Source organism: Alexandromys fortis, unplaced genomic scaffold (genome assembly GCF_014885135.2).
Source record: "Alexandromys fortis isolate MF-2015 unplaced genomic scaffold, M_Fortis_MF-2015_v1.1 scaffold_219, whole genome shotgun sequence".
Taxonomy (NCBI): domain Eukaryota; kingdom Metazoa; phylum Chordata; class Mammalia; order Rodentia; family Cricetidae; genus Alexandromys; species Alexandromys fortis.
In genome coordinates, this window is record NW_026068092.1 from 1,129,060 (window position 1) to 1,263,287 (window position 134,228).

Genomic DNA, 134,228 nt, shown 5'->3' on the forward strand with positions numbered 1-134,228 from the left:
CTATTCTATCTGTGTCCAGCCTGGCCATGGCTGGGTGTCTCTTTAGCCTGTGAATATGTGCTCACTTATCCATGTGCTTGCTTGTGAGCCATGTGCCTGTTTCATGTTCTATGTCATGTGACCCTGTGCCCCACTTCCTGGGGCGCCTGTGTGCCCTGGTCCACGGCCTTGGAGCCATGGTCAGGTCACAGTCCGGTGCCTTCCACCCCCGATGGTAGGGGCGCCCTGCCCTGGCCTACCACAGCTGCCTCCGGGCCTCGGCCTGGCTTCACCGCATTCCAGGGGCTACAAGCCCCCCTGCTTCTCCCGCCATTGGCCTTAAATGGCCCTCGGGCCCTCCCTCTGCCCGGGACAGGGTGGCACCTGCCACTCTCAGGACCACCCTGCCAAGGAGAATAAACCGGATCCTGTCGCACTCTCCTGTCCATCCCTTTGTAGCTGGGGGGATATTGGTGACTGAGCCTCCTCAGGGGCCAGCATTCCCTCCACCTGAAGACACTGCAGCAGGCAGAGCAATAGGAAAGCTCAGCAACCCCTAGTGACAGCGCCTTTAAGAGGCCCAGCATGGAACCAAAACAAATTTGTGCTACTTCCTTACTTTAATAAGGCAAGTGAGGTAGGTCCTGCTGTCCGTTGAAGGGTATATCTACAAGGTTCTCAGTGGACTGGCAGACAGACGTGGACAGGCCAAAGGGCTGACATGAAATAATACTCCAAGGCTTCCTCTGCCCCTCACTGAGTGAGTTGGTTCCAGGACGTCCAAGCCTGTTAACCTGTGGCATGGCCAACCCAGCCTCTGAATCTGAACTGATTTTTCAGGGAGAGGATACTAAGAAGTGCTTGGGATTGAGGCATGGAGACACTGACCCTGTGTCCCTCAAGATTATAAGCAGGGGTGATAGGGAGGGCTTCGCCCAGGGTAAGAGGTAGCTAGCTGTTTAAGCAGAAACGGGTGAGGGGAGGACACAACATCTTGGTGCCTCAATCCCTGCCCCTGAACATAAAGCAGGTATTCCCTATCTGGAGGCCTCATACCTCACAGCCCAGGCACAGATGAAAGCCAGTTCGAGGCTGGAGGCTGTATAGCTGAGCCTAAGGTCACTGTGGCCCTGCCCACTTCTGCCAGAACCATGGACCAAGAGGAGAAACCCAATGAACAGAACACTGCCAACGGGTACTCCCAGGTATGCTAGGACAGAGGCAGCCGGAAGTGGGGTGGAAGCTAGAGGTTACAAGCATTTGTCCAGCCCTGGAAAAAAACCCATTTTGACAGAAGGAGCTTCCCTGTAGGCCTGGGCCTTTGGAGAAGACTGGCAGATTCTGCAGAAGCAGCCATGAGGCCTGAGGAGAACGTGTGGGAGGGAAAATAGTGCAGAGCAGATGAGGACCACATGTAGGTAGGTATGGTGTGCAAGCCTTGACAGACTGATCTCAGTGGTCAGGAATCTGGGTCCTCTTCAACAAAGAAAGCCCCCACCCCACCCCCACCCCAGCTTCACCAGGGGCTGCCCCTGCTTCCTCTAACACCAGAGCTAGGCCCCGAGACCCAGGTGGCTCACTTTAGAACTCCTTGGCTATGGTAGTACAGAGGCACTGCCTCCCTGGGGGTCCACTCCCTTGGATCACGCTCTTCCCTTGCCCACTTTCTGCACAACCTTGGGCAAATCACCTAACCACAAGTCCCTAATCTAAGAAATGGGGTTAAGAGAGTGCACACCATTGGGCAGTGTGTCTGAAGTATGACCTCTGTAGGGAGGGAACCTGGACCTGACAACCTCACCAGTGGCTTACAGTCTCCCTGGGTCCATGGTGCATCTGAGACAAGTAAAGCCCGGCTGCTGCCCAAGAGGAGTACCTTTGCCCACTACTGTCATGGTGGCACCATCACAGAGCTTAGAGCCCCTGCCCATGCCATTCAAAGGAAAGGTCATGGCTATACTGGGCCTCAAGCAGGTTACATGATGACCCTTGACTTCCAGGATCCCTGTGCCTCAGCCCAGTCAGAAATGGTGACCAGACTACATCTAATTTCTCCAAGGGTTGAATACAGGTGCCCTGGTGGCCTCACACCATAGGCTCCATTGTATAGGAAACCTTGTTATAGTGGTTGAGTCTGGTGGGGAGGGAGTGCCTGAAGGAACCCATTCAAAACCTGACAAGTTGGGAAGTTAACTGGGAGAAAAAGGTAGGGGTCTTCAAAAGTAAAGTGCATTCAACCAGGACGGCTGCAGAGACTGAAGGCAGATGATGCAGATTAGGCCTGTAGGCTGGAACAGTCTATCTGTTAGCAGTGGAGGCAGAGAAATATGTGGTCTCTGATCAAGATGTTCTGCAGAACAAACCCTACCTCTCCTTGAAACCCCAGAGACAGCTGGGCAGTGGTAGTGCATGCTTTTAATCCTGGCAGGTGGGAGGCAGAGACAGGCAGATCTTTGTGAGTTTGAGGCCACCTGGTCTACAGAGTGAGTTCCAGGACCGGCTCCAAAGCTACAGAGAAACTCTGTCTCAGGGGTAGGGGGAGAAACAGACATAGGCTATGTTGGAAAGACTCCCAGGAGGTTATGAAGTTTGCATAGCAGAGGCACACAATCCTCAGAATTAGCCAGGAAGAACAATAGTCTCTGAGTGATGACAGGTCTTTGCCAATTCTGAACTCTGTGAAGCTCCTCTTACAGCTGGAATTTTCTACGTCCCTGTGCAGGTGACGAATGAGTTTAGTATCCAAAAAAGCCACACTGGGGGGTTTCAATATTTTCTTGCTTTTAATTTCATGTTTCACAGATTTCTGGACTTATAAATTTATAGGTATAAGGCCCAGAGTTAGGGTCTGAGGAACTCCTAGCTTCCTCAAGATCTCAGACCACGAGGTCCTGACACACCTAGGACTAAGGGATGGAGATGCGGGCCGAGAGGAGGGTTAGCCTAAAAGAATAATGGAGAGCGTGGCCCTGAAAACTTTCCTTCTCACACACTCTCCTGGCGAATACCCGAGAGCGTTCTCCTCACCTGGCAAACCCTGAGCTCCCAGTGTGGCCTTTAAGACAGCTGTCATACCTGTCTCTCAGTGGAGGGCAGTCACAGCTATCCATCACACTTTATCCTCCACTTAAATGCTTAAGTTGGAAGCTCCGACTTAAATACCCTATACTCCAAAGGCATTGCCTTAGTGAGCCCAGAAGACAAGCTACCTCACTCCTTTGGTCCCCAGCTCTGATGAAATGCCTACCTCATTAGCCTCACTACCAGAGAAGCGCAGCGTTGAGCGCTCCCAGGCCCCGGGGCGGTTTTCAGGCACTGACTAGAAGAGAGTAGCCCAGGCTCTCTGACTAGTCTGCGCAGCGGTCCACACCTACACAGGCTGGCCGTGCGCCAGGCCCTCTTGAACACGGCAGCGCCTCACGTCACCCGCTATCCCGGGGCTCTAAGATGAAAACTATACAATGCCTGCGACCATGATCCAAAAGCTGATCCGGACGAACAGAGCAGAACACGAGAGCGCCTCTACATGCGGCCATAGAGGGCTACAGAAGAGACTGCTCGAGCGAAGCTTTGCGGAGTTCATTTCTGGAAAAAGAGCTAGCTTTCCAAGATCTCGGAGTCGGACATCGTTTATCCAGAGCCTCAGCAAACCAGCCAGAGTACGTCGCGCGGCGCTTACTGATGGCGTCACTAGGCCACACCCGTAGTCAGGGGCGGTGCGCGCACTCTGCAGGCAGCCGTAGGAATTGCGTGTGTGTATTTGACTCCGGTCTCCTGCTGCTTCGGTCTCGGCTGCCTGTCTAATCCCGAGAGCCGTCGCCGGCACTCCTTTTCCTGCGCTCGCTTGCCAGCACCACTCCTCTCGCTTGCTCAACCACCGCAGTTCACTCTGCGGTGTGTAATGGCGCCCCCTGGCAACTCCTAACCCCTTAATTTGAAGAGACCCTTCCTTCCGAGTCCCAGAGTTCCACCCCTTGTGATTCATTCTGTCTGGTCCGCGCTTCCTGTCTCTCCATCTTTGCCCTGTGATTCTAACTGCCCATGAGGTCCAGTGTAACCCATGAGCAGGTCAGGAGCCTAATCCTTTTTTCACAGCTACCCTCTCACCTCTGTCTTCCTGTGAGCTCGTATCCAAACTCAGAGATGACAATGTGGTTTTTCCCTCTGCAGAGCCTAGGCCGGGAAGTCTTTAGACATTACTAAATGAAAGAAGGAAAGGCATCATATCGTTGCCTTCCTTCCCTGGATCTTAGTAGTTCGGTGCCGGTTGGGGCACAGGTTGGGGACCAAAGAGGGTCCACTAATTTCTTGTGCTGGCCTGCACATCCTTGGTACCCGGCTAGCTCCAGTTCAGTCACCTGTTGCAGTTGTGGGTTTGTCAAAGGCATAATGTTTGCATTTCCATGGAGGAAGAGACCAGGAGCAGGTGCATCTCTGAGTCCCCAGCTCTGGGCTCTCTCGGTAGCTGCAAGAGAGATCTGTGTTTGTACAGACGGTCGCAATGAGCACGTGCTGCACTGCTGGACCGGGCACATGCTTATCCTGGCTTGGCCCCGCCTCCTGTGGGCCAGCCTCATTGATCAGATGAGAACACCCAGATGGAAATCAAAGACGTGAGATCAGGAGTCCCTAGACAGCAAAGCCTCACCCTGCTCCACCGAAGGGACTGGAGAAAAAGGGATGGTGTCACTCAGCCTTGTCAGAGAGTCAGTCAACAAATATGTTTCAGGGGCAGGAGGGAGCTGCAAACGACAGCTTTTTGCTTGTCTCAGCATCTGGATCATCTGGAAAGCTTGCAGCCTGCCTCCTGGCCCTACACTATGGGAAGTATGTTCACCCTCCTGAGAAACCCAAATTGGGAAAACTGGAACCTCATTATGGTGTGGGTCCATAAAGGGGCAAGGGGTGTCCTTCCATTTGCCTGAGAAAGGACGGAGGCTCTATGCTGTGTCCCCTGGGAAAGGACGGAGGCTCTGTGCGGTATCCCCTGGTGGTCCACAGAGGAGAGTAATAGTGGACCAAAGACCAGTCAGGCTTCACACTCGGCAGCTGCCCAAATTCACTCAACCGGCGCTTTGGACTCTTCCAAGGGCCTCTCTACCTCTGCCTCTGAACACACTACTGTTGGGGAAACTGAGACCTCAGGTCTCTCCAACTCAGGAATGTTCCCTGCTTGTGACAATTGAGCGGCCAAAGCAGATTAACCTGGGTGTTAATCCCCTCTAATGGTTTCAGAATCCTCGGTGCGAGGCGCTAAGCCGGCCTTTCTCCGCGGCCTGCTGAAGCCCTTCCCGAAGCTTCGCCTGCAGCGGCGCCGATGCTATCTCGGCCCCGCCTGGCAGCGAACCCACGCTAATCCCCGGTGCTCGCTTTCTTCCCCTGCCTTCCTGAGATGGGGCCGATTGGCGTTTGATTACCGCGCTATCGAGGACCCTTTGTGCAATCGGCCTCAAATCCCCTAATTCCGTGATAAAGGAGGCATTAGCAGGCGTTTGCTGTAGAAAAGGCACTGGCATGAAAGAATGCAATCAGGGGAATCCTGATGGCCTGGCCCAAGCCTGCTAGCAAGTGAGGACAGCAAGGAGAGGGGGAGGCCTCTGTCCTCCAGGACAGGGGAGGGGCGGCCCAGCAGAGGGCATCGTGGGTCCTGGCTTCTTCTGACTCTCCAATCCATCTTCCCCAGCTCTAAACACTTGGGCTGCAAGACAGTCCACCCTCCCTCCAGCCTCACAGTCGCACTTTCAAGACCTTTGGCTTTGGCTCTATCTGCCCTGCCTGCTCAACCTCAGACTCCTGGTTCTGTCGGTCCTCGGATCCTCTCATCTGCCCTTCTCGTTGGGCAGGGACACCGCTGGGAACAGTATGCTGTCTTCAGACTGGGGAAGGGTGACAGACAGGAGCTGTTAGAATGGCCCCCACTAGAGGAGTACTGGGGAAAGGGGTGGCATACTGATATTTGAAGACAGAGGCCTCAGTCTAGGCCACCAGAGCCCCAAGATTTGGCTTCACGGAGCCAGGCTAGGCATGAGGCCAGCACGCTGGAGGAGCTGGCCATGGCTGGGCAGCTGAGGGTGGAGAAGAAGCAGTTGATGGAGAGGAGTGGAGTGCTGGGACACTGAGGTAGGGGATTCGAAGTAAGGGAGCCCCAGGATGTGATCTGTGTGGGAGAATCATGGAGCCTACCTTGCATAGCAGGGTTAGGACAACAAAGTGACTGGAAGTGAGTTAGGAAGCTATGCCTGGGCTGCCATATTGATCCACACCTCTATTTCAATACTTGAGAGGTGGAGGCAGGAGAATCCAGAAGGTATCAAATTACATAGTGAGTTCAAGATGAACTTGGACTATAGAAAACTCTGTATCAATAACAAAATAAAGCTAAACAAACAAGCAAACAAAAAAGTCATTCTTCAAAGCAAAGAGTAGATGGCAGAGGATCGTCAAATAGCACTAACAGGTCAGCACCCGGGAGGACTGGGCAGGATGGAAAGTGGGTAGGGAATGAGTGTTGAGCATGGTCTCAGGGCTGAGGCTCCAGGGATAGACAAGATTTCTCAAGTCATGCAGATGGGCTGGAGGGCTCTTCACCAGGACTTGGCATGTTATTTACTGAGGTGTGTAAAAAAAAAAAAAAAAAAAAAAAAAAAGGAGGTCATGCCAAGGAGGACACGTGACTGATGTGTACTGTGGCTCTGTCCAGAGCAGTCTTATCCGTCCTCTGACTGCTGGGGGCAGCTGCTGACCTTGGCTATAATCTGGGTAGTAGAGCCACCCAAACCCTGAACAGAACTCTGCTATGACCCTTTAGACCCCAAAGGCTGGCCCTGACTTCAAGGTGGGTCAAAGATGAGGTCCTAGGACCTCTATCTGGAAACTGGTTCTGAGCCTGCCATCTGCTTAGTCTTCTCCCTCCTCTGTCCTCAGCTAGCCCTGCCCTGCCTCCAGGGTGACCAACTCAGTGTTCTTAGATCAAGGAAACCTTCTGATAGAACAGGACACTGAATACTAAAAGTGGCCGAATCGAGGGGAAGCAAGGTGACTAGTACACCTATGCTTGCTTGTCCCTCAAAGAGGTGTGCCAAAGTACTACCTGAGACTGATGGGATTGCAAACACGGCCTTTGTCGCCGCAATTAAAATTAATTAGGGCTGGGCGATGGATGATAGTGCAAGCCTTTAATCCCAGCACTCAGGAGAGTTGAAGACCAGTCTGCTCTAGAGTGAGTTCCAGGACAGTTTATAGAGAAATCTTGTCTCGGGGAGAAAAAAAAAAGGTTATTAGATGAGGTCCTGCTGGACATGCTAAGTGCTCTACCACTGAGCCGTACCCATTGGTGTTCTTTTTCCACTTTCAATTCTCTCTCTCCCCACCCTACACACCCCTTGTCCTTTACTTTTTGTTTGCTTCTTTGAAACAGAGTGGCCTACTGTAATCAGGCTTGCCTCAAGCTCCCAGTGATCATCCTGCCTCAGTCTCCTGAGCCCTGGAATTGCGAGTTTGAGTCACCAGGCCAGGCATCTAGTTTTCTTCGACACGTTTGGTTTGTTTTTGAGACAGGGTCTGATGTGGTCCAAGCTAATCTCAAACTGGCTATGAAAAAGAATAACCTTGAACTCCTGATCCTTCCAGCTTCTATTTCCCACGTTAAGAGAGTGCAAGTGTTTGCCACCATGTCTAGCACACAACTGATTGGTGTGTGTGTGTGTTTAGTTTTTTCTTCCCTTTTTTGAGGCATGTTCTCATATAGCTGACACTGGCCTTGAATTCCAGCTCCTACTGGTTCTACCTTCCAAGTACTGAGATAACAGGTGTGTACCGCAATACCCAGCTTGCCCATCTTGCATGACATATTTTGTGTCAGGGTAATCATGCAATAACATATTACAACTCTTCCTTTACATTGCTTTTCATGTTTGCCCATCTGTTTAGCATCTCTTTCACCAGAGAAGAACCGAGTTTGACCAATATTATTTATTTTCAGTACAAGGTGTTTCTTGGAGTGTAGGGCTGAAAATGGCAGGTCATCTTAGTTTTGTTTATCTAGAAGAACTTTTATTCCACTTTTGCTGTTAATGGGCGCCCCTGGGTGTGTGTCATTTCCCAACACTGAGTACATTAAAGCTGTTAGTCCACTGGGGATGGCTTCCACCGTTCCTATTTTTTGTTTTGAGACAGGATCTCATGTATCTCAAGCTGACCACGGGATTCTGTGGTAGGATGACCTTGAGTCCTCCCTGGTCCTCTTCCCCACATCTCCCCTGTGCTGGGGTCACAGGCCTGTACCGTCATCTTCAGTGCCTCATCCTGCTCGGCGCCTACGTCGTGCTCAGCACCTGCCCTCCATCATCTTTGGTGAAAAGTTAGCTAATACTTCTATCTTTTTGCAGTATGCAGCAATCCATTCTTCTTTGACTTCCTTTTACTTGCTGGAGTGTTTTTTTTAATCTTGTTTTTACCTTGATTGAGGTATGGTGATACTGGCAAATCTGCAAGCCTATCCGAGACATATCAAATGTGAAAGGGTTTAGCCCATTCTATCTAACATATTGTTTCTACCTTGTAGTGGGTGAAATAATACCCCACAAGAATGTCTCTATCCAAATGGCCAGAACTTGTGAATATGTTGTCCTGCTTGACTCCGAGGACTCAGAGAGAGGGGATGTTCCTGAGGTGTTCCACTGGGTCGTCCATAGTCACAGTGACTCTAACAAGAGGAGTAGTGAGAAGTCAAAGTGAGGCAGACATGAGAAAGATTTATCCCAGTCCTGGACTTGCTAAGACGGGAGGAGTACACATGGGTAGGTAGGCCATGGTAGGCCGTGGGTAATTTCTAGAATCTTGAAAAGTTCAAGACAGCCAGGCGTGTTGGCACACATCTGTAATCCCAGCTCTAGGACTGAGGCAGGAAGACGGGTTTGAGTTCGAGGTCAACCCAAAGGTAGCAAGGTCAAAAACAAAAAAATAAAAGAGCAAAAAACTGTGTTATTTTAAAGAAACTTCAGAACAAAATACAGCTAGAGGACACCTTGATTTCAATTAAAAAAGACCTGCAAAGTCATAACTGCATGTCTATGGTGATCTGATACACACAACAGCCACGGACACCTGCATGTGTCTCAACACTCCCTCTCTGTTTCTTTGTGATTCCAGTGATTTAAAAAAATAAATTACATCATTTTTCCCTTTCCTTTTTCTCCCTCCAACCCTTCCCATGTATCCCCCTTGCCCTCTCTCAAATTTGTGGTTACATACACACACATTCCGAAATACACAAATACAACCTGCTAAGTCTGTATAATGTTACTTCTATGTGTATGATCTCAGGACTAAGAGTAAGTCTCAGGACATTTGGTAACCAATTTGGGGCATCTTACCTGAGGAAAACTGTTTCTTGTCCAGGTTTTTCTTCATGACACCATGTCTTCTTATTAATTATGAATGCTTGGCTTAGCTTAGCCACATCTCTGGCTGTCTCTTTTAACTTAACCTATTTCTCTTCTCTACCTTTTGCCTCGGGGCTTTTTACTTTTCTCCCTTTCTGCATAACTTACTTTCTCTGCTTTTCGTGTCTGGCTGGCTGATGACTGCCTGGATTCTGCCCCGGGTGTGTCCCGCACTCTCTCTTCCTCCTTCTTCTCTAGTTCCTCTTTTGTTTCTCCCTCCCCCAACCCAAGCCTAGATTTATTCTCTCTGCCTGCTAGCCCACCTATCCTTTCTCTGCCTAGCAATTGGACATTCAGATCTTTATTAGACCACACAAGGTGAAACAAATGCAATACATCTTTATATAATTAAAAGTACAGTCTTGCCTCATTATATAAATGCAGCATAAACAAATGTAACACATCTTTGCCCAGTCATTCCGTATAGTGGTTTTTTTAAAAGCTGGACTTGAGGCCCCATGACGCTTCCCCCTTCTGTATTACCTTGTCTATCTATTGATACCATCCTTGTTACAGGTCTTGTTCAGGCAGCCATGTTGATGAGATTTTGTAGGTATAGCTTCTCAGACATTTCTAAGAGACAAAATCTCACAGTAAACTCGCCGTTCCTATGGCCCTTTCGATCTTTCCATTCCCTCTTCTGCTATGATCCTGAGCCTTAGGCGTGAGAGTCGTGTTGTAGGGTGTATCACTTGTTCTTCACATTTTTGAATGGTTGTGGTTTTCTGTAATGTTTCTGTATTTTTCAAGGAAACGTTTATTTTATGGGGGATAAGACTTCTACTTATCTATGAGTATAAGGATAAATACTTAGGATGTAGTTAGGAGTTATGTTGGTTTAGAAAATGATGGTGGTAGATTCTCCTCCAAGATCCAGGACTTCACTGGCTCTTTGTAGTTGGCTAGGTTTCCAGTATCTACCAGACATGGTATCCCTCTTTTTGAGTGGGTCCAATTGAAGGGCTGTTGGTTACTTCCAAGGCATGCGTGCCACTGTTGCACCCTTAGGGATATCATGCCATGCTGGCTTCTGCAGTTGCCCCAGGTTATATACTCACATCTGAAGATTTGGAGCTACCAACATCAGGCGCAATGTTTGGATTACCTCACTCAATACAATTTTTTTTAGCTCCTTCCTGCAAATTTCATAATTTCAGTTTTCTTTATAGCTAAATAGCATTCCATGGTGTATATGTACCACATTCTCACTATCCATCTGTCCATTGAAAGATGTTTAGGTTGTTTCCATTTCCTAGCTATTGTGAATAGAGCAGCAATGAACATGACTGAGCAAGTGTCCCTGGAGTAGGATGCATACACCCAAAGTGGTACGGCTGGGTCACATGCAGATTTATTTGTAGTGGCAGAGAAGAGTATGTCACCCAAACCCTTCAACCCAAAGCAGGAAATCACACTCACTCTACCTCTACAGCAGTCCCTGTTTTTATGGGACACCATTAAAGGAAGCTCTAGACACACCTGTGCCTTGAGCACAATCTCACTCATGTGTCCTGCCACTGTTTACGGGACATCTGATCTGTACTGTTGCTTTGCTTTTCAATAATCTGCGTGCATCTTTATTTCAGTTATTTTATTTTATTTTTTAAAATATTTATTTATTATGTATACAATATTCTGTCTGTGTGTATGCCTGCAGGCCAGAAGAGGGCACCATACCCCATTACAGATGGTTGTGAGCCACCATATGGTTGCTGGGAATTGAACTCAGAACCTTTGGAAGAGCAGGCAATGCTCTTAACCTCTGAGCCATCTCTCCAACCCCTATTTCAGTTATTTTAATTAGACGCCCAGAACCTGGAAATGCCTGGCCCAGACATTGACCACAAATAACAAGAAGAGGGCTGGGAATACAGTTCAGTGATGGAGTACCTGCCTAGCGTACTTAAAACTCTAGGTTCACTCTCCAGTGCTGAAGACAACAGAGAACATAATACTAGCATGAGAGTAAGCATCTGGGCTGGAGAAATGGATCAGCAGTTAAGAGTACTTATCGCTCTTTTAAAGGACCCAGGTTCTATTCCCAGCACCCACATGGCACCTCACAAGTGTCTGTATCTCCAATTCCAGGAGGTCCAATGTTCTCTTCTGACCTCAAACATGCACACATGTGCTACAGGGGCTCTAGCTTCTTATTGGCTAGATTTTACAACTTAATTTAACCCATTTCTATTAATCTGTGTATCACCATGTGGCAGTGGCTTACCGGCAAAGTTTTGGCTATCTCTAGCTGCAGCTCCATAGCTTCTCCTTCCCTTCACCTTATTCCTCCCAGCATTCAGTTTAGTGTTCCCTGCCTAGCTAAGTTCTACCCTATCAGGCCAAGCCAGTTTCTTTATTAACCAATGGTATTCACAGCATACAGAGGGGAATCCCACATCAACTTGTCCATTACTATGATAAAACATCATGATCAAAGTAACTTACAAAAGAAGGGGTTTGTTGTTGGGTCCCCCACTCAATCTGTTTTGCACTCTTGTGGTTGGTTGTTCCAAAAACAAGAGCAAAAACAAGAACAAAACAATCTGTTGTTTTCATCAATGTTTCTAAAGATGTTTACCCCTACGGTGTTGAGCTTATTGCTTTTGCTGGCTCAGCCTCCCCTGCTGAGGGCTCTATATATACTGTGTGAGAAAGTGGAATAAAGGCTTGTCTGCAGAACCTGAAGTTGTGCTGTGTGTTAATCCTGACGTCCCTCGCTCAGAAGAACTACAGTTGCCATGCTGGCATGGCAGTTTGTGTGCTTACATTTCTAGAGGGATAAGAGTTCATCCCTGGCACAGTGGGGAAGCTTGGCAGAGAGCAGGCATGATGACTGGAGCAACAAGCTGAGCACTCACATTTCAAACCACAAGCATGAAGCAGAAAGAGTGAACTGAGAACAGCGTGGCTTTTTTATTTTATGTGCATTGGTGTGAAGATGTCAGGTCTCAAGGAACTGGAGTAATAGACAGTTATAGGCTACCATGTAGGTGCTGGGAATTGAACCCAGGTCCTCTGGAAGAGCATCCAGTGCTCTCAACTGCTGAGCTATCTCTACAGCATGTTTTTTAAACCCTAAAGCCCAACCCCAGTGGCATACTTCCTCCAGTAAACCTTACCTCCTAAACCCACCCAAACAGCATCACCACCTGGGGGTGATCAAGTATTAAAACATCTGAGCCTATGGGGCCATTGTCATTCAAACCACCACAGTGATGTCTTCGAGTCACTTCTGTTCCTGTAAGTAACCTCACCAAGGTAGACTTCAGCAGTATTCTTACTTTGGCTACCATTGGTTCTCCGCTTGGGGTGGGTAGGCATTTGTTCACTCTATCTCAGGAATAGTATCATATGACACTATGACATGATAAAAGTGCCATTGCCCCAATCAGCTGCAAGCAAGTTCAGAAGACACAACTGAGCCACACACTGAGTGACTGCCACCTGCACAAGGCTCACTGACACCTCAAGGTGGTCCTGAATGGCAGCACTGAGGGTGGGAGAAGTCCCCAAGGACATGGCTTCCACGGAGTGCTCTGTCATCTTCTACATGAGGAGAAATATAAGGGAAGAGGGGCAAGGCCACGGGCGGTGAAGGAGGGAGATACATCAGACATCACAGAGGGCTTCCTGCCCCTGGCCTCGCTGTCCCATTCTGAGCAGAACTCCAGTTTGAGTGGGATTAGTAGGCCACCTTGTGCCCCTGGGCATTGTAATGGGTGTAGGTACAGGTGTTCTATATGGTTCTACATGAAGTTCTGCTAGACAAGGTTTCTACATCCAAAGGAACACGTGGGAGATTTGGAGCTGTGGCAGCCATTCTATAACCATGAGGCAGGCTGAAAGGTCACACACAGAGTTAGTGATGCTATCCCTGAGCCTCTCAGATGAACACACTCTGAGATTCTTATGACAGAAATGAGCCAGCAAGGGCCACCGCTTCAAGTCCATAGCATTCTCACTGGTACTAGAACCTAAAGGAGGGCTCGGAAAGGTGAGGAAGGGTGAGTGGGTAAGCAGGCTACAAAGACAGCTAATGTTCCTGGGGCCCCACCCCTGTCTCCAGGGGAGTCCTGACACCTAGCAACTGCCTAAACCCTAGGAACAATACCTTTTTTGGAGACAGTGTCTCACCATGTACCTCAAAAATCTGTCTGCCTCTGCCTCTCAAATGCTGGAGTTAAAAAGTACCATTGTACTATGCCTTTGGCTTTTTGAGGGAGTTTTTTTTTTTTTTTTAGACAGATCTCAGGGGCTGGAGAGATGGTTCAGTGTTTACGAGCACTGGCTGCTCTTCCAAAAGTCCTGCATTCAATTCCCAGCAACCATATGATGACTTACAGCCATCTGTAATGAGATCTGGTGCCCTCTTCTGGCCTGCAAGCATACATACAGAACACTGTATATGTAATAAATAATTTTTTTTTTAAAAGGCCGGTGGGCTGGAGAGATGGCTCAGTGGTTAAGAGCACTGGCTGCTCTTCCAAAGGTCCTGAGTTCAATTCCCAGCAACCACATGGTGGCTCACAGCCATCTGTAATGAGATCTGGTGCCGTCTTCTGGCCTGCACACATGGAAGAAATTCTGTATACATAATACATAAATAAATCTTGAAAGAAAAAAAAGACCAATGTGCATAAAATAAAAATAATTTTAAAAAAAGGCAGGTCTCACCAGACTGGTCTTCCGCTCTTGCCTCAGCCCCTGGAGCCCTGAGATCCTGCAGATGACAGAACTGCCTCACAAGTCTCAACATTTGTCCCCTTAAGAACTACTCTTGACAGTTGTTGGTCAATATCATGACACTGGACAACTCAAGGAAGGAGCCTTTGGAATGTCACACAGCCAGTAAGAGAGTAGTACCAGTGAATTGCCCTGTTCTGTAAGATCAAAAGCAGAGTCTTAAGCAAAGAGCCGGAGGTCGAAAGCTTCGTAATTGACAATGGCGTAAACTGGGCCAGGCACTGGTCTCTGGTGGGAAGAATGGTGGGCAGAGGTTACATTGTAAGGCAGAGCAGAACTGGCCTGGGCCAGGAGTAGAGGAGGAGCATGTGAAACAGCTCTCAGGCACTGTGGCGTGAGGGGGATATTGATGTTTGAGGGGATCGCGGCAAGGGTGTCAGGGGTCTTCTAACACGGGAGGTAACAAGAAGACGGGCTTTAGACGGGGTTAGAAATCCATCTAGATCCTAGAAAGAACACACAGAATTAGTGACTCTCCCAGCATTCGGGAGACAAGGAGTAGATGAATCTCTATGAGTTCGAGGCCAGCCTCGACTTCCCACCCTGGAGACGGTATTTTTCTACAGGAAAATCAGACCGGGGCTCCAAAGTGAGCAATAGCTGTGGTGTGGGATGACCTGACTGCCAAGGGCGCTGGACTCACTCGAAGTAGGGGAGGAAATTTGGATCCCAGGAATCTGCTCCACTTTCATGGGTGGCAACAGAACCAGGAAAGTCACGGGTAGAGCAGAGGCGGGGACCCTGTGCGCTCAGAGGTCTCCAGAGTCCTGGTGTCCTTCCCAGCAAGCGACTGAGCCATAGGAGACAATGTGGGCTCCTGACCACTTCCTTTCCCTCCAGCTCTGGACATAGGAAAGCACAGGGCTCCCTCCTGGCGTCGTGGCTCCCTGCACCCAGACGGAGTGGCTCTCCCTCCTCCGTGCCCGGGGATTAGCTCTCTGAGAACTGGCGACGGGATTAGCACACGCGAAAGCGGCGCCCGGCCCGGGGATTACCGCACCTCCCACCCCCGACGTATATATTCGGTCGCTCGCGCCAGCGGCCCGCGGGCATGGCGACTACAGGCAGCGCGACGAGCCTCAGGGATCCTGGACGACCCTATCCTTTCTCCATCGAGCACATCCTCTCCAGCCTGCCTGAACGCAGGCCCGTGGCACGGCCACAGCAACCCGTCGGTGACCGGAACCCCGCTGAGCCCGACGAGCCCGAGGCGCCTGCCGCCGCAGCGCCCTGCACCTGCTGCTGTTGCTGCAACCCGCGAGCATCACCCCGCGGAGTCCCGGAGGCGGCGTCCACACCCGGTGAGTGCGAGCGGCGGAACGAGGCGAGCGCAGGGATCTCGCAGGGCGGCCGGTGGGGCGAGCTCGGCTCCCACCCTAACCCTATGTCTGACCGCGCCCTCGCCCCGCCCCGCCCCGCAGGAGTGCGGCTAGCGTGGCCCCTGAGACTGGCACCGGCGGCCCCCTTGCCCCTGACGGCGCCGAGCGCAGGCTCGCCGGCTCTGACCGGCACGAGCGGTCAGGGCCCGCAGCGGCGCACACGGCGTCACCGAACCATTTTCAGCGAGGAGCAGCTGCAGGCGCTGGAGGCGCTCTTTGTACAGAATCAGTATCCCGACGTGGGCACACGCGAGCGCTTGGCGGTCCGCATCCGCCTGCGGGAGGAGCGCGTGGAGGTAGGTGTTTGCCCCGCAGCCGGGAGGCCAACTCTGGCACCACACTTCTCCTTCAAAGACCGACCAGGCTGGGGGTCATCTCAAAGCTCTCCACGTTGGAGGGCCCCAGGATCAGTGGATGGGAGCACAGGACCAGTTCCTGTATCATGTTTTTGGGAGTGCCGCCGAAATTGGAAGGCGTTAAGAGTCTTTTTCTCTGACTTCGCCTGTCTTCCCCGTTTTCCCTATTGAAGAGAGACGCGTTCATTCATACCCCGATGTGGGAAAGTTAAGAAATGTGCAAAACTAGCCAGGCACGGTGGCACACGTCTGGATCTCAACATTCGGGGAGGTGGAGACAGGAGGATCACGCGTTCGTCAGAGTCATCCTTGACACATAGCGAGTTAGACAACAGCCTAGATTACTTAGGACTTTGAGAGAGGGAGATAGGGAGATCTTGGTTGCTACTGGGCCAAGGCTGGGAGACTAAGAAATCTCCCTGTAGGAGGTCTTGGTTCTTTTCTTTGTGTGGCTAAGGGAAGTGACGCAGGTCCATTCACCTGCACCTCTGTGGTGTCGCCTACCACCCGGCGCGCCTATCAGCCCTTCCGAAGTTCTTTGGGTGTTGGTCCATGGAGCCTGAGCTGTCCTGGTCCCCTTCCTCCTCAGGTCTGGTTCAAGAACCGCCGGGCCAAGTGGCGACACCAAAAGCGTGCTTCATCATCAAGGCTCCTGCCTGGAACCAAGAAACCTCCCAAGGAGAGCTGTTGATGGTGTCTGGAGTTTCTCCTGGCTTTGGCAGTGACTTGGAGCATGACAAAGTAGGAGGGAGACAGAGCTACTTGCACAGAAACTAAGAGAGGACAGCATCCTCTTCCATGGTTCTCTTTCAGTGTCTGCCTGGCCAGTGCTGGGAGAGAGGGGATCTAAGACCTCTTCACCTATGACAGGAGGGCACGTGGGGCAGGAACCAGAGAGCTCCTGCAGGTAAAGTGCAGACAGAGCAGGTCAACTTCCTCGGGCATAATTACCACCTAGAGAGGCACTAACTCCATCCAGGACCCCAAATCCTCTCCAGGGAGCCTCCCTCGCTGTCTCCAGGACTGGCCCAGTATCTAGTCTTCCACTTTCTGGGCTTATTCTGTCCTCTAAGGTCCTACACTGGACCTGTGTCAAGCCCTGTGGAATAAGAAGGCTGCAGTTGGTATGTTCCAGATCCCCGCACCCACTCCTTCATCTCAGCCTTGTGCTGTTACCAAGAAATAAACAAGATCTACAAATACCACCAAACAGTCCAGGACCCCAAGTCCTCGTTTCAGGCTTCATTTCCACACCTATTGAGGAGCTGGCTCCCCTCCACATTTCCAGAGAACTAGGGGATCAGCATGTCTTGGAGAGCACAGCTCAACAAATCCTCAGTTCTAGTACCATGTTTCCCCTACAAGAATTAAAGCCAGTGGATGGTAGCAAGTCCTCCTAGGATTTGCTATGCCCTCTGGGCACTACCAACCTGCTTCCCAGATGGGCGATCTTTAGCCGCTTGCCTCCAGGAGATTTCCTACAGTGGCATCTGCCTATTGGGTGGGCAAGAGGAGATTAAATTCAGGGAACATCCCATCCCCACTACCTTGGGGAAAGTTTGTCCTTCTATAATCCTGGTCACACAGAAGTGTGCAGGATACTACAGCATGAAAATGCAGCTTCCATCGCCTGCTGACCTGTGCAGTGGGCTGGAGGCAGCTAACTCCCCCTATACCTGTCCTGATCTCCTTGCTCTGTCCCCTTACAGGTTCTGAAGTGTGTGGTGGTGTCTGCAAGAGATGTGGTCCATCCATGGAAGCTAAACTGTAGAACCAATGGCAGAAAATCTTGGCACTGTGTAAAGATGGTTGGTTTAGCCGGGCAGTAGTGGCACAGACCTTTAATCCCAGCACTGGGGAGGCAGAGGCAGGGAATCTCTGTGAGTTCGAGGCCATCCTGGTCTACAGAACAAGTTCTAGGCTCTAAAGCTACAGAGAAACCATATCTCAAAAAACAAAACAAAACAAAAAAGATGGCTGGTCTGGAGAACACCGAGAAGGCACGTATTCCCAGCCAGAGCTGTCCCTAACACTGCTAGAGACCTCCAGGATGGGGACTCCTTCCCCAGTCCCTAGGATGCACACTTGAGGCTGCCCGAACTTTGGCCTTGCCTTAGAAGATGGCGCTGTCTAGCTTCAGACACAGTAGTCTAGGAGGTCAGCTCACCTGCAGGCTTGGGCATTCACATTGTGCTGGGTTCCAGGCCCCTGTCCTTCTTAGTTATCCAGAACCAGAGTTTGCCTGAGTTTCTGCCCTCCTCTCGCTGTTACCATCCCCTGCAGAGGCTCCTCCCACCCCTCAGCTGATGCCTGGCCTTAACAAGTGTCCAGAGACTCCATCTCAAAGCCTCTCCCATCTCCATTCTCTTCTTTAAAAAACAATCGTGTGTGTGTGTGTTGCCTGAATGCATGCATGTGCACGATATATTTGCCCCTGCTGGTGGAGATCAGAAGAGGGCATTGGAACCCCTAGAAGTGCAGTTGTGAGCCACGGGGTAGATACCAGGAACTGAACCCCAATCCTCTGGAAGTGATTTTTAAAGGATGAGCTATCTCCACACCCCTCTTCATTCTCTTCTTACAGTATCTCTGTCCCTCACGTAGTCACACCAAGCCCATCCAATGTCGCCTCTAAATATCTCAATAAAGCCTAGGAACTAGCGTCTCTGCAGCTTTAGCTGTGCAAACCTGATGAAAACTGCCGTCACCTTGCACCATGACCATTACAGCTTTCTCTAGTTATGTTCACCTGAACCCACTATGGCCTCCCTTTCAAAATGAAAATAATGTTTCTTGCCAAGACCCCAAAGATACTGTGCAGCTCGGCTCTGCCCCTCTGCCCCTCGCTGCACTGTGTGAAAAACGCCCTACTTTGGGATTTGCCTTGCTCCATCCTAGCCTGGGCCTCTGCACACGCCTCTCCAGTGCCACTTGACTGAAGCCTGTCCATTCGTCTTGGACTATGACCACAATCTATGACCACATACTGCCTGGGGAAAATGTCGTTTGATATGCTCTGTGTAGAAATCAGGATTCTCTGAGTACAGACTTCTTGCAAGTCACAGATGTGATTTTACACATTTTCAGGATGACTTAATGTGTGTTTATTATTGTGGTCAACTCTATGGGGGCAGGGACATAGCCATGAAGTCCCCAATGACTCCCAATGAAGGAAGAGAGATCATTGGAAAAGCAAAATTATACCAAATCATTCTGGGCTAGAACTTGTGTGGCATAATTCACGATGTCCCTTAGGATGGAAGTCCCGTGAATCCTGTCAGTGAGTACACGCCTCTTTTGGGAAGGCCACTCGGCAGGCAGGGAACTAATAAATCTAACCAGAGATTTAAGTGCCCTCTCGTTCTTTCCTTTCATTTACCTTTTGTTAGATAATCTGGGAAGAATTGTCTTAGTGTTCTTTTTCTGAATTTTGCAGTTATATATGATTTTTGAAGTATTTAAAAACTCTTTTGAAACATATGCAGTGGGTTTCTTTTGTTTGTTGTTTTTGTTTTTTGAGAAAAATTGAAACTTCTAACGGAAGGAATGTGGCATCAAATATTCACCCCACAGCGCTCCCTAGTGACCATAGTCTAGACAGGCACGAGCAACGCAGACGGGAATCAAAGACTACAAGTCTCTTAAGATCCGGCGCTCCCAGTGACATCATTTGGAGCGCCGGCTTTGTTATAAAAATACTGCTTCTCCATTGGCTGGCTGTTGGTGTTGCCTACGCCGCCCGAGCGGTTCTGGGATAGCGATGGGGACGCCCGGGACCTCGGCGGGCTCTCTGTTTCTGCCCTCCGCGTCCGCGCCTCCGAGAAAGCGCGCGGCCGGGGAGGCCGGGGTTGCGAGAAGCAAGCAGCGGGTTCTGGATGAAGAAGAGTACATTGAGGTACCAGCTCAGTGCGAGCGCTGGCTACTTTCGGGCCCCTCCCCCGATTCGCGTTCCTCTCCAATCCTTTTTCTGGTCCTGGAACTCTCAGCCTCCAAGGGAAGCGGAACAACTGCCTTTGGGTTTGGAAAATCTTGAGACCCAAGGAAACAGTGCAGGAGCGGGTGTTCAGTTTTCAACGAAAAGTTGGAGTTGTCTGTTGAGGGTCAAGGAAATTAAGTTTCCTGTTAAAGTTTGGGTAGAATTTTGACACGTTTTTAGGGTAATGGCGAAAAGGACTTTCTGGAAGGCAGCGACATTAAGCGTAAAGGCTGGGGGGTCCTGGAAATAGACCGCGGTACTGGCCGTGTTATTGAGTGAGGGTCTCGGTTGCTCGTCGAGTTAGGGGTCCCACTGCAAACATGCTGTAGGGCAAGCTGACATAGGTCTAGTTTTGGACTGGTTAAATTTAGGACGCTTCTGGGATATGCCAGCATGTGTCCTTGCCACGCAGCTGGGTATACAGATTTGCAGCTCCACAGCAAGGTCTGGCTGGAGGCGATACCTTGTGAATTTCATCCGGTGGTGGCGGTAGTGGTAATTGGCTTTCAAGAGAAAGGTTTGGATTGAAATAAAAATTCATGGGTGGAATGAGGATGGCAACATCCACATTAGTCCGGCTGGTGTTGTAGATGGGGCCAGCGAAGGAGAACGAGAAAGACCAGTTAGTGAAGGATTTTTATGGGCATCAAGAGGTTGTTCAGTAATGTTAGGTAATCAGAGCCATATGAAGTGGACCACCTTGCTAGAAAATGATTCTAAACCATCTTGCAAACCGCAGTTATCCAGATAGGCAGAAGTGAAAAGCCCTTAGGACCTAACATGGATACTGGTGTCAAGGCTCCCAGATGCCAGCTCTGGCCTTTGTTCTGATTGCTTATGATAGGGACTCCAGACAGTCATCCAGAGAGATTTCTTCCCTGATGTGGAGAAGCTGCAGGCACAGAAGGAATACTTGGAGGCTGAGGAAAATGGAGATTTGGAGCGTATGCGCCAGATTGCCATCAAGTTTGGCTCTGCTCTGGGCAAGATATCTCGGGAACCTCCACCACCCTGTAAGAGGATGCCACTCTACAAGGGCACAGAGGGAAGTCTGTTGTCACTTTAGACTTGCTCTAATTTCTAACTTGCTTCCCTCAGATGTTACTCCAGCCACCTTTGAAACTCCCGAGGTACACGCAGGCTCTGGTGTGGTGGGCAGCAAGCCCCGGTTGCAGGGCCGGGACCTAGATGATGGTGAGTGAGCACACTCTCTTGGTCTCATGGTTGAGAGTGCTTGGGAGCCATATTGAGTTTTCTCAGGACCACACTTCATCCTTGAGAGGGGTCTCCTAACCTAAGTATCAGCTTTTGGGATCAAAACCTGGTGTGGGAAGCAGAAGTTCTGTCCAGCTCCCCAGTGTGTAGGAACAGCATTCTGTTCCTGTCTCTGGAATGAGAGCCCGTCACTGTCACCAGCCTGTTGAGTGTACCAGCCTTTGCCTTGAAGGGTCTGTGGGCTGGGAAAGCTCTTTTGTTACTGACTCCTTAAGATGCCTTAGGCCCCTTCTTCCTTCTGCGTCAGTTGCTGCTTGTGTCTCTTCCTTCAGGTCCATATTTGGGTGTTACCTGTTTAGGCTAAGAGGCAGAAACTTGTGTGGACATTGAGGTTCCTGACCTATTGTGTAAAGTTGGAACACCCTGGGGCTCTATACCTCACAGCTTGCCTTGGCTTCTCTGATTTGTTGTGCTGAGACCGGCGCCTCACTGTTTGCCACACTGCTGGCTCTGTGTTTCCCTGCAGGATGTAACATTCCAGAAAGTGTTTCTTGTTTCTCACCCTAACTGCTAATTCGAATGCCCTCCCAGAGAGCAGGGTCGTGGTCTTGCTCCCATCGGAGGGCTCCGCATTTGGATTAGCACATGGTGCTGCACATCCACAGGCATGTAGAACAGGTGACACGTTTCCTGAGCATCGGATGTACGTGTGGGGTGTATCTTAAAGTCAGGAGGAACCCTTTATAGATCTCTTGGCCATGTGTGTGTTCCGCATCCTAAGGGACTTGTCTGGGTTGGTTGATCAGTAATAGGATTTATCACTAGAGGTGGCTAAGATGCTTCTGTATCAGGCTCTAGTCTGCAGCGTGCTGTACCAGGGCAGATGTACAACGTGCTCACTCAAGCATAGCTTCTCCACAGCCCAGCTTTTTCTGCCATGAACACAGTAGTCGCTATCCTTGGAGCTTGATCCTTGATGGAAATACAGTAGTCATGGGGCAATCTGAAGACGCCCTTCTTTTTACACATTCATTTTACCAGTAAACGTTGGAGTTCTGTAATTACAGGTAAGGAAACAGGCTTCGAAAGAATGTAACTTCTGTAGGTATCAGGAATAGTCAACAGTTGAATGCTCTTGAACTTGTGTTTGGCACTGGCTGACACACAGATAGTGGTTCAGACTGTCAGAATGGATGAGAAACCTCAGCCTCACATGCCCCCTTGAGATTTTCAGTGCTACCTCTACAGGATAATCACTTGCCTTGGTGGCAGGGATCAAGGTGGTATGGTTGGCTTTTGTGGCCCAGAGTCTGTGTGGCCCTCCCTGGAGCGCTGGACCATATGGCTTCTGTCTTAGGAATGAACTTGATACCCTGATGCATAGTGACCACACTCACCTGTAACACCAGCCAGGAAGGGAAAGGTAGTTAGGACAAGGCAGTCCCGGGAAGGAAAGAAGAACTTTGGGGCTTTGGAGGTCAGTCCTCTGGGGTTAGTACAGTTTGGGCAGAGGAAGGGGCTGCTAAGCTGTCCTCATGAGCTCTTGCTTCAGTGTTCGTCCCTGCCCCTTCACCAGCCACTCAGATCACAGACTTCTTTTGGCATCCAGCAGATGAATGGAACTGGCCGGCAGCTATGGGTGCCACTTGGGGCTGCCTGAACACTTGGGGTTTGCTGTGTCACCTAGCAGGAGTCAGGGTCCCAGCTCTTCCAGAGTGGCGTGGTCCCCAGACTGGCTATACAGTGGTGATCATGTGAGTGATTCTGTGTTCCCTACCTGTGACCCCTGCCTGAGCAGGAGAGGCTGCAGATGAGGAGGAGAAGGAACCGCTGCCCAGCCTGGATGTCTTCCTGAGCCGCTACACAAGTGAGGACAATGCCTCCTTCCAGGAGATCATGGAGGTGGCCAAGGAAAAAAGCCATGCCCGTCATGCGTGGCTCTACCAAGCTGAGGAGGAGTTTGAGAAGGTAGTCCCGGAGTTTGAAAACATGGGTGTTGAAATAAGGAGCGGCGGGGCTGCGTCCCCAACACCCCAGCCGCTTGGCTAGCTCATGCCCGAAATAACAACACACAAACTGTGTTCATTTAAGAACTGCTTGGCCCATGAACTCTAGCCCTTACAGGCCAATTCTCGCACCTGGACTAGCCCATTTCTAATGATGTGTGTAAGCACCCCAAGGTGCGCTTACCGGGAAGATTCTAGCCTAAGTCCATCGTGGGTTGCAGCTGCCTGGGAGAGCAGAGCATGGTGGCTGTCCGGTCCCTCTGGAAGCAGCGCAGAGTCTGACCTCACTTCCTCTTCCGCCCAGCATCCTATTCTGTTTTCTCCTCCCATCTATGTTCTAAGCTATGAGGGCCAGCCAAGCAGTTTCTTTTATTGCTCAGCCAATGAAATCAACAGATTGATATGACACTCCCACATCACATGGGCACCTTCTTTGGGGATGGAGTCCCAAGGCCACAAGGTCTGAATGCCTCACTGATCCTACTTTTCCCCCATATCACTCTAGCGACAGAAAGATAATCTTGAACTCCCATCGGCAGAGCACCAAGCCATTGAGAGCAGTCAGGCTGGAGTAGAGACCTGGAAGTATAAGGCGAAGAATTCTCTTATGTACTATCCTGAGGGTGAGTGAGTAGGACCGAGGGCCAGGACTTTTAAAGTGTGTGTGTGTGTGTGTGTGTGTGTGTGTGTGTGTTCACTGCAGCATGGACCAGAGAGAGGTTCTAGGCCATCTTGGGGTTGGGAATATGTGACATCTGTGGAGCATTGCCTTCCACACCGCTTTGTTGGGTTCTGTAGGTGTGGTGTTGGTTGGGGGTGACTTAGCTAAGTATGCTTCTACCCCTCAGGCTGCATGACCTCTAGGGCTGGGGTGGGTCATGGAGCATCCCACCCCTGTGATACCTGCTACTGTGCTCTTCCTTTCATAGGTGTCCCTGATGAAGAGCAGTTGTTCAAGAAACCACGTCAGGTAGTTCATAAGAACACACGCTTCCTCCGGGACCCCTTCAGTCAGGCCCTGAGCAGGTCCCAGCTACAGCAGGCGGCTGCCCTGAATGCCCAGGTGAGTCAGCAGAGCTACCAGGCAGCTGGACAAATGTGATGGGCTAACTATGGATAGGTGTGGCGTCTTTCATTTTAGTTGTCCCCTTTAAGTTAGGATTGTCCTGAGGCCAGACAAGAGCTTAATTGGCAGCAGGGGAAAATGTATAGCTCAATAAATCAATTAAAAAAAGGTTAAAAAAAAAAGCTTAATTGGCAAAACTACCACAGCCCCTTTGTGATACAACCCATGTCTCCTTTGGCCCCCTTCCAATGGGTCCAGCTCTGTACCAGCTGCTATGATATTGGTCTGAGGGAAGAGAAGCTTCTGGAAGCTAATCCAGACCCATACCTATCTACCAGGCAGGGAGGGGAATAGAGCAGTGTGTTCTGGGAAATGCCAGGGGAGTCTGATCAAGTGAGTAAGTATTCTCAGAGGGTAGCTCTGGTCATCATGGAGTTGTGGAAATTGGGGAGATTTAGATGCCTCTAAGGAAAAAGACAGCACCAACTCTTTGTAGTATTGCATCCCAAGAGATTCATCCTTGGGTGGAGGAAAAGGGGCACCTCTTGCTTGATGGTCGCTACTACAGTCCTTCAGTGCCCTTGGGAAGATATGAAAATGGGGGTCTTCCTGCTCTTTCCCGAAGAGCCCCAGCTCTACCTCAGAAGTGTTTCCTACATGCACCACAGCACAGTCAGCTGTGGAGACCCCCTGACACTGGGTTCTCTCTCTTCCAGCACAAACAGGGCAAGGTTGGCCCTGACGGCAAAGAGCTTATTCCTCAGGAGTCCCCCCGAGTGGGTGGCTTTGGATTTGTTGCCACTCCTTCTCCTGCTCCTGGTAAGACATGGGCTGTGAGCCCAGACTGGACCGGGCGGTGCACAGGCTAGACTCTTCTGGAATGTGCCTAAGTTTCCCCAGTGTGCCATGTCTTGTTCTGGTCTTCTCTGTGATGTGAATAGGCAGACGTGTGTGCATGCCTGGTGCTTACAGATCTAAATTTGGAGAGTTTTGTAGGTGGAGAGGTTCTGGACACCAGGCCTACCGTCTCTCTGCAGGAAGGCAGCTGAGATTGGGTGTGTCCTTGATACACAGGCTGCTCCTCTGCCTCACTGAACGCTGGCCCTCACACCCAGTGCTGTTGGAGGCCGCTCCGGCAGAAATTAGCTGGGGGTTCCCTGGAAGGGGGCGCTGAGGCTACAGAAAAGTTAGATTGAGAGAAATGAAGACAGAAACATAGGCTAAACATAGGCTGAGTTTATTTCTCAGCCAGCGTATATACTAATCACAGTCAGAAAGCAGAACAAAGGGCGATCTGGTCAGCTAACCACCTCCCTTCCCTGTCCTTGAGAGGAAGCTCAAACAGGTGCATTATCTTATACAGTGAAGAGGCTTCTAATCTCTAACAAGGAGTGCTTCTGGCTAGCATACACCAACCCAAATCTTAATAGAAAGATGTGCTCTTTCAACTGGGCAAAAAAATACTCTTTTCTATGGGTTAACACAGACATTATTCATAGCCCTCAAGGTTACTGGAAAAGGCAGAGCAGGCAAGCAAGCTTGAACTCAAATGACTTAAGTCAGAAATGACTGATGGAAACTGAGTCACACGTGGGCTCAAGGATGTGAAGACACTATAGGTTTGCACTGGGATTTAGGAAGCCTTAAAAACCCAAAGTGTTTTCTTCTGTTGATGCCCCTGGCCTTATGCTAGGATGGGGTCCAATAGACCCACCTTCCCCAACCTAAGTACAGCTCTCATGCCTTGAGGCTGTGGTGTCCCTACTATGCTATGTAATCAGAGGCCAGCACATGGTCCTTCTGGAAACACACACTATGTCTGCAGGCCTACAGGGCAGTTGGAGTTTCTGGGCTAACTCTGTGTAGTCTAGCCTCCAGGCCTGCTTTGTTACCAGATGGTGGGATGCTAGGCTCTGGAGTCTTTGATGCTCCCCTTCAGATGGTGGGGTGCTAGGCTCTGGAGTCTCAGGGAAGAAGAGTTTGCCTGTTGGCCTTAATGTCAGCTGGGATACATGGATTAAGACAGCACCCCACTAGGTCCTCTGCTCTCTGTCTGCAGGTGTGAATGAGTCACCACTGATGACTTGGGGAGAAGTTGAGAACACCCCCCTAAGAGTGGAAGGGTCAGAGAGCCCCTATGTGGACAGGACACCAGGCCCGACTTTCAAGGTGAGGGGACGTGAAGCTGGGACTTGGTGTGGATGCCTTCGTGCTTCTGCTCAAGACCGAGCATGGGACTTCTGTGGAAGAGGGGATTGTGGTAGGACTAGCAAACCCTTTGGAAGGGTGGAGACCAAGGCAAGGTAACAAAGCAGGCCTGGAGGCTAGACTACACAGAGTTAGCCCAGAAACTCCAACTGCCCTGTAGGCCTGCAGACATAGTGTGTGTTTCCAGAAGGACCATGTGCTGGCCTCTGATTACATAGCATAGTAGGGACACTCAGGATAGTACAGTGTGAGCCCAGCATTGTAGGACTGGATCAATGGAGGTCAAGACCTAGAGCAAACCAGAAAGACTGAGTCAGATAAAGCCTGGTATACATCATGTGGCCTCTCTCTGGTGGAACAGGAAGCTAGAGGTAGACAGACAACATGTACAAATCAGGTGACCCCTGATGGAGGGAGCGGGTGGGTGGGAGGCAGGTATGCCTGAGAACTATGGGGAAAGAAAATACAATGTCCCTGGCTTCAGGGAGTTTGTGGACAAAACAGAGCATCAGTGTGGTTTGGAATGTTAAGGAGAAAAGGTCCCTGATACTTGCTCACTGTGAGGGTGCTATCCCTCAGGGTATTGAGTGGGCAGATCAAGAACGTGAATCTTCTTTGGAAACCCGACAAGATTAGATGTGGTGTTGATAAATATGTAGGTATGCTTTGGTGGCTGGGCCCCGGGTCATCTCAAGCCTCCAGATACCAGCTGTAATCAATTCAGGCTGTGGCAGAGAGAGCTCATGTTAGTCAGCAGTAGAGTCCAAATCCCCAGGAAGAAGCATAGCTTTCATAAGGCCAACGTCAGACGTGCACTGCAGTCCTGACATTGCTCTCCTGATCCGAGCCAGGAGGACCTCCCCAACCTCCAGAGCAGTCGGTAGAGTTCATGTACCACACACCTAGACAGATCATGGGTGGTGGTTTTGGAGGTCTTGACTGTAGACTGTATCTGGGATGTGAGATAACCAAGCCAAAGAGGAGGACAGACAAGGTGCTGTTGAACATGAAAGTGTGGACCACGGCTCTGACTGCACGGGAAGTGGCACTAGCCCTGCAGTGGCCTCTTCCAGGAAAGAGTTCTGAAACAAACCAACCCTGGGCAGGCTCTGCAGGGGACAGGGCAGAGGCAGCCCACTGTGCCTTATGTGCCCAAGTATCAAGCAAGATGGAAAGCTGGGGGCAGACAGAAAATGGAGGGCATGGGAGGGAAAGGTGGTATTTCAGATGGTGTGAGGTTGCAGGGCCTTTGAGGATAAGGTAAACTAGGTTCTGAATATTGGTACCAGCAAAGTAAGTTCCAGAAAAGTGAAAACCTTAAATATAAAACAATAATTTAAAAAACAACTAGAAGGTAATGGTATAGTTTAAACTGTCTTTGTTGTTGGTGGTGGTTGTTTTCACTTGGGTTTTTTGGGGGGGGGGTTGCTGGAGATTTAATCCAGGATCTGTTTCCTGTACATACCCTCCACCCCTTTTAGTATCTGAAGTGCTGGGACCAGCTTTTGTGTGTGTGTGTTTTTTTTTTTTTGTTGTTGTTTTTTGTTTTTTTAATTTTTGAGACAGGGTTTCTCCATAGCTTTTGGTTCCTGTCCTGGAACTAGCTCTTGTAGACCAGGCTGGCCTCGAACTCACAGAGATCCGCCTGCCTCTGCCTCCCAAGTGCTGGGATTAAAGGCGTGCGCCACCACCGCCTGGCCTTTTTTGTGTGTTTTAAGAGCGTGTCTCACTGTGTAGCTCAGATTTGCCTGGACCTCGCCTTGTTGATCCAGCTGTCCTTGAACTCACCGAGATCTGCCTCTCAAGTGTTGAGACTGAAGGCACGCGCCACCACTCAGCTCCCACCCACTTATTATTTCTTTGTGTATGTGTATAAGCATGTATGTATGTATGTGGCATGTGATACAGCACATGTATGGAGGTCAGAGGACAACCTGTTAGAGTGGTTCTCTCCTTCCACCCTGTGGGATCTTGGGGGATTCAAACCAGGTCATCGGGCTTTTAACAAACACCTTTACTCACTGAGCCGTCTTGCTTTTCTTTGTGTTTATTTTAAGACTGTATCTGATTGTATAGGCCAGGGCGGCCTCACATTCTGTAGTCTTCTGCCAATTGCTGGGATTTCAGGAATACACCACTACATGTAGCATGATCAGTAAAAACCCAGAGACAGATACAACTGCAGGACCAGGCAGGACAGAAACTTCCGTCTACAACTACATCCAGCTGGGCGGTGCTTTTGACAGCTATTGGGACCGATGAGTTGCTAGATTATAACAGTCATGGAGGAGAAGCTGGTGCCCATGCAGCTGCCCTGCTGGATAACAGACTGCCTGGCTGGGTAGCAGGGCCATCACAAGTCACTCACATGCCCACTACCTTGTAGATCTTGGAACCAGGCCGCAGGGAGCGTCTGGGTCTGAAGATGGCCAATGAAGCAGCTGCCAAAAACCGGGCCAAGAAGCAGGAAGCATTGCGGAGAGTCACAGAGAACTTGGCCAGGTGAGAGGCAGCTGGACCTTTGGGTAGGAAGGGTAGAGATGAGTTTGTGCCCGTCTCACTCAGCCTCTAAGACCATGTGGGTACATGACTTGCAGGACAGAGCCCAGGGTGTATCTACAGGGTTCTTCTGTGAGGGCTGTGGCTGTGTATGGAGCAGACTGTGAGGCACTCTCTGTCTCTCAGTATCTTCCTTGGCCTTCTTTAGGCTCCTTGCCTGGCTGTGAGCTCCTGTTAGTTAGTTCTGTGGAGTCAATGTCATTCACGTTGGAGAGAGTTGGAGACTCCAGCTCCCAAAAGTCCGCGTTCCATCCAGTCCCACAGGCAGAGGTAGCTGTTCCACAGATCTGACCTGACTGCTTTGTGCCCAGTGTTGTCCTCCTCAGCTCAGAGTGACCATATCTCTTGACAGGGCTCCTCCTGAGAAACTGAGGGAGGCCTTGCCTTGAGCAGCACCTGGCCTCTAACAAGGTTGCTTTTTTCTGTCCCTTCTCTACAGTCTTACTCCCAAAGGCCTGAGCCCAGCCATGTCCCCAGCCCTCCAGCGCCTCGTAAGCAGGACAGCCAGCAAGTATACAGATCGTGCCCTACGGGCAAGCTATACACCATCCCCAGCACGTTCTACCCAACTCAAGACCCCAGCTGGTGGGCCACAGACCCCGACAAGCACACCAGCCCCTGGGTCTGCCACCCGCACACCCCTCACACAGGACCCAGCCTCCATCACAGACAACCTGCTGCAGCTTCCTGCCCGGCGCAAAGCTTCAGACTTCTTTTAGAACCAGGCCTGGCCGGGCCTATGGATGCTTTGTGGGACACTTTGTAGAGCGTATACGACAGCTGTCTACTCTTCAGAGGACTCCAGGCCTTGGAGAGCCAGACCACAGGCACCACAAGTGTGTAGTGCTGTGCCGTGGCCAGGTTGGCACGTCACGCTGACCACTCCCCTTGGGAGTATAGCATTGGTGCTGTCCCCCAAGGCCCTGCTGAAACTGAACCCTCATTAAAGAACACCTGGCACCATCTGGCTGGGCTGCCGATCCATATCCTGGGGCCCACCTGGGTGTCTCAGGACCTCAGGACTAAGAAGCAAGGGGCTCTGGGGGAGGAGATGTGTAGCTGACAGAGCTGCCTTCTATGCTGAGTTCACACCTGAGCCTTCCACTGTGAAGGGTAGCTCAGACCCCAAAAGTTATGCCATTGCACTCATGGGTTCTGGGTCCAGCTCGGCAGCTCCCAGCTAGGCCTGACTATCTGGATTGTTGGTCCTGTTTATCAGGCTAACACCAGGACAAGTCACTTTCTGTGACTTCAGCTCTTACCTCCTAGCACCTAACTTCTAGCTCAGGTAGGCCTGCAGTACCTCCCCGCCCTCATCTCTGCTTATCCCAGTGTTCTCGACACTTGCTCCTGGGCTCTGCCAAGACACCGGCCTCACCTCAGTCTGGGCTGTGATATGAAAAGATGAATTTGGTTCGCTGTAAACCTGTGAATGCCATGTGCACCAGCAGCCTGCTCTTTGCTTGTGGACTAAGGGTAACTAGCCCTCAGGTGACTAGTGACCTACTGGGCCCATGAGCCTATGCCTTACAAAGGTGAAGAGTCCCTAGTGTCTGGGCCTATCAGAGTCTGAAACTATGATCTAATTCCCCATCCAATGGTCTTGAAGCTGCTGCTGGTGTCACAGGGCTTGAGCTATTCAGGTAGCCTAAAGCACACCTGACTCTTCTTAGCCCCAGACCCTGCTTTGATTCCATGAGAGCCACCTTTCAAGTCTGCTGGCATTGGTCCACTCAGGCCTCTGCACTGGTGTTCTCTGGAAACCACCTGGATTGGGTACTCCCTGCCTTGGCTCTTGTTCTGCCTGGTGTTTGTCTGTTTGACACAGCTGGAGTTACCCTAAGAGGAAGGAACCTCAACTGAAGAATTACCTCTCATCAGACTGACCTGAGGGCATGTCTGGGGGGGCATTTTCTTGATTGCTAACTGATGTCGAAGGGCCGGGCCCTGCAGCGGCATACCTGGGTGGTGGCCCTGGGGTGTAAGAGCCTGGGAGTAGGCTAGAGAGAAGCCAAGAAGCAGCGGTCCTCCATGGTCTGGCTTTGGGTCCTCCTTGGGCTCTTGCTCTGGCTTCCCTCAGTGATGGACCGTGACCTGAAAGTGTGCACTGAAATAAACCATTTCCTCCCCTAAGTTATTTTTGGTGAAAGTTTTTATCGTGGCATCAGAGACAAACTAGGTCAGGCCTCTGCTAGCCAGATGTCCCCCGTGAGTTCCTGTGCCCTGGGAGCCTCAGTACTGGAACTGGGATCTCAGGCTAGGGAGTTTGTACTTTTGTCTCTCAGGGAAGTTGAGCTTTAATCTAAGGGGTTCCCCGAGTGAGTGGGAAGCAGAGACAGGAGATGGGAGCATGCGTGCTGCCTAGGTGCTGACCCCCTCAAGCATTTGATCAGTGTGAGGGACTCTTCAGGGAAGGATGTAACCAGGAATGGCATCTAGACACTTTGATTGAAGAATGCTGGGGGTTGGGCCATTGCAGGTCGACAGGATGGGGAAGATAGCAACAAGCTGTCAGCTGGGCCACCCCATTCCTGGGGATGGGAGGGTGAGGCTTGAGCAGTTTTGATTGTCTCTGAGGTTAATGGATACTGACCACTGGGGAGGAACAAGGCAGGGTCAGGGTAGCTTATATTGTATTAGTTAAGGAAGAAACATGGAGCTGTCCAGGTCTGGAAGCCTTGGGGGTGGGAGAAGGCCAGAGGCTGACAAGCGTAAGCCTGGCAAAGGACTATAGCAGAGGTCCCCTCTACCACAGGCCTCACTGAGTCTGCCTGGGCCTGAGTATGCTGGACATCCCCGCGCTGGATGAGTCCTAGAGAAAAAGACTCCTCACTGGGCACTCTGAATGCTTGTATATACTTTGTGATTTATTTGGTGGTCAGTAATTAATGTCTTTGCTACTAAGTGGAAAAAAGCTAATAGAACGTAATCAAAATAGTGGTTTAATTGACGGATTTTACTTATTCCTTGCGCCTGTGCCTTCTTCAGCTCTAACCTGCCTATTTAGCTTATGTGAGTGCAAACTGCACACCATGATCCCCCAGCGCCCTCTCCACTAGGTACTTGCTTTCCCCACCTCAGCTCCAGAGATGTGATGGTCTTTAGCTCTGGAAGTCTCAGCCAGCCTCTCCTCCATCCTGTCTTCATTCTCAGATGATACCAGCATCCGGTGCTGGGGTTTGGTTGCCAGTTTGTGGTCAGGCCGGTGTTCGGGTCTTGAGCCCGGTCGAGTATCCAACTTGCAATCAGCTCGATACTTGCCCTCCCCCTCCCTCTTGAGGGAAGCAGAAGACATGGCTTTGGGCTTGGGAGGCTGTAGCCATGAGTGGCTGAGGATCTCATCAATGTGCAGCCGCCGGTTGACATCTGGCTGCAGGATGCGATAGATGAGGTCCTTGCACTCACCAGTCAGGTTCTTGGAGCGTGGGAAGTCCACTCGGTGCTCCTTCTGGATGCGCAGCATCTTTTTGATGTCAGAATCATCGTAGGGCATGGAGCCACAGACCATGATGTAGAGGATCACACCTAGGCTCCAGATGTCATATACCTTGGGCTGGTAGGGGATGCCCTGCAGCACCTCGGGGGCTGCATAAGCTGCTGACCCACAGAAGGTTTTGCTGAGGACGATGCGCCCGCTCCCGTCCCGCAGGCAGCGCTTGGAGAAGCCGAAGTCAGACAGCTTGATGTTGAAGTCCTTGTCAAGCAGAAGGTTCTCGCACTTGAGGTCTCGGTGAACAACATCCAGATCGTGGCAATACTTGACGGCTGAGGAGAGCTGGCGGAACATCTTGCGTGCTACATCCTCATGCAGGGCTCCTCTGCACTTGATGAACTCAAGGAGGTCACCCTGGACACCCAGCTCCATGACAATGTAGATGCGTCCATCAGAGGTCTCAAAGATCTCATAGGTCTTAATGATAGAACGGTGGTTGACGGTCGCCAGGATGTCCATCTCCCTAGGAAGGAATCTCTCCACAAAGTCCGTGGGTGTTTTCTTGCGGTCTATGATCTTGACTGCCACGTTGAACTTGAGGCGCTCAGAGTAGGCAGATTTGACTTTTGCATAGGAGCCCTTGCCCAGGTTGATTCCCACGATGTAACCCTTCTTCCTTAGGACCGCGGCATCGTCCATGGTGTCAGGAGCAGCCGGTGCCGCCTCCCTCTACATCCCCTCCCCACACGGGCCAGCAGGCATGGTCCTCATTCCCACTGTGGGGAGGTGTCTGGTTGGGCTGGGCTTGGACTTGGAGGAGTGGAACGCTCAGCATTGTCACCAAGTGACCAGCGAGTGAAGTCATAAAGCCAGGCTGCTAGGAGTAGGGACTAGGCTTTGGGGAATGGGGCCCCTGGAAGGCAGGAAGGCCTAGAAGGAGCACCCCCTCCCCACCCACTGGAATGAAGCTGGCATTCAGGCCTGTGGTAACCCTCCCTGGCCCTCTTTCTTGCTGTGGCTTTCTTGTCACCAGTGAGGCCCTAAGGGAGGTGATCCAGGTCTAGTCCCAAGCCTGGCCCTGTGTTTGTCATTTTACTGGAGCCAATCCCCTGCTGCTTCTGTGGGGTTGGAAGAAACATTCCTGTGAGCTTATGGAAGCTTCCCAGATTCAGTCAGTCCAGTGGTGGTCCAGTCTGCTGGATGAAAGCAGTTCCATGTTTGGGGTCAGGAGTTGGCAAGGGTCTTTGGGCAGAGTGAGCAGATGAGTCACAGACCTGGTAAACAGGAGTGGTTGGGTGGGTGGGAGGGTAGGTAGTGCTAGGGTTGTTCTGAGCAGCCAGGATAGACAGATGCATGTTCAATGAGGTAGGGCAGGTGTGGAGGATGGGGCGAGCTTCAGCTAGGTACAAAAGCTGCTAAGATATCCAGGCAAGCAAGTGCTGAGAATGGCTAAGGTATAAGTCAGGAAAGACGAGAATATCATGAGCTTTTCTCTAAAGGATGGGCAGGCCTTATACAACCCGAGTCCCTTTTAAGATGGTTGCTGTTAGAAAATCCAGCTGGCTTTGGGATGTATGTAGAGGCCCAGGACCGTGGACCAGAGCAGGTCTCTGAGGGTCAAGGGTGGGGGAGTTGGGAATAGCCAGCCTAAGCCTTTTTCCAGAAGGAGGGGACTGTGTTGGGCTTGGTGTTGTATGACCCAGGAGTTGATGGCCTTTAGCACTGTCCATAAAGAGCAAGCTTCTGAGTAGAGGTTTTGTGAGCAGTGAGCAGGGATGACATGATGAACTGCTGTGGCATGGCCCCCCATTTGCGTGTTGGACTGTCTTGTATTTTGTGCACAAATGTTTGTTTTGCAAAGTGGCATCCTGTATAATCTTGGCTACTTTAGAAGTCCTGTGATCATTTTCACATCTCACAGGAGTCTTACGCTTACAGTGAGCTGCCAAGACGTGATCCAAGGATGCTGTGTTCAGAGGGAAAGCAAGAAGGCCTGTTTCTAGTGGGGGAGGTGGGCCAGAAGGCTTCCAAGAGGAAGTGACATAACCCAGGTACAGAGGAGCCACCAGGTAGTCAAAAGGGAAAAGATGACACGAGGAACAAGAATGCACCATAGAAGCCACCCTGAAGTCCTGTCCTGGTCCTCAAACCTCCGAGTACCACTCCAGATAGCTGTCAGATTCGGCAGCTCACATGAATGGTTAGGCTACTTGTAGAGGACTGGGCTCAGTACTTGCGCATCATACTCTGGGTGCTGTACTTTCTGGTAGGAACCCACCTTCTCTGAGCTATTTCTATACCTGTAATGCACATAGCACGAGCTCTTGCATCTCCTTGCTACCCCAACTGTCTCCTACTTGAATTTCAAGCAGCCTCAAGTCCTGTTGGTGTCTTCTGTCCCCCAAATCATGAAAGACTACAAGAGATGAGAGGGGAGAAATTCTTCTTGGGGCACCCCACCACTACCCAGTCCCATATGTCCTAGAGCCTTCTGCCCCATCCAAGTTCCTTCATAGGGCTTCTCCAGTCTCACTCTCACCAGTGTTACTCAGGGTCAGCACCGTGCCTCAACCATGGATACTTGGTCCTCACAGGCAAAAATCACAGAAGCAGGCTAAGAATGTCGCTTGGCCCTAGAAGGCTTTGAGGAGGACAATGTCCCTTAGGTGAGTTTGGGGAGATGAACACAGCCTTCAGAGCTGAACTGGCAAGTATGCTTATGGCACATGTGTTGGGGTGCAGGGATAAGGGGCTGTTGATGGGCAGATTAGAAGCCAGCACTGAAATCCTTTCTGAGGGTGGTCGGATGTAACCTAGGTGATTATAACGCTGGGAGATTATAGGTAGAACAGCAGACAGTGGGGTGAAGGTGGGCTGGATGAGGTGGGTGGATGTAGGAAGAACATTCAGGAACTCACAGGATCCCACTTCTCTAGAGTAAATTGGCATGGGTGTCTTCTCAAGGTAGAGACATTGGTGGGGGCAGGGTTGAGATGAGTCTAAATGTTATTTTTGTGTATTAAACCCTTAGACCTCCTTGAGGTTGCCCAGAGTGAGCTGAAGAAAAAGGGGCCACGACAACAAGGTGAGGACTGCTTGGGACATGGTGTAAGCAAGACAGGAAGCACATGGCAGCCCATGGTGCCAGATGCAGGCCACGCCCATGTGGAACACCAGAAGCTGCCATGTGGAATGCCTTTCTTGCCCATAGGGTTCAGACATGCTGCCAATTTTGCTTTGCCCAGGTCAGCTTCCAGCTCTGACTGGGGGCATCTCCTCTGGAACGGATTAAGATTGGAAGAGACCAGGATGCAGTCAAAACTACCCATGACTGTAGGACATGCTTGGGTTAACTAGCAGAGCCCCCTACTTCTGGGCTGAAAAATGATGGTGTGGAGCAACCAAAGGCACAGTTGAGAACTGGTTGTCAGCTGGACAAGGAGGAACATGCCCCATGATGAGCAGAGCTGAAAACAGTTGCCAAGAAAGTTGGGAACCAACCAAGGTACTTTGGGGGTCCACCACCGTCTGTAGTCTTTCTCCAGACCCTCACAGGTGTGTGCAGCCGAGAGCCCCAGGGTAGTGATGAAACACCTGCCTGGCCCCTGAGCTCCTGATGCAGCCAGTGCAAGCCCTCCAGTGCAAGAGAGGGCTCTGGCTGCCTACCCTTCCTCTGCAGGCTGCCAGTGTTCAACCTCCTTGTCTTTTCTCCACCCTTCTCTGCGCTTCTTGGCTTCCCTCTAGAAGTTGTGTCCTCCTCAGTCATTATTCCTGGCTTCTGTCCCTCCAAATGCCCCCCCAGCCAGCCTCTGACTGGTGCTGCTAACTCAATTGTGACCTGAGGGTACAGTTTAGGCTAGAGGGTGGGGAATGGATTTCCTTATGAATGAGGATTTGCAGTCTGATAGGAAGCCACGGGGAGCCCAGGACTAGGGTCTGCATCAATATAGTGATTTATTGCTTCTTTAGCCATGTGAGTTACCAAGTTCAAAGGGGGGGAGAAGTGATGAAAATAGCAGCTCCTCCGGGACTTGTCTTCCTTCTCTCTCTCTCATCCCTTGACTTCTAGGCTCAGGCTTCAAGCCAGAGCGGTGCCTCATTCCCTGCTGGCCCCCTGGGCTTGCAAGGGGCTCACTAGGTATGTGTCTCTGAAGACTGTTGGGGGTGCCCTTCCTCTGTCTCCCTGTTCAATTCACCGCTGAGGCCCACGGTCTCTGACTGCCTGGCCACTTGCACAGTGTCTTCCTGGGGTTTTGTCTCAGGTTGGGTCTCGGATCGTGCCTCTTCCCTAGGCTCCACCTTGGTGGCAGACTTATCAGCACCAGTGGGTTCAGGGGTCCATAAGGGCTCAGTTGCCCGGGAGCTTTCCCCCTCTTTGTTGACGGCTCCAGAGGACAGACCTCGTGCCTTAGGCTGCACCCAGCAGTGGCTGAGGATCTCATCAATGTGCAGCCGCCGGTTGACATCTGGCTGTAACATTCGGTAGATAAGGTCCTTGCACTCACCAGTCAGGTGTTTAGAGCGTGGAAAGTTGACTCGGTGCTCCTTCTGGATGCGCAGCATCTTTTTGATGTTGGAGTCGTCATAGGGCATGGAGCCACAGACCATGATGTAGAGGATCACACCTAGGCTCCAGATGTCATATACCTTGGGCTGGTAGGGGATGCCCTGTAGCACCTCAGGGGCCGCATAAGCTGCTGAACCACAGAAGGTCTTGCTTAATGTCAGTCGGCCACTATCATCACGCAGGCAGCGCTTGGAGAAGCCGAAGTCAGACAGCTTGATGTTGAAGTCCTTGTCAAGCAGAAGGTTCTCGCACTTGAGGTCTCGGTGAACAACATCCAGATCGTGGCAATACTTGATGGCCGAGGAGAGCTGATGGAACTTCTTTCTAGCATCATCCTCTTGCAGGGCTCCTCTGGTTTTGATGAATTCAAGGAGGTCACCCTGGACTCCAAGCTCCATGACAATGTAGACCTTGCCGTCTGATGTCTCAAAGATCTCGTAGGTCTTGACAATAGAGCGGTGGTTTAGCATGGCCAGAATCTCAATCTCCCGGGGAAGGAATTTCTCCAGGAAGTCCGTGGGGGCTTTCTTGCGATCGATGATCTTGACCGCCACGTTGAACTTTAGGCGCTCAGAGTAAGCGGATTTGACTTTGGCATATGAGCCCTCTCCCAAATTTATCCCCATGATGTAGCCTCGTCGCTTGAGGACGGCAGCGTCATCCATGGTTCCGGGAGTGCCCAGTGCCTCTGAGGCTGCCCTCTACATCCCTGCCAGACATGGGCCAGCAGCGTCCTCATTTACACTGTGGACAGAGAGTCCTCTGAGCTGGCCAGGCCTGCTGTCCCTGCCTCCTAAGAGGCCAAGACTCTAGCATGGAACATTCAGCACTGTCTCCGGGGTGACTTCAGTGGGTGAAGTCACAAAGGAGTACTGCCCTGGGGGAAATGAGGCTATTACCTGAGCCACTTGTACGTGGAACCTGAGAAAGGTCTGCCAGTGTACGGGAACAGACTAAAAGTGAACAAAATGGCTCCATGCTTGGCTCCAGCCGGAGGTAAGAGAGGGTTATGGGACACAAAGTTCTGCCCATGTTTCTAAACCTAAAGACTGAACTATGTAGAGGCATGGCTCATTATTGCAAACCAGATCAATCCAGGGGATCGAGGGTGGGTGGTCCTGTCTGTCAAGGACCCCAACAGGAAACAGAAGATAGTCTCAATTAAGGATAATCAGAAGAAGTCTAGGTAAGGGGATGCTTCACAAAGGTGGGAGCAAAATGTAGGGAACCCTGTAATGCAGTTCCCTAGGGTTGGGGAAGGAAATGGAGAGCACCACTCTCCGCAGGCCAGTGATAAGGAAACCATTTGTGACCTGCACCCCTTCTGCTCTTGATGCTGTCTGCATAGGCAACCCTCAAAGGCACATAACAGGGCTGAGAAGGGTGAGGGTTCTCCTAAAACACCTTTCTTCAGATCCTTGATCACCTCTGGCCCAGTGTTTGTCACCATTTGGGGTAACACAGTGTTCTCACTGCGGGCTCAGTAGGACTTTACCCTGTGCTGCTCCTCTCACGCAAACCTTTCCTGGTCTCACAGAGGCACCACAGGTGGACAGCTGCAGGAATTGGCTGTGAGTTCCCTCCTAAGGGCCTGCCCAACCCATGGCTCTGGCTGGGCTCCAGGGGCAGATTTGGAGTGGGCTTGGTATGGGGGCAGAAGGCTGGGCCTGGATCTTGTACTGAGTGCTGGGAATGTGCCACTGGGACCGTCCAAGTGCCAAGGGCAGTGCTGGATAGGTATCTTTGCTTCTGCCAGCAAGGGGCTCTCCCTCTGTTGTGACAAGATTTGAGTCCAACATCTGCCCTGGGGAAGACCTATGGAATTTGGAATATCTGATGGTCTGACCTAATCTTGGGTTTGAATTTGGCTTTATCTACTTGTTAGGAGTTAGCATCCCTCACTCACATGGCTCCATGATTCCAGATTGGAATCCCAGGACTTGGTGGAGGCACTGAAGTGAGTTAGGTATGCTGGAGGTGGCTGGCTTTCCCCCTTTTCACTTCCTTTCCTGGAGCTGATCATCCTCTGCCGGGGCTGTACAAAGGTGGTGGTCCTTCCCCGGAACAGATCGCTGCTCCATCTGCTGTCTCTCCTTCCACGTTCATGCTGTTCATGAGGGTAGTTGTGAGGTCAGCACTTGGAACCTTGTTTCTAGACTTTAGCCTCATCTCTGCCTGAACTTTTCTCCTTCTTTGTATAGGCAGGACCTTTCCAAGATTTGATCCGAAGGATCTGGGCTTCTCTGTTATTCTCTCTGACATCCCTTAGGCCATTTCCTCCTCTGTTGAAATTGTTTTGTGTTCCTTCCCCATTCTCAGAGTTCACTTTCTTCACGGAGGTTGGGCCTTTAGAAGACCGCCTTAGGGTGTATGTTGGGCACTGGGGCAGACCTGGGCCTCCAGGAGTAAAGATCATTCATGCCCTGTGCTACCTCCTCAGTTCTCTAATCGCAGGTCCCCACTCCTACCTCCTCCAGACCAGGGGCCTACACTGTTGATCCTTGTGATCCCCACAAAGCACCAGGGATCCCTTTGGTCACCTAGCCGCCTAGGTTCAGTCCCGAGCCCCGCTTCTTGACTCAGCCAATGGCACGCCTCATTTTCTATAAGCCCGCCCCAGACCCCGCCCACTACCGCCCAGGCCCTCGGCCTGGCCTCTTTTCGGCCCTCCTGCTCACGCCCCGCCCTCGTCTGGAGCGCTACCGTCTTGCCCTCCCTCCGCCTCCCCGCGCCCGGCTCGGCGTTCATTGGTGAGTGTGGGCTGGAGGCGGGGTCGCGCGGGCCCGAGCAGGACAGCCGCCATCTTGCGCGAGCCGGAATCCCGTCCCGCTTTTGCGGCCTAGAGTGCGCACGGGTCGGCGGCATTCCCTTGCAGCCGCCCAGCGTCGCCGCGGCCCAGCTGGATCCCTCGCCCGCCACCTTTCTACCCCCGGCCGGAGTCCGGCCCTCACTCCCTCATCTGGGCCAGGTCCGGCCTCCCCGCGGGGTCTCGCGGCTGCCCCGGGGACGATGAACGGAGGATAAATGGTGCCCAAGGCAGACAGCGGTGCCTTTCTGCTGCTCTTCCTGCTGGTTCTCACTGTCACCGAGCCGCTGCGGCCAGGTGCGCGGCGCTGGGGGTGGGGGCGCGGTCGGGGGTGGGGCCGGGGACGTCCTTCCACCCGCCGCAGCTGGGCGTCCACTGCGCCTCGGCGAGGCACAGGCGAGGCCTGGCTGCGGGCCTCTCGTCCCCTGCCGGGCACAAGTTGGAGTGTACCTGGGTTCGGAGCCTCGAGGATGTCGCCTTTGGACCCACGTCTGTAGAGTGTCCCGTGCTCTGGGAGCCTCTGGCCAGGAGCTTCTGCTGGGCTGAGTGGAAGTCTAGGGGCTGAGAGCAGCTTGTAGAGGCACCTGGTGTCCCAACTGTCCGCCCAACTGTGGCTTTGTGCTAGTGTTTCAGCTCTGGACAGCGATGCCTGGTGGCTTATTGCCTCTTAAAGAAACGCTGCATCACAGAAGTCTAGCCCGGCCCAAAGGAGGTACTGGGAGTAAACCAAACCCCGAGTGCAGGGGACAGAGCCCTCTCAGCGGTGCCCGGCACTTAGTTGTGTGTGATGTGATTAAATACTTCTGGTACTCCCTTGGAGTTTTGTGTGTGGTGGGGAACCTCAGATCCCTTTTTCTACCTATTTCAAACACTCCTAAACTGCACCAAGAAAATCTAACTGCTCCCCCACTCTCCAAAACAGGGTTGATTTAGCCAGCAGGTTCAAGAGTTCCCATTACAGCCCCACTGACCCTTTAGGAATCTGCCAAAAAGTTTTAGAACTATCAGGGGTGTCTGAACTTTCGGTGAAAGGGATGCTTTAATATCTGTGTGTGTGTGTGTGTGTGTGTGTCTTGTGTCGGCAGGCTTACCTCTGTGCCAGTGCAGTGACAAGTATCGTGCTTCGTGTTTTTAGTGGGGAATGGTTCCCATGAAGGAATGCCCAAGGCAAGTCTTCTGTGGGTGACATCATGACTGGGTGTCAGCAGATGGGTGCACCCACAGCAGTGTCCCAGTCCAGCTCCCGTCTTGTAACATATTGCAGTGGTGGGCTTTGTGCCTTTGTCACATGTGAAAATGTCTGCCTAAGCCCCAATGACCAAGACCCCAGGCCGACGCTGAACTGAGGAGTGCCTCCCTGGGCTCCCGAGAGGAACTCCGTGCAACCGGCTGCTCTACATAGTGAACTGACTGTAAAGCAGCCTGCTGGGTATGGTTCTTTTGGCGGGCTGTTGGGTTTGTGGTTCTTGTGATTGAAGTCTTGGTAAACATGTATATGCCTGTATAGAGTGGATTGCCATCCCTTTCTGTTTTCTGGGTCCCAGTTTTGCAGCGGAGGTTTCTAGGCCTTGAAATAGAGCCATGCCTGCCTGCCTGCCTGCCTCATGCCTCTTGTTCCAGAGCCAACTTCTGTCTGGTTACAGAGGCGACCAATGTCACTAACCGTTTTTCCCCGGCCAGTTTGTACACACATCCTGCCAGCTGGCTGAGAGCGGTAGGGAAAGGATGCGTGAGTTCGTGCTGCCTGCCATCACTGAAGATAATCAAGCGCAGAGAACAGCCCTCTCCTTAGAAGTGCTGGAGAAGAGAGCAAATAGGAGTTCTTCAGTATAGTCCTGTGTGTCGAGTATCCCTGAGCATGGAGCCTGGAGACTGATGACAGAGGCCATCCATCTGTTTGTACATGTGCAGCAAGGGAGGGTCTCCCAGAACCCTCCTACAGTCTGAATGGGACATGTAGTGCAAGAGGCTCCAATAGAGGAGTAATGTGCTCTCGAATCTATGGCTTTCTAGGCTGGAACTTGGCAGTAGACCCCAGAGCTGTCTTAAGTTGTCCAGTACGTAAGCACTCTAATGTACCCCCTGACATGGTCAGCAAAGACAGGGGTTGCTGGGTCAGTTTTTTTTTTCTTGTGTGCTATTGTGTCTGTGTGCATGTTTCTCCTGTCTGTCCTGGGAGTGCTGGGCAGAGTCTTTTTGCTGGGTTTTCAAGAGAAAGGTCCTTCTCTGGTCTAGATTTGCTTGCTTCCTGTCAAGGTCTGATCTATACATGGGTGTGAGGAGAATACAAGTAGGTCTCTTAGGAAGGAGGCAGAGGGTTGTCCTCTTGCTTCTGCCCAGTGTTACTTGTGAGAAAGAGCCAGGACATTGTGGGTTTCTTTTGGTGCAGGCTAGGCCTTTCAGAGATGGGGAGGAGACAGTGTGTGGAGCAGGGCTTGACTTGTCCAAGCTTCTTTTTCTATTTTGTTTTTATAGTGATGGGTAATGAAATCCAGAACCTTGTGCATGCTAGGCAAGCACTCTGCCACTGAGCTATACCTTCAGCTTCCATATTCTTTAAAATGATCTTGGTTGTTTGAAGATGTTACATGTCAGACACTGTTCTAAGCATTAATGTTTGTGTTAACTTTTGGTAGTCGCTGGAACTCTTACTAGCCCAATTTTATAGACAGAGAAATTAAAGTAGAGAATGCTCTCGTAAAGGCTAAGTGACCAGGTGAGATTTCAGTCTTATGGGCCTGACTGATTTGGTCACTATACACCTTTGTTTGGATCCTTGTCCATCTGGCTGTTTAGTTTGGGCCTCAGAAAAACCTCATGTTACTCTGTTGGTTGGTTAGTTGGTTTTTCTAGACAGGGTTTCTCTGTGTAGTCCTGGCTATCCTGGAATGCCTTCTGTAGACCAGACTGGTCTCAAACTCTGAGATCTGTCTGTCTCTGCCTTCTGAGCACAGATTAAAGCACGTGCTACCACACTTGGCTTATAAATTGTTTTCTTAACTCTAGATGTGGAATCTCTGACTGCCTTTAGGTGATGGTACCAAACTTCTGCCATGAGACCCCCCAAAAAAGAATGAAAGAGAAAATAATTTAAAAGTCATGAAAAAGGTATGAAAAAAGGCTTTGCCTTTTCTGTTGCCTTCCCTGGCCTGGCTCATAGATCCTTTCCTCCTAGCAGTGGTGAGAGGTGTCTGGATACCAGGTAGTGTCCTAGCAGCAATGGCAGATCCTCTGCTGCAGATGGTTCTCTTAGCCATAGCAGGTAAGCCAGTGATAGCAGGTCCTCCTAGGGATGATAGTGATCCAGTAGTTGATTTTTCCACTGGTGGGATGAGCCTTTGACTATTGGAGAGTTCTTTTGCCTCCTCTGGTCCTTTGGTAGGTTTTTGATTCTGAAATGTCAGTGTCAATGTTCAGGAGCCAGTAAAGAGCCAGTGACCAAACATATGTCTACGTGTGCTTGTGGGTGCTGAGGACTTCATGACCTTTGGTTCCCCTCCCAGCCTGCAAAGCCCAGTTTGGGGTCCCAGACAACTGAGCAGCATGATGCTATGATTAAAAGTGTGGTTATTCTGTGGCAGCTGTGGTTTTGTTTCTGGCTTGAGCTACCAGCTGTCTTGGAAAGTTTAGTGGAAGCTGGTCATATTTTGCCTTGGCAGGCCTTGGTAGAACAAGCCCAGGCTGGAGTTCAATAGCTCAGAGGCCTGTGGTTATGGTGTAGTGGCTGTGGACATAGATGTCTTTGTACTTAGGTGGTAGAAGAGTCGAGTGTAACTGTTATTTTAGATGATCTGTCAGAATTAGAAGTTGACATAGTTTGTTATAGCAACTTGGGGAAGATAGGGTTTACTTCCTTTTAGTCCATCGTGAAGGGAATGCAGGGCAGGAACCAGCTTTCTTTTTTTTTTTTTTTTTTTCCCCCGAGGCAGGGTTTCTCTGTGATTTTGGAGCCTGTCCTGGAACTAGCTCTTGTAGACCAGGCTGGCCTCGAACTCACAGAGATCCACTTGCCTCTGCCTCCCGAGTGCTGGGATTAAAGGCGTGCGCCACCACCGCCCAGCAGGAACCAGCTTTCTTATATAACCTAGACCCACCTGCCTTAGGGATGGCACTGTTCACAGTGGGATGGTCTCACCTGCATTAACTAGCAATCAAGAATATGCTCTACAGACATGCTCACAGGCCAGTTGTGATGGAGAAAATTCCCTGGTGTGCCAGGTTATCTCCTCCAGGTCAATGACACACGCTTGTAGTGATTCAAAGCCACGTTGCCTGGGTTCAAGGTTGTCCGTGGTACTTTTGTGTTCTCTTTCTCGGTCTCTCTGGTTACTTTTGCGCCTCAGCTTCCTCACTTTGAATGTAAGCATCATAATAGGGCTTCATGGAGATGTAAGGATTAAAATGGGTAAGGAAATATTCCAAAAAGTGCCTGATATACAGCAAATGCTTTATACAGGTCATCTGTTGGTATGTTGCACAGGTAGATTGAAGGAGTCTAGGGAACCCTTAGTCTGTGAATCTCATGGTATGTGCATGTGAGAACTCAGTGCAGTGGTTTTAAATCATGCCACACATATAGCAGCTTCCGCAGGATTTTCTTAGCAATCACACGTTTTGTTTTCAAGTTCTATTCTTTATGTTTTTACATTTATTTTCATTATTTTTGAGAATCTCATGCATGAATGCTTATTTAAATCATTTCTACCCTACTTCCTTCCAATTCCTTGTGTCCCTACTTGAAATTCATGACTCCCTTTTTCTTTATTATTGTTGCATATATTACATATACACATGTACACATAAATACAATGCTAAGCTGACTGCTTGGGATTGAGTGACCTGTCAGGGGTTCATCCCCTAGAAAAGAAGAATGATTTTCTTTATCTTAGCAGCTGTTGTTTGCCTGTAGCTCTTCCTCTAGGTGTGGAGCCTGTGAGACTTCCTCATCCACATTGGATATTAATTGCTATTGTGTTTATGCAGATCTTGCTTGGAAAATATTGTTACGATTTCATGAGTACAGCTCCCTGTCTAGAAGATGCCTTGCAGCGAACATCTTGGTCCTCTGCCCCTTAAAGTCTTTTGTACTCCCTCCCCTTTAGGGTCCATGATCTCTCTTGCAATGTTCCCTGAGCCTTAACTGTAGGAGTTGTATACCAGCTAAGGAGGGACCCCCCCCCCCACCAACGCTTGTTATGTGCGTTTTGACCATTTGTAGTTTTCTGTGATTGTACTGTGAAAAGAAGCTTCTTTGATGAGAGATGAGAGCTTCTCTTTGGATATAAGGATAGGTATTTTATTTAGAATGCATTGGGAATTAAACTGCACTAGCAGTAGATGGCAAATGGCAGTAGATGGTTCCTCTTTAGCAGTGGTTCTCAGCCTGTGGGTCGTGACCCCATAGGGTCACATCAGATAGCCTGCATATCAGATGTTTACATTATGATTCATAACAGTAGCAAAATTACAGCTAGGAAGTAACAACAAAATAATTTTATAGCTAGGGTCACATGAGGAATTAAAGAGTTACAGCATTAGGAAGGTTGAGAATTGCTGTTCTTTAGGATCCATGAACTTGCCAATCATGGCAAGGCTTAGTTGCCTTGGGTAACTTAAGTTTATAGAACAGTTTATAGGCATAAATTCCTTCAGTCCAGCTAAACAGCCTTTGGTTACCTCTAAGATACAGATGCCACTATTGCACCTTTGGGACTATCTTGCCATGCTGGCCACTGCTGTGTTGCAGGCTTCATAGCTAGGTAGGACTGTTGGTTGCTTTTCTCCCTTGAGAGCCCGCATAGCACCTTTGGATACTATGGGAACTAGTCCTCAGGGAGGAGGCTTCCAGGTCAGTTTTAGCTCAATTTCTTTATTGCATTTGTCCAAAACGTATGGTGTCTTCAGCAGTTAGTTCTTACCTTCAAGCTGTGGGAGGCAACCAATGGCAACAGCAATAGCCTGCTTTGTTTTGGGAGTCTCTCCCTGACCAACAACTTGAAAGGAGGTTTCCCATGCCTGGTACTAGGGTTTTTGTTAGTCTGTGGCTCTTGGGAGGAGCATTAGCACTCCAAGTAGTGTAAACTCATTTGATTTATATAATGTACGTATACATATGTCCAGTTCTAGGGCTTCTGACATTGTCACACAGACATACATGCAGGCAAAACACCAATGAACATAAAATAAAAAACAAATTATATATTTTTAAATGTAAATAGAGCTGGAGTATTTTAGCCCACCACCAAGTTCCCAAATAAACATTTAGAAGTTTATATTAATTACAGAATGCTTGGCCAGTAGCTCAGGGTGATTACCAACTAGCTCTTACATTTAAACTAACCCATTTTTATTTATGTATTGTCATGTGATTTGTGACTTTACTTGTCCTCCAGCATCTTGCTTCTTGGGTGACTTGTTGGCATCTCCCCACACTCTGCCCTTCTTCATCCGAGTCCTCAGTTTGATTGTCCCGCCTAACTTTATCTTGCCTTGCCAAACAGCTTTATTATTAACCAATGAGAATAATACATATTCACAGTGTACAGGATTATTCCACAGCATTTCAAAAAGAAGCTCAGTTATTAAACAAAAGATCAGTTACTGAACAAATGCACAAATGACTATATTGTAACATGAAGGACAGTAGTAGTTCCTCTAGCGAGTTTGCCGTATAGCTTTGCCTTGGCGGATGGAAGGAGGATGGGGTCGTTGTAGCCATTCTGTAGGAACATGAGGTGGGTGAGCAAGGGGATACAGCCAGCTGGCTGGCCTCATGTTTGGTGGAACTTGCTCGTTGTGTATTAGCTATGCTGACAGGCAAGAGGTGAGGGTTTCTTGCCAGTGTGGATCCTTTCTAAAGCTTGCCAGCCAGTCAGCCTAGGGTGGAGATGGGGTCTCCAGAAAGAGGGAGTTAGGCTTGCACCTGGATTGGGGAACACAGCTGACTCTACATGAGCTTTTCCTGGGCAGCTTATGTTGTAGACTGTGGTTGGGACATGTGGCTAGGCATGACGGCTGCACTCTTGCTCTTAGCTTTCTTCCCTTTTCTGCCTGGTGAAGCTGTTACTTGAGTTACTCTGAGCTGGTCCTCCTACGCCCGTGCTTCTTCCTACTCTTGCTCCCTTCTGCCTGCTTCCTGCATAGATGACTTCTGGTTGCTGACATCAGCCATTGTGTCACTCAGCTTGTTCTCTCTCTCCTGCAGCTAAGGGGCAGGACAAGGCTGAGTGCAACTAACTAAGGGAGTTAGTTGGCTTGAGCGTGCACCCAGGCAGATCCTGCCTGTTCTCTGGAGAACCTACTTTAGGAGTTCACAGCTATACTTTTGTGTATGTGGGGTGAACATCAGCTGTCATTCCTCAGGCACCACCATCTGATGATGTGTATGTGTGTGTTCCTATGAGTTTATGTGTTTATGGGAACATGTGTTCATGTGAAGACAAAAATCAATGTTGAGTATCCCTCAGTTCATTCTCCATCTTAGTTTTTGAAGCAGGGTCCCTCACCGTATTTGGAGCTCATGAATTTGGCTAGATTGGCTGACTAGCAAGCCCCACAGATCTTCCTATCTTCACTACCCTAGTGCTAGAGTGGGGCACATGCTGCCACACCAATCTTTAAGTAGTTGCTGGGACCAAACTCAGGTCTTCATGTTTGCACCAAAAGTTATTTCTTGATTGAGCCATTTCCCCAGCCCCAAGCTGTTTTTTAGTGGGGGAGGGTGGGGAGAGGTCACTGGCTTGGAATTTTACCTAATTAAGCCAGTCAGAATCACCAGGGATCCACCTCTCTCTTCCCTTCACTGGGGTTACAAGCCTACACTACCAGAACTGGTTTCTCTGTGCAACCCTGGCCGCCCTGGAGCTTGTGTTCTGTAGACCATGCTGGCCTTGAACTCACAGAGACCCACCTGCATCTGCCTCCCAAATCCTGGGATTAAAGGTGTGCACCACCACCACCCTGCTCACAATTGGTTTTTGTTGTTATTGTTATTTTGTTTTGTTCTGTCTGCATGCCTGCATGCCTGCCAGAAGAGGGCACTAGATATCATTTTAGATGGTTGTAAGCCCTCATGTGTTGCTGGGAACTCAGGACCTTTGGAAGAGCAGCCAGGGTTCTTAACCTCTGAGTCATTTTTCCAGCCTCACAATTGGTTTTTAAAAGTAGTTTCTGGGGCTTGAACTCACGTCCTTGCATGGCAAGCGCTTTACCAACTGGGTGTTTTATTTGAGATGGTGTCTTTGCAGCCCAGGTTATCCTAGAATTTACTGCATAGCATAGGCAGGCTTTAACCTATGCTGATTCTCTTGCCATAGCCTCCCAAGTGCTGGAATTAGCATCGTGAGCCACCACAGCCAGCCCTTTTTCTTTCTTTGTTTTTATGTTGTTAGTTTGTTTTTAAGATTTATTTTTATTTGAGTGTATCTGTACATAGATATCAGTGGAGACTAGAAGAGGGTGTCGCTTAGATTTTAATCAGAAGCAGAAACAGGCCACTCAGGACCAGCATGTTGGTGACATGCTTTGCCTCCTGGGACGTGCAGACTAAAGATAGGTGCTTTGTCATTGGGTTGAGACTCTTTGATGTTCATAGTTTCCTAAGGGTGGGCACTGCTGCTTTACAACTCTTCTGGCCTGGGTGGCCTGTTCAGGGCAGTCAGTCAATGGCTTCTGCCTGTGATCTCACCACACTGTCTTTGTCATCAAAGGAACGCCTGCACTGCATGTATTTCCAGAAGCTTGGGAGGCTTACTTACAATTTGAGTCTTTCTGTCTGCCACCTTTTGTGTGAACTTTGTGGATTTTGAACCATGTGCTTGGTTATATTACCTCTTAAGACATTTTCATGAAAGTGAAGGGTCATCTGGGTGTGGTGACACACACCTTTAATCAGGAGGCAGAGAGGCAGGCAGATCTCTATGAGTTTGAAGTCAACCTGGTGTACAGAGTGAGTTCCAGGACAACCAAGGCTACACAGAGAAACCCTGTCTTGAAAGAGAGAGAGAAGAAAGGGGTTAGAAAAGATATTTTACTCAACACCCAGAAGAGTCAGGCAGGCTCATGAGTTCCAGGCCAGCCTAGGCTACATAGCGAGTAAGACTATCTCTGAAAACAAGGTATTTTTAGGGCTTGAGGAGATAGCTCAATTGATAAAATGCTTGCTAAGCAAGTTTGAGTTCCTGAGTTTGTTCCCTAGCAACCAGTGAAAGAGTCAGGAGCAGCAGGTTGGGCCTGTGAAAAGTAAAGATAGGGGATCCTGGAGCTCACTTGCCTGCTAGTCTTGCTGAATTGATGAGCTTCAGGTCAGTAAGAGTCCCTGTCTCAGAGGGAAAAAAGGTGAGAACAGTTGAGCAAAACACTCAACATTGATTTCTGACCTTTGCATGAGTCCACGTGTGTACACACATACATACAGTGTTGGGGGTGTTTTTAAAAAACTATGCATATCTGTGGAGATCAACTTTTTGGAGTTAGTTCTCTGTCTACCTTGTTTTGTTTTTGAAAGAGTCTAACTATATAGCCTAGGAGGCCTGGAACTCACTATGTAGTTGGTCTTATGCTGGGTGTGTGCCTCTTCTGCTTTGTTTTTTAGGGAGGGTCTCATCTCTTCTAGAGTATCTTGTGTGATCCAGTTCTCCTGCTTCCTCTCTCTGCCTCTCATCTTGCCCCAAGAGTGCTAGGGTTACAGATGCAAGCCCCTCTATGCAGCTGTTTTCACGTGTTCCAAGGACCAAGCTCAGAATTCTGTTGTTTTATTTTATTTTTATTTGCTGAGCCGTTCCTAAGTAAAGGTATTATAAAATGAATTAGATCCTGTAACTAAAGGTAAAACATGATTAAAACAAACAAAAATAAAAAGTAACTAACTATAAAGATGATTAGAACACAAAAATGATATCAAATTGTAGCTAAATGCTGTTACATGTTAATACTTCATAGTGCAGTGTGAGGTGGGTTAACCCCATTTTACAGGCAGGCAGAGTCTAGGAGAATAAATGACTTGTTTAAGGTTACAGAGCTCCAGAGCTGCAGCTTATAAAGTAGAGCTAGCATTTGTAGTCTGGGCAGCCTGACCGTAACACATGGATGTGTGCAGACTTAGTGGGTGTCAGAGTTCTAGTGCTAGAAAAAGACACCATGAATGACCATGACAACTCTTATCAAGGAAAACTTTTAATTGGGGCTGACTTAGTATTCAGAGGTTTATAAATGTCCATTATCATCATGATGGCATACAGGCATAGTGCTGGAGAAGGAGCTGAGAGTTCTACCTCTTGATATGCAGGCAGCAGGAAGAGACTGAGCCACTAGGCCTGGCTTGAGCCATTGAAACCTCAAAGCCCACCTCCTAGTGACATTCTTCCTCCCACAAGGCCACACCTACTATTAGTGTCACTCCCTGTGGCCTATGGGGGGCTTTTTTATTCAAACCCCCATAGTGGATTTGTTTCCTTCTGTTTCTTGTCTTCTACCTTTTTACCTTGAGTCTCAGTTCCCTACGTATTTTTTTCCTAACAATGGCCACCATCACCACAATCCTATCTTTCTGTCCTTACTGCTCCCTTTTGCTACTGTGCCCAGCACTACCCTGTCAGGAACTGAGCACGTGCCTCTCCACTTGTCCTGTAGTCAGTCTATTCTGGGCTTAGCTGCTACTGTCATTGTCCTCATGCCTCTATACTGTGTTTGAGCAGCCCCCCACTCTGCTAAGCATTTGGGGTGCACAGCCTAGATAACCGTAAATGATAACATTCCTTTATCAGATGGAGATTCTGGTATGTTGAAACTTGTGCTTGATCTAAGATTCCAAAGGAGTATATGAAATGATGCTTTTAGGCTGTATTGCCTTTGAACCCTTCCCAGAGTTATCAGAGCTCTGTGGTGATAGCAGTGCATGATAGTGTTCCGATCTATGTGGGGGTGGGGGGAGATGGGGTAAAGCTGCCCATTGCTGTTGGCCTTAGATCATCTTTTTGCATGCCTCAGAACTATTGTTTAATATTGCCCTTAGGTGTTGCTGGAGTGTATAACTCATTGGTCGAGCACTTGTCTATCATATCTAAGATCCTGATTTCCACTGTCTACTACCAGGGAAGAGGGAGAATTTTGTTGGAGGGTAATTAGCATGGGCTGCAAAGTCAGACTTCCAGCTCAACAAAAACTTACCTATGGGACTGGTAGTTATAAATGTTTGGCCTATCTTAGGCTTATTTCTGGCTAGCTCTTTTAAATTAACCAGTTTCTCTTTATCTACCTTTTGCCTTGTTTCTTTCTGTATATCTTACTTTCCTGCTGTCTCTATGTTTGGCTGGCTGTTGGCTGCATGGCTTCTGGCACCAGGCATGTCCCTTTCTCCTCATTCTCTTCTTCCCTTCTCTCGTTCTTTTTGAGTCTAGATTTCTCCTATTTATTCTCGCTACCCACCAGCCCCACCTGTCCCCCTCCTGCCTAGCTATTGTTGTTCAGCTCTTAGACCAATCAGGTGCCTAGGCAGGCAAAGTGAAACAACACATCTTTACATAAACAAATGCAGCGTAAACAAATATAGCACATCTTTATATAGTTAAATACAACACATCTTTACATAGTTAAACAAATGCAACACATCTTTACATGGTTAAACAAATGCAGTGTAAACAAATGTAACACATCTTTGCCCACAACAGCAAATATATATTCCACAACAAATATTCCACAGCAGCAAATTCAGTTTTCTTTTTAATTTTATTTTTATTACGTGTGTGTGTGAGTGTGTACACTCGTGCATTCACTCATGCACTCACAAATGTTTGGAGTGTGAATTAGTTCTCATCCACTGTTAGTCTTAGGAATTGAACTCAGGTCCTCCAGCGTAGTACAAAGTACCTTTACCCACTGAATCACTTTACCAGTCCTAAGGCTAAGTTTTCTTGAGATAGTCCCGTGTAGCCTCAAACTCAACTATGTAGCTGTGGTGGTTTAAATGAGAATGGCTCCCATCGGTTCATATTATGGCCTTGTTGAAGGAGGTGTGTCACTGGGGGGTAAGCTTTGAGGGTTTCAAAAGTCTGTGCTACTGCCTCCCGTGTTGTCTCAAAATGTAAACTCTCAGCTACTGCTCTAGCACTCAGCCTGCCTGCCCCCAAGGCTTCCCACAGCCATGGTCAAGAGTAGCTCAAACTGTAGTCCCCCAGTAAACTCTTCTGTAAATTGAGTTGGCTATGGTGTCTCTTCATAGCAATAGCAAGGCCACTGACCAAAGGGTCTCTGAATTTATTCAGTTTCAGGTTCAGTTAGGTGCTGGCAACCCTAAACAGGGCTTTATAGTAGAGACCCAGCAGTGTGCCGTGCTCTGCAAAAGCCTAGACTCCAACTCCCTGCTGCTGATGGGACCTTCTCAGAGAGTTTGCCTCTTCAGGATCATTGCTAGCAACAGAACACTTGAAACTCCAGTAAAAAGCACTGCTTGAATGGGTTGTTCTTGGGGCTCAGGACTGCCAGGAATGGTCACCTCCATGGTCTCAGAACAAGGAATGGGGCCTAACAAGATATGGTCATCATGAAGTGTGGAACAGAGGCCTGTCTTATGAGGGGTTCCTGGTGCTTCTTTCTATACTAATCTCCACATACACCATCCCAAGAAGCTATAAGGGCCAGATGGTTGCACATGGCCATGACTAGAAGGGAGCTATGTGCTACAGGGATAGAGCCTCAGGGACTGCCAAACCAGGCCTAAGAAGACCGTGGGGTTCTTGGGGGAAGGCGGCACAAATGGTGTAACACTGGAAGATGACGGGGAGTTTCAGGAATGTGCAGAAGTGAGTTACACAAAAATCTGAATGTACTTTATGCCACTCAATCACATGCTTAAAACAGTTAAGGGGCTGGAGAGATGGCTTAGTGTGTAAAGTGCTTACCCTAAAAGCATGGAGGACCTGAGTTCGAATCCCTAGAACTCATACAAAAGCTGCATGTAGTATCGTGCTTCTGTAATCCTAGTGCTCCCACAGCAAAAGAAGTGGGAGGCAGAGACATGAGAATCCTGGGAGCAAACAGGCCAGCCCACCTCACGTAAGCATATACAACAAAGAGACTGTCTCCACATGCATGTCCATACTTGCACAAACTGCACACATTGTGACGCATACACACACATGCAAAACAAAACATAGTTAAAGCCTGGGAACGTTGCTCAGATTATACCAGATAGAAACCGTACCAGTTAAATAATAGCTTCTCCTTTTCCCTTAGTTCCTGGCAGTCACTAACCAACTCTGTCCCTATGGTTTTGTCTATTCTGAACATTTTATATAAGAGAAATTATGCTGAATCTGGTCTTTTGTGATTGCTTCTTTGAGTTAGCATATTTTCAGATTCATCCACATTGTAGAACATAGATGTTATTATTACCAAATAATATATACCACATTTTTATCTATCCTCCAGCTGTTAGAAATAGGTGCTGATGTGCACATTGGTGTACAATTACTTGTTATAGTCTCTGCTCTCAGCCCTCCTGAGTATATGTCTGTGAATGAAATTGCTAGTTGATACACTAACTCTGTGTTTCCCCAGATGCTGAGTCATCACACACCGCTGGAGTCCTGCTCTAAGGCTCCATCCTCTACACCTTAAGAAATAGCTGTTCTCGTGGATGTGAGGTGCTATCTCACTGTGGCTTTGACTTGTGTTTCTCTGATGCCTGTAGTGTTGCTGAGCATTTTTTCACGTATTTATTGTTCATTTGTATTTCTTTAGAGAAATATCTACATGATTTTTTTAGTTTTGAATTGAGCAGCTGTATTTGTACATTGTAGGAATTCTTTATAGATTCTGAATATTAATACCTAATACTGAATTTAATATATTTTATTTTATTTCATTCAGTGGGTTATTTTTCTAGTCCTTGACAATCCTGAGATCCACAAACATTTTTTTCATGAAGTCACCATTGTGTTTTATTCTTTTGCTGATTTTGCTGTTGGTTTGCATCGAGGAAATGGTTTCCAAGGCTGACATCAGGGAGTAGCCCCTGTTTTCTAGGTGTTTCATAGTTTTAGCCCTTACAGCACAAGTCTGATAGACTTTGAGTTAGTTTCTATATTTGTGTTAAATGAAGCCCAGCTTTCTTTTCGGTTGACTGTATAGTCATTTCAGCACCGGTTGCTGAAGAGACTGTCATTTCCTGGGGAATAAAGTAGTGATCCTGTTTGTGTCACGGTGACAAAATACCCAAGAAAATCAACGGAAAGAGAGAAGGTTAATTTCAGTTAAAGGGGGTGTGGTGGTTTGAATGAGAATGGCCCCCATCATGAACTAGATTTGAATGCTTGGTCTCTAGTTGATGGACCTGTTAGGAAAGAATTAGGGAATGTGGCCTTGGCAGAGGTGTTTTACTGGGGGAGGGTAGCCTTTGAGGTTTCAAAAGCACACGCCATTCCCAATTAGTGCTCTTTCTGTTTCATGGTTCTGGATGAGTATGCAAGCTTTCAGCTACTGCTCCAGTGCCATGCCCACCTGCCTGCTGCCTTGCTCCCCAGCATGATGAAACTGTAAGCCCCAACAGTGCTTTCTTCCATATATTGCCTTGCTCATGGTGTCTCTTCACACCAACAGAAAGAAAGGGAACTAAAGAAGGGGGAAAGGCTCCAGTGTAAGATCTGGTGGCTCTGCTGCTTTGAATTAGAGACAAGGCAAAATATGCAGGTATATGTGGTAAAGGAAGACATTCGCCTTGTGGGGCAGGAAGCAGAGAAACAGGAAGGAGAGGAAAAGATGTCCTTCCCAGTGAATTGTTTATTCTAACTAGCCTTGCCTAATAACCCACTCAGAGGTGAACTCATCAATGGATTAACCGGTCATGAGGTCAGAAACCTTATGATTTAATACTCAGCACTATCAGCTGAGGACCCAGCCTCTAACACATGTTCTTTTCAGGGACACACACAGCCACGTACAACAGATGCACATCTATAAGTGGAATTGCTGGATTATATTGTAAATCTGTTTAGAATTTTAGGCTCTGGTGGAGCTTTTTTTCTGCTTTAATAAACACATAGCAAAACATTTTTTTAAATCCTCAGTAATTTTAGCACATAAAGAGACCTTGAGTTAAAATGTGTTAAGGGTGCCTGGGCGGTGGTAGTGCATGCCTTTATTCCCAGCATTTGGGAGGCAGAGGCAGGCGAATCCCTGGAGTTCGAGGCCAGCCTCGTCTACAGAGTTAGTTCTAGAACAGCTAGCTAGGGCTGTTGCATAGAGAAACACTGTCTCAAAAATAAATAAATACATGTGTTAAGGGTGTGGGATGCTGCTTGGGAACTGCTGCCACACTGGGACTTCTTGTTTTGGTACCGAGGCCACAGACTTGTGTCATGACAGCAATATTGTCCTTGACTAGGAAGAGCTGAGCTGCCTCAGTCGTGCCCAGCAAGGAGTCAGTCATAGGGCCTAGGTACCAGGATGTTGGCAAACCCAAATGCAAAACAGGGTGGCTCTTTTAGCTACTTCCTCTAAGGCAAAAATTGATACTAGTTTCCCTTTGGAAGGACCGAAAGGATTTTCCAAAAGAAGTGAGAGGAAATGTTGATGTGCAGGTAACATATAGCTAGACCCGACAGAACCCCTGTCCCACACACTGCAGGTGATGCAGACTGCGGAAGTGCTGGAGTGTACCTGCGTGGTTCACGGCCCACCTTCCTCCCTAAGAACAGACACTCCAGACACTTTTGGAAGGTAGAATCCCAGGCGTTGAGGAGGAGCTCATGTGTTGCTCTGGGGCAGCAGAGGAGGGCCAGGAAGGCCAAGAGCCTCCTGCTTGGACATTCACTGAATGCTTGTAGGAACACGGTTCCTCAGGTACTTGGAGTTAATGCAAGAGGTGGGAATGTGCTCAGTCTAAGAACAGTTCTAATGAGACAATTGCACATGCCTGCTCACTGAAAGGCTAGACTAAGAGACCCAGCAGACCCTGCTGGGAAGGCTTCCAAGAAGAGGGTGTGTTTTGCAACCTGAGATCCAAACACTCCTGAGTCCAGAGGCCAGTTGTATTCTGAATGAGGAAAGACAAACCACTCTGCTCAAAGCCATCTGCTCATCATGCCCTCCTTCCCCCTCCCTCACTCTTCTTCCCTTAAAGAAAATTTAAAAGACCAGTTTTTGCCAAATCTGTCTGGTTGCAAAGAATAACTAGGAAAAAGAGGCCCTTTTCTCTGACCTGATGAAGGAAGCATGGATGCTCAGGGAACTGGGGTGTTAAGGGTCCCTGCCTGTCCTTGGTTTTTATCCTGTCTCAGATATACACACAGCATGAACTCCCAGTATCTTAGGGTCTCTGAGTCACCTATCCTGGGACAGATGACTTGACCAGTCTATACAGGCAGTTTTCGACTAGAGAGGCTGTTGGAACTTTAGGATGCTTTGCTAGAGGAGTTCATACACAAAAGTTTACACAAGCCCCACCCCCAATGGCTAACTAAGTACTGAGCACTAAATAAAGCTGGGTGTATGGGAATTAGGGGCTGTTTGCCAGAGCAGGCATGCTGACCTCAAAATGTTTGCTTTTGAAGAAAATAATAGTAATGTTGGGAAAACAAACCTCACTGGATGACCATTTCCCAAAGGACTTTGAGGCCACACATTGAAACTTCTCCAGGCATGGTGACTTTTTTTTGTTTTTGAGAGAGGGTTTCCTCTTTGTAGCTCTGGTTGTTGAAACTTTCTATAGACCAGACTGGCCTCGAACTCAGAGATCCTGGCTGCCTCTGCCTCCTAAGTGCTTGGATTAAAGGCATGTGCCACTACAGCCTGGTTGCGTGGTGACTTTTTAAAAAAAGAAGCTATGAGTGTACTCCAAACAGCATTGTGGCTTTTTAATAGAGTGGATAGTGTTAAAAATGTTCTTCGCTAATTTTTTGTCTTATTTTTTCTCATTATAGTTTAGAAATTAGTTTTTAACCAAACTGGAAGACCAAGAATCAAGAATGGTTTGGGAAGAATGATGTATTGCAGGCACTTAACTTAATGCTTAGGGGTGCAGACTTGAGGCCAGAAGAGACCATCCCCATTATTAATTCCTCATCAGATAAATAGTCTTTAGTAGTGAGTCAGCCTTGGGACTGTAATTATGAAGCCTAATTCCTGCTCTGGAGTTGTGGTAGTAACTGACCCATGCCTAGCTGATCCAGGTGAGGAAGCAGGCCATAGAGGAAGTGATTAGTCTTGACTGACCTCACTGGAGAGCTGATTATATAAACTGAAATCTGTTTTAGATGTTGTGGTACAACTACCATATAGTAAACTACACATATTTAAAAGTTGTCCTCAGCCGGTGGTGGTGGCGCACGCCTTTAATCCCAGCACTGGGAGGCAGAGACAGGCGGATCTACAGGTGGATATCTGTGAGTTCGAGGCCAGCCTGGTCTACAAGAGCTAGTTCCAGGACAGGAACCAAAAGCTACGGAGAAACCCTGTATCGAAAAATCCCCCCCCCCAAAAAAAAAAGTTGTCCTCCCCATGATCTGATAATTTATTTGTTACTCTTTCGTTGTTATTTTCTGTACCTCTAGACATACCGGGACTCACTATGTAGACCAAGCTGAACTGCCAGAAATTTGCTTGCTTCTGCCTTCCAGGTGCTGGGATTAAAGGCGCGTTCTACCACTACCGACTTGTTACTCCTAAAGACTTACCTTTCACTGGACACAGACTTAGAAGTAAATTACCACTTGGAGAGATGGCTCAGCGCTTAAGAACATATACTGTTCTTGCAAAGGACCTGAGTTCAATTCCCAGCACCAACATCAGGCAACTTAAAATTACCTATAATGCCAGTTCCAGGAGATCTGATGCCTCTGGCCTTCAGGGTTATTTAGATCATATTTACATACCCATACACAGATAAACAGACATACACAGAATTAGAAATAAAGTAAATCCTCAATAAAAGAAATGGAAACGCTCAGGGAGGACAGCCTGTTTCTTGGCAGTCCATATTTCCCCTTGGCTTCCTTCATTCTCTTAGCCAAAAAATTTTAGCATATTCTTCAGCCTCCTCATTTTTTTTTAGTGCTTTGTTTCTTCAGAGCAACATGTCTGTGTTTGTGTTGCAGGACTTGTGGAATAACAAGGCGCTGAATATTTGGTGCTTTTGGTCCTGGGCTCCTCACCATCTTTGATTAAGGGCTTCCCGACAAAATTGGAGGAGGCCATGCTCTTTACAGAGATGGAAAGGCTTTTGGAATCTGCTAGCTTTTTTGGGTCCTAGTCACTGATGGCAGTCCAGGAATCTCCTTCTCTTCTTTTTCTAAACAGAACCAAGTTGAGAGCACTCAGATTAGCGTCCACAACGCCTTACTCAGCAGCAGGTGTACTCTGCTGTGGGTCAGTACACCTTGCTTCTTGGGAAAGGTGTTCTTCTCACTGCTGATGGGGCTACTTTTGTGGCCACGTGCATCTCACAGAAAATACAAAACTTAAGTTTATTGTCTACTTGACAGCCAGTGACTGGAACTGGAAAGGAGATAATTCAGCTTCATCTCAACACAGCCAAGGCCCACAAAAAAAAAAAAAAAAGAAAAGAAAAGAAAAAAGAAAAGAAGTTGTTTTGATGTGTACAAAAGTACCCATTTGTGTGTGGGTACTTTTGCTCATGTGGGTCCATGTGGAGGGAGACCAGAGCCAATGTTGGAAGAATGTCTTCCTGAATCAATTCTCCACCTACTTTTTGCAGACAGGATGTCTTGCTGAACCTGGCTGGAGCTTGCTGTTTCTACTAGACTGCCTGGCCAGTAAGCTCCTATGATCTTCCTCTCCCACTACAGCCAAGGTAGCAAGCACACTGGTTATCACCACAGATGTTCTCCTGTGCCCTTTGGTAGTCTCTCCCATCGCCCTCTCATTTCTGACCTGCTTTCTGTTGTTGCATATTGAATGTGTGTTTTTAAGAAGTTCAGGAACTATATCTTGAGTACATAGTAGTTTCTTCACTTGGCATAATTGAAACTCATCTGGATTTTACAAGTTTTATAATTAGCCAGGTGGTGGTGGCTCACGCCTTCAATCTGTCTACAACAGCTAGTTCCAGGATAGGTACAGAGAAGTCCTGCTTCAAAACCTAATGTGTGTGTGTGTGTAATTATGTTTATGTGTCTTTGTGAATCATTATCCCTGGAATTAAAGTTACAGGCAGTTGTGAGCTCTCTGATGTAGGTACTGGAAGCCACATCAGGTCCCCTGAAAGAGCAGCAAGCACTCTTAGCCATCTTTCCAGCACCCATTTACAACCCCAATCTTTTCATTCTCTTAAGAGCTCCAGCTGGGCATGGTAGCACACTGTTCTTTTTTAAATACAAAATGTGTATGGCTTTTTTGTTTACATGTATATCAGTGTACCACATGCATACCTGGTGCCTGTGGCAGGAAAAAGAGGGTGTCAACATTGCCCTGGGAGCTGGGCAGTGGTGGCGCCTGCCTTTAATCCCCGCACGTGGGAGGCAGAGGCAGGTGGATTCCTGTGAGTTTGTGGCTAGTCTGGTCTACAAGAGCTAGTTCCAGGACAGGCTCCAAAGCTACAGAGAAACCCTGTCTCGAAAAAACAAAAAAAAATGGCCCTGGGATTGGAATTACAGGCAATTGTGAGCCACCATGTGGGTACTGGTTATCAAGCCTACGTCCTCTGAAAGAGCAGCCAGTGCTCTTAACCTGGAACTCTCTCTCCAGCTCCTAAACATTTATTTTATTTGTTTGTATATACATGCGTGTGTGTCTGTCTGTCTGTGTCTATGTGTCTGCATGTGTAGCTGTGGGTATGTGGATGTGTCCCTGGAGGGCACCAAAGGTCATGAGATCCCTTGGCTGTGTGTGTGTCTGGGTATATGTATGTCTGTGTGTCTGTATCTATGTTTAGCTATGGGTGTGCTGCTGGGGGCCAGTGAGGGTTATGCGATCCCTTGGCTGTGTGTGTCTGTGGATGTGCCACTGGAGGCCAGAAAGGGTCATGAGATTCCTTGGGTGTGTTTGTGTGTGTCTGTGTCTCTGTGTACCTGTGGATGTGCCCCTGGAGGCGAGCAAGGGTCATGAGATTCCTTGGGTGTGTTTGTGTGCATCTGTGTACCTGTGGATGTACCCCTAGAGGCCAGCAAGGGTCATGAGATTCTTTGGAGCTGGAGTTCTAGGTATTTTTGAGCTTCCTGATGTGAGTACTGGGCACTGAACTCTTCCTCTGATAGAGTAATAAACTCTCTAGAGTAGAGTAGCTGCTGAGTCATATCATCAGCTCCTGACATACACTTTTAATCCCAGCAATTGAGGCAGAAGCAGGGGTAGACAGATCTCTGTGAGCAAGTTCTAGGCTAGCCACAGCTACGAAGTGAGACCCTGTCACAAAAGAAAGAGTTATAAAATTTAGTGAAGTCCAGCTTATCTGCTTTCTATTTTGTGACTCAGCATAGATCGTCACAATCTGCCTATACCAAAGTTACAAACTTTTCCCATGGTTTCTGCTCAAATTTTGATAATTTGGAGCTTTGCATTTATCTAGGCCTTCGATGTATTTTTGAGTTACTTTTTCTTACTGGTACAAGGAGCAGAGCACAGAGTTTTCTTAGTGGGAGCCAGTCATCCCATGTCCAGTTGTTGAAATAGCCTTCAACTCACAGAGATCCACCTGCCTCTTCCTCCCAAGAGACAGATTAAAGGCGTGCTTCCATTGGGCTCTGTGATAACCTCTTGATACCTATGCCACCCTGTCTTGGTTTCCTGCCATGCTGGATTGTTGGTTGTTCTTTTCTGCTAGATCCTGGAATGTTTTTGCTGCTCTAAATTCTTTGCATTTCCTCAAATTTTAGAGTCAATTTGGCAGTTTCTGCAATCAAGTCTGGTGGATATTATTGGTAGCATTGAATTTGGGTAAACTGAGATCTTAACCTTTTGAATTCATTTTCCATAGGTTTAGATCTTTTAAATATATTTTTTCAGCCATATTTTTCTATTTTCACCAACAGGATTTAAACGTCTTTTGTTAGATTTATCACTTATTTTTCTTTTGCTATTTTTTTTCAGTTTATTATTATTTATTGAGACAGTCTTACCATGTAGCTAAGGCTGACTGTGAATTTAGTACTGCCTCAGCCTCCAAAGTTCTAGAATTACAGGCATGTACCACCATGTCCAACTTATATTTGTTTTGTAATGCTGTTGTTTTGGGTGACTTTCTGAACTCCGAATTTCTGGAAGAGCTGACTTTTTTTGAAACAGGGTTTCTATGTATAACAGCTCTGACTGTCTTGGAACTTGCTCTCTAGACCAAGCTGGCCTCTTAACCCACAGAGATCTGCCTCCCAAGTGCTGGGATTAAAGGTGTGCACCATCACCACCTCCCCCCTCTTAAGATTTAGTTTTATAGTGGTGGTCTTTAATCCCAACACTTAGGAGACAGAGGCAGGCGGATCTCTCTGGGTTCGAGGCCAGCCTGGTCTACAGAGCAAGTTCCAGGACAGCCAGAGCTGTTACACATAGAAACCCTGTTTCAAAAAAAAAAAACAGAAAGAAACAAATTTTTAGTTTTATGTTTACTTAGATGTGTATGTATGCCATTTAGGTATGTGTGCCCTCAGAGGCCAGAATGGGGCACCATATTCCTGGCAGCTGATGTCACAGAGTTGTGAGCCACCTCAGCGTGGATACTGTGAACCAAATGTGAGTCTTGTAAAAGAGCAAAACATACTTTAGCAAGTGATCTGTCTCCCCAGCCCCGATATTAGTTCTTCTTAAAGAGACTTTTTCTAGTGAAAACACTTGAGCCTGGACTTGCCCTTGTGTAAAGCAGGAGCACCGACGATTTGACATTGTGGTCTGCTGATGTGTTGAGCTGTGTTCACAGTTGTCCTGGGGTGCATGTGGTCTGTGGGCCTCAGTTGGATACACCTGGTTTTTTGTTTCTTTTGAGGTGCTGAGGGTCAAACTGAAAACCTCCTAAGTCCTAGGGAAATACTTAAACACTCAGCCCCATGAGTGATATACCCTAACCCTTATAAAGGGTTTTGCTAAATGCTGAAGTTTTTTTTCAGCTGTAAGCCTTTTATTTCTTTGCTCAGGAGACTGGGATTCCCTTCCTCACATCTCTTTACCATGGGCTGCTTTTACTGAGGCAAGCAACAGGAAGGTGCTCACTGGGTGCAAGACCTGACCGTGGGCATTCCAGTCCCCAGAAGTGTGGCTAATTAAACTGTTGGTTTTAATATGAAAAGATATTGTATTATTTTCCTAATAGCATGTAGTAAATATGCCAGGTTGCATTTTCTAAGTTGACAAATGAAACACAGGGCAACGTTTTCTTGATGCTCAGTAGACTCAGAACATCTGGAACACTGAGGGCCCCAGCACAGCTTAGTAGCGAAGGACCCTCTACTGCGTTGTTCTGGTCCATGTTCAAAGACTTCTCTTTTTTCTTCAAATTTGGGTTTTGGCATTTGTTCTTATGTTCATTTTTTTCATTATGGTTGAGGGATAGGTTTTGTGTGTCTGTGTGGACTGTTACAGAAGGTGGTAGCACGCTGTCCTGTTGTCAGATGTCAGAGCATGCTCCGCTCTGCAGTTGCAGTCTTCCGGAAGGAAAGGGTATGTAGACTTAGGACAGACAAAGGTAGCACTGCACTTTGGACTGGAATATCTGCTTCCAGATAGTTGTGTTTGCTTGCAGCCTTTTCACTGCTGCTACAGTGGTGGATCACGATCCTCACCAAATGATATGGGAAAAGATACTGGGAAGAAAGCCTGCCTGTAAAATAAGCACACAGATTTTCATTGCTCTGTGCCGCATCTTGCCTCAATCCCTAAACTGTTGTTTGTAATTTACTTACTCTGTGGTAAATTCTGTGATAGAAGCAGAAAATGGACATGGAAAACATACTGCATCTAGCCATCTCCACTATATATACAATGTATATCTGTATATAAAATTAGCTTATGGTAACATAGACCCTCCTTGACTTCTGATTGGACATGTCCCAGTAAAGCTATAGTGACTTAAAGATACATAATTGGAAAGTACATTTAATATCCCCAACCTGCCAAGCACCGTGGTTCAGCAGCATGGTGTGCTAGAACGTTGTTTATCTATTGTTACATCATGACTGACTGGAAGCGGTACACACTGCTATTGTTCAGTTTTGGGATCTGCCACATCCTGACTGTCCACGGTTAGCTGACTGTAGACCACCTAGTCTACTGTCCCATAATATAAACTGGGAAGCATTTGTGCATAGTTGAGGTTTTTCAAAACATTTTTGTTATCTTATATGCACGAATGTTTTGCCTGCATGCATGTTTGTATACCACATGTATGCTGGTGCCCATGGAGGCCAGAAGAGAGCATCGGATCCTCTCGAACTGGGGTTACAGATAATTTTAAGTGCTATGTGGGTGTCAGAAATCACAACCAGGTCCTCTGCAAGAGCACTCACTGCTCCTAATTGCTGGGGAGGCAGAAACAGGCAACCCTGGAGCTTGCTGGCTAGCCAGTCTAGCACTAATCAGTCATCTCAAGCCAATGAGAAACTCTGTTTCCAAAAACAAAGTGGACAGTGCCTGAAGGAGGAACACAAACCTGAGGGTGGCCCTGGCATATGTGTCCAAACACAGAGGTGGGGAGAGGAGAGAGCGAGCTGTCCATAAGCCCAAGGATGTAGGTCAGTCGTACTGTGTGTGCTCTTTGGTGCTAGGGATTTAGTCCAAATAATAAATAAGCAAACAGCCTATATGAAAGTGAGTCAGGCTAGAGACAAAGCTAGCTCTCTAGTTAGCTGTTTTTAAAGTGTAGAGTACTTGCCTTGAGCTCTGAGCCCAGGACAAGAACAGATGCCATTTTGCTGGTATGTGCCCAAAGGCTAGCCCAGGCTGCACAGTGACAGTCTAGCTCTGAAGTTAAAAAAAAAAAAAAAAAAAAAAAAAAAGACGGTGAGTAAAGCGAAAATCAACAAGAAGGGAAGAGTTCAGCACTCGGCTGTAGTGTGCAGGCTTCTAACTTCTATTGAAACCTGTGTTTTGCTGCATTAGTTTATCTTGTCAGAAACCACTGTCAGCGTTAACTTATTCAAACACATCTTCTCATTACTGCTTTTAGCTGTCTGCAGCATGCGAGATAAAGGTCAGAAATCTATTAGCCTTGCATCCTCCGAAGTCTGGATTTCCAGTTACTTGAGTGACTCCCATTCGTTCACACAGTCATCTCAGTGTGCCTTCTTGTGAGGCCTTATTTTCCTGGAGTGTGGTTACTGTGATGTCACATGACTTACCAAAGCATCACCTTCCTATTCCTAGTCCCATCTTCTTGGAAAAGTGTTCCAGTATTCCCTGGCTAAAGAGGGTCTTGTCCTTCACCTTGCATTGAGATACCATTTCAGTGTTCCTGGGAGGGAGGTGAACCATTCTCTTCCCTCAACTTCGGGACCATGTGTTCAGATCCCCCGAGGAAGCAGATTGGGGCAGCTGCTCAGCATCTGGACTACTTGTCCCAGGGCTACCTTGACGTGGATAGAGTTCTGTCCTAGGTTTCTGCTTCTGTGCCACTTCCTTAACAGCCTCTTGCCCTTTTGTCCACAGAGCTTCGGTGCAACCCTGGGCAGTTTCAGTGTCACAGTGGTGCCATCCAGTGCATACCCCTCCCCTGGCAATGTGATGGCTGGCCAACGTGTGAGGATAAGAGCGATGAAGCCGACTGTCCAGGTGAGTGTGTAGGACCTTTCTCTGCCCTGGTCTCCTGCGGGGAGGGAATGGAACCAGGCAATCTGTGTGGTCCGTACACATTGGAAGGGTAGTGTGAGCCAACCCCACTCTTAACCTTTTTAAAACAGTAAGTGTTGGCATGGGACAACTCTAGAACTCATGAGTTTCCAGCACTGGGGACGCGACACGCAAACAGTCCTGGACTCACATGACCTTGGGAGTGAGCCCTTTCTGAAGGGGTGGCTATGGGTGTAGGTGTCTATCAAGACTTGGCTAGTGTGCTGCTAAGTATAAACTGGGAAGTAGCATTACCCTTCCCTCCCTTACCCAAGTATTCTTTAGTAACGTGGCACTTAAGGATTTCTTCTGGCCCCGTAGAAGCTCCTAAAGATTTATGGAAAGGCCATAGTTTGTACATTTTTGTTTATCCGCTGATCTCTCCTTAAGCACCCTGATGAATATAAAGCTCCATGAATAATAGCATTCATTCTATCCACAGGTCTCAACTTGAGGATAGGTGGAAGGGCAGCACCCCATGCACATGTGTTTGTGCCTGTGTGGTATTACATTCACACTGGCTTCTAACAAAGCCTGTCAGCAAAAGGCACATCATGTCAGAGAAGTAATATGCTTTCTCAGTGAGAAATTACTCCGCACACTGAGGCGAAGGAAAGCACTCTACCTAAGCACCTGGTCAACTGGTCTAATGCCCAAATAGCAGTCAGCTCCCAACAGAAGGTTGCATTGGCTCATAAGCACCTTAGGCTTATGCATTCCATGGACACTGCCAGCCGTAAATCTCTTTTGGGTCATGGCCCCAGGTTACACTTTGAACAGTTAAAACAGAGACAGGAGGCTGCAAGTCTGGTTTAGTTTAAGGCAGATAGATTTACACAGTAAAGATATTACGTATTACCAGCATTATTTAAGTACATCAGTGTTGCTCTTTTTCAAATAATTGTTACCCAGGGTCACCCTGCCTATCTGGCAGAGTTGTTTTTCCTGTAAGAGCACAGGGAGCTTTATGGCAGACCTGGACTTAGTGATGGTCATGACCCTGTTGTGGAAATCTTTCTTGTGTAAGCACTCTGATCCCAATGAAAGTGGAAAAGAAGAGATGTCACTGGTGGAAGAAAGCCAGGTTAGGTCCTGAAAGGCTTTTAATATCTGGTCCAATTTGCGTCCTCAGTTTGTGCTCTTAAACCACAAGTTGGGGCAAACAAGCAAGCAGCCTTATACAGCAGTATAGGTGGCAGTCAGCTGTGTAAGGGCAGCAGCCTATTGTGTTAGCTATACCTCCAGGTCATTCTGTCCCAAGTAACAAGGGAAGTTGTGGCAGACAGGCTACAAGCAGTTTTTTTTTTTAAATGAATCACTATCTAATAATTGGCCTTTCTAGTTTAACTCTATACTGCCTCCTCCCCATAAAGCTGTCCAGTAGAGATATGTCTTTAGTATGGGAATCGGCCTAATGGCTGGTCAACTCTGGTGAGTAAACATTTACATCCTAGCACCCTAACTTTACCTTGTCTCTAACAGGCCTGGTTAGCACACTACTTTTCTTGGGGTATTTTGGAGACAGTGCTCCTTTAGATCAATTCTACGGTGTCTCTTGAGCAGTTGTAGTAGTAAGTCTCTTAGAACAACAGTTCTATAATTTTATCAGTCATCCTCCAACTCAAGAATCACAGCCTTGCCTTTAATACCAGCACTCAGGAGGCAGAGGCAGGTAGATCTCTGTGAGTTCGAATCCAGCCTGATCTACAGAGCTAGTTACAGGATAGCTAGGGCTACAAAGAGAAACCCTGTCTCGAAAAACAAAAAACAAACAAAAAAAAAAACCCAAAAAAAAATCCCTTTTAATCCCAGTGCCTAATAGGCAGAAGCAGGCAGATCTCTAAGTCTGAGGCCAGCCTGGTCTACATAGTTCCAGGTCAGCCATGGCTACATAGTGGCCTGGCACAGAGGAGACCTGCCTTTTTAAAAAAAAAAAAAGAAAGAAAAAGAAAAAGGGGGAGAGAAAAGAAAGAACTCATAACCTGATACTGGCCTGGCATTGAGACCCCTTACTATAAGGTTTAATTCTTCCTTGCCAAGCTTTTTTTTGTTTTTCTTTTTTTTTAAAGATTTATTTATTATGTATACAGTGTACTTCTTGCATATGTGCCTGCAGGCCAGAAGAGGTGACCAGATCTCATTACAGACGGTTGTGAGTCACCATGTAGTTGCTGGGAATTGAAGTCAGGACCTTTGGAAGAGCAGCCAGTGCTCCCAACCTCTGAGCCATCTCTCTAGCCTTTTTTATTTATACCATTTTGTTTATTTGGTTTGGTTTTGTTTTGGCTTTTCGAAACAAGGTTTCTCTGTGTAACAGCCCTAACTGTCCTGGAACTCTGTAGATCAGGCTGGCCTCGAACTCACAGAGATCCATTTACCTCTGCCACCCGAGCGCTGGGATTAAAAGTGCACCACCACCGCCCAACTCCCTTGCCAAACTTTTATGTCACTGTTGCTCATATCAGGTGATGTACTTCCTGTGTCCACCTTGTTAACTTCTCACTGCATGTATCCTGTGTTTCTTGGTGTTTTCTTGGGGATTCTTTTGTTCTGTTCTTGCCTGGATCAATATGCCTTCTTTAAGACTTGTCTCAAATGCCAGCTGCCATCATGAGAAGATACCTCTGTCCCTCTGATTGAAGCACCTGATCTCTTAGTGTGTCTAGAACTGTGTTGAGGGGTGTGATGGCTCTTCTTTGTTGTCAGCTTTTCCATATCTGGAATGAGCTACAGTCCAGAAATGGAGGGCACACTTGTGATTGGGATCTTGAGGCAGGAAGACATTGAGCCTTTGATCTGGATCATGGGGTGGAAGGCACAACTTTAATCTGGGCCACGCCTGCTGGAAACCTGTATAAGGACAGTGCAAGAGGGAAGGGTTTGTCCTTCTTCGCCTGCTTGCCCATGCCTTGCCAGCACATCCAGAAGGCCACTGAAACACCCAGACTTGTAGGACTGAGCAGCTACTGGATTCTTGGACTTTGCACTCACAGCCAGCCATTGTTGGACTGCAGCCTGTCAGTCATTCCAATACACTCCCTTATCTGTAGAGAGAGAGGGAGAGATTCAGACCATAAGTTCTGTGACTCTAGAGAACCCTAACCAAATACCAGGGTCCTGTTCTTCATTTCTTTTTTTTTTTTTTAATTTGTTTATTATGTATACAGTGTCCTGCCTATTTATATGCCTGCAGGCCAGAAGAGGGCACCAGATCTCATTACAGATGGCTGTGAGCCTCCATGTGGTTGCTGGGAATTGAACTCAGGACCTCTGGAAAAGGAGCCAATGCTCTTAACCGCTGAGCCATCTCTCTAGTCCCCTTCATTTTTTCTTCCAGAGCACAAGCCTCAGAGTGGGAAGCCTCTCCTCTCCCTGTATGGACCCTAGCCTGAGGTAGAAAAGGTACAGCCTGGGCTGTCAGGAAGGTGTCCAACAGGAAGTAATGTTTAAGCTCTGCATAGTTCTTTGATGGGGTTCCAAAGTAAGGTATATAATGGGCACAGTGCTGTGCATCTGTGGTCTCAGCTACTCAGAAGGATGAGGCTGGAGAATTGCTTGAGTCCAGGAGTTGAGACAAGACTTGGCAGTAGAACAGCATGTCATCTCTGACAAACAGATGGGCTGATGAGCCGTGCAGCACATAGAACAGAAGGCCTTCATCATCATCCTGAGCCTCCCTTCTGCCATCGCTTCACACGTGTCTGCTGGAGGCATTTGCCTTTCCAGAGATTTGAATGATAGCAGCCTGGTCATGGCTCCAGGGCCATCCTATATTTCTGACTTATTTCTTGAGTCATAGCTGAGAGAGAGTGGACTTCCCAGCACTTGGCATCAGATGTTAGTGAGGACCATGAGGCCACAAGGGGAAGCCTCCCCAAGGCCATAGAGAAAATGAAGCCCCTAGAGTGGCCTTTTGGAAAACTTTGTGAAAAAGCAGATGATTCTTGGTTTCCTTCAAATGAAACAAAGCTATTTGCTGCTCTGAACGTGTCTTTTGCCTTTACTTTTAAAGTTGTGCAGTTTCACAGTCGCTGCCGTGGACTGTGCAAGTAGGTCTGGTTCCCTTTCAGACCACGTGGCCTAGCACAGAAGAGGCCTTAGCACAGCTTGCGTGGTTGAAAAGCCTGTGGGTTGCTGTGCTCTTCAGAAGTCCAGTGCAGGGGAGACTGTTCCAGGCTCTTCGAGTCGCATGTGACAAGTAGGAATGGTGTGTGTGCAGAGACACTGGCGTCTGGAGGTTGAGAACCGAGCCACAGCAGACCTGCCTAACCTCTCCTTGTCTCTGTCTCTACTTGTGGTGGGCTGCCAGTCACAGTCTGCATGGGAGCAGATTGAGTCTTAGTTCTAAGAAGTTAAGTTATAAAAACACACTGGAGTAATATGATACCTGATCTTCTTTAATAGCTACTGAAATTTTGTTGCTCCTTTTCTAGCTTTTTTGTTTTTTAACTTTAAAAATAACTGACCATGGTGGCTCATGCCTATAATCCTAGCACTCTGGAGTCTGAAGGAAGCAAGATTCCCCCAAGTTTGAGGGCAGCCTAGGCAACATGGAAGCTCGGAGAGCATTTCACAGGAGGGAGCTGAGATTTAGTGGGTAATGAGTACCTGTGCTCCGAAAGCTGTGCCTTCTACAGAGCATGTGATGATCCAGGGGAAAGCCTGGCCATTCTCAGGGAGGCCACTTTGGCATGTGGACTTGAGGTTTTCTAGAATTGTCCACATTAGACTATTTCATTGTCCCCACACTCCAAAAGTGTGTCTGAAAAGATCACAAAGATGGAAAGTTATGGAAACAGTGAAAATGAGGCCGGTCTTTCAGCAACAGAAAAGTGGTGGTTTCAGTTCTGCCTTGTTACTGTTTTTGTTGTTGTTGTTGTTGTTGTTTTATTTTTTTATTTTTCGAGACAGGGTTTCTCTATGGCTTTGGAGCCTGTCCTGGAACTAGCTCTTGTAGACCAGGCTGGTCTCGAACTCACAGAGATCCGCCTGCCTCTGCCTCCCGAGTGCTGGGATTAAAGGCATGTGCCACCACCGCCCGGCTCTTGTCACTGTTTTGTTTTTGTTTTGAGACAGATTCTCACCATTTAGCTCAAGCTGGCCTAGAACTCATTGCAGTCTGGTCTACTCTGCTTCCCAAGTGCTGGTGTCATGGGTAGATATGTGCCACAACTTGAGCAGGTGTTGGAAAGCAGAAATGGGTGGCATACTTGGTGCACTGTGCGTCCTTTCTGGGCTTTTCTTGTGTTTTAGAAACTGGTAGGCTAGAGTCCTAGTCCTCAGAATGCCCTGCCACAGGCTTCAGTGTGGCCTTTGGCTCTAGCAGGTGCTGACAAGGGCCAGGAAGGCAGAAGTCAGGAGTAGCTGCAAAGGTGACACAGAAGGTAGAGGTGTCCATTTGACTCCTGCTCTCTGTAGCTTTGCTTCTAACTTTGGGATGCTGATTCTCTGTAGTAACCAACACTGTGTTCCTCCAGAAGGTTTTGTGGGAATGTGCCATCAATTATAAGATGTGAGGAGGGGTTTTCCTAGAGCATTCTGAAGAAGGTACAAAGAGCAGTACCTACAAAAAGCAAATTTACTTCAGAGTGGGTTTAGGGAGACACCAAATGGCCTTCATGACAGAATCTACTGGATATAAGCAGATCCAAGACACATGATAGATGGCATAGGCAGAATTATATAACACAAGGCTGTGATAGTTGGGAGGAAATGAAAGTGGGTCCTTACCTCATAATGACACACAGAAAATGAAGGTTTAAGTTAAAGAAAAAAATGACAGAGTGAATATCAACTTTGATAAGGTGTTAAAATTTTCTTTAAAACAGCTGGCTTTAGCCAGATGGTGGTGGCTCAAGCCTTTAATCACAGCACTCAGGAGGCAGAGGTAGTAGGATCTCTGCATTTGAGGCCAGCCTGGTCCACAACAACAAGTTCCAGAACAGCAGGACTACACAGAGAAACCCTGTCTCAAAAAAGCAAAACAGCTGGTTTTGCTTAATTAAAAAAAAAATCTTCCCTTTATTAAAAGACACTAGTAAACAGTGAAAAAGATCAGCTGTAACATGGAGAAGTGGAAGCCAGGGAGATGGCTCGGTTGGTAAAGTGCTGTGGTACAGCCTTGAGAACCTGAATTTGATCTCCAGCACCCACATGAAAAGCTGTGCATCATGGGCTGCACGTGTAATCCCAGCACTTGTAGGGATCAAAGGTAGGCAGATCCCTAGGTCTCATTGGCCAGCTTTGCCAGATCAGCAAGCTCCTGGTCCCAGTAAAAGACAATGCCCAAAAGACCACAGTGGGTGGTTCCTCAGGCTTAGCTATTTCTTAGAAAAGTTACTAGTAACTGATTAAATATAGAGCTATGTAAGTTCATTAGTACTCTAAAGACTGTGAAAGAGAAATTCTTTTAACTTTTTTAAATTTTTTTATTTTTTTGGTTTTCCAAGGCAGGTTTCACTGTAGCTTTTGAGCCTGTCTGGAGCAGGCTGACCTCAAACCCACAGAGATCTGCCTTTGCCTCCCGAGTGCTGGGATTAAAGGCGTGCACCACAACTGCCTGGCTTTCTTTTAGCAGTTTTATACTAACATCTTAGGAAACAACAAGAATGTATGTGATTACGTGATAAACTGTTTTGTGCCAGTGACAGAATGGATGATGTAGGTATAAGTATCAGTATTTATGTCTGTAGGTAAAAGCAGGCTTGCTGTGGGATAGTCCTTCTGTACTCTATGTATTGCTCTCATTGGTTAGTAATAAAGCTGATTTGGCCTGTAGAAAGGCAGAATAAGGGTAGGTGGAAAAGCCAAACTGAAAATATAGGGAGGAAAAAAAACAGAGTCAGAGAGATTAACAGCCACTGGGGAAGCAAGATGCTAGAGGACAGGTAAAGCCACAAAGCCATGTGGCAAAATGCAGATTAATAGATGTGAGAGCTAGTTAGTAATAAGCCTAAGCTATAGGCTGAACATTTTGCAATTAATATTAAGCTTCTGTGTGATTATTTGGGACCTGGTGGTCAGGACAAAAGAAAAGGTCAGTCTCTGCTTTCACAATTTGGCAGAGATACGCAAGCAGCACAGTGTAGTTATAGATGGTTCTGTGATTGAACATATGAAGAAAGCTGAATAAAGCACAGCATTGGTACACAAAAATCATGGCGGCTCAGTGGCAGATTGCTTCTGCAGAAGCTCTTGGTTCCTCCCCGGTGGAAAAACAAGGACAGAGACTGGAAGGCTCAGGCAGTGTGAGTTGAGCCCTGCAAGTGAGGTTTCTGTCATTACTGCATTTCATTGTGATGCTTGTAGCTTCCACTCTTTAGAAAGCTGGGGTGGTTTTTGTTGTTGTTTGCAGAGATAAAGTCCTGTTGCATTGCCCAGACTGGTTTCAAACTCATAGGTTCTTGAGATCCTACTGTCTTAGCTCCAGGTGTTGGAATTCTAGGCACATAGAAGCAGAGTGAGAACTGACTTAGCCTAACCAGACCAGCTGCAGCATGGGTCTGCTGGAAAGACAGCAAGTAGAAATACATTTTCACCTGTGCAAGCCCTGAAAGTTAAGAGGTAACGGATTCTGGAGGGGAAAGAAATGGGATTGGTAAGATTCTCAGCACCACTCTCTTCCTTCTTCTGTCTGCACAGTTGACTCCTCCCACCAAAAGATGATAGGCTTGTCTCTATTCCTGTGCTGCCCAGTGGTAGCAGTGAGTCTCTATGGCTTAGGCACCTGAAAGAAAGGACTGTTTGGAGTGAAGACGCAAGGAGGGAAGTATAAAATAAGCACCATGTAACAGCCACAGTGCAAACCCAGGATAAAAAGCATCCTTGGCAGTTCCTGTGACGTGACGACACGCTGAGATCCATCTGCTGTGGTTGCATTGTCTTTGTTAGCATCAAAGCCACTGGGACCACAGGGAAGTCAGAGAGGCTGGAAAAAGAATTGAGGAAGATTATCTCAGGTGACAGTCGGGCCCTCCCCTTGCCCTCCTGCTGGCTGGATGCTTTCTGCCAGCCCTGTATTCCAGAAAGAAATCAGAAGGGTCTTTTCTGGGGATACACAGGTGTGTCCCACAATTAGAGGAATCAGGAGAAGGCTCCCAGCATGGAACTCATTCAGGTGCTCAGTTTATGGCTTATCTAGACCGTCTTCCCCTTAACCATGAAAAGCAGTTGGTGTTTCCCAACTCGATGGATGTTCAACAGACTTGACACAGCTTTCTAATTCGGGAGAGTTAATAGGATGACCTAAGGTAACTACAGTGTGTGAAGCAGTGTTAAATTCAGGACTGAGGCCAGCATGCTGTCTACACCGCTTACTGACTGTGGTCCTTTGGACACATTGCATCTGTAGAATGGGAATAAAGTTCTGCTCTCTACTAGAATTGTTGGCAAGGTTAGATAATAGGATACATGGGACATATGAGTGCTTAGAAAGACAGCAAACAGCAGTCCCTCAGCGGAGATTACCAGTTACTGTTGTCTTATTAATTGAAGGAGTAAAAGAGAACTTTAAAAAATATGTTTTGACTTAACAAAATGGCAGTCTAGGAAATTCCAAGTCCTCGCTCTGCCATAGAAACATTCCAAGGACTAGAGCCCGGATAAAAGGACTCTGTAGCAGCTCTGGGAAACTCAGAAGCCGGCCACCACACCTGGCTCAGAGACTTTTTTTTAAGGCAATGTTTATTTTTACTCTTTGGCAGTCTCATCCATGTATATAATAAAGCTTAGTCCTTACCCACTGCTGTCTCACCACTCTCTTCCCAGGCCTCCCCTTCCTGTTTCCATGTTGTTTTTATATAAGAAATACAGACTTTAAAACAATATCTTAAATGTGTTCAAGGACCTAAAAGAAAATACAGGCAAAGACCTAAAACAAACAAGGTAGGGCTATTGCCCAGTGGGAGAATGCTTTCCTAGCATGGGCCTCTGTCTCCTGTGGAGCTGGCAAAGAAAAAAAAAATCCCAGACCAGTGTGACTGCACACACCTGTAATCTCAGTATTTGAGGGGGACGAGATGGCCCATACTTACTGAGTGAGACTCTCAAAACAGTGAAAATGTTTTCTCTCCCAGCATGATGGCAGGTGACACTCAGGCACAGTCCTGTGATCTCCAGGGGTAATCTGACAAGCTGACGTCAACACTGGAAGAGTCATAGATAGGCACTATCCAAACACTGGAGAAGACTGCATACTGTCTGCCTGCAGAGCAGAATTGTGTGTGATGGCAATTCAAGAGCCAACAAATATCATGGGGCCAACAGCTGAAAACTGGTGGGAACCAGAATATACACAGGAGCTTTCATAGACTCCTAGCAAGCGCACAGGACACTGGCAAGAGCTGCTCAGGGATGTGGCCAGCTTCATACTCAGAGCCCAAAGAAGTCAGAGATTGAGCCACCCTCTTGACTTCACCATCATGGAAAGGAAGACTGGAGGGGAAGATCAGTTGCAGAAGAGTAGAGGAGAAGCCTGGGAAGGAAGGCAAGAAATACTAAGAGGGAATTCACAGTCAGGCTAGTTAGTTTTCATGGCCTGTGTCTACCCTTTCTTTAATGCCCAGCCCAGCCCAGCCCACTCGCTTGCTCTCTCTCTCTTCTCTTCTTTTCTCCTTGCTCTTTTCACCCGAACACAGTCTGGCTAGACTCATGGGTCTCTGCCTCTTCACTTCCTGAGCTGGGACTGTCATCCGAGAGCATGTTTTCACCCCTATTTCAGTCTACCCTTGACTGAAACCCCCTCATCCCATACCCACCTTTTTGCCCCTGTGATTTCCCCTCCTGTTTGCCCCCTCTACTTTGTCTCATCCCAGTACTGATCACCAGTCTTGTCGTGCTCGTTTTTTTACTTTTTTTCTTTGCATTCATACCCATAATGGCATATTAGTACATACCTTATAACAGTATCCCTAAGGTGATCATCATTTAAGCTTATTTTTATTTTATGTGTGTCAGTGTTTTGCCATGGGTGTTGGGTCGCTTGGAACTGGAATTATAGACAGTTGTGATCTGCCTATCATATGGTTGCTAGAATTGATTAGTATTTAACATGTGATTATTTGGGAGGGGACTGTTGGATAGGTTTTTTTCTAATTATTATTATTTATTGTTATTGTTTAGCTGGTTTTTGTTGTTTGATTTGGGGGTTTTATATAGGTTTTTTTGTATAGAGTTTTTTTCAGGGCTCATTGGTTTGCAGTTGACTGTTTTCATAGAGACTGTCCTATGTGTTGACTGTTGTTGCGAATAGTATTTTACTAATGGGAAGGAATGTGGATGAAGCCTCATACTTCAAAAATGTTTCCGCCCGCTGGGCGGTGGTGGTGCTTTAATCCCAGCACTCGGGAGGCAGAGGCAGGCGGATCTCTGTGAGTTCGAGGCCATCCTGGACTACAAGAGCTAGTTCTAGGACAGGAACCAAAAAGCTACTGAGAAACCCTGTCTCAAAAAATCAAAAAAAAAAATGTTTCCGCTTCCACCACCTAGTCTTTCCTGAAGAAAGGTGACCAAAATAAAATAATAAAAAGTCAACCACTGATTTAACAGACTCCAACCCCCAGTCACGAGCGGCATCAAGGCTCCCAAGATGGCTCAGCAAGTAAAAGTGCAAATCTGGTGGCCTGAGTTCAATCCCTGGCTAAAGGAGAGAACCAAACTAAATCCTGAAGGTTGTCCTCTGACCAACACACACACACACACACACACACACACACACATACACACACTAAAACTGTAAAAGAAAAACACAGGTAATATGGTTTCTATGACATGTCTCATCTGAAATACACAATTCCTGAATTAAGTCTCCCAGTGACGGTGACTTAGATGAATTTCAAAAAGAATTCAGAAGTATAATGAAAACTTTTCAAGAAACAGGAGTAAATTTAAGGAGAACACAGAGGAATGAGATAAAGAAGTCAATGCAGAATGAAAATAGAGTTAATAAAGAACAATATTGAAAAACAAGCTGCCAGGGGTGTCTTACTCTTTTAATCCCAGCACTTGGGAGGCAGAGGCAGGCAGATCTCTGAGTTCAAGGTTACTTTGGTCTACAACAGAGCAAATTCAGGACAGCCATGGCTATACAGAGAAAACCTGTCTCGAAAAATCAAAAAGAAAAAAGAAACTGAAATGATACCAGAAAAGAAAACTTTAGTAAATTAGTCAGATGGCAAGCACATTGGAAAGCCTCACTGGTGGAATGGGCCACATACATGACAGAACTTCAGGGCTTGAAAACAAGGTAGAGGAATTGGTGCATCATTAAAACCATCAGTAAGATCTTAAACACATACAAATGGAATGTCAGGGAATCCTAACAGAATGTTCTCAGGCCTATGAGACTGGAAAGGGCATCCCAGGCCTTAGGAAGAGCTCACTCACCAGGCATTCCTGCAGAGCTGGCCCTGCTGACCATTGTAGAGAAAAGCGGGAAAGGCTGACTCTTGACTGTTCTCAGAGTACTTGCAAAAGGACAAGACCTTATTTCCTAATAACAATAAAGTAAAAGTTATACTTCTCCAGAAATACACCTGTTTATGTGAACAATGGTAGCTTTTAGACATCTAAAGAAAACCGGAATGTGACTCCTGATGCCACATGCCCACCAAGCTTTTCCAGCACTGAGCTGCCATTGGACTTGGTGCCAGCAAACCACAAGGTTGTGTTCTGGCTGCTGTAAATGGGCTTATGACATACTTCTTTTGCTTTCAGAAGTGACTGGAGAGGCCCGTCCTTATCATGGGAAGGAGACCTTGGACCTGCGACAGGGGCGGACCAGAGGAGGTGACCCCACACACTTCCACACGGTGAACATGGCTCAGCCTGTCCGCTTCAGCAGTAAGTTGCAGACCTGCCCTAAGGCAATGCCCACTAACATGTTTGTTATCCCACCTTAAGATCACAGCCTTGCTCAGTCCTGGCTCTCCGCAGGCCACTGATGAGACGGTTTACTAAAGCAGCCCTGGATGATGTTGCAGGAGACGTGAATGAGACTGCATGTGAGAGTGTATAGCTACAACATGGAAGCAGTCTCCCTCTTTTAGTGACTAGATAACCTGTAACATTGGTTGGAGAAAAGCAAAGCACAGTTTAAAATGCCCCACCCTAAACAGGCATGCTGGGGTGATGATACCCTCTTGTGTATAAGAACAGCCAGACTTGGGGCAGAAGAACTGGTGTTTAATGTGCTTGCTGTGGGGCATAGGGGTCTGTTTTCTGTGTTAACTCTTAGCCCACAGCCTCAACATGGGAGGTGACTCAGAGGCACTTTGCAAACTCAGCTTCTGCTTGCAGCCTATACCTACCATCACCAGTCCTAGGGTTTGGCCACCAAGCTACAGTGCCTGCCTGAGCCAACACAGTCAGTGCAGTAAGGAGCCCTGGAAAGTCAACCACGTGGCAGGCTCCCAGCATCCACCCTTGCATGGAGCCCTAGTTCTTGGTCTGAGCGAAGATGGGAAATGTATAACCAGGTATTTGAGCTCTTGTAAGAAACTTGAAATAAATGCTGTCTCCTCCTTATCCTCAGAGAGTATGTTCTATGTATATCAAGCCACACTGGCTCTTCCAGGGAAGGTTCTATCTCCCTGTGCACTCAACTGTGCTTATCTGAGGCCTGAGCAGTGAGCAGATACTGTTATCCAGCTTGCCATCCTTGTACACAGTATTGTCAACATGTCTCAGCTGTGGCCCAGCTTGCCATTTTCTTCTTATGGCTCCATTAATAAGTTAGTCACACATACTTTAAACACGAGGATCAGGCTGGTAAGATGGCTCAGCAGTTAAGGGTTCTGTTCAAGGGACATAGGTCTGATTACCAGTTCCCACATGGTGGCTCACAGTTGTCTGTAACTCCAGTCCCTGGGGGATTTGACGCCCTCTTCTGGCCTGTGCAGGCACTGCGGACAAATGGTACACAGCCGCATATAAGGAACCCACACACATAAAATGAAAATAAAAACACAAGCATAAACCCCTAATAAGTGTTACTAGCTCCATGGCATGTGGGTAAATTTTTTAGATAACATCTTTTGACAACTGATGTAGCTAAGCATATAAGAGGTACTCTAGCCAGGTATACTTAGAAGTTAGAGTCAGGCAGATCTTTAGGAGTCCAAGGTCAGCCTGGTCTACTTGGAGTTTCAGGCCAGCCAGAACTACATAGTGAAACCCTGTCTCCAAGGGGAAGTAAGTACTTTTAATAGTGAGTGTCCTGTAGAGGAACAGAACTGATAGAATGAGTCTAGAGGGGGGGAGGGGTGCTTATTAGAATGGCTAGCAGGCTGTGGTCCAGCTAGTCCAGCAATGGCTATCTACCAGTGGAAGGTCCAAGAATCCAGTAGTTGTTTATTCCATGATGCTGGATGCCTCAGCTCAGTATACCCAAATCCTGAAGAAGTAGGCTGTAATGCCAGTGAAGGAATAGACTTGTCAGCAAGAGCTAGGGCAGACAGGCAGGCAGAGAATGGATTAAAGGAGGCTCTTCTCACATCAGATTATTTCAGAAAAAAAGCCCTCACAGCCACTTGGGTTTTAGTTAACTGCGGATGTAGTCAAGTTGACAGGCAAGATTAACATCATGGCACTCCCAACATTTGAATGCTCCACATCTGTAGAGCACACCACTGATACCATCTTCATTAAGGTATAAGGTGCCAGCACTTCCCATGCCTGAGGGGCATATGAACCATCCAGTAGAATGAGAAGGTGCTGGAGAGGTCCTGGAGATAAGACTCTGACTACCTCAGCCTCACCAGCTGCGAGAGTCACCTGACTCTGGAGTCAGGTTTGGACCCTCTGGAATTAGATTTAAGAAACTGTTTTAGGGGAATGCTGATTGGCACCCTACTGAAAATACCTGTGTGAATAGAAAAGAGGAATCAGTGGGCTTGCTGGCAGCAGAGGACTGATAATATGCTTACTGATAATATGCTTTGTTAACCAGATACAAGCAGAGAATGAACTGTGTTAGGGAAATTTTCTCAGCAACTGTTGTTGACTACTAAGAAGTTGAAGAACCATGGGCAATTAAGAAGACTCTGAATACATGTGTACCATAGGTTGAATTGTGCTTTTTAGAAAAACTAGAGCATTTGTAGCCAGTGTGATCTCAGCTGGGAGCTTATCACTATAAGTGAAGCCACAGTGGAGCTACTAACCTAGACTACTCTGTGGGTAGGAAGATCTATTGGGGATCAAACTGCCAAGGTGCATGCTCTCTCACTCGCTCTCAGTAGAGGCAAAGAGAAGATATGGAGGAAAGGCAAGGGATGGGGGGGGGGGGTCCTTGAACTGATAAAGGTGTGTGGATTGACTAGATGCCCTTGCCTGGGGTAGTTGACCTATTCGGGAGGATTGAGAATGGTTCCTGGTAAACAGAGACCCACCTCTTGGTCTCTGTTTACCCAGCCAAAGTCTTTCTATTTAGGACATTGTCCCCAGTACTGCTATTTTGGAGGCTCTGTTTTGACCTACTAACCATCTCAAGCTCTAGATCTCCACGGTGATTCCGAGGTGTGTCTGTTGTTGATGCAACACTTGTAATTTCAGTTTCGAAATCATGATCCTAATTTTGGGGACAACTCCCCTTCCATTCTTCATGCTTCCTAGGGAAATGCCCGACCGGGTGGCACCACTACGAAGGCACAGCCAGCTGCTACCGGGTCTACCTCAGCGGAGAGAACTACTGGGATGCTGCGCAGACCTGCCAGCGTGTGAATGGCTCGCTCGCTACTTTCTCCACTGACCAGGAGCTGCGCTTTGTCCTGGCCCAGGAATGGGACCAGCCAGAGCGGAGCTTTGGCTGGAAAGACCAGCGCAAGTGAGTCTCAGGGTTCTGAGTCCGTTTGCTGCTGAGCACTCATTGGCAGCTCCTCCTTGGGGAAGGCAAATCCCCATCAGTAGCAGCACCTAGAGACCCAGTGGCTTAGTTTGGCATCAAGATGAAATTGGGGGCTTTTGAAGGTGCAAGGAGTACAGGGCCCTCTTGCTTCTTTGTGGTACTATGGACCAGCCCTATTCACTGGTTCCCTCTGTGGATACAGCTGTACTGGGTGATTGTGGCTAGGAAGGATTCAGTGTGAGGCTCTAGGCATGATGAGGATACCAGGTGAATGGGAATGCCTTCTGATAAAGTGAGCCTGTCAGCTCTACTGGCTGCTGCTTATGGCCCTGCTCAGTCTTTCCCAGACACCCTAGGCTTCCAAGTGTTTGCACATGTGATCATTGATGGGCTTAGGGGCATTGCCATTAGCTCAGGCAGTCTGCCCAGAACCTGCCTTCTGAACTCCAGGCCCTGCTCATCTAGAGGAAGCAGAAAAATAGCAGCCAACTTAAAGGCTCAGTATTTGTGGGGCTTTCATTTAGGGAGCAGAAATGTGCCAAAGTTCTTAGTGTGCCACCTCTAGAAGCCACACCATGTGCCCTCTCCGTGATTAGGGGTGGAAGTTGGAAATAGCAGCCAGTTGTCTTCTAGAAGGACAAAAGATGGCCAGTGTTCACTGCCAGTCACCTGCTGCCTCTAACAATGGCACAGCTGCCATTCTTCCAGGGGAACATGATGACCTAAGGCAAGGTGGCCCGAGGGCCATTTCAGGATGAGCTACAATTATGTCATGTGTAGCATCCAGAACCACCATGCAGCTTCTTGTCTGCAGCTGCAGTATCGGATGAACAACCCTTCTTCCCACTGGAAACGCCTGTAAGGGCACTGGCCTTGCTGGAGAACACCCTGTCTTCTGTGGTGGCCACATGTGTGCATGTCCCACACTGCTCACAGCAGTGTGAGCTCAGTATGGGCTAGAGTGGCATGGTACTTCAGGTGGTAGCAGATCTGCAGGAGGGCGTCTCTAGGACTGGACCTGGAACTCTAAGGCAGCCTGGGAGGGCACAGAACTCTCAGGTGCTTGTAGCATTCAGTCACTTCCATATACAGGTGCCTCAGTGTTTGGATGTGACAGTATGTGTTCACAGGCCTTTGTTTCTTTAGAGTTTACTGTTCTATGATTTTAACATACTCAAAATTGTGTTTTTATGACATTATATCCAAGGTCATCCTGGCTTTGAATGTGAAAAATTTTCTAGAATTAGCTAAAAAGAACAGGCTTCGCAAGGGTGCCAGATGTAAAAACTTTCTGATCTGTGGATTTGTTTAGAAAATGGATTCTTTTCAAATTGAGAGGAAAACTTTAATGACTTGTGTAAACAGATTTTTTGGGGGGCTGTTAGCTCACAAAAAACTACACAGAGACTTATTATTTATGAAAGCTCAGCCTATAGTTTAGGCTTGTCCCACCAGCTCTTATAACTTAAATTAACCTATTTCTGTTTATACTCACCTATTATCATGTGACTTTTACCTCTCCTTCCTCTGGCAGTTCCTCCTCTCTTCTTCCCAGAGCTCTCTGTCCTCAGAGCCCCACCTATACCTCCTGCCTTCCTACTGGCCGCTTAGCTTTTTATTGAACCAGTCACAGTGTCACATCTTCACTCTGTGTAAAGGAATATACTACAACAAATTCATTTTAGAATTTTACTTTTTTAGAGTTCACTATAACCATGAAAACACATATACAGGACTAAAGGTATAAGTCAGTGGCAGAGAACTCCCCCAGCACACATGAAACACTGGGTCCAGCTACTTAGGAGGCTGAGCCATTAGGGTCAAAGTTCAATGCTAGTCTATCTCAGAATAAAGAAATAGTTAATGGTGCAGGAATAGAGTGCTTGCCTTGCAAACTTGAGCTCTTGGGGCAAAGAGACGGGGGGGGGGGGGGGGGGGGGGGGGGGGGGGGGGGGGGGGGGGGGGGGGGGGGGGGGGGGGGGGGGCTCCTCAGTTATACTAAATACATAGGTCATCATCAGTGGCTGTTTTGCTCCTGTACTGAGGTTTCTCTTTCTGTCCTCTGCAGGCTGTGGGTTGGTTATCAGTATGTCATCACTGGGCGGAACCATTCCTTAGAAGGTCGCTGGGAAGTAGCATTCAAAGGTAAGTATTCTTGTTTGTTAAGTGTGAAATGGAACCATCCTCAGAAGATATTGCTCGAGTTTCCCTTCCTGCTTCTTTCCACCCAGTGGTTTCTTGATTCACAGGACCACAGGGGACAAGGCACATGGAAATGGGGAGTGGTTGCCGAGAGGGCACTCCGGGTCAGCATACTGCCTACCAGACAGGCCCTGTGTGTTTCCAGGACCTCCTCTGGAGCTGCAGCAGCCTTTAGCTCTTGGCAGTCTCTAGCCCCACTGTTGATGCCCAGTTGACATCAGGACCACCTTGAGGACATGTCTGTCCTCACCTTTATTCTCCTCCACAGGCTCCTCGGAAGTGTTCCTGCCTCCAGATCCCATCTTTGCCTCCGCCATGTCTGAGAGTGACACTGTGTTCTGCGCCCAGCTCCAGTGCTTCCACTTTCCCACGCTGAGGCACCATGACCTCCATAGCTGGCATGCTGAGAGCTGCTCTGAGAAGTCTTCATTTCTGTGTAAAAGAAGTGAGTCCCAGCGGTCAGCCTCCAGTGGGCTCTGACCTCGTGGTGCTCTGAAGGGACTCCGCCCAGCTGGCCTCTAACTCTGTGGCCTGGGAAGCCATAGGTGTTCTTGACCCCCTGACCACAGTTCCTTCTTTGCTGGCTTAGTGTTCTTCAGAGATTGGGTGAGAGCAGTGATCTCAGGATTTGCCAGTCCTGTGACAGCTCTGCAGCATCGAGGGCCTTGGTAACCTTTCAGCTGCATATTCTCTTGGCTCTGTCTGACTTGTGTGACTTCTCTTCCCTAGTGTACGGGATCAGGAGTCTCCGCAGCCCTCTGCCAATGCATCTACTCAAATGTTACATCACTTGTTGTCTAGACACATCAAACAAAAGTGGGACTCCCCTCCTCCTACCCCCAGCTGGTCCTCTGGGAAGGGGCAAGGAGGAAGAATGGTCTTGATAACTGCTGAGTGGTTCAAGTGTGATGTGTGCTCAGCTCTGGCCTTGTGAACTAGCCTTTCTCCTTTGCTGATGTATTGGCACTCAGTCCTCCTGCTCTGTCACAGGCCAGGCTGGCAAGTGTCTGGGCCTGTTCTGACCCTTGCTGCTGTCTGTCAGTTTGTGTCAGCACCATGCTGCCAAGGGACAAGGGGTTAGGCTGAACCTCAACATCTGGCATGTGTTTCTCTCTCTCTCTCTCTCTCTCTCTCTCTCTCTCTCTCTCTCTCTCTCTGTTGTTCTTCTAGGACTTTTTCTCTTCTACACAAATTTTAGACTTTTTATTTTTCTTAATATATTTTTTTTTAGTGTGGAATCCTCTTAGATATCTCTATAGACAGTTTTGTAACTTTGAAACCTTGCACCTAGATTTCTTGAGCTCTTCTTGCTGGGGTCTCCAGTACAGTGTTGATTAGGAATACCAAGCATGTGTTTAATATGCCAGCATAAGCTTAATGCTTTCTACAGAATTTTAAAGTGTATCCTTGGGAGTAAAGGAATTGTGTTTTCCTTCTTTTCCAAGAACATTCATGGCACAAAAAATACTGTGTTTTATTAGAGGATTTTTTTTTCTGATTTTCAGAGTTTTCTTCTTTAATCTTATCACTTTGTTCATTTTTTGTTAGACCTTTATTTTGATCTAGGTTACTGTGTTGCCCATGCTGATTTTGAACACCTGGGCACAAGTCTTCAGCCTCCTGAGTAGCTGGGACCTCAGGCACTCGCCATCATATTTGATATTTAGCCACCCCTGTAGGCTTGAGTATCTTACAGTGCTGAATTTCATTTGCTGATACTTAGATTGACTTTTTTTTTTTTTTTTTTTTTTTTTTAACTCATAAGAAGTGATCCTGACCTGGTCCGTTCCTTTTATGTACTCTAATTAGCTCAGATGTCTGTTTTTTTTTTAATGTAATTCAATTTTAACTTTACTATTGCAACTTTTTTCATAATTCAGATATCATAAAATGCAAAGAAAATTAACTTTCCACAATATGTCAGTTGTTGGCACTAAAAAATATCCCCAAGGCCCGTGAGATTGAGCCTGGCTCTGAGGTCAGTGTCCAGGACCCAGCTGGTGTGAAGAGAGAACCTCCTGCAAGTTGACTTTTGACCCACACACATGCACCATGGCACATACGCACCCACCACACACATACACAAGCAAATAAGTGTAATTTGAATTTTTTTTGTTTTGTTTTGTTTTTGTTTTTCGAGACAGGGTTTCTCTCTGTGGTTTTGGAGCCTGTCCTGGAACTAGCTCTTGTAGACCAGGCTGGTCTCAAACTCACAGAGATCCGCCTGCCTCTGCCTCCCGAGTGCTGGGATTAAAGGCGTGTGCTACCACCGCCCAGCTGTAATTTGAAATTTTATAAGTTATTCAGATACAAGTGACAGAGACCCAGTTTTCAAAATGAAAAGTACTCAATATATTAAAAGTTAACAGTAATTTATATAGAGCATATAAAAAAGTGACATTCTACTGGGCCTAGTGGCACACACCATTACTGTGAAGGCAGAGGCAGGTGAATCTCTTGAGTTCTAGGTTCTAGGCCAACCTAGTTACATTGTGAGACAGACAGATAACAGATAGATAGATAGATAGATAGATAGATAGATAGATAGATAGATAGATAGATAGGCATTTTGCCTTCATTAGAAAGGTGTTAGGTTTTGATTATACTAATTTTGGCAAAGAAATTATTTTTAATAAGAAATGCCATTATAGTGCTAGTCTAACAGTGCTAGTCCAAAGCAAGAAACAATGCAAGGAATCAAGACACATCCAGGAGGTGAGCTTCTTAGCTACTAAAGCACTTGCAAAATATCCCTTGGTGGGCTCGGGAAAGGGGGTGGGCAGCTAGGGAGAGGAGGGGCAGCTGGAGATGACTGAAATGGAGAGTACTCACTGGCCAGGTGTGTCTGTTGAATTCCTTTCCTTGGCCACTTTTTATTCCTCTACTACAGTTTCTTTGCCTTTTTTTTCCCATCAAAATATGAAAAGTATGGAATATAGACCATCCCTGTACTGCCTGCTCAGCAGTGTCCAACTCAAGCATTTTCAAACTATATGCATATTGATAAACCCCATCAAATCTTGGATAATTTACTAATCTACAAAAATATCAGGGCACAAAAAGAACTAAAGCATACTTTTTACTTGATGCACATAAGATTCAAATATTCAGTCTGAAGTTAAACATAACATTTTGTCCCTCTTCTACATTAGTGTGTTGATATTGTCGTTAACTATTCCTGTATGATCGTGTTTGTTTTCACTGTTTTGCAACAGGTTTGAAATCTCAACAAGAACCATCCAGACATAGCAGGTCGTTAGGAAGATTGTCTCTCTTCCTGTTTCCCTCACCTTCATAACTATAAAGCTAATTTTATGACATGACACCAAACACTAGGTTGTGATGACATGCTAGGACCAGATTCATTACAAACCCTTCATGGTGTGACATAGTTGTCTTCAGTTCTAGAACGCAGCTGAAATAAGAACATCCTGCATACGCTTGGAACATTAAGGGACTTAGTTGTTAGTTCAGCACTATTTCCTTTTTCCTGGAGTTGTCAGGGGAGATATAGCAAAAACAAAGAAATGGCCTTCAGGTTCTGGCCCTGAATATTGAAGGAGCACATAACCCTTTCCATCAGACCGAAATCTTTCGCTGTAACATGCATGGCAGCACGGTTACTGCGTATGTAGGTTATTTAAATTGCTTCAGCACCTTTGTTTGAGTTTTGATCATCATCTTTTGCTGCATCCTCAGCAGCACACAGAAGAGACAGTGAATTGTGGCTATTTCTTGTTCTCCCCGGTGTTGTGTATCCTGTGCCTGCTGCCACCATCTGCTGTGCTGGTTGAGGCCAAAGCTTGAGAGCTCTCTGACCATCTATAGCCAGGCCACCCTCTGGGAAGCTGAAGCAACAGCAGGTTGGGCCAGCAGCCACTACCCAGACAGGCAGCCTGGCTCGCTTTTATGTCAGCACTTATATTTATTATATATATTTATGGATATATATTACACATAAAGTACATTGGGAAGCAGTCCCATACCATTCTTTAAATCTGTACGTGGAGATTACTTTGTCTTTGAGTGTTTGATAGACAAGACAAAGGACCATCTGTACTGGGAGGGGAAAGCAGGAGTAACCTTGGGTAACTTATTAGATATAATTTCACACTTAGGAAAAATTGGAAGGATGGTATAATGTGCTTCCTCATTTCCTTTATAAGACATGCTATATAGTGTATTTACTCACAGCCATATAGTGTATTTACTAAGAACAAATGTATACTCATGCAAAACAGTACATTTTTCAACCTCAAGAGTATTTCATTTGACAGTAATACCGTACCAACATTACCAGTCCATTGTTCTAGTTTTGTTGGTGGTTTCAATAATGTCCTTTTTTAGCTAATTTTCTCCGGTCTGGAATCCTGTCCAGAATCACATTGCATCTAATTCCCGTATCTCTTGGTCTCTTTCTGTTCTCGAGTTTGAATCAGTTCTTGTTGTTATGTCAAGCATACTTAAGGGCCCATTGAGGGCTGTTTGCTTTACTCTTTTGTCTGTGCCTTGCATTTCTAGGATTCCTGTGTGGTCTTTCCATTTCTTGACTAACTTTTCCATCTGTGGTAGTTTGAATAAGAACAGCCCCATAGACTCATATGGGGGGAGTGGAACTGTTTGAAAGGATTAGAAGAATTAGGAGGTTGGCCTTATTGGAGGAAGTGTGTCTTTAGACTGGCTCTCTGTCTGTGTCTCGCTCTGTCTCTCTCTCAGTCTCTCAGCCTGTGGATCAGGATGTAGCTCTCAGCTATTACTCCACCTCATGTGTGCACCATGGTCTCTGCCATAATGATAATGGGCTACCCTCTGAAACCCCCCAGTTCAATGCTTTCTTTCATAAGGGCCGCCTTGGTCATAGTGTCTCTTCCTAGATAGATCAGTGAGTAAGGCACCCTTTGATCTTGTGTGTTAGAACCTTTACTGTGTGGGCATTGTTGGCATTGGTGGTTCTTTCATCTGTGTCACATCTGGTCTGCTTCTGCTGATCTTCAGCTTGAGAGCATGGTGTTATTTTATTTTTCATTAAAAAGGAACATTGTCATATATGGCAGTAGCCATAGGTGCTTACTGCTTGCTCTGTTATGCAGGGGATCCTTCATCTTAGCATGCCACAGTCTTCCTATTCTAACTCTCTGTTCCATCCTCCATATTTGATCTGTCCTTTGAGCTGCCTCAGAGACTACCTGAAAGAATTTCCTAGTGACAGTCAACAGTGGCTGGCTCGGTGCTGGTACCCTGCTGGTGACAGGGCTGGTGTTCTGATTCTGCATCAGCCCTCAGGGCCCTGAGTCCCTAGCAAGTGACTTTTACCAGTGCTTGTCAACTCTGCAGTCGATTAGCTCCAGCATTGCATCTTGGGGTGCTTGGAAAGTCCCGAGAACAGGATTTAGTGACTGTCGAGGGGCAGACTACTTAGCTAAGTGGGTGGGGAGCATGTTGGCCTTTTTTTTTTTTTTTTTTTTTTTGCCTGATTTGGAAGTACAGGTAGAATGTATAGTTGACTGTATTAGTCAGGGTTCTCTAGACAAACAGACCTGGTAGGATCGACGCATCTGAAAGGGCATTTGTTAGACTGGCTTACAGGATACTGTCCGAATAGTTCAACAGTGGAAAGGCCAAGAATTCAATAGTTGTTCACTCCACAAGGCTGGGTAACTCAGCAGTCCCGTGCTGACACTGGAGTCCTGGAGGGTTCCTGGAGAGCTACTGGTCACCAGTCTGTTGGAACCCTGGAGTAGGTTCAAATCCTGGCAAAGGAATACCTCAGCAGCAGGGTAGATCAGCTTACCTGAGAGAGTAAGGACAAACAGGCAAAGCGTTTCCTTCTTCCATGTCTTTTTATGTGGGCTGCCCCCAGAAGATATGGCCCAGATTTAGGGTGGGTCTTTCTGTTTCAGGTAATTAATACAGTCAAGTTGGCAAACAAAGTTGGCAATCATATTGACAGTCATTGACCAGTTCCCAACCTTCCTGGCTGGTTACTGCAGAAGTGGCCGAGCCGAGGGCCTGTGTTGGTGCATAACCATTTTGGGATACTTAATGGCATCCTGTAGTTCTCTAAAGGTTCTGTTTCTTTTTCCTTGTTCTTTTCTTGCTGCCGTAGCACAGAATGTTCTCTGTCTTTCTTCCCCTGCACATTGGTGGCCATGTGCGTGGTCCCAGCCCTAACTAAGGAGAGCTGTAAGATTTCTAAAGTCTCTTTCTAGATAACCACATGCACTTGGAGAGTAGAACAAGCTTTCTTTTCCGGGTCCTTGCCTCATAGCCATCCCTCCCCATGCATCTGTCACATCTGCTTACTAGCTTAAAGGACTAGTTGTAGCTCTTTTCCCTACCCAATCCCTCTGGGTCATTTCTGTGCAGCTTTCTACCTATGTCTCAGTTTCGGGGGATCATCTTGCAACACCTAGAGTCTCGTTATACACATTCCCATTTTTAAAGAGTTAATATCTATAACATCTGCATTTTAGCATTTAGAAAATCTCATAAATGGAGTAGGGGAGGTAAAAGCAAATACTTCTTCAGGGACCTTTGCCCTGAAATCTGCCATTCTCTTCTGAGTTAGTGGCCTCTATTTGTCATGGCCAGCTGTGCTTTGTCCAGCTGCTGTGTGGTGACTGCTTCAGATCCGTAGCATGCCATACAGGGAGGACTTGCAGAAAAGTCCTGACCAGCTCCTCAGTAGCCCTGTTTTCCCCAAAGGTTTAGGGTAATGGTGGGGAATCTGGGCTCAGTGCTGCTGAAAACACATATATTCATGCATATGTGCCCTTTGCAGGTCAAACGTGTGTTGATATCAAAGACAATGTGGTGGATGAAGGGTTCTACTTCACTCCCAAGGGAGATGACCCATGTTTGAGCTGTACCTGCCATCGAGGGGAGCCTGAGATGTGCGTTGCTGCCCTGTGTGAGCGGCCCCAGGGATGTCAGCAGTACCGCAAGGACCCTAAGGAATGCTGCAAGTTCATGTGTCTTGACCCAGGTGAGACAGACACCCCATGACCAAAAACAGTGACGAGTATTCTCAAGAGCTGTTGTACATGACACAGTGATGGTGACAACATATGCTTATAGAGCTGGCTCAGGGCCTCAATAGGCATCTGCAAAAGCCCATTTATTAGTCTCTCTTTCCCCAACCCACATTGCCTATTTCTCACTTTAAGGCAGTGCTTACAAATCAACTTGCTAGCTTCAGACCTGTCTTTCACTTTTTAAGTTTAAGACCTAAACTTGAAATTTACATGTGCTTTTGAATTCTTCCTCCTTGTTTTATGGTGGGATGTAGAAGGTAGTGAAATAAATAGTCCTTGCTTATAATCTGCACTGTTTTAAGGATAATGCCCTTAATGTTAGGATAAAACTTCACCACTGGGTGGCGCTCTACGGTACACACTCTAGTATAAAGTTTCGGAGTGACTGTGCTCCTTTCACTTGGGACAGAAGAACATACATGGGACTTGGATGTTCTCGGTGATAGAGAGCACTTACTAGCATGTGCAGCCCTTGGTCCTATATCTACTCCTGGGGGAGAATTCAACAGATGTGAGCCCTGCTCAGGCACATCAGCACCCAGCGACACCCTGCATGGCATCTTTCTCTGCTGTACATCTGAGCCACTGACATCTCAGCATGAACTGGAGCCTCAAGAGGAGCAGGAGCTAAAAGCACTAATTCCTTTTCTTAGGTATCACGGTGTGAAAGTGATGTGGGTAGGCCCTGGGGCAGGCATGAAGATTGTGTCCTCATTCTCCAGGAGCTTTGTGGGAGGGAGGCTAGAGCTGGAGTATGAGGCCACAACTATATACTTCCCTGACAGAGTGCCATCATTGTCCTTCCACAAGGGTTGCTACGTAGGAGAGTGGAGCTGTCCTAGAGGCTACGACGGAGGCTGGACAAGCGAGGCATTCTGCCCATGTACCATCAGACATGCAGAGACTGTGCTTTTGGTGAAATCCACCAAGGAAATTTGGGATCAGGGAGGTTGACATATGGACCTCTTCCTTCCCACAGAATAGACAGTTTTCTCATTGTATAGACGCATCCATCCAGGGTCATGGAAATACAAATGCCAATTGGGTATTTGTAAAGTGCCCCTAGCCACACTGCTGTAATCTTCCAGCTTAGACGTTATTTATGGGAGCCAAACTTAGAACTTTGACAAACTACATCATCTGAGTTCGTGATTTCACTTGTTAGGAATCTGCCTTTGCCTCTCTATTTGGGCTCTGTAGAAATGACCAGATTATATAGGGTGGCCCATCTGTGATATAGTTTGCCTATTAAGTCTGACCATCCATTGGGGGACTTCCCCAGCAGAGCAGACAGGCCCCGAGCTTCTGCAGACCACTTTTCTACACAGCTGAAGGAGCTTGACCGAGACTTGCTCTGCTGTGCTGTTTCCACAGGACCCTGCCTTTCCCATAGAGGCCTTTGCTAGGGATTACTCAGTTACACCAAGGACCAACCCTGCTGTACAAGTAGAGACAACAGGGAGAGTCTCAGCGATGGCCTTCAGTAATGCCAAGGTGACACTCTGTTCAATGTTTACTCAAGGCCAGAGGCATTGTCGGGAGAAGGGGGAACAATAGGCTTTTGGAGCAAGGGAGGAAACATGAGAACATCACTCTTTGAAAATGGTATAATTACAAAGAAAGGAGGATCTACAGGAAAGTTACTAAACTACTAAGTTTAGCAAGGATGGAAGGTCAGTCTGCAGAAATGCATTGTATTTATGTGTACTGTCTGTAACAGTTAAACACTGAACATTAAAGTACCACTTAAAATAGCACCCCAAAATAGGAAACATCTAATTGTAAATGTTGCACATTGTACATGCTGCCAGCATAAAAACACTGAGGTAAGAACAAAATCAAAGGCCTAAATAAAAAGATGCCATGTTCATGAGTTAAAAGGCAGATGCTGGTGCTTACAAAACAGAAATCCAGCTAATGTATTCCTAAAATGACTTACTTGGACTGGCAGAAGAGCTAGTATAGCCCAGAAAGTCTTTACAGAGTAAGAGTGTATGACACCCAGTTCACAGCTTAGATTGCAACTGCAGCAGAGTTACTAATGAGAACAGTAGGGTATAGATTAAAACTAAGAAATAGAAATTAAAATTGATGAAACATTTAACAAGCAAGAAAAAGTAATTGGACAGAGAGAGCACAATCTTTGAACAAATGCATGGGGGCAACCAGCTATCCATAAAGACCACATCTGCTACTGCAGTAAGTAGTCAAGAATCTTATAAACCAGACTAAAGAATGTTAAACTGACGTTTGTGTAAGAGAATAAGAGGCCGGGTAGTGGTGGCACATGTCTTTAATCCCAGCACTCAGGAGGCAGAGGCAGGCAGATCTCTGTGAGTTCGAGGCCAGCCAGGTCTACAAGAACTAATTCCAGGATAGCTAGGGCTATTACACAGAGAAACCCTGTCTCAAAAAAACAAAACAACAACAAAAAACAACAACAACCAAAAAAAAAACCCGGAAGGACGAGGGGATCTATGCCATGGGATTATTGGGACAGGCAAAGATTTAAATACAAGCATGATCTTTAAAAACATTGGTTAAGTTATATTTAATAAAGCTTACAAGTTCTTACTTAAAAAACAGAAATGAAAAGACAAACAGGCCACTTATAAAGAAAGAGTATTTCTAAAACATAAGTCAGACAGAATTCTTTTTTTTTCAAATATTTATTTATTTATTATGTATACAATATTCTGTCTGTGTATGCCTGAAGGCCAGAAGAGGGCGCCAGACCTCTTTACAGATGGTTGTGAGCCACCATGTGGTTGCTGGAAATTGAACTCAGGACCTTTGGAAGAGCAGGCAATGCTCTTAACCACTGAGCCATCTCTCCAGCCCCCAGAATTCTTATATTCAGAAAATAAAAAGAACTCTGGAGCCTGGGAACATAACAGTTCATACCGTGTTCCCTAGCATGCATGAGTCCTTGGGTTTGAGCCCCACCCAGCATTGCAAAATAGAGCATGGGAGCACAGGCCTAGAGGCAGGAGGATCAGAAGCTCAGGGCCATCCTTGGTTATAGAACAAGTTTGAGGCCAATTTGGTATATCTGAGATTTTTGTCTCAAAAGACAGACAAACCTTCTAAAAGCTGAATAATAAGAAAATACAGCTGTATTAAACATTTAAATTATACTTTGCCAAAAAAGATATATAATCATACTATGAAGAACCTGGGGGAAATGTTTACTATCACTCATACAGGAAAGTTATCTTTATGGACCAGAAGAGAGTTAAGCTTGAGAGCACACAGACTTGCATGGAGTGGCTAGAATACCTCATGTGTTCCCGGGACCTTCACCTGCCATGTTATCTCAGTACAGCTTTCTGCTCTGTACCTCACTGTAGGTGGCTTGGTCCTGGATGTGTCTTCATGGTCCCCATGGTAGAGGGGCAGTCCTTGAACATAGTTTTAGAACTAATTAGGAATTAGTCATTTGAATGAGGCTTCTTCCTTAGGCACTCACCTGGAAACTCAGTGCTTGCCTCCAGGGGACAGACCTGTCACATCCCACAGACAGGGATCCCAGAGGGTCATCAGAGGCATCCAAACCAGCAGCTAGTTGACTGGGTAGATCTTTTCCACATATCCACTCCACAGTTGAAAATATCACTTCCTGGTCTTACAAAAGAGGGCCAAACAGCTGGGCCATTTGTATTGTCTAGACCAGCAGTTCTTAACCTGTGGGACCATCAGAAAACACTATTTCCAATGGTCTTAGGAACTGAGACACCACTCAGTAGCAAAATGTCAGTTATGAAGTGGTAGCAACAAAAACAGTTTTTTTGGTAGGGGGCTCACCATAACATGAGGAACTGTATTTAAAAGTCACAGTGTTAGGAAGGTTTAGAACCACTCACTGGTCTAGATCAAGCTGGCTGGCAGGATTTGTTAGAGCTCTGTAGCCTGGCTGTACATGCGTGGCTAAAAGTATTTTTTTAGGCTAATCTTTGGGGACCTGCCTTCCAAAACTTGTAGAGGTGGGGAGTGGACAATTCTAGATGGAGTAGGGCACTGCATATGCAGGGCCTTCCTTCTTTCAGGAGGGGCCACATCCTAACCCATCAGCCTGATACTTTATATCGAGGTTGAGAGCACATTAGAGGCTCCAGTCACACAGTGCAGCCACTTGGCAATAGAAGCCATCTACTACCTTCATGGTTATACCATGTTATACCTGGTATAACACATACCATCAATCATGCGCCATCAGTAGACACACCTGTGAGTCCCCGGTGTGTACCAGGTCCATCTTGGTGTATTGGCATATTGGACCAAGGTTGAGTGGTGAGGGGCTTCCTGGCTACCTGGTAATCAGTGTCTCTGACCTATACTCACTAAATGCCATTAGCCCCTCCCTAAAGAATGGAAGGACTGCGAAGGGCTCTTCAGGTTGAACCTTTTGTTTCTTGGTCTCCAGTGAAGCATGAGGGCAGTTTAGCATCCTCTTTCCCCAAATTCATCCAGAAAGAGGAAGCTGCTGCTGCCCTGGTCCCTCCTGCACCTGCATGAGTGTACACAGTATAGCTGAGGCTTTTTATAGAAAGTCTGCTTCAGGCATGTGCAGTGAAGGCCGTCCTGGGATCTATTGTGTGTTGTAGAAGGGCCCGGTTGTTCTTTCCGGCCACCCAGCTAGCTTAGTCCCAAAATAACCACACAGAAATTGTATTAATTAAAACACTGCTTGGCCCAGTATCTCTAGTTTCTTATTGGCTAATTCTTGCATTTTAATTTAACCCATTTCTATTAATCTTTGCATCTCCACATGGCAGTGGCTTACCGGGAAAGATTCTCATCAGCGTCCATCTCAGGCGGGGGATCCATGGCTTCTCTCCAACTCTGCTTTCTTCCTCCCAGCATTCAGTTCTGTCCCCTGCCTACCTAAGTTCTGCCCTATCAGAAGGCCAAGGCAGTTTCTTTATTCATTAACCAATGAAAGCAACACATAATACAGAAGGACCTCCACACCATTTCCCCTTTTCTATTTAAACAAAAATGAAGGCTTTAACATAGTAAAATCACATATAACAAAAGTTATCAAGCAAGAATTATAGTTACAATATTTATATCTACTTAACTAAGGAAAACTATATCTGTTCTTCAACTCCATCAAAGACTCCAGAAGGATATAATATTACCTAAGTAAACAGGAAGTACATTGTAAGCAACTTCCAAAACTCTAGAATTGACAGAGACATCTCGTTGCCTAGACAGTTACCCAAAGTTCTTCTGTACCATTGGGGCATCCATCTTCAGCCTACAGGCCCATAGTATCCAGCAGACTTTTCCATGAAGCAGGAAATTTCAAAGACAGTTCAGTCACTTTTCTTCTGTGTCCTGCAGAATGTCTCACGGACTCTTTCATGAAGCAGGAACCCTGAAGGACCATCTCACCTTTAGGCAAATTGAGCAGTCATCTTTCTGTGGGTACTGCATGTCCAGTGAAGCAGTCCAGGCAAGAGCAGTTTTTTGCCCAAATGGCTCCATAAGGAGCCTCTTTGATGCCCATCTTCCTCTCGAAGTAGCTGGTGCTGCCAGAAGCAGATGTGTCTCACTGTAATGAAAAGTCCGAAATTCTTAAAACATTTTAAATGCCATATTCTGAAGGTCTCTGAAAGATTTGAAGAATACCTGTCTAACTGAAATGTATCTCTGTACATGTAGAAAATATAACTAACATGATTACAAACTTGACTATTATAGATTATCTATTAACCTATATTTCTTAATTATACATTACATTGTTAAATGAACTATACCATCACAATACCTTAATCAAGATCAGAAATACATATACATATAAAAATGACCATAAATTTATATCAATAAATCAAGATTCATACCAATGCAAATTATTCATATCTGTATCATATCCCCCTTTAAATGTAAATAAACATTTATAGACAGTATTTGGGAATATGGGTGCAGTTCTGTCCATACTGCTTCCTGCTGACTGGGGGTGCTGTTAATCAGGTCTTTCATGGTGTATTCTGTGTGCAGTTGGGCAAAGTAAATTTTTGAGGGTATTCACAGCAACCTTTCATGGGGGCATGGTCTGTCAAACCATATTGGTCTTGAAACAATCCATAGATTCTCATCTTCTGTGAAAACCAAAGAGAAACCTCTTTTCCAAAGCACCATATCCTTTCAGGCCAAAATTCTGAAGTCAAGATACCTTTAGAATATACATGCTGGTTTAGCTTGGCAGCCCATACAGTGAAATGTTTCTCTGTACTTAGCTCATTCACAGTCCAAAAATTCAAAGAAAACACAATAATATATATAATTCAGACTCTGTAAATTTTCCATCTTTACGTGACTTGTTTCTACTCTATTACTTTTTAATACTTGTTTTATTATTTTTACTTCTTTAATCTATGACTGTACTCTGTTTCTTTAAAGACTTTACCCTTTTTTTTAAAGCATTAACTTTATTTTATGACTCTCTATACTCTTTTTCTTCTCACTTCCAAACCTACATACATTTATCCAACACTGTGACCCATTTACAGGTCTTTTATGTCTGAATCTGTCCTACTGTGTATCTGTAATTGTTTACTCTCCAGGAGCACTTCTTAAAATGCTAAACACGTCTTAAAAACTTAAATTGTGTCATTAGTAGGGGTACTACTGTACCACTGTTTGCCTGCCCAGTCTAAAACTTAAGCTGTGCTACTATTATGATAAATACAGTAGTTCCTGCTAGCTCTGCACAGTCCAGCATGGCAGAGCTGCTTGAGTCTCTGAACTGCTTGCAGTGCCTCACTTCCAGGCATACAGTGAGTCCATGTTTCCACCAAGCAAGCTGCAGCAGTCTACTCACAAACCCCATTCAGATGCTTTGTCTCCCACAGGAGCCAGAGGTCACTCTAGCAACATAGCCCAGAAAGCCAGCATTTTAAAGCCTCCACTTTTTCCTGCTATGGCTACTGAGTCAGGAAAATCTCTCTTAAAGGAGCTACAGCACGCTGCCAGCAAACAGCAAAAAGCTGTGTTAAATTCTTTATATTTTTTTTCTTCTAGAATTCCTTTTTCAAGCCCTCTCAGGTTTTACATGGGTTTGACCACATTGGGTGCCAATTATTGTGGGAGGAGGGCCCAGTTGTTCTTCCTGGCCGCCCAGTTAGCTTAGCCCCAAAATAACCACACAGAGATTGTATTAATTAAAACACTGCTTGGCCCAGTATCTCTAGTTTCTTAATGGCTAATTCTTGCATCTTAATTTAACCCATTTCTATTAATCTTTGCATCTCCACATGGCAGTGGCTTACTGGGAAAGATTCTAATCAGTGTCCATCTCAGGCAGAGGATCCATGGCTTCTCTCCAACTCTGCTTTCTTCCTCCCAGCATTCAGTTCTGTCCCCTGCCTACCTAAGTTCTGCCCTATCAGAAGGCCAAGGCAGTTTCTTTATTCATTAATCAGTGAAAGCAACACATAAACAGAAGGACCTCCACACCATTTGTGCTCTATTGTGTGTATGCCACAGTGAGATTGATTTCAGTGCTGTGACTTGAGGACTCAGAGCTGCAGTGGAAATTGTGGGCATGTCCAAGTTAATTCTCCTTTGTGAGTCTTGGCCCAGACAGTTGTTGGAAGGCACCGTGTAGCAGCTTTCTCTTGCATGCCGTCCTCCAGTGAGCTTAGGCTTAGTCTTACCTGTTTTGTCATTCTGTCGCTGTTAGACACCCACAACCTTGGTAAGGCACCTGGCCCCCCAGTTATATCACAGTCCAGCAAAGTGCAAACCAGTCCTAGAGCAGAAATGTCTGCTCCCTTGCTCAGTGGCAGCGGCCTTTCATACGGTGGCCAGACAGCCACCGTGTTCCAGAACAGAGAAATAGCGCCCAGTGTGCAGCGCCTTTGGAAACTTCTGGGCTGTGTCCCCTTTCTTGCGTTTTCAGTGTTGTCACAACAGAGTCTCAATTTTGAGCATTTTTTGTTGGGGGGGTTCGTTTTTCTTTTTGTTTGTTTGTTTGTTGAGACAGGGTTTCTCTGTAGCTTTGGAGCCTGTCCTGGAACTAGCTCTTGTAGACCAGGCTGGCCTCGAATTCACAGAGATCCGCCTGCCTCTGCCTCCAAGTGCTGGGATTAAAGGCGTGTGCCGCCATCACCCAACTTGAGCAGTTTTCTTTTACTTGCTATTCTTTAAAAAAAAAAAAAATTGTCAGAAACAGTATAAACCACTATTGGGATGGAGAGGAGGAGCCTCAGCCAGCCTAAGGGCCTCAGCCATGCCGGCATTTGTTCTAGCCCACCCCTAGCCCTGCAAGTTCCTTTTCTCAGCACAGCTGCTTTCCTTCCTCCTCGCCCCTCCTTATAGATGGCAGCAGCCTGTTTGACTCCATGGCAAGTGGGATGCGCCTGGTCGTCAGCTGTATCTCCTCCTTCCTCATCCTCTCGCTGCTGCTTTTTATGGTCCACCGACTGCGCCAGCGGCGCCGGGAGCGCATTGAGTCCCTGATTGGAGCAAACTGTGAGTGCCCTCCAAGGGCCACAATAGTGACCCCTCTCCAGCCCTCCTAGCTCTTCCAAGTCCCCCCAGTCCTAAGTTGTATCCCTCCAAGATAGAACCTGGTAAGTAGGAGAGAGCGGTGTCCCTCTGCAGCCCCTGCTTGCTTTGGGGCTGAACACACCTTGGAGAGCCAGAGACATGGGATGCCTGAGGAAGTGTTTGTGGACTAAAGTTCAAGGCAGGCTTTCTGCCCTCTCTGTTCTTTATTAGGAGCAGCGTCCCTAAACATTAAGGGCTTTCTCGTGATGAGCTTTGGGTATGAGCTACCTGCAGCAGAGGCTCAGATACCTACAGCCACAGCAGGAAGCTGACATAATATCTTAGCCAGAGTTCTCCAGCTCCTGGCCAGAAGGCCTCTCCTCAACAACAGGAGGCTGAGGAGCAAGTTGCCCACAGCTACACGGGATCTCACCTGTTCAGTGAAAGGGTCCCCAGTGTTTCCTGGGGCAGGGGTGAAGCTCGCTGACTAGGATCCCGATTTGTCAACAGTTGGCGGCAGTGTCCTCCTAATCTGCCTTAGTGCTCATCTAAGTTTCTAAATAGGTGGGTACCAGAAGTGAATTGGAGCTGGAGCTACAGTAGTGCCGAGGGTGCTCCTGTAGTCAGGTGACAGGGTGGGAATAGGTTGCATATAGGTGGGGTGAGAACACCTTGGTAGGAGAAACACAGGGATGGGAGGTTCTGACTAAATCAGGGTCTGATGTGGCCTGTTGGTGTGTGGCTGGCAAGTGGGTAGATGGTTACAGGAATGTGGCACTGGGCTGGCAGGAACAGGAGTGTGACACTGGGGTGGCAGGGTCAGCCTTGGGAAGGAGGCTCATGAGCCTGCCTCCAAATCACACAGCTTCCCTCCTGTTTCTCTGTTTTGACGGCTCAGTGCACCATTTCAACCTTGGCCGGAGGATCCCTGGCTTTGACTATGGTCCAGATGGGTTTGGCACAGGCCTCACCCCACTACATCTTTCTGACGACGGGGAAGGAGGGACTTTCCATTTCCACGACCCTCCGCCTCCTTATACAGCTTACAAGTACCCAGACATGGACCAGCCGGATGATCCACCACCGCCCTATGAGGCTTCCATCAACCAGGACAGTGTCTTCTATGACCCTGCAGGTGCCTGTCCCCCACCATCACCACCACCCCAGGGAGAGGGAATATGGAGTTGTCTAGCGATCAGGAATGCAGGGGTAGGGCTATAGGGTTTCCTGGGATCTGGGGACCTGCATTTCCTTCTGGCTGCTTTCTCAGTCTTACTTTAGGGTCATTCTCAAGATTGCCCCCTCAGAAGGCTCTTGGTCCTAGCCTCCTGAGAGTTCTGAGGATCCATGGGCAGCATCCTTCTCTTCTCCTTTTAGTGGCTGGGCAGCTCTCAGGGCCTCAGCTCTTCTCTGTAAAGCAGTGGGAGCCTGGGCATCAGGGACCACACGGACAGATCTGGTCCTGCCCCAGCTCTGGAGCTTGTTCTAAACCATAAAGACACCACTATAGCAGCTCCTTGTGTTGTATCGAAAAGTCTCCTGTTCCCACCTGACCTGAGTTCTTCCTAGACTCCATAGCTCAGGAGTGTCTGGTGTGCCACTTTCATCCCTGGCCCGTTAGGCAGGAGTGCTCTCCTGTTCCTGCATTCTGCAGCCGAATGGGACGTCTAACACTGTTGAGGTCTGGGGCTAGGAGAATTGGATTCCTGCCTTCAGAGCAGATTGTTAGAGACTGTTGTCAGAGAGGCCACAGTCAGAGCTTGGGACATAGCTAGTTGGTAGAACGTTTGCCTAGCATGCTAGAGGCCCTCGGTTGGATCTTCAGCACTGCAGAAGTGTTGAGAAAAGATGAGTTTCCACCAAGTCTGCACTAGATAAATGCCAATTTCCCTCTCGAGGCTGCAGAGCAGGAAGTGGGGATGGAAATAGCTCATAGCCTTGGCCTTTGGTCACCGGTATTCAGAACCAGCCCAGAGTACTAACTAAGCAGGGTGGTAGGTTGGTGCTGACACAGTGGTTCCTGCCCAGCCCCTTTGCTGTAGTTACCATAGTTCTGCAGCCCAGGGGGTTCTGTCCAGAAGCTCTTTGTTATGTGTCCCTGTGGAGACAGAGTGCCTTCCCTCTGGTCTCCCTTTGTTCTGAGGAGTTGGTCACTGCATCTCACCTACCACAAACAGTGGTGGCAAGATGAACTGTGTCTGCCAGAACATTAGGCTAGGAGCTCCCTTAGGTCCTGTTTCCCATTCAGCAGTCAGGAAGAGGATCCTCGGTCCGACCAAACCATCACTTACTTCTGACAACCCTCTGCTCTCCCACAGATGACGATGCCTTTGAACCCATGGAGACCAGCCTGCCAACCCCAAGGGAAGGTGGTATTGAAGGTGCATTGCCCAGGCACTTGGATCATCCACTGCCCCCTGCAGAGACCTCCTTGACAGATCTGGAAGACTCCACAGACAGTAGCAGTGCCCTGCTGGTGCCCCCTGATCCTGCCCAGAGCGGGAGCACCCCAGCTACAGAAACACCACCAGGTGGTGGGCGCCACCCCCGTAGCTCCCTCAATACTGTGGTGTAGGTGGACTAGGGGTATCTGTTCTGTTCAGAAGACACCTATCCCAGTGGGAGACTTGAAGGGGTCCTGTCATAGCCTGGACCCACTCCACTGCCACATCCCCACCAGCAGCAGGTGTGTACATAGAAACTGAAGCCAGGCACCCCAAGAGAGAAGCAAGTGCCTGTGCCATCTTTATCTGAGGGTTTCTCAGTCTCATTTTTAAATGGCAGAATGACACAGGTGTTTATACCACACTTTTCCAAGAGAACAGAGGCAGTGGGATGCACTCACCAAATATATCTTTGGATGGGCTTGCTTACTGCACTGTGTCACCCCCAGAAGCCAGTCACCAACCAGTGAGCACACCAACAGTACAGGGCTACCACTGTATGTAACACTAGCTGCTACCTAGAGGCATAGCATCTGTGAACTTCCAGGGAAAGCATTCGCAGCTGCTGCACTGGCTCTCTGGGGGCATTCTGTTTGGCCCCAAATGCAAATATTGAGGTGCCAGTCCCTGGGAGAAAGTTGAACTTGCTGCCCCATTTCTAGCTTTGTTTTGAGGCCAGCACTGTGGCAGCACTCTCCATGGTGTAGCTCTGCATGGCTCCCCAGGAGTAGACTCTAGACCCCTTGGAGGGAGGGTTGGGCATGCTGGCTTTTTTCTGCCACCCACTGGATCCCTGTCCTCTGCTTGCTGGTGAATGACTATTGGGTCTGGCCAGCCCCCTTCACCTTGTCTGTGCCATAAAGGGTTATTCATTTGGGAAGAGAGTTGGCTCAGTTGACACCCTGTGGTTGTGTCACATGAGTCCACTTCACCCCATGACCACCGCTGGAGCCCAGCAGCATCTGCTGACCACACACATGCCTCCTAGCCCCTCCGCAGCACTGGATACCTGGGGCTTTTTGCCCCAAAGGACCCTGTTGCCAACTCCATGCCGTGGTCTTGTCTCCTGACACAGGCCTTCAGCATTTCTAAGGTTTGGAGATTAAGCAAGGTTCTGTGCAATTTTTAGCACATTCGTATCTTTTCTATGTTGAATGTCTGGATCTTTCTGTATCTATGTGTGTCCTCACGTGGCCAAATGTTTGCAGATGATGGCGGGTGATTCACGGGAGCTCAGGATGGCCCACTGCCCCATATGAGTTCTTGGGCTGCTCTTAGACCACTGTGTCTGAGCTGCTACCTAGGCTGTGGTCAGTGGGACTGGGACTCCTGTCCAGCTAAGAACATGAGCAGGAGAAACTACTATGACCTCCAGCTCTTTGGTGCTTGATCAGACCTGCACAGTTCTAGGCATATCCTTATACTGCTTGGAAACCTGTTTCCCCTCCCATGTGGAGCATCTTCAGAGAATCCCCAGGGCTGGCTGGAGGTTTAAGATTTGTCCCTGGATAGTCTGTCCCAAGGCTGAGCCCACAGGCTAGCTGCTGCAGACATCCCTCTGCCAAAAGGCTCGTGCCTCCTCCACTCATGGCTTAGAAGAACAGGAAGTTCATCATGCCTCCGGCAAGTATTGAATGCTGGACACTGGGAAGCCACGCTCCAGAGCAACAGTGGGGAATTGTCTTGGTGCCAGGCCACCCAGAAGAGTCCTAAGGACCACACAGCAGTGCCTCAGAAGGCCATATGTACAGACAAATTCTCTGGGGACCAAATGACAGTTGGGCTTGGGGCCTGATTCTAGGAGGCAGAGGTGAAGAGGGTGACTTAAAGTGGAGCATGGTGCTGCTGAGGTGGGCCTGCGGGACTACCAGGGTCTGTCCAGCAAGCATTCAGGGTGCATGTGGCCTGTGTTTGGGGCTGTTTGAACTGTTGCTGTTGTAGTTCCAAGCACTGGGATCTGACACCCTCTCCAGATCTTATTGGTGAATAATCCCAGGTCCAGGATTTGCTAAGGTTTGTGTTTCCTTGCCCATCCCACTAGGCCCCAGAGGGACAGGCCAAGCTCCTGGGAGGTCCCGTTCCCAGGACTGCCTTGCCACTCCTGTGAGAGGCTGGGTGCCCTCTGACCTGCCTTGAGGTGGAATTTGATTCTGTACATTGTCTCAATGCCTGTTTTTACATATTCCTTTCACTAAAGGTTTTAGTTTGGGTGTATTTTTGGTCGGGTTGGCATTAATCCTTTCTTAAGATGCTGTGAGAACCATTTCATCCAATGCCAAATAAACTTGTGTTATGGAAAAGGCATGGTCGGTCCTTGTTGCAGCCCAGTCCTATAGCCAGAGTTCTCCTAAGTTTTCAGCCCTTATAGGCATCCAGCTGGCTTCTGACACCCTTTTATTACGAACCAGACAGCTAGGCCTGGAACGTCTGTACAGGGTACATGGCAGGGCCACCCTGTGCTCCCTCTGAAGTGTTACTAAAGTGACAGGCATGCTGGTTCCTTCTGGTTACTGGTGACCAGTGTGAGTTAGGCTGAGCAGAGAAGGACATGGGACTTGGTCCCTTAGCCGTTCAGATCGAGTAAGCAGCCCCTTCCAGCAGAGCAGCTCTAGGTTCTAAGAGGATTGGGCTAGCTACCTACACCCAGGCTTGGCTGGACCCTGCCTCCCTGCAGGGGCCAGAGAGGCTCAGGTCCTCTGGGAAGATTCTCGTCTATAAAATTATTGGGTAGTCTTGTCTTTCCAGAAGTCCAAAGGTGCTAAAGACTAGCAGGGCCTGTTGACTTGGGCTGGGCTCCCTCCTGAAGGGGGTGGGGATTGCACCCATCCACTCTGGCACTTAGCCTACTCACAGGGGTGGGGCCTGGGGTGGGAACAGAGAAAGCACGGCAGGCTCCAGGTGGCAGTGTTTACTACTGTCATTTCTATGGTACACCGGGGTTCTTGATAGTAGTTTCTTGAAGGAATCCTTAAGCTTACCTTCCTTTAAAAAAAAAAATAATTTAGTTGTCTTTTTCTTTTTTTTTTTTTTTTTGCGGGGGTTGGTTTTTTGTTTGTTTTTTTGTTTTTTTTTTTTTTGCTTTGTTTTGTTTTTGTTTTTGAAACTCTGCTAGCCTTGGCTGTCTTGGAATTCACTGTTGTAGACCAGGCTGACTTCAAACTCAGAGATCTGCCTGGCTCTGCCTTCTGAGTGCTGGGATTAAAGGCATGCAGCACCATGCCTGACATCGTATTTTAGTTTTTATACTTTGTGTGTGTATGCGCGCGCACGCTTGTGCCTGAATATATTTATGTGTACCACGTGCATGCAGGAGCCCTCAGTGATCGGAACCCAGGAACAAGAGTTAGAGCTGTAATCAAACTTGCTGTCCTAACAGCCTTTCCCACTAGCTTGGAAGGGCAATGACAGAACAGGCTCTCACAGTCTGACAAGAGGTCAGGGTTAGGAAGGAACTGCTGAGTCCTTTGATTGGAATTGGGAGCTTCAATCCCTCAACACGTCTGGGAAGAATCTGGTCCTCCAGCAATTGCTATCTTTGTTTTTGCAGCGCTAGGATAAATCCAGGGACACATGCTAAGCAAGTGCTCTTCCACTGCACTACCTGGGGCAATGGGAAGGAGATGCTGAGTACTGGCATACCCAGAGGGACAGGCCTCCAGCCTGCTCCCTGGTAATCATGAGTAGGACAAATCTTCTCATACCTACAGGCACATGGTCTCCAGAGTGCCTGAGACTTGGGCAAGGGGACTTGAGCTACTGCGATATCCCCACCACAGAAGGGCTGCAGCTTCTCCCAAGACTTAGCAGAGTGATCCTCAGACAGGAGCATCGGCAGGAAGGCAGCTGTGGACCTGGACTTGGGACAGGTTGAAGTCTTGAGTTTGTAATAAGGCAGGAAACATTCATGCCTTCTTTCCCTAGCCTCTTAGTCTTGGTCACTAGTCTCCAAAGTGCCCTTAGTGGCTTTGCATATCACCCCGGGTCCCTGTCTCCCATTGCTTCTGCTGTAAGAGAATAATAATCAGACAGCCTTCAGAATGAATGCTATTACACTGGCTGACGCAGCCCTAGACCAGCTCCAGCCCACCTCTGTTCCTAGTGACCCTACCTGGGCCCCACCCACTCCTGCCCTCTACAGCCCCGCCTCCGCATGAATGAGCAGCTTTTCAAGTAGCCTGGGCACACATTTCTTGTCCAGTTTTCAGTTCTCCAGAGTCACAGCCACTGCTGCATCATGTGGGCCCCGGACTTCCTGCTCTGCTTTCTTGCCTTGCAACCTGTGGCACAGGTGGACTCCGAGGGTGAGCACCAAGGCTCTGCCTGTGTGGGCTTAGCTCGATCTCCCTGACACCGTGTAGGAGACGGACAGGGGAACAACCTCTCCTAGCTAGCCTGACCCCATTCCTGATCTCAGGCCAAAACTGAACTTTTAAAGTGCCACGTGGACTAAATAGCTCAGTCCTTGCCTCCTGCCTGCAGGTACCTGGTGCTATGACTCCCAAGACCCAAAGTGCGGTGAGGACAGTGTGACAGGCTATGTGGATCTGTGCGGTCTCTACTAGCTCCTATGCTCCTAAGGACTGGGCACTAAGCAGCAGGCACACTGTCATCATGTGTGCCTGCTGTAGTCCATGGTCAGGGTCTGTGAGCCTATGGGTGTGGCTGGGGGGGGGGTTCCCCAACATGAGTCATATCCCACATCTGTCTACCCTGTGTATGGGGCAGTCTGTCTGCAGACTCGCCCAGTAGCTAAGTCAGATGGGTCTAGAGAGCCACTGTGACCACTTGTGGAGGGAGGATGGAGAGAAGACAGTCCTCAGCTGGGGATGTTTGGGTTATGGGATCCACCCTCAGTGCATTCCCAGACAGCTGCCTTGGCCCTGCTGCAGATAGATCTCAGGCTTTGTCTCCTCAGGCCCTATCCACTGGAAGGAGCTAGCACCTGCTTGTGGGGGTCCAGCCCAGTCCCCTATCAACATTGACCTTCACTTGGTCCAGCGGGACTACACTCTTGAGCCCTTTATCTTTCAAGGCTATGATTCAGCAGCACCTCTAGACCCGTGGACCCTGGAGAATGATGGCCATACAGGTCAGCATCATAAGGTCAGGACCAAATACACAGAGCCAAGAAGTTCGCAGCTTTCAGGAATCTTACCCATACACAGGGATCAGGACACTCAGAGGAGCTGAGAAAGCAGCTTCTCTAAAGATCTCACTACCCCACCCCCTCCCAACACACACAAATGGACAGACCTAAGAAGCTATGAGAATGTGACACACATGAGAATCTAAATCCTCATGAACAAAGCAGAGGAGGCTCTACACACACTGTAGGGAGGTGGCAAGAACCTGCCTATAAATGAAACTTGACATGGCCAGTTTCACACCTAGATGTCAAGATGCTGGAAAGAAATCAAGACCCTCATAACTGCCCTGCTGGGGGCAGTTTGATTTCCACAGCAGGGGAGTCTGCTGGGGAGGGATAGACTCATATACTCCTCCACCTTCAGTGATACTGCGAGTAAATTCCTGTCAGCAGAGCTGCCCGGTGATCCGAGGGGCTGGGCTGCCATCACCAGGGTACCGGCTGCTGCAGCTGCATTTCCACTGGGGCAGCCCAGGGCACAGAGGCTCAGAGCACAGCCTGGATGAGAAGCACTGCTCTATGGAGGTGGGTTCAAGATGACCAGAAGGAAGGTGGGCTTAGGAAGCAGAGGGCAGCCGGACACCACCTGTGGTCTGTATTTCCTAGATGCACATGCTCCACATGAACACGAAGTACCAGGATTTGAGGGAGGCACAACGCCACCAGGATGGGCTCGCCGTGCTGGCTGTGCTGTTAGTGGTGAGGAAGGGGCCGTGCTTGTTTCCCGAAAGAGGGTCTTGGAGAGCAGGGATCTGTTTGAAGTCTGTGGGCATCATTGGACTTAGGGAATTTTCAGGGGGTGGGGGCCAATGGAGTGTTGATGGACATCGTGGGAAGAGACCTTCCTCGCTCCACCCCAAGATCTCCCAGACCGTCCATCTGAGCCCTTCCCACTGGTGTCCCAACTATCCTGTCTCATCTTTGGAAACACACACATACACACAACTTCGAAGCCCTTCTCACTGGAATTCTCCCCAGGAGGAGGACAGGGACAATACCAATTTCTCTGCCATTGTGTCTACCCTAAAAAATGTATCTTCACCTGGTAAGGAGCTGCAGGGTCCCATCTGGGCTGGAAGGTAGGTGGGTGAGGAACAAAAGCAGGGCGGGGGGTGTTCCAGCTTCTCTCCCGCCACACAGGGGTCTCTGTGAACCTGACATCCTTCCCTCTGGCCTCCCTGCTGCCAAGTGCCTTGGGGCTCCTGCGCTACTACCGATACTCCGGGTCTCTGACCACGCCAGGCTGCCAGCCAGCCGTGCTCTGGACAGTCTTTGAAAACCCCGTACCCATTGGGCACGCGCAGGTGGGAGCCACTACCCCTACCCGATGCCAGGCTCCTTCCCACAGCCTCAGTTGCCACCCCTGCCTTCTCTGCCCACCCCGTGGCATCTTGACCTATCTTTACCCACCCTTAGGTAGCCCAGTTCCAGACCGTGCCCCAGACTGGGCCACCAGGTTTGCACCCCAGACCGCTCATGGATAATTTCCGCCCCCAGCAACCTCTTGGAGCGCGCAGGGTATGGGCCTCTCCTGGAGCATCCATCCGGTCCTCAGTCCCGATCCTGCCCTGTTTGCACCTGGCTCTTTTGGGCTTGGGAGTCGGTCTCGGGCTCTGGCAGGGCCCCTAGGATCCAGGGGTGACTCCTGCTTCCACAATAAATGATGCAGAGTGACTTTGGCCTGATGTGGCTGGGAAGAGGCGTGTGTCTAGTGGTCAAGGGGTCAGTGGGGAGAGAATCCAACCCCAACCTCACTGCAGCCTCAAAGTCCATACAACCGAGAGGCTCCTGAGTGACCGCCCTTTTGCCCACCTCAATCATGGAAACTTCTTCCAAAACTGAGACCCACTCAGCTACGCAACTCTGACACCCACCTGCATTAACATGTTATTTTGAATCTCACAGTCAACGGGAAGGGAGAAAAATAATACATCTCAAAAATGCCACCTATACCAGAAATTACATTTATTTTAAAAACAAGCTGGGTAACCAAAAAAGGGGTTTGCATTAAAATGATGATCCTCATTGCGACCCCAAGCCAGTCCTTGAGAAAAAGTAGGCTCCAGCAGAAGGCACTAAGTTGGTTGCGTTTGGTGACAAAGTGCTATGAAGCCACTCCTGGTGACACTCTGGGGAAATTAGTACCCTGTGGAATGTTTTCTAGAGAGAAGCTGGTGCTGGGTGACTGTTGGGAGGGCTGAGTGAAGGGCTGTGTTCTTATCATGGTCCGAGGCTGAGTCCAAAGGATACTGACAACGTGACGCTACGGTGCGAGAGTGGCCCCATTATCAGAAAGTAGTGGTGGCTAGCAAACTGATGTCCGGGTCATGCCATGTAGAGGTGTAATATTCAAGTGGCGCTGTGTCAGCTACCTAAGTCCCTAAAGTCTGCTACACAGTGCTATTCTAGTGCATGGAGGTCCTGCCTGCCCCTAGGACTTGAAAGAAAAAAAAAGTGCAACCATTTGCTTCCAGGCTGCAGATCCCTTGGCTCTGCCAACTCCATAGCAGTCACATTCTGGTCCAGATTCTTCCTCGGCTTCAAGACTAAAGCAGGCTCTACAGAGCAGCCTCAGTCCGGGGTAGCGCAAAGCCATCTACGCAGCCTCTGCCGCCAGCCCTTTAAATAATGGAGCATCATTGGCGGCATCTGGGGAGTCCGTATAGGAGGACCAATTTGCTCCCTTCTGGGGCCGCCAGAGCCCCTCAATCTCCTCCGCCTTGTGCAGCCGTTGGAGGCACTGGGGTTTTCTTGTGGTTCTTCCGGGCCACGGCTCGGTTTGCCAGGCCGTCGGCTGGGGCGTCCGGACCGTTCTCCGTGGCCCTCGAGGCTGAAACCAACGCGTTCACGGTGCCGAGGGCCCGCAGCAGGGCGGGACCGCGGGGCTCGCGGCGAGCGGGCGGCGGTGGCGGCGGCGGCGGCGGCAGGAGAGCTCGCAGAGCGTCTAGCTCGGTCCGCAGCTCCGCGCGCAGCGCCTCGAGCCCCGCGCCCAGCTCCGCACGCACGGCCGCCAGTCCCTCCTGCAGCCGCCGCTCGCTCACCTCCAGGACACCAGCGGGATAGGTGGCGCCGCCGCGCGGCTCCCCGCACACCGAGCACACCGAGCCTCCGCTGCGCGCCTCGCTCCTCTCGCTGGTCCCCGCCGCCCCAGCTCGCGCGCCCGCGCGTTCCACCAACCGCAGCAGCCGCGGCCCCTCGGCTCGCCCCGCCGGCTCGGCCCGCAGCTGGCCACGCAGGCGAGCCAGGCGGCCCGGGGCGCGGATATCTTCGGGGACCGGCCCGTTGGGCTGCGCGCTGGGGTCTTGCCGGCGGCCTATGCCTCGCCTCAGCGCCTCTTTAGCGCCGTACACAGTGCGAGCCTGAGTCCACGAGCGCCCGGGCTCTGCCGCCATGCGCTGCCACTTGCACCACACTCTGACAACGCAGCAGAGAGGACCTGGGCCCCAGCCTGCAGCCTAGCGACCATGGGACCCGCGGGAACGAGCTCCTGGGACGTCTGCGGGAACGACCAGGCCTGGGGGAATCCCGGCAGGGCCAGATCCTCCAGGGAGGCCGCGGGTTGGAGTAGAGCTGTGCCAGTAGGCAGGGGGATTGAAACTTGGCCCTAGAGACCATGTTGTAGGCTGGGGCCCCTATATGGGACTTAGGTTGGTCTCTAGGCAGCGGCAATAGCACATGGCGCAATGGCTGCTAAAGCCCAAGACACCTTAAGGCCAGAATCAAAATCCGCCTCACCTCTCCGTGCTGTCCTGGCCACAGCAGGGCAAGCCTGGGCTGGATAAGGATCAACCTCCTCCTTCAACTCACAGGTGGTGTGTGTGTGTGTGTGTGTGTGTGTGTGTGTGTGTGTGTGTGTGTGAGAGAGAGAGACAGAGAGAGAGAGAGAGAGAGAGAGAGAGAGAGAGAGAGAGAGAGAGACTCTTAAGCTAGCCAAACACTCTACCTGCTCTACATCCCCAACCCAAGCCACTTTAACTACTCTATCTCTTGTGTCGTGTCTCCCGCAGTCCACATCCAGCCACAAGACTCCATCCTGTCACTGGCGTCTCCAACCCCAAACTCTTGCCCCTCTCCCCAACCTTCTGAGGGGCATCCTCACCCTAGCATGTGCCTAGTCCTAGAGACGGCTGCGCCCGGGCCGATCTCATCCTGTGTCCTCCCATATTCTGTTTAACGTAACCAAACAACCTAACCAGCCCTCTGGGCCTTCACATAGAAAAACCCGGTGCCCCTGCCCTCTGCTGAGTTTCTCCTTATTCCACTGCTACACGGAGCCTTCCTTGACCACCTAAGAGCCGCAGCTAGTAACAGGAACCTCGACCACAAGCAAGTAACTTTCACAACATTGCGGGGGCGGGGGCAGGGTGCTGAAAACAGGGTTTCTCTGTGTAACAGCTCTGACTGTCCTGAAACTGACTTTGTAGACCAGGCTGGCCTTGAACTCAGAGATCCTCCTGCCTCTGCTTCCCAAGTGCTGGGAGTAAAGGTGTGTACCATCACCACGTGGCAGACATTTTGTCTTTTAAACGTGGTCTCCTATAGCTAAAACTGGTCTCAAACTCTGTATGTAGCCAAGAATGACTTTGGATTCCTGATCCTCTTGCCCCTTGAGTGCTAGGATTACAGGTGTGTGTCACTATGCCCAGTTTATACCGTCGGTGCTAGGGACAAACCCAGGACTTCATTCCTGCTCAGGAGCCACTCAACTGAGATACATCCCCAACTGGCTTGGGCTTTTGTTTAGTTTTTTTAAGATTTTTTTTTATTATTTCATGTGTATGAGTGTTTTGCCTGCATGTGCGTCTCTGTACCACATATATGCTCGCAACCAGAGGAGGCAGTGAGCCTCCAGGTGGATGTTGGGAACGGGCACTGAATCCTGGTCTTTCACAAGTGCCTTTAACCACCGAGCCAACTCTCCAGCATGTTGTTGTTTAGTTTGGAGACAAAGACTTGCTATGTTGCCTGGATAGGTCTGGAACTCCTGTCCTCAGGTGTCTCCTGCGTCAGCCTCCAGAGCAGTTGGGACTGTAGGCACGTACCATTACACTGATTCTAGATGACTCTCTGCCCCTCCTCCACAGTGAGGCACCTGAGCCCATGGCTGGCTCTTCTGGGTTGAGTCTGGCACTGGGCTAAGTCCTTAGTGTTGCTAAACGTATTGAATGTTTGGTGAGGGAATAACTATGTGGATGCTCAGGCTTGACCGCTCCTACCCACCCTGGCCAAGTTCTTGCCCTTGCTAACCTTTCATCCCCGACTGTCTTTATTATCCTTTCGCTTTCTGTGGAGCCTCTCACTACTGCCCTGGTTCATTGCCACCCCTGCACTTGTGTGTGGCGCAGTGGGTTATACATCCCTCTAGAGGGCAGCATCTTCCCGCCTAGCGTTCTCGTTGTACTCCTGGGGCCTTGTTAGCACTCTGGGTGCTCCGTGCCCTGGGACCTCCCAAGAAAATTATAAGGAGAAAGGGCGCTGCATGGATCCAGCAGTGCTGGGAGGAAACCTTACTCTGAATGCCCAGGTGCGGAGAGGCTAGCCTCTGCCCCTCTCCCTGCACATGTGCATATACGCAGAGGAGTCCGGGGGTGCTGTCTACTGTTTGTGGGCAGCTGGGTAGAGGGCCACATGTTTCTCCTCTAGTTCATTCATTTCACTCCATCATTCTCTAGAGTCAGGAGATGAGAATGTGGCATTTGGCCTCTCAGACTCACCCTATGCTCGCTGAGTTCCCTGTGTCCCTGGGACCACCTGTATTTGGTCCAGATGAACTCTAGAGCCCATTAACCATGCCCCTCCCCAAACTCCTAGTTAAAATGCTGCTTACTAAAATGTCCTGAACTCCTGTCCCAGGCCTGCTTTCCAGGCTGTGTGGCCAGAGGGGCTCTACCTTCTCTTAACTGAGTCTGCACCAGGAAGCCTAGCAACTGGGAGAGAGGGGCTGAGGGTGACAGGGCTCTGAGCTTGCAGCCCAGCGGTGACAATGTTATAGGCGGAGGGCCCCGTGCAGAGAGGCGAACAATTTAGTGTTTCTGTATTTTAGTCAGGGTGTTGTGAATTAGCCCAGTTACACACTGAGCCTCTGCGGCGGGTCCCAGGTTTGTCCATTGATAAGACTGCAGACGCGGGGTCTGGGGTTTGCGGCAGCAATCTGTGGGGTCTGAGACTTGAGGCAGGAATCCATGGGGTGCATGAGAAGGCTCGGAGAGTGGGGTCCAGAGTGGGTTTGTAGCTATGAGAGCCGAAAGACAAGTGTGAGTGCACAGTCCCGAGCCTCCGAGCTCAAGAAGCAGGTGGCACGGCCTGGGGCTGTTGCGTTTGTCTCACACAGGCCTGGGGCCCTGGGATCATGACCCAGTACCACGCGGGGGAGGGGTAAGCCTGGCCTAGGTCTGGTGGGGGTGGCGAGGCTGCAACAAATGCTGAGGTCTGGAGGTAGAAAGCTGTGGGAGAACAGACAACCCTGACTGATGGTTACTCGGAGGTGTGCCTTCAAAAGAAAAAAAAAATGGGTGAAGGTCAGGGGCAGAATTGGACACAGAAGAAGGAAAGAGAGCAGGCTGGCCTCTGACCCTCCTGCGGGCTTCTCAGAGCCTGTCAGCCCTTAGCTCCCAGCATAGAGGGGCTGACTTAGACTAGGCCGAGGTTAGGCACTGTGGCACCAGGAGCCTGGCTACAGGATTGTCCCCATCTGGCCCTGCTCTAGCCCTGTGCATCCAGGCGGGACCTCCTGAAAGGGCAGTCAGTGACCCTCTGCTCGTTAATTCCTGAACGAGGCGGGTGGAGTGGGAACACCTGGAGTTCCCGGGCAGGGATCAAGATAGGGCAATCTCTTTGTATGACTTAAATGTCGCCACTGTGCTATTAAACCCTGGTGGTCACGAAGGCTTTATTTCCCAGAGCTGGAGAGCAATTGGGAGCCAGGAGAGCATTCAGCCATGTTAGAGGGGCTCTGGTGGCTTCAGAGAAAAGGGAGTTTGGGGAACTCCTGGAGAATGGGGGGCTCGCTTCACAGTCCTCAGGAGGAGTATCAGGGCACAAGCACCCCAAGCTCCGGCCTTGTGATGTGGAGCTCTGCCTTCTCCGTGTATCCAGCCAACTTCAAGCTGACCTAGTTCTTGGTGAAGCGACTTTGCACACAGAGTCCTTGAAGCCACCTGGCTAGCCTTGCTGTGGCAGACAGGAGGTGGCCGTCTGTGCAGCCCCAGAGTCTTGGTACTGCCCCGTGAACGTGGTGGGAGAATCAAGGGAGTGACAAGAGCTGGAGGCGGCAGGATCAGGGCACAGCTGGTAGGTCTCAGCCTGGCTCAGGACCCCAGCTCCTACACTGACCTCTGGTGGCCCTGTTTCTCGGAGAAAAACAAGGTCATTCTCAACAAAGCGATATGTAAATACTGAAAAGCAGAGACACGTTATACATCAAGCGGGGTGACGAGAAGAAGAGGAACAATTAGAGACACACACCCCAGGCCATCTCTGGAGAGCATGCAGAATGCACAGCTAGGCCACCCTGCCTAATGTGGTCCTGGGCACTACTGCACGGTGACTTGCTGCTCCTCAGCTCCACAGGGTCATCTGACACGCTGTCAGCGCTTTCTGCAATCTCTTTCTGGGAGAGAAGTTTCCTGCTGGCTGGCACCAGACTTTCCCTGCCTCCAGCATAAAATTTCTGGGAAAATTCGAATTCCCTGCTCAAACAATCTGGCCAAGTGGGAGTGCAGGCACCTCTTAGAATGTCTGAGCTCCTGCCAGGGCAGATATAGTTCTTGTCACCCTACCTCAGTTTCCTCACCGGTTAGAGCTCTGGGGAGAGTCTGTGCTGCCAGGACGAGGTGAGGGTCGCAGGGGTGAGGGGCAAGGACATGTCTGTGCTCACACAGAAGCCAGACCTGAGATCTCTGGACTTGGGGAATTTGTTTCCAGTCTGAGTGGAAGAGGCCAGTCCTGCCTGAGTGTCCCTGCCTGAAGTCCGGCCTGGGCCAGGGCTTCCTTCCACAAAGCCATATCTTCCCTGAACACCCTGGGTACTGGACACACAGAGGTTTTCAGGGAACGTTACTGAGACGAGTGACTTTGCAGGGGGCAGATTCATTACCTTGTCTGACCCTCTAATGAGCTCATTGCCTGGCAGTGGCTTTGTTTGCCCTGGCCGTGGCATCACCAGCCTCCCAGCCCTTGGAATACCTGGCCTGAAGTACTCTGACCAGTCTAGGGCCTTAATCCCTGTGACTTGCATGGGGCAGAGGTAGGAATGGACCCACCAACAGGTGTGGCTCAGAAGCCTCAGCTCCTACCGCCTGTCCCCTCCCCAGTGAAGAGCCTGGGTGGAAAAGGCCTTTAGCCCACACTGCTTCAAGTGGTAACAATCCTTCAGCTAGCCAGACTTTCCTCAGGTACCTGAACCTCCCTACACGTGTCTATGAGGTTCAGCTTTACCATGAACTCTGAGCCTAGAACGTGACTCCTGTCTGTAATCCAAACATTTGAGAAGTTGAAATTGGAGGATTGCTGTGGGTTCAAAACCAGCCTGTGCTTCTAGTGAGGTCTAGGACAGCCTGGGCTAGAGTGAGACCCTGTCTCTGGAAACAGAAACCCAAAAGGAATTCTTCTAAGTCAGCAAGGGCCAGTATCTACCCACCCTAGCCCCCACTATGTCCCAGATGATCTGTGACCCGGCACACAGCAAGAATCCCCCTTGTTTCCTCTCTGTAATGTCTCATCATGGCTCCTCCCTGTGGCTCGACCACAAAGTCCCACTTGTCATTCTGTGTTTAGAGCTGAATTCCATCTCTTTCTCCCGTAGCAGAATCTACACCACCATAGTGCTGGCTCTACCCAGAGGGTCCTCAATAAAGACCTATAGAATTACAATATGTGACTGAATCACTTGTGATGCAACCATGGATATGATAGAGGGCCAGCACGTGGAGCTGCTGTTGCAGGACAGAGTGTGACTGTCTGCCTAGGAAGGCTGTGTCCTGTTGTCTGAAATCCTCCTTCCCCTGCCTGCTGAGGTGTCTCCATCATGGTCGTCTTCCAGACCATTATCCCTGGTGAAGGGAGCCTGGGAGAAGCCATAAGCCTGGCTGAGGCCCTGGCAGAGCCACTGCAGTGGGACCCCCTCTCTTCTGCCCACTTTCCAGTCAGTACCTGTTCTGTGCCTGAAATAGTGTTGTGTAAACTTTTCCCTGCTTAGCCTCAGGATGGTTTACACATCATCACCGTTACAGCAGCCTTCCCTGCCCCTCGTGCTTCTCCAAACTACCCCCCTTTTCCTTCCTGAACCCATTTCTCTATGTAACTCCTCTAGGCTTGCTCCCCTTTTTGTCTGCCGACACACTCAGACTCCGGGAGGAGCACCAGCATAGAGCAGGCACATTGGGAGCACTCAGGCTACGCTGCCAGAGAGAGGTGAGGGTCGCAGGGGTGAGGGGCAAGGACATGTCTGTGCTCACACGGAAACCAGACCTGAGATCTCTGGACCTGGGGAATCTGTTTCCAAACTAGTGGAAGAGGCCAGTCCTGCCTGAGTGTCCCTGTCTGAAGTCCGGCCTGGGCCAGGGCTTCCTTCCATGAAGCTGAACTTGGCCATATCTTTCCTGAACACCCTGGGTACTGGACACACAGAGGTTTTCAGGGAACGTTACTGAGGCGAGTGACTTTGCAGGGGGCAGATTCATTACCTTGTCTGACCCTCTAATGAGCTCATTGCCTGGCAATGGCTTTGTTTGCCCAGGCCGTGGCGTCAGCTGGGAAGATCACTAGGGAAATAGCTTAGTCGGTAAAGCACGTACTACATAACTGGGAGGACCTGAGTTCAAATACCCAGAACCCACATAAAGTCACCTGTAGCCCCAACACAACTCATCCCTCCAAAGATGGGGGACAGAGACAAGAGAATCTCCAGATCTCACAGGTCAGCTAGCCTGTCCCAAGAAACCTCAAAGTGGGAGGCAAGGAACTTCACCCCAGGTTGTACTCCAAACTCACACTCACACACAGGAACATGTACAAACACAAACACACACAGGAAAATGTTACCACACACTCGTACAGTAGTATACACACACACACAAACATGCACACAAGCTCATTCACACACAGGAACATGCTCACATTCACACACAGAAACATGCACACACACACAAGCATGCACATGGACACACACAGGAACAAGCACACACAGGAACATATATACATTCAACCACAGGAACATGTACAAAGTCACACAGGAATACCTGCACACACAGGAACACACACACATGCACAAGAATGTGTACACATGCACACACACACAAGCCTGCACATGCACACACACAGGAACACACACACACACAGGGATTTGTACACACACACACACACACACAGACCATTCAATGAATAAATTTATGTTCTTGGCCAATACAGTGTCAATACTGTGAGCCTGGGGCATGGCATTCAGTAGGTATTAAGTAAGTGTTTGATTGCTGCTGGTGCTGGCTCCATCTTCACATCTCCCGGCCAGCCAGAGCCCAGGGCGCTGTGCTGTTGCCTTCTTTCATGGAGAGACTGAGGTCTGCCCACCTGTACATCTTGGGAGGGGACAAGAGAAAATGTGGTCCTTGGGCTGCTAGTGCTGTCCTCTAGCAGGAAGGAGTCAGTAAGGAGACCTTAGCAGCAGGCAACATCCACGTGCTCACTGTGCCACCACCCACGGGAGCCCACGTGTGCCTCGGTTTTCATCTGGAGTCATTTCTGACTTAAAGAAGTCATTTGAGTTCAAGCTTGCCTGCTTTGCTTTTTCCTATAACCTTGAGAGTTGTGAGAGACTTCTGACTTAGCCCGTGAGAAAAGAACACTCTATCTAGTAGACAGTATATTGTTGACACAAACCTGAGGAACATCAAGATAGAAAGGAAGGCTCCTTCCGAACAGAGCAGCAAGCACATGTTGGAGAGGAGGCTGCTCACTCAAGGACAGGAATGGTCCTGTGATTAGATACTGACTGACCGTCTGTGCTGTGTTTTGTTCTGTTTTTGTACATAAGCAAGTTCTGAAATAAACTCTGGGCTGTTTGGCTGCTTCGGCATGACCAGACAAACCCCCTGATTCTATCCTGTCTTTAGTTTTTTTCTGACTTTTCTTTGGCCTCAAGGATCCCCCTCTTCAGGAACCCTAGCTAACCTTGTAGGAGTGGGCACCCAACGTGGGGCCTTCTGGGGAGGGGTGTCTTCGTAGGGACACCACAGATTCGAAGGGTGCTTGGTGCAGTAAGTATGTCCCGGAAATATCAGCAGTCACACAATATAAATATCAAAATCTGCCAGGCAGTGGTGGCGCACGCCTGTAATCCCAGCACTCGGGAGGCAGAGGCAGGTGGATCTCTGTGAGTTTGAGGCCAGCCTGGTCTAGCTCCAGCTAGTTCCAGGACAGGAACCAAAAGCTACGGAGAAACCCTATCTCAAAAATCAAAAAAAAAAAAAATCAAAATCTAAGTATTCGCACAGTATAAATACAAAAAGCTCAGCAATCACACAATGTAAATACAAAAAAGAGGTTAGCTGTGCAGCATAAAAATAAAGTAAAAAGTAACCCAGTATAACTGTAAAATAAAAAGTAACTTATAGGGGGCTGGAGAGATGGCTCAGTGGTTAAGAGCATTGCCTGCTCTTCCAAAGGTCCTGAGTTCAATTCCCAGCAACCACATGGTGGCTCACAACCATCTGGAATGAGGTCTGGTGCCCTCTTCTGGCCTGCAGACATACACACAGACAGAACTAAATAAATAAATAAATAAATAAATAAATAATTTTTAAAAAGTGACCTATAAAATAACTTGTACATAAGTGTAAACAAAGTAAATATGGGCCAAGAAAACGGCAAACAGCTCTTTGTATGTTTACTTATAGATACTTTAAAGGTTAGGGGTACTAAGGACAGACAACAGCAACTGCTTCAGTTTTTAAAATATATAAAGGATGTGTGCCCCTGGTTCCCTACAGAAGGGAGTATAAATCTAGAGATTTTAAAAGGTGTATGTAAAGAAATGAGCGCACTTTGTCTTGGTCTGTGTTTTGACTGTTACTATGTTGCTATTTTATGCGATCGTGTCTTTAAAAAGTTTAAGCAGTACCTGCCTGTCTGTCATTACTGACAGTTTTTGCCTATTGACCTTCTTTCTTGTCCTGGAAGAGATGAGGCAGGCAGTCTCTGTCTCTAGCCTCCTGTGCATTTTTTTATTGGATCAGTTCCAGGACTCTGGGTCCCGAAAGAAAAACGTCTCTCTCTAAGGAGAGGCAAGGCAAGGGCCACCTCCCTTCGTTGTTCTCTGGCCCACAGCCAGGCAGCAGCTCCTACAGCCGGCAAAGCGTGCATGCGCATGCTCAGATGGGTAGAGACGCTACAGGGAGACATACGCATGTGTGTGGGACGGCAGAGAATTGACAGCTTGCAGTTAAAAAACTGCACAGATGTAAAATAAAAAAACTTTGATTATGGCTGTAGAAGTTAACAACTTTTTTTTTTTCAGAATTACTGGTAGTCAAGGACACTCTGTGCCAACCAGCGCTGCTTCCCATATTTCTTTCCTAAGTTCTTCCTGTGTTAACACTCAAGTCTCTTCTGCTGGCCAGCAGTTTCTCATCTTAACCCTTCTCTGTCTTGATACTGCTTTAAAAAATGTTGAGTTATTTTATATGCATTGGTGTTTTTTGCCTGTATATATGTCTGTGTGACAGTGTCAGATCCCCTGGAAATAAGTTATAGACAACTGTGAGCTGCCACGTGGGTGCTGGGAATTGAACCTGGGTCCTCTGGAAGAGCTGCCTGTTTTCTTAACCACTGAGCTGTCACTCCAGCACCCACGTGCTTATGTGATGAGTCTATATTAATTCTGAGGGTTGAAAAAATAAAGAACTGAGAACATAAATACAGGTTGTAAGGATTTAAAGGCATAAAAGTTTGGAGATTATATGGATCTGAGAGGATATTCTAAAAATATAGATAAAATTTATAAGAAAAATGGCTTAAAATGTATAGAAAAATTTACAAGATTTCTTTCCCCTTTCATGTAGAAGGAGCTGTGGGCTGCGTTCCTGCCACCCAGCTCCCAGCCGCCTGGCTAGCTTATGCCCCAAAATAACGACACACAAACTGTATTCTTTTAAACACTGCTTGGCCCATTAGTTCTAGCCTCTTAATGGCTAATTCTCACATCTTGCCTAGCCCATCTTTAGTAATCTGTGTAGCACCAGTCTTACCGGGAAAGATTCAGCATGTCTGACCTGGCAGCTTGCTTCATTGCATCTGCCCGGTAGAGGGGAGCATGGCGTCTAAGCTCACTTCCTCTTCCTCTCAGCATTCTGTTCTGTTTACTCCTCCCACCTAAAGGCTGGCCTATCAAATGGGCCAAGGCAGTTTCTTTATTAGCCAATGACCTTCCTCCATCACTTTCGTAATATTATTATACTAGGATTTCAAAGGCTTAGAGTTTAGCATTAATAGAGTTCTGACAAGCTAATAGAGCAATCATTGCTTACTGTTTGGGTCACAAGCTCAAGATTTTAAGTTTCTTTTGGTTGTCTTCTGAATATAGGCTTATGTGCTGATTAATCCAAATCATAGTTTTTGTCAGAACTCAAGGATGTGAGTCTACTCTGTTGTTTTACAGGTACCTCTTACCTGCTTTTTCTACAATATGGATTTCAGTACAGACTAATAATGCTAACAAGTCTAAAACTTTTATGTCCTTTTTTTTTTTTTTTTTTTTTTGGTTTTTCGAGACAGGGTTTCTCTGTAGCTTTGGTGCCCATCCTGGAACTAGCTCTTGTAGACTAGGCAGGCCTTGAACTCCCAGAGATCTGCCTGCCTCTGCCTCCCGAGTGCTGGGATTAAAGGCATGTGCCACCACTGCCTGGCCTTTTATGTCCTTTTATAAAATGGAGATTCATACAAACTTTGAGAAATTTTAAAAATTATATACCTCAAATCCACTTCTCACAGTCAAAATGATTACGGTATTTTTTCTCTCTCCTCTTCTTGGGACTCTTCCCCTTCCGTAATTATTGAGAATATGAGTCTACAAGCTTCAAATGAGTCCATAAATTTAACTTCTGTTCCCAGCTTGTATTTGTTTCACCAGGTTTCCATTTCATTGACAAATGCATCCAAGCATCAGTTGCTGATAACAACCTGCTCCAAATGAGTCCTAAACTTGCTGAAACCTGATGTGGACGGATCCAGCCAATGTGACTGCTGTCTTTTCAGCTTGTCAATGAACCAGATGCTTCTAAGTCCCCATTGCTTTTGACTCACATTCTAGCCTTCCAGGGCCCTGAGAACAATGTCCTAAGGTCAGAAGGAAGTAATTACAGCAATGAACACATCATCCCTGTTCCCCCCTAAAATGTTAGATTAAAAAAAATTTCTCTGTCAGTCATCACAGGGGTATTGGTCATTAATGCCTTAAATAAATAATAATTTCTATCTGAATGCCATTAAACTAATAATGCTAAAATCTCAATATCAGTCTCTAAAACAAACTCATCTCAAGGTGTTGAAATGATATACTATACAGGAGCAAAAAAAAAATTAAAAAAGGCACCTGGGAGTCTTAATTAAAAAATATAAGAAAAATGGGGGGATTAGGGTTATACCCACGGTCACCATATATGTGTTTTATTTTAAAAATTTTAAATTTTGAAATTGGATGTCTATAAACAATCTGCCATAAATAGATTTTGGCATAAAAACACCACCACATAATTTGCTCAAGTTTAATGAAAAGATCCGTCTACTTGCTTATGAAAGGGTCCCAACAATGTTTTGGTATAGGGAAAAGGCATCTTTGTATTTTTTAACAGGATAAAATTAAAGTTCAATTGGTATGGTGTATAACACAAAAAGATGCTGATTCTGATATTCCTGATAATAATTTTAAAAAAAAGGCAAAATGAGACCGATTGGACCTATGTTCCTGATCCATCTATTCTACATCCTGCTGTTTGGGAAGGAAAGGAAATTGTAGTCACAGTCAATGACATGCATCTTTTAGATCAACCTGCCATACAAGAGTTCCTGATTGCCTGAAAATTTTCTCATGTTGGATATGGTAAAAACAATTCTTGTATGTTTAGCAAAGAATATTGCCTTGGAGGGATGTCTTGGAGTGTTTCCAAAATTAATTATGAGACATGATAAACATGTACTTATTGTACAAAATGATCGCTTCCTCAAGGTAATTGGGTAAATGATACTTCACCCCTTCAAAGATTTCCTCCATGCACAAGGAAACTGCCAGAGTCTAATAAAACTCTGTGGTGAACACAATGCACTGGTATTATCCCACTAAAGCACAGCATTACAGGAGGGGCGTCACAGTGCATTTGTTTGTTTGTTTTTGTTTGTTTGTTTTTTGTTTTTTTGAGACAGGGTTTCTCTGTAGCTTTGGAGCCTGTCCTGGAACTAGCTGTTGTAGACCAGGCTGGCCTCAAACTCACAGAGATCTGCCTGCCTCTGCCTCCCGAGTGCTGGGATTAAAGGCGTGCGCCACCACCGCCGGGCCACAGTACATTCTTGACTGGAAATCAAGTCAAGAGACTATAGCGACTCTTATCCTTTGTCTACAGCATGATCTTGGGATCAAGGACTGCCAGCTGGAATTTGGTATTCCAGTACAAAATTTCTACAAACTTATATTTGGAAACTTGCTGCTGCCATGGGAACAGTGGCGGGACAATCCAGTTCTTCAAAACCCATTTGCCCCCTGAAAGGAACTGTCTTAGCTTGTATCAAAATGCCTTATGTTGTTTTGGTGGGAGAGATAAAAATCTCCATAAATGGTATTATGTTTAAGGTATCATGCCCTGATTGTATTTTGACTAATTGTATTTCTCAGGTGGATGATCATACCCGTGTATTGGTGTTAAAATAACCTTCTTTTGTAATGTTGCTTTGATGACAAAGAGGCACAAGTAATTGAAGAAATGAAGAAAGCTTTAGGTAGACAGAAACGTGCTATTGGATATGGTTGTAGCAGGAATTTCTGCTCCTGATGTTATTCTGACTACTACTGTGGTTGCTTCAGTGGCTTTGTCTCAGTCTATTCAAAATACTGGAATATTTTGTCTATGACTGTTTCTATGACACTGGAGACACAAGAAGACATCGATGTAAAAATGGGACATAAATTGAACACCTTGTATGATGTGGTACAATCTTTCGGGGATAGGCTCCAAAGCTTAAAATCCAGAGTCCAGTTAAAGTGTCATGCTAACTATAAATGGATTTGTTACAGCTTTTGTGTATAACTAAAGTGTTATTGAGTAGGAAAGAGTTAAAGCACATTGTGGGGGAATCTGGCATGATTCTAATGAATCTTTAAATTTGGCTATATTACATCAAAAGATTTTGGAATTAAAATTGCTAAAATGGATTTTGATGCATCAAAAGCAGTTAAAGATATCCTGAAACAATTCTAAAAGACTGCTCCATCATGGTCAGGATTTACTTTACTTCTTAGTGGTACTGCAGTTGTTGGAGCTTGTGTTCTTTGGGGCATAATCTGCTTACCTGCAGTTTTCAAGCTGATTATAAACTCCCTATGAAAAGTGGGCTCAGAACTTCACGGAGTAAAACTCCGAACACTTCCCTAAAAACTTGACACCAGAGACTTAACAGTCAGAGTTGGGTGAGTTTCCTTTGCCTCTTTTCAACCTAAGACAGGAGATGGAACTCTGAGGTCCATTTTCCCATGACAGGTGAGACTAGCATGCAGTAAGGAACCCCCAAGGCAGATGCAGTCTTCTGAGGAGCTCTGAGAGGTCCTTAAAATATAATTTAAAAGGGGGGAATTTGGGAGACCATGTGTGACTCAGTTTCCATCTGGAGTCATTTCTGACTTAAAGAAGTCATTTGAGTTCAAGCTTGCCTGCTCTGCTTTTTCCTATAACCTTGAGGGCTGTGATGACTTCTGACTTAGCCCATGAGAAAAGAACACTCTATCTAGTAGAGCGTATACTGCTGACACAAACCTGAGGAACATCAAGATACAAAGGAAGGCTGCTTCCGAACAGAGCAGCAAGCACATGTTGGAGAGGAGGCTGCTCACTCAAGGACAGCAATGGTCTTGTGGTTAGATACTGACTGACCATCTGTGTTGTGTTTTGTTCTGTTTTTGTATATAAGCAAGTCCTGAAATAAACTCTGGGCTGTCTGGCTGCTTCTGCATGACCAGAGAGACCTCCCGATTCTATCCTGTCTTCTGTTTCTTCTGACTTTTCTTTGGCCTTGTGGATCCCCTATTCAGGAACCCTAGGTGACCTTATAGGAGCGGGCTCCTACAACCACCCAACAGACTTCTCCTGGGACCTGAACCAGTTCCTGTCGGGCATTTTCAGCCCATACTCCTCCACCCCAACCCATATCAAGGGCTTTCTTTCCCAACTTCTGTCTCCAAATGAGAAAGCTTGAAGTTAGTTAATTATTTTTTTGCTATGAGTTTACTGTAAATGCAAAAGCACACAGAACACTACCTGCTATCTGCTGAGGCTAACCTTATTACATAAGGAACCTGCAAACCAACTATTGGAGCAGGGTGACCCCGGCTCTTCCTCCATCACCCAGAGACCCCTGTGTATACATCTCTTAGTAGCATGTGCCTTGGCTTGCCTGTCCCTGATTTGAACAGAGTATTATGCTATATTGTGGTCTTCTGTGGCTTGCTGTGTGCACCCATCATTCCTCTTTGGGTTAAGTTTTGTGCAGTGCTGTTCTTGCTGCCATTGAGCTACACTTTAGTCCTTACATAGAAAGTTTATGCATCTATGGATGTAGCTTTTGAAGGACTCTAGCAGGCTCGAGCACGGCACACATGGTGCCAACAGGTTTTGCCTTTTACTCTTCTCCCCTTTGGTAAAAACCATTAGATTACATTCCTAAAGCTAACCACAAAGCTCTGTTCCCTTATTTGGCCACGTCCTCCTCCTGAGGCTGACTACCAAGGTCCAGCTATCAGAAGCTCCCTTTGATTCACCTAATTAACATGCCCAGTTAAAATTAAACACCTCATCCTAACATGGTTTCCCTTTTTCCTTATTAACTGCCATTTGCCCGTGTGCTGCCTCTGTCTCCTCTATCCAGAGGCCGTTCTTTGTCCCTCAGAGGTAAGCATCCCTCCTCCCTCTCCCCTGTCTCCTATCCTCGGTCTTTGTCCCTCTGGGGCAAACAAATCTCCTTTATGCTGAGAACTTGGCCTTGCTGTGTCCTGTGACAACTCAGGTCCTTTCATTTTAAATTAAATTAAACTAAAACTCTGAACTATAAGTCAGTCTTAATTAAATGTTTTCCGTTCTAGAGTTGCCATGATCATGGTGTCTCTTCATAACAATAAAATCCTAACTAGGACAGAGTTGGTACCAGGAGTGGGGTATTGCTGCGATAGATGACCTGGCCATGGCAGAGTTGGTACCAGGAGTGGGGTATTGCTGCAATAGATGACCTGGCCATGACAGAGTTGGTACCAGGAGTGGGGTATTGCTGTGATAAATAGACCTTGGCATGCTTTCATTTAGAGAAATGTGGACTTGCTTTGAATTAAAAAAATCAGTTGAACTCTTTAAGTGGGGCTCAATGGGTCATCCTAGTAGAAACATGTAAGATAGTGGTGCTGAGGGTGATTTGAACTGTGAGGGTCTGGCTCAAGAGGTTTCAGAGGAGAAGAATTTTAGTATGTAGTCTAGAGACTATTATTATGATCTTTTGGCTAAGAATGTAGCTACCTTCTGACCTTGTCTGAAAAAGTCTGTCTGAGGTTAAGTTAAAGAATTATGGATTGGCCAGGCAGTGGTGGCGCACGCCTTTAATCCCAGCACCTGGGAGGCAGAGGCAGGTGGATCTCTGTGAGTTCGAGACCAGCCTGGTCTACAAGAGCTAGTTCTAGGACAGGCTCCAAAACCACAGAGAAACCCTGTCTCAAAAAACCAAAAAAAAAAAAAAAAAAAAAGATTATGGATTAATGGTGGGGTAGTTTGAGAGAAAATGGCCCCCAAAGGGAGTCATACTATTAGGAGGTGTGGCTTTGTTGGAGTAGGTGTGGCCTTGTTGGAGGAAATGTGTCACTATGGGCATAAGCTTTGTGGTCTCCTATGCTCAAGCTACTCACAGTGTTACAGTACATTTTCTGCTGCCTACATGTCAAAATGTAACCAGCACTACATCTACCTCCATGCCCTCATGTTCCCCACTATGATGACAATGGACTGAACCTGAAAATGTAAGATACCCCAGTTAAATGTTTTTCCTTTATAAGAGTTGCCATTGTCATGGTGTCTCTCACAGCAATAGAAACCCTAGCTAAGACAGAAGTTGGTACCAGGGACTGGGGTATTGTTGTGACAGGCCTGACTATGCTTTTGTTTGGAGTAATGTGGGCTTCAGTGCTTTGAGTTAGGAAAGTAATGGAATGCTTTAAGCACTGCTCACTGGGGCATATTAGTAGAAGCATGGAAGACAGTGGTGCTGAGAATTATTTGAACTGTGAGTGGAGAGACTGACTCAAGAGGTTTCAGAGGAGAAGAATATTAATACGTGGCCTAGAGATCATTCTTGTGATATTTTGATGAAGAGAGTGGCTGCCTTTTGCCCTTGTACAAAGAGTGTACCTGAGTATAAAGGGAAGGATTTTGGATTAATTCCGTTGGCAGAGGAAATCTCAAAACAGTAGAGCATAGACTCTGTCATGTGTTTATTAGTTTATTATAATTCTAATGAAGATTTAAAATGAAGAGGAGCAGGCTGAGCAGGGTAAATTACAAAATGTAAAATTTAAAGTGAAGAGGAACACCAGATATTGGAGTGAAGCTAAGTCCTGTATTCAAGGAGATAAACAGCGTAAGAAATGGAATAAAGGGAGTGGTGACTGTGTGAATATCTGTTGCAGTGATTGGTTTAATAAAGAAGCTGACTGGCCTAGCTAGAAGAGAATTCTGGGAAGAAGAAGGGTGGAGTCTGAGGAGTCTCGAGCAGATGCAGAGAGAAACAAGATGAACTTGCCATGTAGAAAGCAGGCACTGTCACATGGCAAAGAGTAGATGATAAGAAATATGGCTTAATTTAAAATGAAAGAACTAGTAACCAGCCTGAATTATCAACCAAGCTTTTATAATTAATAGTAAGCCTGTGAGTGGTTATTTGGGAGTGGCTGCTGAAACACAGAGACACTCCACCTACATGTTTCTGTTCCAGCAAGCAGCAGAACTTGGCAGCTTCGGCCATGTGGTTCTGGTCTTAGAGTCAAAGACAGAAGAAAGGGGCCATGGAATTTGCTCCCACACCTAAGGAAAGTTGCTGAGGCCAGGCATGTGTCAGGGGTGTCCCTGAATGGATGCCCAGAGAGGCCATTGTATGAAGCTGTAAAGTTAAAGCCTGATTTGCCTTGGGGATACCAAGATGTTGGAGGTGGCAGAGTCATGGGACACCTGCCAGGGAAAGCTGCTAACAGGGAATGAAAACAGCCCAAGAGGGGCTGGAGAGATGGCTCAGTGGTTAAGAGCATTGCCTGCTCTTCCAAACGTCCTGAGTTCAATTCCCAGCAACCACATGGTGGCTCACAACCATCTGTAATGAGGTCTGGTGCCCTCTTCTGGCCTGCAGGCATACACGCAGACAGACTATTGTATACATAATAAATAAATAAATATTAAAAAAAAAAAAAAGAAAACAGCCCAAGAGAGGGAAGGTGCTGCAGTCAACAAAGCTGAAAGCAGCTGGAGATCTGAAGACATCAGCCATGGAGACGCAGAGTGTGGAGTTTGCCCAGTGTTTCCTCACTATCCTCCCTTTCCCATATTTTGGAAATGGTAATGTATATCCTGTGCTATTATATGTTATGAGTATGTGATCTGCTTTTTGATTGTAATTTTATAGATGATTACAGTTAAGAGATTGCCATGAGTCTCAGAAAAGACTTATGAATTTGGACTTTGAAACAAATTTGAGACTGTTAGAGACTATGAGAACTTTTTTAGTTGGACTGAACGCCTTTTTACATAATGATATGGCTACAAGCCTTTGGGGGCCAGGGAATGGAATGTGGTGGTTTGAAAGAAAATGGCCCCCAGGGGCTGGAGAGATGGCTCAGAGGTTAAGGACACTGACTGTTCTTCCAGGGGTCCTGAGTTCAAATCCCAGCAACCAGATGGTGGCTCACAACCATCTAAAATGAGATCTGGTGCCCTCTTCTGGCCTGCAGGCATACATGGCGGCAGAACACTGTATTGTATATGTAATAAATAAAATCTTTAAAAAAAAAAAAAAAGAAAAGAAAATGGCCCCCAAAGAGCCACTATTAGCACTATTAGGAGGTGTGGCCTTGTTGGAGGAAGTTTTTGATAGGGTTTGAGGTTTCAGAAGCTCAAGCCAGGCCAACGGCTCACTGTCTTTTCCTGCTGCCTGTGGATCCAGATGTAGAACTCTCAGCTGTTAAATTTTGTCTGGGGATTAGGACAGAATTTCCAGCAATTTCTGACATGATCCTGAACACTCATCTGCTCCTTTGCAGGATACTGTTATGCAAAAGGGCATTCTCAGCACTGAGCACTGACCAATCACAGTATCACTCAGCTACACTGAAGATGCTCCCCACTCCACAGAGGATTAACTAGCCAGCCAGATTTCCTCTTAATTCTTCTTTATGGAGCTGAAAGATGACTATATGTAGTTAAAAGCCTGGCTGCTCTTCCAGAACCAGGTTCACTTCCAGCGCCCACACAGCCTCTCCCCATGTGTTTGTAACTTCAGTTCTAGGGGATCTAATATCATCTTCTGGACTCTTTGGACACTAGGCACACACGGGGTGCACAGATATACATGTAGGCAAAATACCCATGCCATAAAAAATGATAAAAAATTAAAATATCTGCTTATTCTGTGTGTAGGTGTGTTTATGTGTGTGTATGTAGGTGTCTAAGTGTATGTGTGTAAGCGTATGTGAGTGTGGATGTAGGGGTGTGGTGCATGTGTGCGTGTATGTGTGTGCATGTGTGTATGTGTGTGTATGTGTAAGTACGGGAGGATGCTTTGTGGAGGTCAGAGAAGAACCCTTCAGGAGTTGGTTCTCTTCTGCCACCTTGTGGGATCTGGAGGTTGGACTCTGCATGCTGAGCATCTTCCATTGCAAGCGTATCCATCTCATTAGTATTAAATTTGCTTCTCTTTCTAATAAATGGTAAAATTTTGGTGTGGTGGCAACCATATGGTGGCTCATAACCATCTGTAATGAGATCTGGCGCCTTAAATTAACCAATTTCTATTATCCATGTTTTGTGTGTCGCCACAGAGGCTGTGGCCTTCTGGTAAGATTCCAGTGTCTGTCTCCTTCAGCAGTTACTGGTGTCTCCTTGACTCCACCTACTCTCTCTATATATATTTCTGTTCGGATTCCCTGCCTTGCTTTATTCTGCCCTGTCATAGGCCGAGGCAGCTTCTTTATTAACAAGTTTCCATGGTCATGGTGTCTCTTCACTGCAATAAAAACCCAAACTAAGACAAACACCGTGTTAGAGCTAAGATCTAGGACCCTTTAGGTTACAAGAGCACTTACTGCTCTTGCAGAAAACCCAGGGATAAGCCCCTCAATGCCAAGCCCACCCCTGAGGACCTCCAACCACCAGGCTCCACCCACAGGACCCTCTGCCATATGGCTGGACCCAGTCCCTCCAGATGCTGGCAGTCAAACTCTGGATTGGATAACTCAACAATCCCTGAGCTTGAAATCCTATTATCTGTACCTTGAACTTGCCCCAAACTCAGGTTTTGAAATCTTACCAATCCCCAATGAAAGTTTTTGGTGCCCCAATAAACCTCTACACTGAGGCAATAATCCAAAACAGACCAAATCAAACCAAGTTAGAAAAGGCCCAGATTTAATGGATACCAACGCTTCCAGGTGCCTTCCAGCCCTCAAGAAAGGAGACAGGGAAGGAAGACTGGAAAACCAAGTATTTGTTCTCTGGGGGGTATGATTTAAATACACTATGAGAGTGGTCTTGGACATCTCTAGGGAGGGGTCATCATTTGGCGAGCTTTCTTGGAGGTGGAGTGTGGACTGAGGAAACTCCAAGGGTTTGGAATAGAACCTTCCACTCAAACATTCCAGACTTTTTGGATATATTTATGCCAGGGGCTGGGGTGACATCCAACCAAACACCCACTCTGAAAATCTCCACCCTGGAAAGTTCTTCCACCAAGTAACACTATAGAAACCCTATTTTTTGCTCAGTTCTCTGCTGCTTTTCTCCAGAGCAGAGGCGGCCACCCTCCTGGGTTCTTGCGTGAGGTGTGACTTTGTGGTATTCCTTGGCTCCTGGCTACCAGGCTCTCTTTCCCTTTAGAGATGTAATACTTTGAGGAGACCTTTACCCCCACACTGGAGCAGAGCTGCAACACTTCCATTGGGAAAGCCCCCCTTCAGGGCTGAGACCTCTACACACGATTGGTTCCCAAATCCCACATGGGGCTTCAAGACCTTACCTAATTCCAATTCTAAGGGATCTGGCACCCTCTTCTGGCCACAGGCACCAGATATGCACACAGTGCATTTACAAATGTGCAGGCATTTACAAATATGTGTGCATATTCATATATATATACATATATTCATATATATAAAGGCTTAAAACAAACAAACAAACAAAAAAAAGTAGCCGGGCAGTGGTGGCACACGCCTTTAATCCCAGCACTCGGGAGGCAGAGGCAGGCGGATCTCTGTGAGTTCGAGACTAGCCTGGTCTGCAAGAGCTAGTTCCAGGACAGGCTCCAAAACCACAGAGAAACCCTGTCTTGAAAAAAACAAACAAACAAAAAAAACAGAAATGAAAAAGAAGTGCTGGAGAGAAGGCTCAGCTGTTAAGAGACTTGTTGCATAGGGCAGTGGTGGCATACACCTTTGATTCCAGGAGGCAGAGGCAGGAGGATCTCTGGGAGTTCAAGGACAGCTTGGTCTACAGAGTGAGTTCAACAACAGCCAGGACTACACAGAGGAACCCTGGCTTGAAAAGCAAAAAACAAACAAAACAAAAGAAAAACACACAAAATAAAATAAAATAAAATTCCATTGGGGCAAAAAGAAAAAAGAAAAACACAAAAACAAAAACAAAAGGACCTGTAGCTCTTCCAGAGGATACTGGTTCAATTCCCAGCACCCACACAGCGGCTCACAACTCCAGTTCTAGATATCTGACGCCCTTTTCTGGCCTCCACAGGCACTGCACACACATAGCTCACAGACATATATTCAGGCAAAACATCCATACACATACATTTTCAAGAAATAAATCTTTTTAGAACTTAAAGTAGCAGTCCGTGTGGTGTCGTCCACATTCCGCAAAGGTGGTGGCCCGGAACCTCCGTCCTGAAATTTTTGAGCCTGTATTAACCACAGGCCTAAAAGAATTTATGATGGAAAATATCTCTGTACAACCAGAGCCGAAGACTTTTGAAGACGAGGCTGTGGACTTCACAGAGCAGGAACTGGCCAGCTTGACACTTGATCAGAAGGCCGTGTACGAGGATGCAGTGCTTGAGAACTTTGCACATGTGGCTTTACTCGGGCACCTCTCAAAAGTAAGACAATATGTTCAACTGGCCGCCGAAGCAGATCACCCAGGGTGCAGGCCTTTCTCTAAGTCAGCTGTGCTGGAAGACGGATGAAGGAGGCGAGGTCAGAACCATGTCACCACTGTCAAGTGCGGTGTTTTCTGTAGCCATGCATACTTCCATCCAAGCAGATGGATTATTGCTTTTAGTTCATTAAAGTTGTTCGTTACAATGTGCAAAAAAATTAAAATTTAGGGCCAGAAGTAGGGGTGCATGCCTCTAATCCCAGGATTTTGGAGGCAGAAACAAGCGAATTTCTAAGTTCAAGGACAGCCTGGCCTACAGAAAGAATTCCAAAACAGAAAACACAGACTTGAAAAACTAAATAAACAAATAAAATTTTAAAAGAAAGAAATGAATGGTCCTTTTTCCTCCAGCCTGAAAGGAGTCTTGGCTACAGTGCTGCTTCCCAGCTAACAAGATCACCTGGCTTTCTTTATCTTCTGGAAGCTAAGGAAAGACTCTGCAACCAATTTTGAATTTTATTTATCATATTTTAAAGTATATTATAGTTTCATATGTCTCCCTATAGCAGAGATAGCTAATATTGTTGGTATAATTTCCTAGGGACAGGATTTCACTGTGTAACCTTCACTGGCTTGCTCCTCTCTCTGTAAACCAGACTGTCCTTGAACTCACGGAGACCCGCCTGCCTCTGCCTCCCGAGGGCTGGGGTTAAAGCATCATCAAGCCATGCTTGCTGTCTGAATTTTATACAGGACACTGAGAGCATATTTTATAAAAGATAAAGAATATTTTAAAAAAAATTGATCTTAGATTTAGAAGAATTAATGGGAGTGTCTGAGGTTAAGAAAGACAAAAGCTGCCAGGCAGTGGTGGTACACGCCTTTGATCGCAGCACTCAGGAGCCTGAAGAAGGTGGAACTCTATGAGTTCAAGGTCAGCCTGATCTACAGATAGGGTTCCAGAATTGCCAGGGCTACCCAAAGAAACCCTATATCTAACCCTCACCCCCATTCCCACCCCTCCAAAAAAGAAAAAAAAAACAAGAGGCTATAGTTAATTCTGACAATTTATGTTTGCCTATTATCTATGTAATCACCGATATAAAAGACTGCAGATAATAAACAGAATATTTTTTCTTTATTTTTAATTTTTTTCCCTGGATTTTTGAGACAGGGTTTCTCAGTGTAGCCTTGGTTGTCCTGAAACTCACTCTGTAGACCAGGCTGGCCTCGAACTCACAGGGATCCACCTGCCTCTGCCTCCCAAGTGCTGGGATTAAAGGCATGAGCCACCACCACCAGGCTACGATGAAATCTTTTAATAATAGACACAATTTTGAAAACAGATTTACGCATTTGAAGTTAATGTAAGTTTTATGGTTATTATATATTCAGTAGCGTCCTTCAGAGAGAATACGTTTTTCCTACTGTTAAGGCAGTGGTTATCTAGCAAGTAAAGGCATTGGCCAATGGGAAAACATACAAATAGTATTTAGAGAAATGTGATTACCATTTAAAATGGTTTGTTTACTAAACTGGAATATAAGGGTCTTTTTTATTTTTATTTATTTATTTATTTTGGTTTTTCGAGACAGGGTTTCTCTGTAGCTTTGGTGCCTGTCCCGGAATTAGCTCTTGTAGACCAGGCTGGCCTCGAACTCCCAGAGATCCGCCTGCCTCTGCCTCCCGAGTGCTGAAATTAAAGGCGTGTGCCACCACCGCCCGGCTTAAAGGTCTTTAAAAAAAAAAAAAACTTGATCCCCAACTATAACCCAAGCCCTAGCCCTAATCCCAACCCAATAGCTGACCCCACACGCTCTCACACTAAATCTTCCTGGGCAAGGAGCGAAACTTGCCTGGGGTGCAGCGCTGACACGGCAATCACATGTCCCAGAAGTCTATGTTACTCACAAGTCAGTCAGAAGTTCTGATATCTTCTTGGGGAGGAGGGAGGGAGAAGGTCATATATTTGAGGGCCCCGGGTTTCCCGAGAATGGAGTTGATACCTGTGCATGACTGGGAAACGTAGTCCACGTTCACTCTGCGCGGGCGCATTTCCCCAAGGCGCTAGTCAAGCTGCTCTTTGTGGCCGCGATCTGTCTTTGTGTGGGGTTCAGATTCTCTGGCTCTAGGGCCATCTGAGCATTCATTGGCCAGTCTTTACGTGTGTCCCGGAGTTTGTCCGTCAGCTGTGCTACGCTCCCGCTGGCCCCGAGTGCCAGAGTCCTAACCCTGTCCCCAAGAAGAGTGAGATGGGAGTCAGGACGAGTGTGTGACAGCCACAGGGCGAGAGTGGACCCTGCCTGTGTGTCGGTGGGCTAATGTGGGGGAGACTCGAGCCAGCTGGACCTGAGCTCCTGGGAGACGGGTCACCGAGAGGTTGCTCTGCAGGCTGCTGTCCCTGGATCCTGACTGCAGGACCTGATCAGGTGGCTATGGAGCTGCTCAGTCCTTCTTCAGGCAATGCTCAGAGGGTCGCCATGGAGACCTTGGTCCTGGAACCAGAGCAGACAGGTACACCTTCGCTCAGTCTCAAAGAGTGGTGGATTTTCACCTAAGGAGGATAACTCCCAGAGAGGTCAGGCCAGATTACCTGAAGCAACATCACTTTTGGCCTGCTTGTCTGTTGAGCTTGCTTGTCTCAATCAAACATGCTGATGGGAGGAACGGAATGGCCATGTTTTTCCTCCTTAGCTGAAGTGTTTGGGACACTGAGAACCAATGTTGATCCCTGAGACAATATTAGATTGTGTCAGATGTGAGGCCCTTCCCCACACTATATCTGCCCTGTCTTCTCCGACTTCTAATTATGTCAAGGAAGCGTGGGCTTTAGCACAGCTGTGAGCCTGGTGGGTGTGGTTAAACTTGATTCATTTCTTGACTCATTCCTCCATCCCCAACTCAGGACTCTGCTCTTTCTCCCAAAGAGACTCCTCAGGATAAGTCAGACTGGGGACCCCTGGAAGCCAGATCTGAAATGAGTCTTTTCTTCATTTACAAAGAAGATAGCCACATTTCTTGCCCAACCCTGGATGTGCAGTCAGCCACAGACCGGCGATTGGGCACCTGCTTTGCAGTTTTTAAGGGGCTCTGGATAGCAGGGGACTTGATTGGGGGAGGGGGAGGGATATGGGAGGCAGTGGAGGGGAGGAGGCAGAAATCTTTAATAAATAAATAAATAAAATTAGAATCCAGATGATACCAGGATCCCTACTAGCCAGACTCAGTCTAGTAGGTCGCTCAGCCCCAGAAACTGCTGGCAGCAGTTTTCTTCCAAGGTCATGTTGCTTAACTTCACCTGCAGGCCAGGACTAGAGAGCCGTGGAGGAACATTTCGGGGAGTTTACAGGCAAGGCTATATGGGAGCCCTCAATAGGAGTGACAGCAGGAGCGGCTGGAGAGGTGGTCCAGTGGTTAAGGGCACTTACTGCTTTTGTAAAGAACCCAAGTTTGATCCCCAGCACCAACATGGTGGCTCGCACCACCTCCAATTCCAATTCCAGGGAATTCGGTGCTCTCTTCTGGCCTCAGACACTAGTCATGCACATTGTACAGACATATACAGGCAACACACTCATGCACATAAAATAAATGTTTATTTTTATTTAAACGGGCATCAGGGCCAGGCAGTGGTGGTGACGCCTTGAATCCTCACACTTAGGCAGCAGAGGCAGACAGATCTCCGAGTTTGAGGCCAGCCTGGTCTACAGAATGAGTTCCGGGACTGCCAGGGCTACACAGAGAAACCCCTGTCTCGAAAAGACTTAAAAAAAAAAGACCTAGCTTTTCACTAATAAATTAATCCCACATGTTGCATGTTGTGAGATGTAGCTAGCTTTCTGAGATGTATTAGAACGTTCTAAGCTTGCATGGATGGATACACTCAAGATGCAACAACCAAGTACAGCATCTGATCCTCAACTGGAGCACAGACCCAAAACAAATGAGAAAAGGCAATCTAGGAAAATTGAGACAAAAATTGAAAATGAGTTATAGATTAATAGTATAGTACCAATATTAAATTTCTTTAGTGTGATACTATTTCTGTGATTATATAAAGAGATAAAAGATGAAGACGGTAGGGGTGAAATTTATAATGTCACAGCTTACCTTCAAGTGGTTTATCTAAGAAATGTCTACATATGTTCTGTGTGTATGTAGAGAGAGAGAGAGAAAGAGAGAGACAGAGAGAGGCTACCCCATTGTGGTAGTCCACTTGTACAGATGTCTTAGTGATGAAATATCAATTTGTCACATCTTGGAATGATGCATCCTCCAATCATAATAAGCCTTCCCCCAAGTGCACACACGTGAAAACTTATATACTGCACTAACGGTTTAGCCTGGGGCCTCATTTTAGTTGCCCAGGTTGATCCAGTCTTGCTGCCTCATCCTCCAAAGCAGCTTGGATCATAGGCATGTGCTACCCTGTAGGCTGTGCCCTCCCTCTTGAGGGCTTTTACCTTTGATACTTTCTCACCCGTGATCCAAGTTATCCAGTCTGCCTGGACTGCACATGGAGGCCAGAGGACAACCTTGGGTGACATTCCTCAGGAGCTGTTCACCTTGTGTTTTGATACAGAAGATCCCTGGAGCTCAGGAAGAAGGATAGCCTCACTGGTCAGCAAGCCCCAGGCACCCAGTGTCTGGTGCTGGAATAAGCACACACCACACTCTCGGCTCCGTTATGTGGGTTCAGGCCTTCACGTCCATGTAGCAGCATTTTACTAGCTTAGCTGTCTCTGTGGCTCCAGGTCTACTTTTTAGCTAGAGTTTCTGGACCATTTTCCTGGAATGTTATTGGCAGTGTGGCTTGGGGTTTTATTTATAGCCTTGCTATTGCTCTCTCTATACCATGTGTCACTTTTGTTTCTATATTCAAATATATAGTTCCCTCAGCAACTGGGATTTTCCTCTCTCTCTCTCTCTTTTTCTTCTTCTTTTTTTTTTTTTTTTTTTTTTTTTTTTTTTTT

The 134,228-nt window shown here is 47.7% G+C and overlaps 8 protein-coding genes across 8 annotated transcripts in view; 5 read left to right on the forward strand and 3 right to left on the reverse strand.

Moving 5' to 3' along the window:
• Slc25a1 (solute carrier family 25 member 1) overlaps positions 1 to 415 on the forward strand; it is a 3,331-nt gene extending 2,916 nt beyond the window's left edge. Inside the window, exon 9 of the mRNA XM_050122993.1 lies at positions 1 to 415. This exon is cut by the window's left edge and continues 301 nt beyond it. The gene's annotated coding sequence lies outside the window, so the exon portion shown is untranslated.
• A 14,789-nt stretch (positions 416 to 15,204) lies between these two features.
• Positions 15,205 to 16,591, forward strand: Gsc2 (goosecoid homeobox 2). The gene is made up of 3 exons (XM_050122893.1): positions 15,205 to 15,466; positions 15,587 to 15,840; positions 16,490 to 16,591. The coding sequence occupies exons 1-3, from the start codon at positions 15,217 to 15,219 to the stop codon at positions 16,589 to 16,591; spliced, it is 606 nt and encodes a 201-aa protein (XP_049978850.1). The 5' UTR covers positions 15,205 to 15,216.
• A 3,034-nt stretch (positions 16,592 to 19,625) lies between these two features.
• Ess2 (ess-2 splicing factor homolog) lies at positions 19,626 to 31,685 on the forward strand. The gene is made up of 10 exons (XM_050122979.1): positions 19,626 to 19,795; positions 20,721 to 20,889; positions 20,975 to 21,070; positions 22,890 to 23,059; positions 23,603 to 23,720; positions 24,027 to 24,160; positions 24,880 to 24,982; positions 26,223 to 26,332; positions 28,758 to 28,873; positions 29,370 to 31,685. The coding sequence occupies exons 1-10, from the start codon at positions 19,661 to 19,663 to the stop codon at positions 29,647 to 29,649; spliced, it is 1,431 nt and encodes a 476-aa protein (XP_049978936.1). The 5' UTR covers positions 19,626 to 19,660; the 3' UTR covers positions 29,650 to 31,685.
• A 221-nt stretch (positions 31,686 to 31,906) lies between these two features.
• Positions 31,907 to 35,858, reverse strand: Tssk2 (testis specific serine kinase 2). Its single transcript, XM_050122980.1, has one exon. It carries the CDS (start codon positions 33,060 to 33,062, stop codon positions 31,986 to 31,988), a length of 1,077 nt encoding a protein of 358 aa, XP_049978937.1. The 5' UTR covers positions 33,063 to 35,858; the 3' UTR covers positions 31,907 to 31,985.
• A 321-nt stretch (positions 35,859 to 36,179) lies between these two features.
• On the reverse strand, positions 36,180 to 38,954 carry Tssk1b (testis specific serine kinase 1B). Its single transcript, XM_050122977.1, has one exon. It carries the CDS (start codon positions 37,593 to 37,595, stop codon positions 36,498 to 36,500), a length of 1,098 nt encoding a protein of 365 aa, XP_049978934.1. The 5' UTR covers positions 37,596 to 38,954; the 3' UTR covers positions 36,180 to 36,497.
• A 744-nt stretch (positions 38,955 to 39,698) lies between these two features.
• Positions 39,699 to 101,813, forward strand: Dgcr2 (DiGeorge syndrome critical region gene 2). The gene is made up of 10 exons (XM_050122934.1): positions 39,699 to 40,033; positions 64,316 to 64,438; positions 76,208 to 76,333; positions 79,106 to 79,316; positions 81,406 to 81,482; positions 81,808 to 81,984; positions 88,321 to 88,524; positions 96,899 to 97,051; positions 97,968 to 98,204; positions 99,388 to 101,813. The coding sequence occupies exons 1-10, from the start codon at positions 39,955 to 39,957 to the stop codon at positions 99,642 to 99,644; spliced, it is 1,644 nt and encodes a 547-aa protein (XP_049978891.1). The 5' UTR covers positions 39,699 to 39,954; the 3' UTR covers positions 99,645 to 101,813.
• A 1,934-nt stretch (positions 101,814 to 103,747) lies between these two features.
• LOC126488974 (carbonic anhydrase 15-like) lies at positions 103,748 to 106,288 on the forward strand. Its single transcript, XM_050122892.1, has 8 exons — positions 103,748 to 103,814; positions 103,993 to 104,028; positions 104,429 to 104,602; positions 105,024 to 105,184; positions 105,266 to 105,358; positions 105,638 to 105,704; positions 105,800 to 105,963; positions 106,076 to 106,288. Exons 1-8 carry the CDS (start codon positions 103,748 to 103,750, stop codon positions 106,286 to 106,288), a joined length of 975 nt encoding a protein of 324 aa, XP_049978849.1.
• A 327-nt stretch (positions 106,289 to 106,615) lies between these two features.
• LOC126489032 (protein FAM246A-like) lies at positions 106,616 to 108,433 on the reverse strand. Its single transcript, XM_050123009.1, has one exon. It carries the CDS (start codon positions 108,049 to 108,051, stop codon positions 107,365 to 107,367), a length of 687 nt encoding a protein of 228 aa, XP_049978966.1. The 5' UTR covers positions 108,052 to 108,433; the 3' UTR covers positions 106,616 to 107,364.
• Positions 108,434 to 134,228: the final 25,795 nt, after the last annotated feature.

Coding starts and splice junctions, on each gene's coding strand:
- Gsc2 (XM_050122893.1), top strand. CDS start 15,217: ATGGCGACTACAGGCAGCGCGACGAGCCTCAGGGATCCTGGACGACCC. Junction 15,467..15,586: donor GGAGGCGGCGTCCACACCCG/GTGAGTGCGAGC, acceptor CCCGCCCCGCAG/GAGTGCGGCTAGCGTGGCCC. Junction 15,841..16,489: donor TGCGGGAGGAGCGCGTGGAG/GTAGGTGTTTGC, acceptor CTTCCTCCTCAG/GTCTGGTTCAAGAACCGCCG.
- Ess2 (XM_050122979.1), top strand. CDS start 19,661: ATGGGGACGCCCGGGACCTCGGCGGGCTCTCTGTTTCTGCCCTCCGCG. Junction 21,071..22,889: donor GGGCCGGGACCTAGATGATG/GTGAGTGAGCAC, acceptor CTGCCTGAGCAG/GAGAGGCTGCAGATGAGGAG. Junction 24,161..24,879: donor CGGCTGCCCTGAATGCCCAG/GTGAGTCAGCAG, acceptor TCTCTCTTCCAG/CACAAACAGGGCAAGGTTGG.
- Tssk2 (XM_050122980.1), bottom strand. CDS start 33,062: ATGGACGATGCCGCGGTCCTAAGGAAGAAGGGTTACATCGTGGGAATC.
- Tssk1b (XM_050122977.1), bottom strand. CDS start 37,595: ATGGATGACGCTGCCGTCCTCAAGCGACGAGGCTACATCATGGGGATA.
- Dgcr2 (XM_050122934.1), top strand. CDS start 39,955: ATGGTGCCCAAGGCAGACAGCGGTGCCTTTCTGCTGCTCTTCCTGCTG. Junction 40,034..64,315: donor CACCGAGCCGCTGCGGCCAG/GTGCGCGGCGCT, acceptor TTTTGTCCACAG/AGCTTCGGTGCAACCCTGGG. Junction 79,317..81,405: donor GGCTGGAAAGACCAGCGCAA/GTGAGTCTCAGG, acceptor TGTCCTCTGCAG/GCTGTGGGTTGGTTATCAGT.
- LOC126488974 (XM_050122892.1), top strand. CDS start 103,748: ATGTGGGCCCCGGACTTCCTGCTCTGCTTTCTTGCCTTGCAACCTGTG. Junction 105,185..105,265: donor AGAAGCACTGCTCTATGGAG/GTGGGTTCAAGA, acceptor TGTATTTCCTAG/ATGCACATGCTCCACATGAA. Junction 105,705..105,799: donor AAAAAATGTATCTTCACCTG/GTAAGGAGCTGC, acceptor CCCGCCACACAG/GGGTCTCTGTGAACCTGACA.
- LOC126489032 (XM_050123009.1), bottom strand. CDS start 108,051: ATGGCGGCAGAGCCCGGGCGCTCGTGGACTCAGGCTCGCACTGTGTAC.